This window comes from Athene noctua, chromosome 1 (genome assembly GCF_965140245.1).
Source record: "Athene noctua chromosome 1, bAthNoc1.hap1.1, whole genome shotgun sequence".
Taxonomy (NCBI): domain Eukaryota; kingdom Metazoa; phylum Chordata; class Aves; order Strigiformes; family Strigidae; genus Athene; species Athene noctua.
Window position 1 is genome coordinate 65,130,615 of NC_134037.1, and position 121,896 is coordinate 65,252,510.

The 121,896-nt window shown below is 38.1% G+C and overlaps 3 protein-coding genes across 6 annotated transcripts; all 3 read right to left on the minus strand.

Moving 5' to 3' along the window:
* Positions 1 to 36,254: 36,254 nt before the first annotated feature.
* ALDH8A1 (aldehyde dehydrogenase 8 family member A1) lies at positions 36,255 to 47,615 on the minus strand. Of its 3 annotated transcripts, XM_074924181.1 has the most exons (7): positions 47,452 to 47,615; positions 43,153 to 43,300; positions 42,591 to 42,746; positions 41,046 to 41,195; positions 40,141 to 40,397; positions 39,169 to 39,330; positions 36,255 to 37,736 (listed from the first exon to the last, which is right to left on the minus strand). In XM_074924181.1, the coding sequence occupies exons 1-7, from the start codon at positions 47,587 to 47,589 to the stop codon at positions 37,284 to 37,286; spliced, it is 1,464 nt and encodes a 487-aa protein (XP_074780282.1). In that variant the 5' UTR covers positions 47,590 to 47,615; the 3' UTR covers positions 36,255 to 37,283. The 3 variants fall into 3 exon arrangements, with proteins under 3 accessions (XP_074780282.1, XP_074780290.1, XP_074780297.1); XM_074924189.1 differs by lacking the exon at positions 41,046 to 41,195; XM_074924196.1 differs by lacking the exon at positions 39,169 to 39,330.
* A 2,413-nt stretch (positions 47,616 to 50,028) lies between these two features.
* Positions 50,029 to 111,448, minus strand: HBS1L (HBS1 like translational GTPase). Of its 2 annotated transcripts, XM_074896367.1 has the most exons (18): positions 111,315 to 111,448; positions 107,956 to 108,021; positions 105,019 to 105,156; positions 102,562 to 102,756; positions 75,551 to 75,659; positions 67,440 to 67,696; positions 66,815 to 66,980; positions 64,470 to 64,587; positions 62,547 to 62,693; positions 61,802 to 61,876; positions 60,906 to 61,023; positions 60,657 to 60,725; positions 57,327 to 57,431; positions 55,225 to 55,315; positions 53,518 to 53,626; positions 52,857 to 52,957; positions 51,791 to 51,935; positions 50,029 to 50,683 (listed from the first exon to the last, which is right to left on the minus strand). In XM_074896367.1, the coding sequence occupies exons 1-18, from the start codon at positions 111,355 to 111,357 to the stop codon at positions 50,672 to 50,674; spliced, it is 2,064 nt and encodes a 687-aa protein (XP_074752468.1). In that variant the 5' UTR covers positions 111,358 to 111,448; the 3' UTR covers positions 50,029 to 50,671. The 2 variants fall into 2 exon arrangements, with proteins under 2 accessions (XP_074752468.1, XP_074752470.1); XM_074896369.1 differs by lacking the exons at positions 102,562 to 102,756; positions 105,019 to 105,156; positions 107,956 to 108,021; positions 111,315 to 111,448 and adding an exon at positions 86,401 to 86,421.
* LOC141956180 (uncharacterized) lies at positions 97,100 to 101,623 on the minus strand. Its single transcript, XM_074896370.1, has one exon. The coding sequence runs from the start codon at positions 101,464 to 101,466 to the stop codon at positions 100,420 to 100,422; it is 1,047 nt and encodes a 348-aa protein (XP_074752471.1). The 5' UTR covers positions 101,467 to 101,623; the 3' UTR covers positions 97,100 to 100,419.
* Positions 111,449 to 121,896: the final 10,448 nt, after the last annotated feature.

The following is a 121,896-nucleotide window of genomic DNA, read 5'->3' on the forward strand; positions in this document are numbered from 1 at the left end:
AGGCAGGAGGTACACAAGTTACACAGACTGAATGAAGAATTTATTACAACGGCATCACTTTTTCTCTCTCAGTTCCCCTGCTCCCAATCCGCTCTTTCCTCCTCACTATTAGGTCACCTTCGAAATGGAGGTGAAGCAAGGCTTGCAGAACTCCAGAAGCCTGTACTGCTGCTGCCAGCAATGAGCTAGGAAGAAAAATGCAGTTATGTAACTTTATGAACATTTTGCTTACACAGGAAATTTAATCAGCAAAGACATCATGTACTTTAGGACTTCCTAAATAGCAGTATTATCTATAAAAGGAATGAATGCTATTACATTAATTCCCCTTCTGAAGTTAGAAGTACATTTCATCTCCTTTGCCTCCTTGGCATTCCTATAAACCCTGTAGTATTTACAATAATGAGCTCCAGGGCTACTAGACAGTGAATATTTTACCTGGGTAGCTCTTAAGCTCTTCTGAGCACCGTATGTTGCATGACTCAAGAGGTGCGTTTTAAAACCCCCAGGTTCTTTCATACCGGTGACTTCTAAGTCACCAGTTGTTCTGTAGTTGCGGTAACACAGCTCCTGCCTTGTTATCTGTCTCTTGGAAATTTCATTTGGTGTCTGTGATACTCTAAAATCTCTCTTCTTTCAAAGTTACACAACTGAAAATCATATTACAGGTCTGAAATAACAGTCTTGTGCTCTAAACTGCAGCATCCCCAGACATTGCCCACATCCCAAATTCCATTTGGTACAGAGGAAAAAGGAGGCAAAGCTGTTGTCATCTGCTTCTTGGAAAGATATAGATCTAGTCAGGGTTTAAATTCATTCTTCTTTCTCAACATCTTATGCTCCCAGGGGAGTCACCAGGAGGGAAAAAAAAAAAAAAAAAAAAAAAAAAAAGATGAAATAAACTGACTTATTCTGTATTAGATTCTTCTTTGAGGTTTTTACACAGCCAGCTTACTGGGGAGTTACTTATGTAGTTCCATGTCTCTGCCATGCAGGAACTCAGGAGCTTCTTAGCATGTCTTACAGGACTCTGCAAGTCCTAGGTGCTTTACTACAAAAAATAAAAATATTATGAGAAACACAGCTTATATAATCTTTTCAGTATTCCTTAAACTGATGGTTCTTCCTGCCTTCCCAGTCAGGGAAGGAAGAAACTAGAAGGAAATAATCTGATTATTAAATCCATTTAATCTCCTTCTTTTTAACAGACTCTACTAATAGTACCTGCAATATTTGAATGTGAACCTCTGCTACATCTATACCTATATTATATATATATATATATATACATATAATATATATAGGGGTATTCAACTCAAGATCATTTCATGTACATGAAATTAGTTTCAGCTTTGTAAGAAAAAACATATCCTGACCTTTCATTCCTGTTCCTGAGGATTCCTCACAGGCTTTACATCTCTGCTGCTCTAATTTTCAGGACAGTTGTTTCAGAGTTAATCCTGCCTGCCTATCATGTGGTTTCTCCTCACCTGGCCCAATATATTGTGAAGGATATTTATGCAAAGACAGATGATACTTGTGTAGCCCCTCGTGTTCTTAATTGACAGATTATGAATCGTCAGCAATTATGGCTTCTGCTGTGACTGGCACCCCAGCTGGCATCTATTTCCAGTGGCTCCAGAGCTAGGCATGAGGGAGGACATCATTTCAGTGAGAAAGTAGGCTCTGCAGGGGCTCTGTAGTGCCCTTCCATGTATCCAATCCAGAGAGGACAAATAAAAGATGCTCTGATCCCAGTGGGTGACAGCTGAAATGAGGAGTACAATGATGTCACGGGGGACTAGGAGTTCAGCCAGTGGCCAAACAGAGAAGCAGATGAACTCATGGGCAAAACACATTCTGTCTTCATGCAAAAGTCTGTGTAATTAAAAACAAACAGAAAGCAGCAGGAAAGACTGTGAAGACATTTGGGCAGAACCATTTAACAGGACTGCGTTCAATGGAGTCAGCAAGTCTTTAATAACAATATTGGCATTCTTCAGGCTGTACATGAAATGAATGGCAGAGTTCAATGTAGCCTTTTCTAGATGTTCCCAGTCTTTTTGTCCACTTGAGCAATGAGCTATAAGTCGTTCATATGTTATCATGTCAACAATTCAATACGGATCTTATTACACTTGCTGGGGAATTTCCCAACAAAACAGCTTTTCATTGCAAACTATTGACTAATCAAAATCAAGAAGTTTAGGCCAAATTGTAGTGAAAGACAGGAGTTGGAATTCATCTGCTAGTTTTCTTTTAGGGCATCTGTAGCTATCAAAGATTCCAGCACCTCAGCTTCTGGGGCATTTTACCATAACCAGCACGAACGCCCCCACCAGGTTTCAAGATTTCAGGCTCCTCACCGTTGATTTGGAGCCTAAGGGAGAGCCACAGCTACCAGTTCTCTACCACTTTCTCCTTCTCTGTCCATTTTCCTTATGTAGTCCTATACAAAGGTAGCCCAGACGATCAGCTCAATTTATTTTACATTACACTTTGCTTTTTCATGTCTGAATTTTAGTTTTAAGAACAACCTATGTTGCTAAAAATAACAGAGGTGCTACAATACATATCAAGCAAGAAGCTTTATACTTGGGAGTAAGTTACCTCCCCAGACAGAGCAGTATAAAAATTGAGCACACCTCTCATTTTGCCTTATGCTAGTGTAATCTTTGTTGCAAATATCTGAGGAAAAATTTCTGCTTCTCTAGATGAAAATTAATATGCAATGAGCAATATGCTGGGCAGAATAAAACTGCACAGTCATGCTAAGCACTCTTAGAGCAAACAAGCTCTGTTTGTTAGACATGCTGTTGAAAGAACCGGAATGAGAATTAGAAGTGTTTGAAGATATCCCCTCAGGGTTAAAGAACAAGTTAAATTGAATTTGACTTGTGCCATGAAAAGTACACTATCTAGTGCCCTACCAGCAGAGAGCCAGTAAATGAAAGCCATAATATGCTTCGGCATCACAGATGAAACAGAGCAAATGTAAAGCACATAAATTACATCTGTGTAATTGATCATTAATCTGAAAAGAGAGGAGTAATGTTCAGCATTCATCTACTTCAGCATACACCATTAAAATAAATCAACATTTTCATGAGCCTGACATCTTTAGAGAAGAAAACATTGTGTTTTTAAACAGAGAAATCCCACAGATTCCAATCCCACACATGCTAATGAGTGACAGAGAACAAACATAAGTCTTTGAGGCCCTGAGAATTAGAATAAACAAATGTCACAAGGGGAAAAACAGGGAGGGCTTCAGCATTTTTAATTGCTTTTAAATTACACCAGGGAAAAAAAAAAAAAAAAAGTCCAGACTTTAATCTTAATAAAAAATTGGCAAAATTACCCAACTATGCAATTATTATTATTATCATTACTACACTAATTCCTGTTCTCAGTTTTTAATATAAAACTGAAAGAGAATAGGAAATAAAAGTTTTCATCTTGGAATCAAGAAAGGATTTTAACTATTACTACACTTTACTACACATACAACTATGACACAATAAAAATCATTGGCTTAGTAACATCATCACTGTATAAAACAAAGTGACCATAAACCTCTTGGTAAGTCTTCTGAGGATTGTAGTAGTTCTCTTCACATCAGCTGTTAAATTGTGAAGCTAAAGACATAAAGCAAATCTCTTAAGCTGACTCCTACAGGAGGCATCAAATAAACTAAGAATACTCCAAGTGAATTTCTCATATTATAAAAGAATATTAGCATGGAAAAACCCCATATGGGATTTTTTTTAAAAAAACTGGCCAAATCTGACTTGTCTTTTTGTGTGTGTCTCCCCAGAAAAAGAGGGAAATTAAAGTTTTAAAATCCCAGCAGTTGAACACAATTTCATTATTTAAAAAAAAAAAAAAAAAGGCAGTTTTACCTAGACAGAAATGCTTCCTTTCCAAAAACTGCAAAATGAAAATGATTTTGATAATTTTCATTAGAAAGAGGTAGGCGCTATTTTCAAGATAGCATTAATACTGCAGCTCTTAAACTGGAAGAGACTTTTTGTTGTACTGCTGCCAGTTTATTGATCTTAAATTCTCCTAAAGCCCCCATCGCACACCTCCATGCACCGCACAATCTTTTAATCTATTTATCCTTATTACACCCCTGAGAGACAGCAAAGCACTGTTATCACCATCTGCCAGGTGAGCTGATGTAGTGAAGCCAGCCCCTTGCCCACTCTCACCCTTTGCCAGGTTGTGCACTCGAGCCCCTGGCACAGGGAAAGTCTGGACATTGTTGCTCAGTGGCCACCTAACCCCACACGTGTCCTGGGTATTGCTGATGCTCACTCAAGCTTTCACCAAACCACTGGGGCCATGCGTCTCTGGCAATGCTTCTAAGGCACAATTCTTGCCCTGGCAGTTCCCAGCAGTTACACCAGAGCTAAGCCCTGAGCAGCCAGAATTCCAAGGGCAGAGTGATATCCTCCCAGCAAAGGGGCAGGGAGACATTATCCATGGCTGCCATACCTTCCCAGGGTGAGGTAGACCTTGAATCTTTGCTCCTAAGTAACCAAAGGAAAGAGCCGAATTCCTCTCTCAGTTGCCTTGGACATTTTCAGTGCAGTTCAGCCACTACTCCTGCATACGGTTCGATACCACACCTTTGCATTTGAGCAACTAACCCACTTCAGCAGGAAAAAGTGTCAACAGATGGGAAACCTGTGAAGTATGTATCCACTTCTGAAGAGGGCCATTAAGCTGGCACCTAAAACTTTTCTGTGCATGTTTGCCTCTTCACAGGTGGCTGTTTCTCCCTGCACAGGGCATAGCAAACCTGCACTTTCAACTCAGTGCTTGGAGTAGCCATGAAGGAATCAGCTCTTGCAGTGCTGAGGGAAAACATGAGTGCAAGCACCTCTGAGGGTCTGGCCTGAAGCAGTTTTCCAACACTAATAGGAAAAAGGTGGTTGAACGCGAAGCAGGGACATAAACTCAGGCGTTCCTGAATTTGCTCGTAAATTCTGGTCTTCCAGACCCTGGACTATCTTCACTGCTGTGCCATATAGATTTTTGAAAGGAGATGAGAAACATTCCTGCCCTGACCAACCAGGACTGTTTTTATTCAGGAATATATTCAAAATATCTTCTCTCGACCATCTGGCAACAAGATGGCACATAGGGTGGAAATGTTAATCCATGACACTAGCTTCCTTCACCTCCTCCAACTGATACAAGCTCAGGGTATACAGTATGAGAGTCTGATTTATGCAGAAAGATTAAAACCATTAAATGTGTTTATCTTGGCCAAACGACTTTTAAAATAGGAGGTGACTTTAAGAATTAAATAATTTGGAAGGCATAAAAACTGAGTAAGGAAATTTACTGGTTAGATTAATCGAAAGGAGTGGAAACTGTTCCATATGGTAGTTAAGTACCGTTGATTTTTACATTAGACTAAGACAGAGGTTAAAAATTGCCAACAGCCCTGTTTTCACCTACAGCTACCATTAAGGCATGTATCACCAGAGTAAGATAATGTTTTCTGAGTTTCAGTGTCAGGTTCACGAAGGACATATATAAAAGGCAAGCATATGGCAGAGAGGGAGGGAGTGGTTCCAATTCTAGACCAATATACTCAATTATTAAAGGCCCAAGCTGCTGTCCATGTCTTTTCCACCCAAAGGCAAAATAGACTGCATTCATCCCCATTACCACTTCACCACATTCCACAGAGCTACATCACAGCTCAGTCTGCACAAACCCCAAAGGTTTTTGCATTCATCTTGAAGCAAACGTCTTCATGAGCAAGCAGTAAGTGCTTCTTTCTATGCCAACCACACTATTATAGGTTTTCTCTTCCCCTTATGTATGCTCTTCTCTGATTTCCTGTTGTATTTTATAGAATCACAGGATGGTTGAGGTTGGATGGGACATCTGGAGGTTATCTTATCCAAACCCATGCTCAAGCACAGCCATGTAGACCCGATTGCCCAAGACTATGCCCAGATGGCTTTTGAATACATATATTTGTATTGTTTAAGACCTTTAATCAACAGTAAAGTCTAAAATAAAGCAAAGCCAGCATATATCCTAGGAGGTAAAGCAATGACACTTCTAGACATAGTGATCATTTAAGTTACAGATGTCCTTAGAGAGTCCAGCTGTGGTGTATCCCACACACAGCAATCAATTATAATTCAAGCAAACTTGAATATTAACTGTTATTGACTGTCATCTACATTAGATTCCCTTTATACTCAGTCTAGAAAGATTCAGTTGATGAATCCCCTATGAAAGCCACCTGGGATCTTAGGTAATCTTGATGGATTGGACCTGAACCTCCTTGTCTCAAGATGCTACAGTGTGAACAGACAAAGCTAATGAAAATAAAAAAGGAAAGACAAGAGCAGTTAGAAATATCATCCCATCTTTCAGGAGGACAATAGCACAGAGAAGAGGTAAGCTTCAAGTAACTTGCTCCTAGTTCAATGCCTTGTACATGATCCCATGTTCCTAGATCACCCACTTTGAACTCTTAAAGAGCCTCTCCCAAAACTTCTTTCTTTCAAAGCTGTTAAAAATGATGCTGCTTCCCTCTAAAATATGGCTGTAAATAAGCATTCAAGGCACAGACACATCCTCTTTAGGAATAATACTGTGAACATGTACTGATGGAGATTTACAAAGATTGTTCTGAAAAATTGTGTTTCCCTGCTATTTGGGCATGCTTTACTAGTGTGTCTGAAAGCTTTTGCTTTGAATCTTACGCAACAACAGGCCACATGTTTCAGTTTTCTGCATGACACAGACTGCTTTGTTTATCAAAGATTGACTGATCAGAGGAGTGTGCCTCCTGAGCATCAGAGGTACATTAGCAGTAAGGTTTAGATGTGGGCATAGGCAATGGCTATAAAGAACATACTAACATAACAGAATCAACGGGGATCTCACAATCAATTAACTGTTTATTTAAATGTCCATTGATTGTTTAGCTGACCCATTCTAAGCATAGCCTAAATGCAAAGCATATTGAGTTTTTCAAATGTGGATGAGACTATACTGAACATCTAGACACTTTAAACTTGGGGGGGTTTTCTTCAGTGGGGTTGACTTGCTCAGACCAAAGTTAGATGCACAACTGCCACTGAAATCAGCCAGCTACTTGCTACCTTTTAGAAACACTATTCTTCTTCAAATATTTCAGAAAGGAATACAAAAAACAAAAAAAACAACAAAACTGTACTGTGAAAACTCGAGAGTAGCTATCATAAAGGTTCATGCTGACAGAAATTGATCACTTCAAGCTACTGATTAAGACATGTATAAAAGATTAAATTTGCTTTAATGACAAGTTCTTTTGTGCTCCCAGACAGTTAGTTTTAAGTGGAAGTTCATGCTTCACAGATAAAATGGATATAATGTTGGAAATTATGAGACAAAACTGTAATACTATGGATGCCCAGTTCACGTTCCTGCAACTTATGTACAAACACTCCTTCCCTTTTCTCTCTAACTAAGTGTATATTCTTTTTTAGCATATGCAGACACTCCATAACATATACCTGTCATGCCTAAAACCCTAGTTCTTCAGTTTTCTAGACAGTCCCACGTAACAAGCGTACATAACAGTAAAGATCTGAGTTTCCCGATCCACGGTCTGCATGCCATGAGGGGTATGGAAAACTCTTCCAGGTGAATGTGTGGGGCAGGTGGCAGCAGCAGTTCTTGACAATGACTGCATGGAGGTTTCCACCGTAGCTGCTGGATAAATCCCTCATGGTTCCCAGAGGGCAATCAGGAGTTGACACAATTAGCATCCAACACAACCATGCCTGTAATTCCAGTGCAAATGGCAGGAACTTGGCAGAATGAGGTAAAAAGCATTGGATTAGAATGGAAGAAAGCCTAGATCATGTTTACCCCTGAGGTGAAAGGAGAAGAGAAATTAAGGAGGAAGAGGGGTAGGATCGGAGTCCTCATTTTGGCAGATAGGAAAGTCAGGGAAAAAACAGGAGCCAGGTAGTGGACTTGCTTAAAGGTCTGTAAAGGGAAGCAAGGAGCTTAAAGTTGGGAAGGGAAGATAGGTGGGAGTGGAGTACTGGTTTGGAAAGCAAGCAGGGACATGCAACCTGCCCTGAAAGCTAGCAGCTGCTGCTGCCTTGAGTAGTGTTTCCTAAACAACCAAGCACGGAAACCCCATTTCCATCAAGTTCAGCCTGGGTCAAACAGAGTAGAAAGTGAATTTCAGAACAAAGGGATTATGGCAGACAACTCCCTGCTCACTCTCCCCTCCTTCTCTTTTATAGGAAGAGAACTCAAGAGATGGGCTTAACTTTGGAAATACGGCTCCACTCCCAACCCACTTAGTGCTGGAACCAACACCCTAATGTGCACCCATGGGACCAGTGGGAGCCAGAGCAGCTCCAAGAACAGTGTATCTGTCCCATGCTCCCTCTCAGGTACGTTGCCTACTGACGTGATGCTTTTACATTGGGACTGGACTGCTGAGAGTGCACTGTGGGGTAGCTTCCAGGTCTATAAATGCAGAGCTATCACTTGTGGTAAAAAGGAAATTAAAAAAGAAACTGATGTTATATACTGGAAATCATGCCAGGGAAACACAGTCATCAAAAATATAGATACTTTCTTCCATTGACCACTAATGGACAATATGATGATTTGGTATCACTGAAGAAAAGCTGCCCCCCCCGTCCCACAAATACTTAGATGCATTTTGACCTAGTTAAGCAGGCAGCTCTTAGCCCTGACTTCAGTAGAAATCAATGCTTAAACTCATCCATAAGCATCTGCAGGATCAGAGACTCTGTCCCCATAGTTAGCTTTTTCCAATACAGTTCACAACCTTGCCAGATAATAATATTTAAGACTGTACTGCAGTATGTATAATCTATTAAACTGATAACTCCTGCTGATATCTCAGGATATATAAGTGACGCAAACTATTGCTGAAGATTTGCTTTTCTGATTGCCAGTTGTCCTGATCATCCGCATTTTATTTTGGTCAAGATGTGATTCATTAAACTGATTGGACTTTGATTTTATGTTCACATCAATCATGCTTGCTTTGCTGAATTCCATATGTGATGCACATAATGTTTGGAAACACAAAAAATACAGTCACTCACTAAGGACAGAAATTACCAACTCCAAAGGCAAGAAAATGATGTTCATTCCATTATCTAGCTTCACCAACAGAAATCTCATTGATGAACACTATTCTAATACACAGCCAGATAAGCAGTCTTATTACCTCATAATGAGAGCTGATTTCTTCTCATCTAAATCTCCATTACTTCTGTCATCTCATTTTTATGTAATTTCCTTCTTACAGATGCTTTTATGTTAAATTTCCCCAAGCAGACAAGAGATATTATGTTTGTTTGATATCTATTGCAAAGCCTTTTATGTGGAATGAAAATAAGTGTAGAAAAGCTAGAGGAAGGTTTTGTATACTCATGCACTCCAAATATGTATATTCCACACTGCAGATTCCTCCTAAATGAAAACTACACTACTTCTTGAAAGCAATCTCAATTCCAAAGGTAAGGATTAGCAAACTAAACTGGAGGCTCAAAAAAGCTTTTTATTTGAAATTTTATTATTGTTGATAGTACTGGCCAAAAAGAATTTCCAGAAAGGCCCTACAGATTATCAGCTGAATCATATTCCACAGATCTGATGCAACAGTACCTTCTTAGAATTCCCTCCTACCCACAAACACAGATTTCTTCCTCTAACACCCCTCACCACATTTGTGTTGTCAAGATACAGGTCCCAGATGCTATTTCCAATCAGAAACCCCTTAAGTATGCAGAGGTGAAACCAAACCTGGACGAAGTACAGTTACTAGAGTAACCTGATTGTTTTTCTCTGACTATCTTAAAAAAGTTATCATAAGTAAGGGTGGCAATAAGCAGCACAAAGTCTAGACGGGGGCCATTCACTAGGTGTGTACCTCAGGGTTAGATACTGGGGCCGACACTGTTTAACATCTTCATTAATGACCTGGATGATGGGACTGAGTGCAGTCCTAGCAAGTTTGCAGATGACACTGAACTGGGAAGAGTGGATGATAAGCCAGAGAGTCACAGTGCCATTCAGAGGGACTTAACAGGCTGGAGAAATGGGCCAACAGAGAAATGCAAAGCCCTGCACCTGTGGAGGAACAACCCCAGGCACCAGCACAGGCTGTGGACTGGCTGACTGGAAAGCAGCTTGGCAGAAAAGAAAAAAAGGGCAGAGGGGCACACAGAGGGGTGATGGTATGTTGATCATGAGCCAGCAGTGTGCCCCTGCAGCAAACATGTCTGAGGAAGTCCTACCATCAGGTAGAGGGAGGTAATCCTTCCCCTCTGCTTGCCCCTGGTGTGTCTCACACCTGGAGTGCTGGGTCCAGTTCTGGGCTCCCCAGTGCAAGAGACACAGACATACTGGAGCAACTTCAGTGGTGGGCCACAATGATAACTGAGGGACTGGAACATCCAATTGGGAGAGCTGGGACCATTCAGCCTGGTGAAGAGAAGGCTCAGAGGGGTCTTAGCAGTGTGTATAAATACCTGATGGGGAAAATAAAGAAGAAGGAGCCAGTCTCTTTTCAGTGCGGCCCAGTGACAGGACAAGAGGCAATGGGCACAAACTGAAACACAAGAAATTCCATTTAAACATAAGAAACTTTTTTGCTTGTTTTTCATGGGGGTGTTTGAACGCTGGAAGATGTTGCCCGGAGAGGTTGCGAAGTCTCCCTTCCTGGAGGTATTGAAAACCCAAGAGGACATGTCCCTGAGCACCCTGCTCTGAGCCGGGCATTGGGCTAGTCAAACTTCAGAAGTGCCTTCCCACCTCAGATACTCTGTGGGTCTGTGGAAGCGCATTGGATCTAATTTAGCAAAGAATTTGATACAGTACTAAACAGGAGACTAGTGATTCAGGTGGAGAAGAGAATTACTGCTTTGATAAGGAACCTGCATGTGCCAATAGATAGCACAGAAGGCATGTTAAATCAGAGAAAAGTTACTAATGGTCTTTAAACAAATTTTTCCTTACTATTTTTGTCACTGATCTTGATACCAAAAAATAAGAGTAGTGTAATGAAATTCACAGCTGACAAAGCTGGGAGGCAATGCTGACAAACAAGAGGAACACTGCTAGTGGGGAAGAGGACCAGAATATCATCACAGAGAGATTGAATGCTCTTGAAGACTGGAGAAACAGAAATTGGGTAAGTAATAGATCAAATACATAAAAACTAATAAAACAATCACAGTCTTACTATCACAGTGGGGAGGCAACATTCGGAAACAACTGACAAAATAAAAGGCTTGGATGTTTTATTTAATCACAGGGTAACCATAAAACCTATTGCAAAAACAAACAGTCCTGAGCAGCATAAATAAAGGTATTTCCCCAAAAAAAGGTAGAGTTGTACTAATAGTATTGCCACTGCACAAGACTCTACAATGCTGTATACAATTCCAGCAACCTACATTCAATAAAATCCACCCTGCACCAGAAGGTATTTTGGGGAGGGGGCACTAAATTAATCAAGTGAAAAGAAAAACCTTCTTAATGAAAGGAGACAAGGAGAATTTAGTTTATTTTAGCTTAGCAAAATAAAGGTTAGGGAAAAAAAAAAAAAAAAAAGAATTGTGTTGCCAAAGAACGAAGGGCTTTGAATAAATTGAATCTGGAAAACAGAAGGTATCTAACCAGCAGACCAGTGAGGTCCTGGAAAATTCAAATAACTCAGCAGAAATTAGGGAGAAGAAATTTAGCTAGGTTTAAGATGAAGGCTGAACAGTCTGTGAAAACAATTACAACCTGGTGGTCTGTGTCAGGTCTCTAGTTCACATGCTGCCCTGGACTACAGCACAGGGGCCACCTCTGAGATGCTCAGAATTATACTAGAGACAAGACTAAATATATAAAGGATAAAAGTGACCAAGTTCCAGGTTGTTTAATCCTACACTGGTAGAGGTCGTGCTAGTTAAGAGGAAGCAGTGAAGTAATTGCCATCTTAAGGCAACTCTCAACTATATATAGCTGTATATGTAGAGAGGGAGTGATCTGAGAAGCTCTTAGGCTAAGGTGTTATACTAACATTGATCTCTTTACCAGCTGTTCATTTTTTGTCTCCTTTTCCACCACTAACAATGACATGAGTTAATTTAATTAAACTCGGACAGCCAGAGACTGTATGATGGTGAGATTTGCTGAATAAAATCAAGAGATATTTCTTCATTTGTAGATCTAAATTTTTAAAAAATAAAGATGTGGAATTTAGAGTAGTCAAAAACATTCAGAAGGGCTAAAGCAGTACAGCCTCAGTGATGTGAATGGCTTTGCTACTGCTCCACACCCCTCCAAAATGAGCTTCCACATGTCTCGGGCTCTGCACCCGAAGGAAATGCAAGCATTTGAAATAATGGTCATTATCTGTCCTTAAATTAAAGAATAACTCTAATCACCGTGCCATGCTGAAGATCAAGAGAGCATGTATGACTCAGATAAATTCACCTATGTGTTTAGAGACTCAGAAGAGAAGGGATTTTGTGCTAACAGGTTAGGAAAACAGTATGAAGAACATCCTGAGGGCAAATGATCTAACAATTGTGTCATGACATGTATTTTAGAAAGAAAAAAAGATTAACTGCCATGGTGAGCTAAGTGATCATTGAGACAATATTGCAGACAAAGGAACTAGTTCCCTGCTGATTTTTTAATGACTTGAGAACAAAACAGTCTCCACATAAACACCAGAAGCATTTGACCCCAACAACCCACTCTTGCTGTGTCCACCAGGTTGTGCCCATACTGCCTTTCTAGTTCAATGTTGAAGTGAAACGCTGACTGTCCTAATTTACCACCTGCCAGTTGGGTTTGCAGAGTGATTTTAGCACATTCAAACTAGATTCTCTGAGGGAAACTCAGCCAAAAGCTCTCCTCCTTTCACCTATGCACCAATCTCACCCCAGTCCATAATGGAGAAAATAAGTGTCTAAATCAGTGATTTGTCCTTCAGACAGCATCAAACCATGTGCGATATGGGGATTTAATCTGGACCAGATTTAATCTAGTCCAGAGTAAAATACCCAAACCATTAACAATTTTGATATATTAGATGGTGACCCACCTGCCCCAGTCTACTGATCCGCTCCTGTTGCACAGATTACTTTCTTATGTAAACATGGCCACAGAGACAAAAACATTATTTCTCCAGGTGAAGATTGTGTGTTAGTAGCCCCATCAGGTCTGTGATGCCATTGGTTTGGTTTTTTTTTTTTTCCCAGTGGTGAATAGAAACTCACTTTTACCTCAATGAAGTGATAATCAGTGTTTCTTCTTCCTAGCAGATATATACCTGCCCAAGCTTCAATAATGTGGACTGTTGACTGGACACCAGTTTTTCTAGCAGATATCAATACTAATTGATACTAAGAGAGCATAATGACAAGGCTCCTTCTTACTCCAGCAATTGGAATGGTTGTTCAGAAGAATTTCTTTGCATTTGACAATCCTATTGCATGATAGATACAATTCAGAAAATACAATACCTCGTGTCACAGATCAGCAGAGAAGAAAGATTCCCACCGCTGAATGATCAAGCCTTCTGTGGGAATGAAAAAATCCTGCAACAAGACTTACAGGCACCAGAGATTAGGTTTAGAGTTCTCCACCCCAGTTTCCACAGGCAGATGTTCGGAAATGTAAACTGCGTTTTGGCCTTGGGAATAGCCCTCAGTGTCCCTATTACAAAAGCCTAATGCATGCCTCCCTTTCAGCTGTTTAGCACTGCTGTAATTTTATGGCTAAATATGTCTGGGTTTTCTTCATCAACAATCTGTCTAGAATTACTCTTGCAGCATTGTAAAGTTGGGTCATTTCCGATTCTTGTTTCATCTTGTCCATTTTAGTCGCAGCACTGAATCATATTAACTTCAGACCATGTAATTGATTATCTAGATAGAAGGTAAGTAGCCTTACAAGCCATATAATGTGGGATCCAAATGGGGTTGCCTAATGCCAAGGTACTCTTGTACCAAAGTACCAGGACAGCCCTCCTTGCTGCTGCTTCTCTGTGTGTCTCTATCCTCAGTGAGTTCTCCCTGCATCCCAATGTGCTGAAAATGAGTTTATTTTGGAACTGAGCAGAGACTGCATTCATTGTGCCTGTAGCTCTCCTCCCTCTCTCACATAAAACATGACAGTTTCACTACCATCATCTCTTTCCCCCTATCACTTCCCTCAGACTACCTTAGCCCAGGCTCTCTTGGTCATGGGTCTGGAACACAGTTTGAAACAAACTCTGCATCACTTTTGGAAAGCACCATGATGTACCCACAATAATCACACAGACCTGAAACATGTGTCTGTGCAACACCAGGTGTCTGAACACGTAACATCTAATAGGTCCTATAGCAGATCCAGGGGATGCTCAAGGTTTATTGATCATCAAAAAAACCTTTTCCATGATACCTCTTGGCTGCAGCACTCAGTACTGTCTGGCAAAGCATCATCTATGGGAGCTCCAGGTGAGGATAACATAGGGCACTGCAAGGGCAGACTCCTGCAGCTGCCTTACCATAGCTGCTGTGTGCCAGGCTGCACCTGTGCTTGACCCAATTTACAGTTGCCATGGAGAGGCTGAAGCACACAGATGTATCACATCCCCCAATTGCAATGAGATCTCACAGAAATAAATATCTATTTGTGAATTTAAAAGGAAAATACAATAAAACAATTATGAAAATCTGTTCAGTGACTGCTGGCAAACATGAACTATTTGCCAAAGCTGATCGATCATCCTTCAGTATCAGCAGGCTGCAGCCCTAGCCTAACCAACCCTCTTAATAAGAGAGGGAATTGGGCACAGCTGTGGCATCTTTCCTCTTAAGACTTTCACTTTTAAAACTCAAAAACTTTTCATCTTAATGGTCTTGCAATACAAAAATGGATTAAAGCAACATTAAGCCAAGAACCACATTTTCGTGTGCAGTACAATTTCTCACGGATTTAGTAAATAGGATGGTCTCACTCCCAACAATGAGATTTCTGCCCTCTCCAATTGTGCTGCAGCTACAGCGACTACTTAGAACAGTACAATGATAAGACTGATTCTCTGAGATTGCAAAGAAGAGCTCAAACACCCACTCATTCCAAGTGCTACTGCTTGGCAAGGTTTCTTGAAGAAAGAAACACTAGTATATTAAGGTTCATTGAGCCGATAGGAAATGACCAAAACCTTTTCATTTGGGCTTCGGACCAAAGTAAACATTGTATGTATTTTAATGCTTTTTCATCAGTTTATTCTCTTTTTTTCTGCCAAACTGTGAATTTATGGATCCTAACTAGGTATAGAAATGTTAGGCTGTTGCAATCAACTCTGTAGTCATGAGACAGCTCGATTTTGCAAGCTTGGTGGCTGAAGGTAATTTTGGTCAAGCCTCTGATTAAGGATATTTGCAGCACATAATAACAATAATTTATTGAAACTACGGCTCAGTGAACAATCCTATCTATACTCATGTGTCAATGGGTGGCTCTCGATTAGCCATTTATATGCACATAGCTAATCACATCCATTTATTATTTTAATTTCTTTTAAGAACTTAGAAGCCTAGCTGGGGACCAGCATACCCAAACATCATCCATCTTTGGGGGAGTTTAGTCTTAAACTAAACATCCAAACCCACTTTTTTTCCACTGAGCCTTCTGAGTCAGTTGCATTGGTGATAGCAGGGAGAGAGAAACAGGCTAAAAGAACAACTACAAAAATGAAGCTATATCAAGTGTAATATTCTAACCAGAAGGTCCCATGGGCAAATGATTAGGGGCTAGCACTCTTGAAGCTAGAGAGGGAAACTGTGTTAAAGCACATTTTATTAACACAGATGTAGCCTTTTTTTCTTCTTCTTTTTTTTTTTTTTTTTTTCCAAATGAAAGCAGACAGATTAAAATAAAGAAGTAGGCAATGTCTTTCATCCATCCTAGACAGAAGGAGGTGGCTTGTCCTGCGGTGATGCAGTGCCATCTAGTGATTCCTTCCTTCAAGAAAAAAAGAAAAACCCACTAAATTACATCTCCAGGTTAAAAAACACCTAAATTACACCTCAGGGTAAGGGAGGGAGCCTGGCAGATATCCTGTTCCCATAACAGGGTGCGGGTGTGAACAGGCTTCCCTCTCGCCGGAGGGAAGGGAAAGGGTTGAAAGTCACCGCCACCTCCACCACCCTCTGTGAGGATGGGGATGATGGGGACCCAGGATACCACCTCGGTGCCTGGTCCCCCCATCGGCTCCCCAGCATCAGGCAAGCCAGCACATCATGACGCTCCGGTTTCAAGGATCCCCAAGGCCCTTGTCAAAGGCAGCACAGACTAGGCAGATGTAGCTGAGGTTCACTTAACCAGCACTTTGCTTCCCAGGGTTTCATTAGCTGCTGCTGCGCTAAATAACAGCTCCCAAGAGGCAGCGACACGTCAACACCGTTACAAGCTGGTGCCTGAGCGAGTCTGAAGGAAAAACTGCAGCTTAGTGTCAGAAGCAGCATGGTCACACCAAAGCAGTTAAAAGGACCCTCTTCCTGCTCCTTCCACCCTCTGTCCCTCAGGCTGTCAGATGTGGTTGAAAATGTAAACTTTTTCAGTGAGTGGTGTCCAAGCTCTTACTCTGATTTCTAGACTCCTGGTCCTTTAGTGTTCAATTTGTTCATGTTCTCAGGTTTTCTCTGACCAGGCTTACTTTTTTTTTTTTTTCTTTTTTTTCTTTTTCTCTAATAAAGACAGTGAGTAAGATATTACAGTATCATTCCAAAGTCCTGGAGAAAAATACCAAATATGGCCAGCTATCCTGATTTTTACCATGAGCTTTACAATGCTGGAGCTTACTTGTCTCAACTACAAACAGCTAAATACAGCTAAATCCAAAGGATTTATTTCACAGGTGTGAAAAACTACAAAAGTGGGAAGGAATGTTTTTTTTTTTTTTTAAAATAAAAGTAAACCCAAAATTTCTCAATGCAGACTTCACAAACATACAGTGATCTCTGGATGTTGAGAGTTACTCAAAAGCTGATTTATCCCTGTCCTTGTGAACTGAGGTTCAGGTGTTGGTGTGGGTGCCTTCCAGAAGCCACAAATTTCCACAAGCTAAGTGCGGAGCTGGGTGCCAGGAAATCCCACATATTTCTGTTTCTGCTTCCATGGGGCCTGAAGAAACCCATCCCTTTGTATTGCTGTGTCGCTGCCCCAGACCAGAAGACCACTACAGGCTGCACATACAGGTGGGGACTGGGGTGTAGTTGCATGGTCTCAACTTTGGCACGTGACCACCACATGCGTCCACTGCATTAGCAGGTGCTGATATGGGAGTACTACCTTTCCCTCACCAGTAAATCTGTTTCCTCTTTATTACTTGATCATAACTGAGAGGAAGATGAGTGAGAGGAAGACGAGCCAACCAGCCTGGGAGTTAGGAGTGCCAGGTATAGCTCATTGTCTGCCACAGATTGTGGTGACCCTGTGTTTCCCTGGGCATGTGAGGCACAGGGGTGCTGCCTGGCTCCCACATCCAAATGTACTCTTTGGCCACGTCCAGTCCTTACTCTGAGGTATGACCCAGAAGTTACATCATTCCCTTCTGATTCCCCTGCCTGTATTCTTCCCCTGTTCCCCATATCCCACAAAGAAAGCCCAAGGCACCTAGGAGGCACCAGAGCTAGGGATCAGAGGACACAAGGCTCTGCCTTTGAGATGGGGGCAGTCAATAATACTGTCTTATTCTGCAGATGGGGAAAATAAGGACCAGAATGAAAAGTCCCAAGGGAATAAAATAACCAAATAACAATCAAGACCTCAAGGTCCTAAGCCATTTCAAAGGCTGGCAGACAGCTGTGCTTCCCATGGCAAATGAGTGGTTCCACTGGCAAATCCATGGTTACCTGGTATGTATAATATAGAGATAATCTGATATACTAGAAATATCTAATATATATCTATATATATAAAACAATAGCTTAAGGTAAAGTATGAACTTTTAACCAAGGTATTCCTACCAACTTGGAATTCAATAGTGAACAAGACATTCCTTATGGATTTCCAGCCATAAATAACAAATGTTGAGGAGAACTGGTTCTGCCAGCCACTACATTCCATGATGATGATGTGCTCAGCATGCAACTTGCATGTGAAGGGACACACTGCCATTCTTCAGGAACCTGGGGCTGCAACAGGGCTGGAGGCAAACAAGAGCAGCACAGGATTGTCTGTTTTATTTCTCATCAGTTGTGCTCAATGCACTGTTACAAATAGTACCACCTCTATCACAGCTTGTCTAATAGCACTATAACCAAACACCCCAAAAATGGGTAACAGCAATTTCCTGACAACTGAACACAAACTGAAAATTCGTGTTTAGAGGAGCATTGTGTCAACAATTTCACGAGTCACACAAAAAAGGATTAATTTTATATTTGGAGATAAAAATTAATGGGAGAGCACTAAAATACTGAACACTGAAAAATATATTGCCTTTCGAAACCATTAAGAATATTCAAGAACACAAGTAGTACCATTCATTATCACCTCAATTGCCATGTTTCATACTGAAAGTCAAAGTAATGAACTCAAGCATTTCTAGAACTTGCTAATACTCTTTATTGGAGTAAAGGAAGGAGGAAGGACTCCATCTTATGAACTCAAAGCCTGGATCTGAGGAAAATGTTCCAGCAAGGTTAAAGCACTTTTTCTGTCTGTGTGAGGACTTCAGGATTAACCCAATACTGGGAAGAAGAGTTTTCCACAGGAACAGGATTTTCTCTCTCATAATTGTAAAAAGAGTGCTGGTGAGGAAGGAACCTATTTGTGAAAGGATTACCAGTAACTGGTTTCTCCCATATTCTTTCCGTGAGAAATAGCAATATAACCCAGCAGAAATCAAATTGCTGGTGCAGAACAAAATAGCAACTTCTGCACATTTGTGATTGAGCTGGATTTTCCTCACTGATGCAGAATTTACCTTTTCCCACTGCTAACATTTTTTTTCCTTCAACTGGAAATACTTTCCTGAAAACTACAGTTTACATATTGGGCCATAATACCATCATGGCCAAACAGAGTCTGATAAGGTCTATTGAAAACAAGGGGAAAAGGGCTTCTCAAATGGTAGATGAGCAGACAGTGAGGGCTTTAACAGGTCAAAGATGATCTTTCTTCAGCACTAACATGTAATTCTCAAATTACATGAGACACAGGAAGTAGTCCCTTGTCCTGTCCCGGCAAGCTCCCACTTGGATACCATAGCCAGGATTAGGTGTCACCTTCATGAAGTATGTGAAGAAATCCAGTAGAAAACAGTGAACAAGAGAGATCCAGAAAGCATGACATACAAGGAAGATTTGCATGGGGTAAAATCATCAAGCAATATATATAAAAATCTACTGAAAAGAGAAGTAATAACATCTTCCCGTCCATCATGGATGGGAGGAAGATGTAATGACATTCACTTGCAGTTAGGAGAACTCAGACTGAATGCCAGCAAAAGGCATTTTAGCAGTACAGGTAGCAACACTAGAATAGAGTGCCTGAGAAGCTGTGGAGTCTCTATCATCAGAGGTCTTTAAGGGCAAATTTAATAAACGTACAGGTATAATTACTCTGGCCTGAAGCAGAAGCAAAGCCTAGGCAAGCTCATGAGGTTCTTCCAAACCCTAATGCTCCATAAGCCTCTGAAATTAAAGCTCTAGCCTAGAAAAAATGAGCTTCCTTCCAACTGCAAACACAGAATCGAATCACAAGCACAGCCTGATTTCACACACACTAGTGTAAATCAGGAGGTACTAACCTAAGGGTGATGGAATTATGCTGCTGTAAAGCCCGAAAAGATGGCGTTCAAGATCATTAAGCTAGAGGATTTTAACGTAATACAAGGCAATTTCAAGATAATTTTGTACCCATACTAGTTTCTTTTTTCTGTTCTGTTCTGGGTTTTGTAGCAATAAAGGTATCATCACCTCATTACCCTGGCACCTGACTAGTGCAGCAAGGTAGAAAAAAAAAAATTAGTCGGAAAAACTAAGCTGATTTGTTGCCCCTTCACCATGTTTGAAACCCAGTGATGAAAGGTTTAGTGATCAGTACATTCTTTATATAACTCCAATTAATAAACCAACTTCTCTGACTTCTGTAGCTAACAGTTTCACACAACTTTCTTTTTTTAACTGGCTAATTTTGTACATGGTAAGTATTAATTAAAAACAGAACCAAAGGGCCTAGCGAAATCTTTGATCTTCTCTGTGCCCCAGTTTCCCCTGTCTGTAACACAGAGATTGTATTTTTCTCATCCCAGATGTCTGCTGGATGATTAGTTCATTAAGATTTGTAGGGAGTTTTGCCTATTCCTAAATTATTAAATTAGATCATAACAGATATTCCAAGGACCATTTTAGAAATTAATTCCCATCTACCTGATGCTTGATGGAATTCAGAAAATGACTGGGAGATCTGTATTTTCTTCCAAGAGCCACACTGTCAGCCAGTGTGACTGTCCTTACCGAGATCGGTTAACAAGTCCCCCAGCAGCCTCAGTGGGAATGGGATCACCTCACACTTTCTCACTTTGTCTCCCAGATGCCCAACTCCTACCAACAAAACCAGCACCTTCCAACAGGTACGTTTACTTCTGTGTTTGCATCCTGTCCCAGGGGAAATCCCTTACTCATTAGCTCCCAGAAAGCAGGACTACCCCTTTGTACATCTGTAGGAAGCTTTCACTGCATACAGGAGCATTTAAATGTCCCTTCTATTTAGTGTGAAGGCCAAGGTGGTCAGTACAACATTGGTTTTAAGGAAATTTACTTACTGACAAGGACCATCCTAATATCATCTACTGCTGGGTAGAAACCAGCTCTCTTCAGGGGTAAAGAGGAGGCATGGTCTGCCTAGCTACACGAATGCCACAAAGCATCACATGTAGTAGTGATTATATTTAACTCTCCATGTGAGGACACTCTTATCCTGGGAGTAACAAGAACATTTTCCTGTTTAATCCACTTTTGAAGATAAATGTTGGATGTGAGTAAACTAAGCAGGAAGAAAACACTCATATGCCAGGAGCTAATAAAGGAAAGTTCATCAGGCTCAGCATGAAGACAAAGCCAAGATAAAGTGAGACACACCTGAAGCTATGGGTATCAAAAACCCAGGCTCAAGGTGTGAGCAAATCACCTTAAAACATCTGACCATATGTGAGTAGCCTGCATACCAGGAAACAGGTGTTTGGAAGTGTGAGGCAATGGCCACTAATTCACCAAGGGTATCTGTGACAAAATTTCATCACTTTTAACTATCAATGTCTTTGACTCAGAACAGCTTAACATAGCATTGGTGAAGCTGTTCACATGTCCACAGCTGAGAGGGTACCGAGCAAGGACAACTTCCACTGAACACTACAGTAATGCTCTTACTTGAGTAGTACAATAACTTTGCTATTTCTCACATTATTTGGCAATTGTGTCCTATATTTCTACTCTAGCAAAGCTCCTATTTTCCACTGTTTATAAATACAATATAATTCTGAAATACACAGTCATTAACTTCAGGTTATTAACTTTGAATGCCAGATTATGTATTCCATTGTTTATTGTCACAGCAGAGTATTAGAGACACCTCCACTCAGCTAAATTTAAAATTTTTGTCTTCAGGCATAATAGTATCTCTGAGAGTTGCTCATCTCTAATATTTAAGCATATGTTTAAATTCAAGCATGTAAGTTGTCCTCTGAAGTCAGACAATTTTCTTTAAAAATAAAACTGTTGTTAACTCAGTATACAGACTTATTTCCCCCCTCCCCCCCCCCCCCCCCCTTACATTATAGTTGTTATGGCAACAATCAGTAGCGTAGCACTTGTGGTGAAAGGCAATGTGTTTTGATAATTAAATGAAGATTCAAACCTTCAGAATGAAATTGTTTTACTAGCAGCTAATGTCCCTCCTATTGGCTCAACAGACCGCAATGAGTCTGTATTTGTTCTGATAAGCAGCACCAAGACAACGACTTTACAGCACACTCTAAAAGACCACTTAGTACTGCAGAATAAACAAGGCATGACTGCCTGTACAACAGCCCAAAGATGACATTATAGAACCAATATTTAATCTTCAAGGAAACTGTTTTGTCTTGGTAAGGAAATATTTTCATTCACCTCCTTGAAAATTGACACCTAATAGACTCTATTATGCAAAAGCTAATCACGACCAAAGGAGGTATAAGAAGGGATATTCAATCTCTGATCATAAGACCATAGGTTTTATTGTCTGTGCACAATATGTGTCCAATTTCTATCAGAACCTTATAGAACAAAGAACAAATATAGTATCAACTTGTCCACTGAAAGCAGAGAAATATCCCCAGCTAGACAGAAGAAAAAATAGATATGTGAAAAAGAATAAATAAAAAATATTGATGAATACAGAAGAGGAAGGGAGAAGTTACTGTTTGGCCTGAAGGTCACAGGGAAGTTTGTACAAATTTCTGAAACTATTTTCTGTGCCGAAAAACCTCAGACCTCCTAAATTGTGTGCTTTTAGGAGATGCTCTCAAGGCTGGTCCTGAACTACCTTCTGGGAATTTTAGGAGGAAAACTCAGTTCCCCAAGAGTATCCCCATAACTCAGCTGAAGCACAGTTGGGCTTTTGCAGCTTCTAGCTATCCCCTCCGACCTTTCAGTGATTATGCCTGGTAGAAAAATGGCAGATGTCTTTTCCTTGACATCACTCTAGGACAAACGAGGACCAAGTGTCTTGCTATCATCTGTCACAAAGGAGTAATGGATTTATAGGCAAACAGAATACAAGCTACTACAAAAGACAACAGCAACAGAAACAGTGAGGTCCCAAGGGTGTCTTGGGATTCAGCATGCTCTTCTCCAAAAGTAAAGCACAGGCAAATCCCTGAAATTCAATTCAAATACATAGCAAGAGACATATACTAAGTCTCCAAAACTTAGCTGAAAAAAAATGGTAGATACTTTCCATAACATATTCCTAAAGGAATCTGTATTTATTCTGACAGTTTTCATGTAAAAGAATGGTCACTTGTTAATAAAAGTAAATAAATACGTAAAAAGACTGAACAGTGTTCATAAGTGCTACCTAACAGTGGATCCAAAAAGCCACGTTAACTCTGCTTAACTAAGCTGGCTTTGAAATGGGAACACATGGGTGGAAAATTCTTTTGGCTCTGCTACCTATTTTTGGACTTGTCAAAAATAGTTTATCATAAAATCAATCATATCACCTAGATTTTTCCCATTTTCAGCTGATAAAACATTTTTCCCCACATACTTCTTTCATACTATTATGCTTCTTCATGCACAGTAGCTGAGCTTGCCTTATTTTAGACAAACCGTGTTTTGTAAAAACCGTTTGGTCCAATTCATAATGTTAGAGTCAGGTCTTATACAACTGTATACCCTTCCATTTAAAAGACACTAATTTAAGTCTCAGCATAGCCAGTGGAAACTGAAAAAAATAATGTAATGGGATTATAATCTGTCACAAGATGTGCCTGAACATTTTGACAGACACAGATTCACATCAATTTCAAGCAAATTTTTCAAAGATTTGAAGTTTCAAAGTATAACACATCTGGATCTGGTCTAATATCAATCTAAAACCTTAGGGACAAGGGTTCCTCACAGGAGAAACTTTCCTGCTAGTTTTTCAGTGCTTTGTCCTTTTGCTGTTCAGTATTTCAAACTTGCAGAGGGAAAGGTAAAGCAGACAGGAATAATATCATGGTAAAAAGCTGAGAACAAAGGGTTTGAATATCAGACCAAAATCTGTTTCGAGAAGTTGGTGAGCTTCAGGTGACTACTTTTTAAAAATTCTCACTTACATTTTAAAAACATTTAAAAAATCTTTCACTATCTTTAATACTGGACAAACACTCCCTGTGATAAAGATCTGTAGGCTCTGAGGTGGAAACCAGTGTCTCCTCCTTGTCCAGAGGAATGTTAGAGAATTACTTGCTGGGAAACCATCTTTGACAGACACATAGGAAAGCCTCAGGAAAACATTTGTCACAAACCCTGGGTCTCCTGCTCAAAACTAGAGAGGCCCTCCAGCCATGCACCTTCCACATTTTGAAATGGTTATATGGCACCCAGTATGAGAAGTTGACATTCCTTTTTGTTTTGACATTAATCAGCTTTTGCAGAAGTAGCAGAACTGTTTCCTCCATTTTCTTTTTAATTTATATAAACATTAGATTTATAAATACATAAGCAAGCATTCTGTACTTCTGAAACTTAAATTACTACAAGACTGAAATATAACTTCAAACAAGATTGAAAAAAACCCCCAAACTTATCAAAAGGGGAAGCGAAAAAACTGAGAGAACTTTCCTAATATAAATGATATGATGTCAGATAAGTTTTCTATAGCTATCAACAGATTTAGTTCAAGATTTCACTTTGAAGTTCAACACTACTAAAGCACCCCATAAACTTAGTCCTCCTTGCCATGTTCTGTCATAGAGGCTTATAACTATCAGAATATACACTTGCTCTAGCAAAAATCATGCACACACAATGCTGTAAATTATTTTATTGGTAAAATTCTTTGTGGTGCTTGAGAGAAGAGATATCAACCAGTCTTAATTCTACAGACTAAGTCAAAATGTTTCTCAAATAAAGAGCACCCAGGCAGAAAGGAAAATTCCTTGCTTGGCTCAGAAGTTTGCGAATGCTGAGGAGAGAAGACCTCTGCAGGCAGGATAGTTCCTCAGCCTCCTCCCATCCCATCCAAATCAATCAGCACTACAGCTCTACACACCCTTCAGAGCTGGTTTATACTTAATAAAGAATAAAAAATAGCAACTCATACACCCACTCTGCTTTGGGGAAACAAATGTGCTAGTCAACGGAAGATATAAATAATCACAAGATGACACAACGAAACGCCTCATCCGGTGGCTGCAGTGCAAACTGCTGTCCACCAGCCAGCAGAGCTGCTGGATGTACTCCATTAATCTCTCTTCCAAAGTGACGGATTCCTATTTTGGGAACTAGCCCAGTTCGCTGAGGAGTCATTTTTTCCCCCATCAGCTGAGATCAGTCACCAGTAACTCATCACTTTTGATCCAGCCAGTGTTCTTCACTTGTAACTGAGACTTTCCAGCAATGATAGAGCAGCTGGCCTGCAGGAAACAGCTCCAAACTCCCTATTCATAGGCTGGGCAGGGCAGAGGAAGGAGAGAGCAGGCCATCAGATACAGAGTGATAGGAAAAGTGTGACCTTCCTTTCCCTTGATAATGACACCATTCTCTCCCCTCAGTTTTAACCTTTCAAAACCATTCAAGAAGCCATGCAAAAACCCACAGCCTCATGCAGTCTAGGCATAGTAACTCCAAATTTTTAGATGCACAGCAAAATCCATAGTGTTGGGCATGGATAAATAGGCCAGAGAAAGTGACTCCTCAGTTCTGGGGAAAAGCCAGTCTGGGTTCCTACTCCAACAACTGCAGGCATTTCTGTTAAAAACTGATTTTGTGTTTTATTAGATAAATTGGATAAACTGTCCTGAAAGCAATAAGAGTTTTGTGCACCTAGATTTCCTGTTCTGTCATAATTTACTTTTAGGGAATGTATAAAAAAATAAAGCTTTATCAGGGACTTTCATGTCCCTTCCCATGCAGCTGCTAATGCATTTGGCAGGAGGCAGTAGCGATGCTTCTAGACACACACACGGAAGGATTGAGAAACCCAGAACATTTTGATGCTAAATGCAAAGAGATGGCAGGTTTATGTGGTGGCTAAGCAGGGGCTTGGGAAATGGCAACATAAGAGCTCACTGTCTAAATAGCACTAAAAGTCTTGCCTTGTTCATCTGAAGCCTTTGGTGAATCTGGCTCTATAAGTCTACTCAGCCTCACAAGTGCTTGCAGACACAGGTGACTGGGTGAGGGCATTAAAACAGACTGCAGTATATTTTTGTCCTGGTAGAATTCCTTCTGAACTACCTCAAGGAATGGGGTCAAATTGGTAACTAGTGTAAACCAATAAAACTCTGCCCAAAAGTACCAGCAGCAGAACAACCCCCTACCATCCTGAATGTGACTGGAGGTGTATAGGGACAAAATAGTAAAATATAATGGGTTTATAGGGAGGGAACTGCGGTATTTATTGCTTTCCAGCTGGCTTACAAGAAAAGAGTGCTCATATGGAAGGCTTGTGCTGTCAGGGAGCTCCTCAATGGGGTGCAAAAAATTTGGGGAGTTTATTTACAGGCTCAGTTTTTGTCTCTGACCACTAATAGGAGCAAAAGCAGCATGAAATGAAGTCCAGGCTACTGTGGAGAATTGCCAGATAATGGGATTTAAGGAAGAGCACATGTGTTTATATAGGCCCCTCAGTGGTTAACCATGGTATCAAGCAAAATATATGCTGTCACTTCAGGGGTTAAAACAATTACTTATCAGAAGGGAGATTACAAAGATCCTAGTCCAATTCTAATGTGCAGGAGTATGTGTGTGTGTGTACACACCTGCTGGTTCTCACATTTTTTGTTGCATTTCCCTGGATACCTCAGCACCAGCCATAAAACACAGGACCTTTTGTTAGCTGGGCTGTTGGTCCAGTCCTGAATCGTCAGTTCTTTAGCTCAAAAGCTGGTGCTGCCCGATGCCTTTTTGATGAGCAGCACCAAGTGAATTATTAGATCCAACCCTTAGCAATAACATGGCTGCCAGTGCCTTTGCTGGCAGTTTCTGGAAACACTGAGAATAGTTTCTCCTTTTCCATCCTAGCAGGGAAGAGCAGAGGCCCTCCTGCAGAAGTCATTGTCCTATCTGCCTCCATTTGTGGAGGAGCAAATTTACAGCTCTCGGGTTGTTAATTCTACAAGCATTCCCTTCATAACTCCCCTAGTTTCCTCAGAATTAGGGGTGGTGGAGGAAACAAGTCTGAATAACTGCAATGCAGACATTTTACAGTAGAAAGAAAGCAGAGAGCCATCATTTTAAATTACACAGAGCAAGAGCAATGCCCCTTTAGAAACTGTAATTTCAAGGAAATTAGGGTGGTTGTTGAGGAAAGAGTGTGTGACTGCCGGTATTTCTTCTCCAGAAATGAGCCCCTCCTCATTCTTGCACGGCACACTCTGCCTTGCCACCAAGGGACAAAGCACAGCTGCTGCTGTGGCCACTCTTCTGTACGAGCAGCTCACAGCCCATTTATCACTGTGAACCCGTGGCAGAGAGCTGGCAGTGCCAAAAGGCAGAAATAGCAGCACTCCTTTTGTCACCCAAGGCGGAGTGTGTTTCACACCACACAATGCAGTGCCAAAAGGTCCATGGATAGGGTGGGGAGATTCCCCTCGCCTTTTCACAGGGCTCATCACTTAGTCTTGACATTTACAAGAAACACAGGGAAAGGTTTCTCGTTTCCATGTGTGGCAATGTGACTCTCACCTCTCAGTTCAGGACATAGTCTTTTTATTATAAAGATTAGACTGCACTGGACACATCCTGAGGAAAGGGTGCAGTGCCGCTCTGCATGACCGCTGTCTAGGAACATGAACTGTATTGACCTTCTGGGGGGCTTGTGGAGGGAAAGGGGGAAGATGAGACAGTTGTTGATCCAGGATACACAGTCACCTTTAAACAATACTTTGGTCACAGTCTAATGACTGTCTCTTTACCTTTGCCCCCATCCTACTCTAGTGGAGAATTGTAGCTGTAAGTGGAAAGTTAAGGGCTGGACCTGCAGATTTAAGCCGTGCTCGATCAAGCTTCCTATTGTGATGACCTGAAGCAAAGTGACAAGAACAGGCTGAGTCCTCCCAGCTCTGCAGGGCTGGTCTGAACTCCACAACCATGCTCTCTCATCCAGGACTGGCCCTGGTGGTAGAGACACCCATTTACATTGGAAGAACAATATGCTGCATTCAAAGCCCTCCCTAGAACTAGAGGCCTCTTTCCTCATTCACTCTTCTTCATTAACAAAGTGTGGACCAGTCTCTACAGATAAATAGTTACTCCCATTCCTGCTGTTTCAGATGTCAAGTGTTTTGTGGGGGGAGCGGCAGGCTAAAAATTAGACCTGCAGCTCTTCAAAGCATGGCAAATTGTTCAAGGCCACATAGAAAAAGAAAACAGATTGCACATGAGGTTTGTGAAACCCTGGGCAGCTTCTAGTTTAGATAAGACAGCACAACCCTGATTTGACATGCCTAATGCTCACGCTACTCAGACCATGTAGGGCTTAGTCCACGAATGATCACTACTTTGAGTAATCACTTTTATTCATTTTAACTCAGAGAACAGCTAAGTAGTCTGCACATGGAAAAAGAAATAATGCTATGAATTAATTACAAAAGTGATCTGACTTAGCTTCAAGGAACGGAGCTCTTTCAAGAGCTAACAAAATGTGACAGCATCCCAATGGCAGCTCCACATAGTGCAAGTTCAGCCCTCAATGCCCGCTTCCTTAAAGTGAAATAAGTTAAGCTCCTACACTACTTCATGGCAGTGAAATTCAAAATAAAATTTATTATGGCTCAAAATGTTGCTGCAGATTTGTGATTTTCCTGTCCTGAGCATGGATGAGAGTCAGCAGTCCCTTTTTCTTTGTGTACATGATTTGAGTGCTCTCAAAGGCAAAAAGCCGAAACACCTGTAAAACCTTTTTTATTTGTTTCTTTTCTGAGCTTCATCTGAGTCTAGTTCACACTTACATTCTGGCTTCTTTACATGTATGAATTCACTTGTGGTATAAGTACCATCTGCTGTTATTTCAAGTTTTCTTTATGATTTAGAGGTATATAAATGGATTTACAAGAGTCGCCTGCAGTGAAATAAGAACTACCCAGACAGACTGCCTGAATTAAAGCAGCCTGATCTCCCATCTTTCATTCTTACTTTTGCTGCCTCAGCTCTGCTCCAACTCATTCTTAGTAGAAAAGCAGCCAGAGTGTATACCAACTGACACCTTTTTCCTTGAGTTCCAGCAGTGAGCATTTTCCAGGGTGCTTGGAGACCACATAAACCACACTACACCTAAAGAAAGAATAAGCAAGAAAATTTCAGCCAGGAACCTTCTGCCTCCCTTCTCCAAAGTGACTTTCTTCTCTGGCAAGGTTATTCAAGTCCTTCAGGATATGATGGCATGAGGAAAAAAATACCCTCAACTCCCTCTTAAGAAAATATCTTGCCGGTATTAGAGTATATTCTGTCCATAAATTGCCTCAGAAGCAAATGAAAAGTGCTTCACACTTCCAGATGTGCTAAGAGGCTTAATTAGGTAAAGTTCATATACTGCTTTGAAGATGGGAAGACCTCTGAATGAAGTGCTAAGAACAGATAACCAAAATCCATCTTTTCTGGTATAAAAACATAAAAAGCAGATTGATGTTACACAGAAAATGTATGCCAGAAAAATCGTGCAATCATAGGATTATTCATCAAAGTTTTATTTGGAGCCTTAGGGATTGTTCAGAAACTGGTATTTCTAAGCTGTATGTCAGTCAGAGATGTGATATCACTACCTATTTTTGATAGGCAACTCAAATAGGACATTAAATACTGCTAGAACACTATGACATTTTCTTCAGCATTCAGGGCTTACAGTTTTGATGTTTAAAATACAAGAGATTTTGGACAGCTTCCTCAAAAGTGATCTTTTCTGTGTCTGTCCAAGTACATCGCAGCCCAGCTAAAAATGCTGTTTCTGAAGCACAGTATGCCCTTTAAAATATTCATATCACTGATGAACACTGGTGAGAAGTGGTATTTAGGAGCAAAACAACAAGTGAATATGAGTGTATGAAAGCTCATTTCCAAATATTAATTAGGAAGAAAGGAAAGATTAAGCTTATTTAAAAATCAGACAGAAATGCACCTCTCGCTGAATTTTGTCCTTGGAGAGAACATTATCTTTTTCACATCCAAATTCCATAAACTGCAATAACCTAGCCAAACCTCAGCAAGAATGACTGGAGGGCTGACTTTCCTTCCCCAGTGGTGAAAGACCACATCTCTCAGGCAAAGAAGCATAAGGTAAACAAGTTCTAACCCCACTGGGGAAAAGCAGTATTGATCAGACCCTGGAAGGAAAGGAAAGGAAAGGAAAAGAAAAGCGAGTCCTAGGAAGGATGACAGCAAAACCAGGACCAAACCATCAGCTGATGATCAAAAGTAGACACTGGTTTGTGTCAGCTAGGAGGTATGTGAGACCTCCCCTGGACCTCTGTTCTTAAAATAAGGGAATTTTATTATTTAGATGAGTCTATGGTGTTAAGGACATATACGTAGCGAGTTGTGCTATAAAGAGCGCAGGAATCTGAAAAACTACTTTTGTTTTAGGCTGCTCATGGAAGGAAACTGAGCAGGAAGGTAAAGTCTCAGACCAGAGTAAGATTTTCTTTGGAAGCACGTGGATCAATAGCTCAGCTTGCTCTTCTTACTGGAGCCCCACACTATGGAAACTACATATCTGAATAGTTATGCACATACACAAATACACATATTTATTTTTTAAACACACAGCAAAGGTTTCACAACATATCACCAACAGAGGAAGCAGCCTTCAGGTCCTTGCAGGGGTCAACTGATTTAGAAAAATCTCAGAGTGCTGTAACAGCAAACTTCTCTCTGAATCGCCAACATACTCTTGTGCATGTGGCTGTTGCAGGATGCCAGTTTTCACCCATGTCCCATATGTCTCAAATCCACAAAGTCTGGAGACGCATTTGATGATCAAAAAAACCATCCACACTGCGCATTTGAAGAGACAAAACTGACATCTCTCAAAAAAAAATTATTAACTGTAAGAATATAATTATGGACTACAAAAATATCGTTTCCATCCTCAAAAATCTTAGTGCAGTTCTGGGAGATAAAAAGCACAGGAAGAAGCTAATTTCCTAATCAAACTTCTCAGATTATCTTATCACAGCTACTCAATGTCCTCTACGTGGAAAACTGGCTCCAGCGTCTCCTTGGAAAAGGAGAAATACAACCTGACTGAAATACAACCATTAAGCAGGACTAAAATTATCTATTTTCAGCTAACAAGTACTTATGTGAAAACATGGATATTTTAGCCCAGGAATCCCAAACAGAATCCCAGATTGACATTCTGCTATTTCCACCAACAAACATTTCGGTGTTCCTCCTGACAAAATCTTGCATTTTCAGCAAGTAAACACTGTTAATTCACTCAAGCCAAGTAAGTGTCTTTTTTTAAAAATAAGGCAAGATTAGGAAATGTTCCCCCGCTTTTTTTTTTTTTTTTTTTTAATAAATCAACACTTGAAAATGCTATTTTACAGATGCAGAATATGTGACTTTTGCCTGACTTCTGTGTTGGGTCAGCCAAACTTGAAGAAAAACAAGAAGTCTCTCTGTAACCGAGGGTAAACCTTCACTTCAGTATGCACTGTTCCCAAAGGAGAAGAAAATTCAATTACTAAGATGAATTATTAATGACAGCATAATCTTTTCATTATTAATTCAGGAGCTCAGAGTTAATTGGACAAGTTCAGCACCCTGTGAATGAGTGTGTGTCCCTACTTCTCCACAGTAAATGGTCTATAATTACTTCAATTTTTCTGAAACCAGGAGACAGCTCTTATTAGCATTACTCTGAAAGAAGCCTTTCGCTCTTTTGGGGACTTACATAGGCCCCATCATTATCATATCTGAGCACTCCACACCACCTCTCATACACAGAGAAATGTTCTTATTTCATCTTGTGCATAACTGCAAAGGCCCCACATGCCTACAGTGAAGTTGCATGAGTACTTATGCCTCAGTCTCAACTGTGGTTTAGTATCTGTCTCTCACCTACTCATGTCCCAGCAGGTTCACTGGACCAGGCATCCCTGCCCTCACCTGAGCCAAGCTGAGAGGTCCAGCATGTCTTCCCAAAGACCAGGACCAAAACTGAGTGGTCACCACTAGGTGATAAACCTTGGCCTAATCTACCTGACAGGTCACAATTCCGCATCTGCCCCTTTCCATAAACAGCATGCTTTAAACCACAGGCCGTAGCCCATTTAGGACACTTGTGCTCCCTTCCGTGGGAGCATTTGCATTTTCCAGGAAATTATTAAGGACACCTGATGGCACAGGGAAACACCATAAACCAAGTTGTGCCATGGTTAACCCATCACCCAACAGAGAGGACAGCTGTCAAGCTGCTCCACCACCTCCTGTGTTTCAGAAGACAAATCTTGCTCTTCAAAATACCAGCCCAGTAGTGTGCATCTGCCCCTCTGGACTCATCACGGACACCTGTAACTGCTTCCCCACATCTGAACACACACATATAGACACAAACCACATGCCTTCGTAAAGCAGGTGTTTCTGAAGCCAAAGGATGCTAAAACATATGGTCTAAGTCCCACACTAGGACTTTTTCCAAAATTGGGAATAGTTTTCCTCCCTCCATATCCTTTAAAAGATATCAGAAGTAGATGCACATGACAACAGTAATACTACATACAAAAGGTAAAGCTTATTTGCAGTTTCAGCAGACTTCTGCTTATCCTCTCCAGGATCATGCTGGCTCCCCCATTATTGGCAATGATGTGGCAGAGCTCATGCCAAGTTCTACACTGTGGGCTGGTTTGGCTGAGCTGGTATGCTCATACTGACTGTGCTTTCTCTCATAATTTCCAAATCCTTTTCAGCTGCTCCTTTTCAGGAGGCAGCACCATGCACATACAGTTTCTGGATGCATAACTAGCTTTCAGCTGCATTAAAATGCATCCAGTTTACCCAGTTAAAGTACTGCAGGACTTCCCTCTTTTTCTCATTATACACCACTCTTCACCTAGAGTACAAGTGTTATCAGTAGCGATCTTATATATTCTAGAACAACAAAGCTAGTGCATTGAGGCCTCCTAAGTACAAGCATCACCCTCCAGGTGCAAAAACAATTCCTTGGAGAGGAATAGAATTCAATGAAGAAAATGGCCCAGTCACCAGGATTTCCTGAAACTGTTCTGGGTCTCCTCTATTCATTATGTTTAGCTCTCTACAGCATACTTAACTACTAACTAGGGTGAAGAGTGAGACCCAGGCCTTCTTCCAGTCTAGGAAAATTTCATTTTCATTTTTCACACTCTCACCATAAAGAAATTCCATAGGCTTAATAAGAAGCTTGAAGTACTTAGACACTTCAGATGTCATCCCTTCTAGAGCTCAGAGAGGTGTTGAACAAACATCCTTCCAGGCTGAGCAAAACCATACCTCAGCCCTGAGGACAAGTCTGACAGGAAAGTCCTCACAGTTCCCTCAGGATCCCTCCTGCCTCTTTTTTTTTTTTTTTTTTTTTTTTTTTTTCCCTCTTCTTCTTTTGTTGTTGTTGTTGGAGGAAAGACTTAGGGATAAGAGATCTGACTCTACCTGTGAAGCTGAATCTTAACATATGGCTTTCTGAAGTTTGGAAATTCAAAGCTAAGGTTTTAAAACTAGCCTAGCTTACATTCTAGTTCTGCACAATTAAGTTAGACATGAAACTTTCTTTGACCCAAAAAGTCAAGTCTGTGTTTGTCCCTGGGAGTTTTACAAATACTTCTTGTTTTGCCTAAGTTACAAACACTGTGAGAATAGGGATGTAGCCTAATTTGAATATAAACATTAGAACTGATGTGTCAACTCTCTAAAGCATGCCCAAAGTCTCCCTAAGCAAAGCTGCTTTCAAGCATTATACAATAGCTGGATACAGATATAAACATGCTGAGAAAAGATCTGAAATAGAACAAAAGTTATCCTATGCTAATTGAGAGCTGTAAAGCATGACAAATATATTACTATCTACCCATATAAAGTAATCATCTCACACCAGTGAGATAATCTAGTGTTAAACAGAACTGTACTTGCTCCATCTGTAAGAATTAACAGATGGAGCAACTCTTGGGGCTTTATATAACAATAATTAAACAAATCATCACAATGGACACATGATTTTATGCACAAGCTGGGGCAGTCTACAAAAAAATACAGCTTTGCTGCTGGGTTGGAAAATTCCAGGCCATGTAACCCAGGGAGCTCCGTGAGAACCATTAGTCTGATGCCTTGGATCAGCCTGCCTCATCCTCTTTGCTGCACACAGGGACTGAGAGCAGAAAATCCAGAAACAAAGCAGCTGCAACAAGGACCTTCATCCTCTGCAGGAATAAGTTCTTTGACTACTTTGTCTGTAAGATGAGAGACAGTTATCCATGCACACTGCTATACTAGAAGTCAGTCTGAATTAAAAAAAAAAAAGAGGGAGAGTTCATAGCATTTGGTGTGTAAGAGAATTCAGTGTCCCCACAGGCAGCTCCTGGTACAAGCAGGTATCCTCTGTCATGTCACCTCACAGTCACCAGTACCAGCAGCTCTCTCATGGGCTAGGATCTGAGGCTGCAGGTGAGCATGTGAAATGCAAGAATTACCCATTACCACCCAGGTAACACCCACCCAGCCGCCCATGGGTATATATACATACGTGAATCTCTACTCATGTAGAAGGGCAAGAAATAGCAGAATAATCAAGGCACTTGAACTGCACCTTAACTGGAGAAGGAAGGAGTCCATTACAGATGAAAAATGCAGAAAGGGACAGTATTTTCTATCTTCACATGAGCTCTCCCTCCTACCCAAAAGCAGCAGCAAACCTCCCTTATCTGTCTGAGATGCTGGATACAGAGACGACCAAAGGGGGCATCCCAGGAGCTCACCTCTGAGAAACCCCCAGAGTCATGCTGGACATGGAGCCACCGTCTCTATACCCCTCATCTGGGGGTCCTGCAGAGCTCTGTCCCCTCCCCACCTACTGCTCCACCTCTCTATAAAATACCTCAGATATCTTGTGCCAGAAACATGTAGATGACACATGGGTCTTTGTCTCTTGAATGTGAAAAATATACAGAAATCTCCCATCGCATCTAATGCCAAGCCAAAATCAACACCTGAAAGAAAATCCAGGTCATTAAAACTGAAGCTAGACCAGATCCAGGTGGGGGGAAGGAATCCATCCAAATCTACTAATTGTGTAATATCCCATCTGCTGTTGCTGAAAACGCCTGCCCCTCAAACTAATGAAGCATTTCACAGCTTTTGGGTGCTTTTGCTCTTCCAAACAGGATTTGTAAAAAAAAAAAAAAAAAAATTGGCAGAATGAAACATGCTGTTCATTCCCCTCCCAGCAAAAGGATGGGGATAAAAATACAAAGCAGGTGTTCTGCTGCCACCACATGGTCATGAATAGACCCAGGCAGATTTTTAAAACAAAATGTGCTTCTTCAAAATACATCAATTCAATAAGCCTATTATTTTTATGTATTTCCTTAACTCGTCTCCAGTTGGGGGTACTTGTTCCAAATCCATCAGATGACCAGGTTCCCAGCCTCCCTGCCCTGGTAGCTCTGCCCTGCAACCAGGTTGGATCCAGAGATTTCAAGTTTCATCACAAACTTGGTTCTGGAGTACATGTTATTTTGAAAAAGTCTTCTGAAAGAGAAAATCAGTTTTTCAGCCAACTGAGGACACATGTATCAAATGCTCCTAGTGAATGACTGACTCTGGAGCGACATCTGGAAAGGGTGGAATCCATCCCCCACTTTAAAACCTCTAGAGCAGTCCCTGGCATAACTCATGCAAGGTGAGGACACCACCACCACTATTTATTCCAGTGACTCCTCTCACAAAAAAACACTTAAAGAGAGAAAAGGCTGCCTTTCTGCAGCTGTAATTTAAAACTCCCCGTTGGCATTTTTATTTTTACTAAAAAGTACAAATCCACCAGCATTAGCTTGGCCAAACTCTGGAAAGAAAAAAAAAATCCTCTCAGGAAAATATACTCTTGAAAAGTACACTATGCAAAAAACCCTATCTTAAATAGAAATATCAAAATAAAGGTATGGATTAGTATTCAAGGCCTAGAGACTCCCGTGGACTGTCTACATCAGTTTTACAAGGTATTACAGCCCTGCATATTATTATGGGTGCTCCACACCCCTAAAAATATTATAAACTGTATAAAATACAAAACTGAATTTTCCTATTAACCTCAAATCTCTCTCTGCATTTTCTTTTGGGTGTGCAGAGGAGCAGCAGAGTCATTTGCTACTCCATTCTTTCAAATCTTACCAGTAATAATTATTCAGCAGCATTTTTATATCTTAGAGGTGCCCTTTTTTCCCCCCCAACAGCCCTGAAAAAATATCACGACTCATTAGCTCTTCTCAGAATACAGGCATTTATGAAACTCCATGCAGCTTTGTTTACTGTGAAATTCATCTCAAAACTTGAAAACAAATCATGAAGGGCTGCTTTAAAAATTCAGCAGCGATGTAGCCATCTCAGGGAGGGGGAAATGTGTATCCAACTTTATTTCTCTTTTTGTGGAATGTGGACAAGTTTGTGAGATACCTTAAATTGATTAAAAAATAATGAGATTGATTAAAAAAAACTAAAACTCTGTAAATAAGTGAAGGAAAGTTGCCAGTGGTTTTACATTTTGGTGACAAATATTTCCAACAGTTAGTTCTCTTAGGAGTCACTTCCAGTCTTTATTAATGAAGAATGACACTGTCTGTGATATAGCCAAATCTTTGTTCAGGGATGTGAAAAACACCATCACTGAGGCCTAGAAGTGACAAAAGGCTGTAATTTCAAAACACTTGGAGAACAAGTCTTAGGATGATTCAGCTGCATACCATAACGCAGGTTATAATTAAAACATTTATTGTCTCTATGTATCATGAGAATTTCATGACCCTACGGTTTAACCCTACTTAATAGATTAAAGGTACTGCCTTGTGCATTTAGTGTGCTGTAGCTCAGTCCTTGTCTGATACCAGTGAAGAGCAATATGGATTGGTACATGGAATGTACTGCTTATAGTGGAAACAGGCTGGTTCCCATTACAATTTCTGTCTCAAAGCATGCTTGTCACTTTGTCCCTCAAGGTAATTCACCAGCCACAGGTACAGTCATATATCATCCTTTCTCCAATTTGCCTTAGACTGAGAGAATTTTGAGACAGGAATACTCAAAAACTTTAGGATCCATCAGATAAGATGGCTTGGGTTGGGTTGATTGTGGAGTCTGCACTGATCTCATTTAACATGAGAGGCTGAATTCAACATTAGCATTTGGGATGACTGTTTTCAGCTGTCATTGATATTACTTGTCCAAAGTTCAAGAAAAAGATGGCTACCACGCAGCCTGTGTTCCAGAAAGCCATTTACAGTAGCGCTAATTACTGTCATTTATTTTATCCTAAAATACTTCTGTTGATATATGTCAGTGCTTTATTGTGATGGTTTTGACTTCAGTGAAAAACTCATAGGAATCCTTTGCTCCCTCCCTTCCTACACCTGAGGCTTTCATCCCACCAAATGGCAAGTTCAGATCTCTAACAAGCCAGCAGTTGGTCCACACCAATCCAGACTGTAGTCTTTTTGCCACCCGATGAACACGTCCCACATTGCTGGACCACACAGTGGCTGCCAAGCCGTATTTCACGCTGTTGGCTCTTTCAATCACTTCTTCTTCTGTATCAAATGCTACTATGCATGTCACAGGACCAAAGATCTCTTCTTGCATGCAACAAGATTCATCCTTGACTTCGGCAATAACCGTGGGCAACATGAAGTAGCCTTTCCTGTTGCCAGCTGGGAGAGCTAAGGAATCCACTCCCTCTCCACAGAGGACTCTGGCTCCTTCAGCTTGGGCTTTCTTCACATAGCTCCTTACCTGGGAAATGAACAGGAAAACATCACTGCTAAAGGACACCAAATCCTGAGGGTCTACCTCTCCAGTCTGGGCACATCAACAGGAGCTCCTAAATATCTCCAACTAGGTCACGCTGCCTTTACTTCCCTCCCTAGCTTTTGTTATGTTTCTGTAAAAGTAAGGCTGGGTATTTCTTGCTGTAAAACAATCTTTCTCTCTCTCTCTCTCTCCAAACATTTACTAGCCTAGCAGGCAACACTGCTGGACCTTCTCGCTAAGTATTCTCAAAAGGGTAGGGCCCCTAGTGAAAACACAACCGGTCCTGGAGCCTCCCTCCAGTCCTCCAGGAGCTTGGCCAATTTGCCATGTATTCCATGCTACAATTCACTCATTTAGTCAAAGGGATGAGTAATATTTTCCTACCTCACAGGCAGGCTTGTTCAATGTTCACATGCCACAAGGATAATGAAGCCATGAATGCTATAGAAAATCTCATCAATAAATAATTAAAGCTGTTTCCATGGCTGCTGCTATCATATGCTACTTTGAACACATAGGACATGCTATTAATCTACTTCTGCCATTCTGAAATCATTGCCTGGTTTCTCTCCCTACAGAAACACCACAGAGATACCATTGGGCTTCTTTCTCTTTTTCTTCTTTTAACCACCTCAGTAGGTTAGAGTCGGAAGTCCTCTGTGGTGCCACAGACCGAGGACCTCGGGAAGTGGGTGTTTCTGCCACTCTACTTCTGAACACGCCTGGAGAGCCTGCTGAGGCATCAGGAAGCATGACAGAGGTTTGGCTTTCTCTCTCACTCTGCGGTTTTCGGTCTGCTTCTTGCTTATGCTGATTGTGTCAGATAGTTTTGGGATGTGAGCATCTGCTCTCCTGAACTCTGACACCAGAAAAATTCATTTCATATAAGCCACTAAAGCAGACTAGTTTAACTGTGCACCATCTCAGCTTCCCACTACACATACGCAATTCCAAATAACTGCCAACAGTCCTAGGAAATCGTACTCCCCAGAATTTGCCAAAGAGTGATATAAAAATAAAACTTTTACCTTGTTAATTACTTTATTAGGCAAATAAGTGATCTCAGCAAACACAATATGAAAATCCATGGAAATGTTGCTGAATACTAAGAACGGTTAGTATAAATTCAGGATTTAGATTTACACATTTTTAATTATTTCACTTCAAATGGGAAATTATTTTTTGTCATTTTAAATTATTTTCCCCATGGAGTTGATTTTTCTGGAGTAATCACATGATCCCAAGCCACAGGCAACAGAAACCTTATCAAAAAGATACCTTATAATGGTTTTGAATCATCATTCCTCAGCGATCATCTTGGAGAGGACATGGTCCTTCCCATACACCTTTGAAATCACCTTTCATAGCCCTCCAAAAAATGAGGTGAGATCATGTAAACCTCATGTAACATTACCTTTTCTAGATGCTCTTTACTTATTAGTGCTCCTACGTCGACTGTAGGATCTGAGGGGTTCCCAACCTTCCACTTCTTAGCCTCTGCCACAAACCTCTTCAAAAAATCACTGTATATGCCCCTCTGAACAAAGATCCTGGAGGTGCAGAGACAGATCTCACCCTACCAAAAAGAAACAAACAAGAAAAACAACAACACCAATTCATATTACATTGTACTACTGATGATTATTGAGTCACATCCCAGTATGAGACTTGTGCCTCTGCATCCTCAGGAGTGCAAACAACATTCACCAACACTGCAAAGGAGGATTTTTCCCAGATTAAAATGTAAAAGAGAAGAAAGACAAAACAGCAATAACAGGATTGTACAGTCACTTACTAATGCACATAAATTTGGTTTTCCATTGATTACATGTTGTCTTCTCCAACTTTTTCCATAGGAAATGTGATTTACTATTCTGAATGTTTTCTGTCTTCATTTCCTGATAATCACTTTCTGATACCAAGCTATTTTTCTGAACATTTGCCCTGATACAGTTTCACAGCATTGGTGATCTCTCCTGAGGGTGGTGATGAGGGAAGAGGAATGTTGACAGAATTTTGGGGGGAGTCTCTTAATTTAAATCCAGAAAATCATCAAGCTTCCTACTTACTTACAGGGTGGAATTTAGAGCAGTTGCTTTCTGGAAGGATAAGCAATATATCTATTTTGAGAGGGATAATAACACTTTGTTATTTTCTGATGGGGAGTACTAGGAAAAGACCTTTATTATTTTGTTTCCCTGCTTATGGAATAGTGAAAATTTTTTTGTATTTTTCTATTTACAGTTTTCCTACCACACAGAACCTTGAAACAGACCATGACAATTTAGGATTTGGATCCAAAGGTACAGGCACGTGCACACACACTCAGAAACACGCACACCTCCTGCTGCAAACAGGGTTTATATGCTATGGAGGTGGGAGGCACCTGATTGGCAAAGCTGGACCTCAGGGTCGTGGGGATGCACTGGGCCAAGTCAGCATCATCGAAGATGATCGCAGGGTTTTTGCCTCCCAGTTCCAGTGAAAGCCGTTTGCAGTGCGGAGCACTTTTCTCTGTGATCCGCTGGGCCGTCAGTGTGCTTCCCGTGAAGGAGATCAGAGGCACGTCAGGATGGCAGACAAGGGCTTCTCCAGCCTTGGTGCCCATTCCAAACACCACGTTCACCACCCCATGGGGTACTCCTGATGGGAAGAAAGGCACACGGTCATCATAGCCTTTCCCTTGCTCTGCAGGTTTCACTTCACTGTGTTTTGTCTCTGAAGTTAGAAAATTACCAGTAGCTCCGGGGTGACAAAGACTGACAACTTACATAGTAGCTGAAATGCATGATGTTTAATAACCCTGGAGGTCACAGGTTAAAGGATAAAACCAATTCCACGGATCAGTCAAGCTTGCCTGGCATCCATCATCAGAGACTCAGTTTTCAGTCATTCAGGGAAGAAGCAGCTGTCCTCCCAGTTTTTCTTAATAGTGCACTAAATACAGCCACGACAGCCACCAAGAGCTGATTCTCACTCTCTTATGCCCTCATCATTCCTCTGCTGGCACCTCAGACTTAGAACATCCTTAATTGGACTGCAGGAGAGGGAAAGGAGGCACTGGAAGGCTTTTCATGAGAAGATAACAGAAAAAACTGGTCAAGAGCTGGAGTGGGGAGATGGGATAGTATGAGGACAGGGAGAGTTTTTAGTTCTTCAATGCAACATTCAGCTACAGCAGTCTTTCCCAGATTCTTTGAGCACTTTCTGATTTCTGCAACAAAAAATAAAACGGTGCACAGGCAAGTATTCCCACCCTATTCCCCCTCCCTAGCATGCTATGGGACTCACCCGCTTTCTCCAAGAGTTTGCACATCATCCAAGCTGTGACAGATGTCATTTCACTTGGCTTGGCAACCACAGTATTTCCACATGCAATGGCAGGAGCTATCTTCCAGGTCAACAAATATAGTGGCAAATTCCAGGGACTGATTAAGCCAGCTACAGAGCAAAACCATAGAAGATAAGAGTTCAGTCTGCTGGGAGAGGAGACAAGATGTGATTCTCTAACGTCAAGCAGTTATACACCAATTCAGATTTATGAAAGGAACTTGGCTACAGCTTTTATTTCCAGACAAATGTGCAACAGATTTGTGGCTAGAAACATTTCTTAGAGGCAAATAATTTTAAAAGATTTGTGTAAATGATGCTAAAGGTGATCAGCTGAACTCTCTGAATAAGTTTTGGTCCTTCTTTACTGCAGAATCTTACATTCACAGTAAGTGAATTTTCAGTGGTTTATAAAAATATTAATGCAAAGTTAGCCATAGCAACTATGTACACCAACTAATCTGTGGTAACATTCTGTGTTAGCCAACAGCAAGTTAAGATAATATGTGTTACTTGAGATCACTCTGGCTTTCTTTTGCTCTTTAGAGCTTTCTTTCCCCCCAATTTTAATACAAAAAAAAGGGCATGCATAACATACAGTGCATATTTTCCTGATAAATTTTAGCCTAACTTATGAGTGCCAAAGTTTATCAATGTACAAACTGCTGTTTTCACAAATTGCTGAATGACCAGAATTGTTTCAGTAGTTGATTTTGGGAATACTTCCACCTTACATATTTATAGGAAATAGCGAAAAATAATCTGTAATTGTTATGTGTGATTGCTGACAAAAGTCACACACTGTTTGATGGAGCAGATGCAGTGAGTGACTTTTCCTTATGAGAGTAATTTTACCAGACGTACTCATGTTCTCCACTGCCCACAAAAACTTTTAAATGTGTCCTCCAGGTTAGCTAATTTTATTTTTTTAAACATTTCAAGTGTGTATGTGGAACATTCATCTATATTTAGATAAAACACCTAATAATTGAAACATTACAACTCCATTCCTCCTCGAGTCAGCACAGCCACTTTATTTATGAAGCCTTAGCAGCATCTAGGGGCTGAGTTCAGCAACTCCCCAGCTAAAAGCAATCTAGCCACTCATGCATGTTCCAGTCACAGGCTGAAATGTCACATTGGAAGCTACTACTGCTTCCCCAAAGGCGAGGAGGATCCAGCTCTCTCTGCAGTGCTTCTGAACACCTCACTGATCTACAACAGCAATACTTACCTACACACACAGATGCACATGTACAAAACACGAGAGGTATTTTGAGAGTGAGAGCTAACAGGTTAAAACAGATGCTTAAGGCATATAAGTATTCTTTTTACCATGAAGTAGCATGACTGATTTTACATAAAGTTGCTCATGCTTTAGCAGACTAGCTGTGTTTAGCACATGATCCAGAGACAATAAATGTTTTGAAAAATCCTCTTTCTTTGTTGAGTCACTGCTAAGGCAGACACTCTGCCAAGCTTTTCAGCATTTCAGTAACACCATACCAACTCCCACAGGTGCCCTTGAGGTATAATGCACACAGCCCATAGTTGCCATCTCGGTGCACTCTGTTGTGTGATGAAGGATGGAAGAGGCAAAGAATCGGAAGTTGTACACGGCCCGAGGGATGTCCACTGTTCTAGCAAATGTAATAGTTTTTCCTGAAACAAAACCAAGCACAGTGCTCTTATCACAGGCAGAAAATAGCTCATCTGAACACCACCATGAACAGTGCTTCAAACTCTGCTCTGAACACTACGGTTTGTGTGGGTTTTGGGACACATCTTTTGTCCTACACCCAAGTAATCCCCTGCACAGTGTAACCAGTCAACAACAGTTCCCCTGTAGTATCGCATTACAAATATTTAATAACTGAAGTCAAAATCAGCAATTCTGAAAAACAGAAATGTCCCAGGAATCCAAAATCAGCAACTTTTACAAAAGTCATGCACATCAACTCCAACTTGTACCAACAGCTCATGCCATACTAAAGTTTTGGACCATATCCTCCCATTTCAATATTCAGCATGACACTCTACATTTGAGATCAACAGTTCCAGTTTTTACCCTGATCCTTTGACTCTGCTTGTGCAAATGCTTCCAGGTCATTTTCAATCAGGTCTGCCAATTTGTTCAGGATCTGAGATCTTTCCAATGGACTTTTTGAGGACCAAATTGGGAAGGCATTTTTGGCAGCTTTGACAGCAGCTTCCACCTAAAAAAGCAAAAATGGAATGGTGAATATTAACCGAAAGCCTTAGAAGGACTATCAAACAATCAGCAGATGAACTCGTATATGAGAAGCTAATAATCCAGATCACATTCTTGGGAAGACTTCAGCTTTACAAAGTTGTGACTACTGATAGCTTCTCCATTTTCATCTTCTCAAGACACTATCCCATAACTCAATACAGTTTCTTTTCTTGATACTGTATTTTGTTGTAACTCTTGCTTTTCTCTAAATTCCAGCAACTTATGGGCAGCCTTCCAGACCTGGAGAAATGCCAGACTGGTCAACTGGCACTGCCAAGTGCCACTGGCTGAACCCATGCAGAACCTTGTTTTTCATGGGGGAAAGTGCAAGCATCTCCCAGAGCAAATGCAGCCTTGGTCTAAACATCCAGAGTCCTTGCAACATGGGACTTCAGCCACACCTGGCAATGATGAAAGTAAGGGACTGGGAAAGGAACAGACTGTATTCCCTGCCTCTGTTTTCCTCTTCTCTTTCCCCCAGCTGGTTCAAGCAAACACTAAGAATATATTTACAGAATAGACAGAGAATTTTTTTTAATCTTAGCTGGTCACAGCTAAAAACTCATTAATGCCCTCACAAAAAAAAAAAAAAAAAAAAAAAATTAGCTCCTTTCTAAAACTCTTGGTGTTTAGTCAGTTCTCTCATCAGATACTTAACAAAGTCTACAGATATGAAAGCTCATTATATGCACTTCATATACATGCATATCAGTCTTGCCAGTATTTTGCCTGAGATGTACATAACTACTGCATGGTCCTTCAGCCTGATCTTTCTGAACTGTGGTAGAATACCACCATTTTTCTGAATCAGACTAGGCTTCAAAGGATTAAAATTCACGAGAAAGCACTCTCTTCCATCAATCACTGCCTCTAGGCTCTTAAATTAAAGTTACCTGCATCTATTGATTTATAAGCAGTTCCTGCTTGAAATTGTTTTCCATTCTAAAGATAATTACCAACATCCTTCCATATTTTAATTTACCCCATTTCCCAATTTTTGCTTCCTATCTGTCACTTCTTAATTGCTTCCAAAATCTAACGTATGCACCAAGGTGGGCCTTTAGCCAAAGCTGTCCTACTTGCTTTTCCATCATCTTTGCTCTAATATTTCTTCAGCTTTTGGAAATCTGCCCAAGTCAATAACTAGGAGGATGCTGATGTAGTAATAATCAGATAATTCTGACCTTTTCTAATGCTGTCACATTGCTGGTTCCCATGCAGTCACTGAAGACTTCATCAATTCCACAAAACCGAGTTGTGAATTTGTTCCTTCAGATAGTGATGGGTGTTATAAAAACAATCACAAAATAATTTATAGGCACTCTAGTGATGTTTTACTAACAAGGGCACAAAAATTCAAATAGGTGGAAATCCTAGTTAGTTGTTTGTTTATTTTCTTCCATGCACATCAAAATTTATAGTGTGGTGTCCCTAGAAATAAGGGCCCAAGCTTAATGGCCAGAACAATACTGGTAGAGAGGTCTGGGTAGGAATAAACCAACATGCACAAGGTCACACGGATCACTGGCCAAGTTCAGACTCTTTTGACTGTAGTTCAACAACCTACCGCCCAGGTGCCGACAGCAGCAGGCTGGCAGCCACCAAGCAGCTGGACTAGGGCCAAAGCAGGCCTGGGAAAGGGGAACTGCAGCTTACTGAGCAAGTCAGGTGTGGATGGCACACTACTCTGCAAAGATTTACTCTCTGTGAAACCATATCACCCTTACTAATTAACTTGTTCTTCCACCCTCCTGTCATTAGGTGCCATTGTGGTGCTGCTTCTCATCTGTCCTCTTTGTGGCCCTTTCCACAGGGTGCTTGCTGCTTGCCTTGAGAGGCCTGTTCTGCAGTTAAGGCTGCTTTTTTTAACCCTGGTTTAAGTTAAGATGTTGCATTTTCACAGACAGCAGAAAAGAAAATCAGCAAAGAAAGGAATGAAGTGGCAGTAGATTGATCTAAAAAAAAAAAAAAAAAAAAAAACACAACAAACCAAGAGGAAAAGAAGGGGAAAGATTTGTACAGTCGTAAGAGAGTGTGCAAAGGTTAAACAGTTCCTTAGTTTGACTAGCAAAAAAGCAGCAAAGAAAGTCAAGCCACAAAGAAAACATGCATAAGAATTCAACTATGAATTCAAGTGTCTGAAACACTTCCTTCTGCTTTTCTCTTCTGCACAAGACAGAGACAGAGAAAGAACAAATCCAGAACTATCATAAAAGGTTAATAGGAAAATCCCCCAAACTGCCTTCAGGACGTGATGTTTGGTTTCCCAGTGGATGATGCACAGGATCAAGGCCCTTTAGAGAAAGATCATTTTAAGGAGATATTTTCCAGGGCTAATCAGCCCTTACCAGCCTGTCTTTTGGAGATACAGGGCACCTGTTCAGCCTGCTTTGGTACTGCTATTTGGAATTTAAGTTATCTAGCTAGGGGATAAATTAACCCCTGAAAAAACATTTGATGTTTTTGGCAGAAACTGGATGAAATAGCTCCTTTAGCTGACCTGGTGTTAAATTTCAGGGTCAGCAACTGATTCACAGTATGTCTCTGTTCTGCCTTATAACCCTCCATTAAAAGTAACCAAGAAAAATATCAAATGGGACATTAAGCCTTACTAGAAACTAACATCTTAAGCTCTTTGTTGAACCTGGGCCTAGAAGCTTATTTTGAAATCTCGAGATACCCTCTAAGTAGTATGTGATTGCACTTTCTCCTACAACATATTCCCTCAGTCACTAGAGGATGTCAGCTCTACAGAGCCTGACCCTCTTGTATAGTTGTCTAAAGGCAGCAGTAAAGCACTCACTGACTTTATGGCTGTTTTAACAGGGTTCCTACTGCTACACACAACTGCTAACTCAGAAAACTGAAAGAGAAAAGCCATTTCTCTTAATGAACATTTGAATTATAGCTCCAGAATGGCCAGAGCAGCCTATTTTTGTTAGGCTGCTCTAGCATTCTGACATCTCTCTGGTTTTAATGATTTTGCAAATGAATGAATGGGAAGATTTGCACCTGCACATCAAAGAAAAGTCTTTTCAGGCATAATTAGGGTTGGAAAGAACTTACACAGATGTATTCTAGCAAACCTAACCTGTTACTCTTTAACCCTTGGTCATCAGCATCTAGCAAATATTTACCCAATTGAAACTACAGTGCAAAGGTTTCTGCTGACAGAAACAAAGAGAAAAGATGTTAACAGGACTGAAACGCAAGTGAAGAGAACCACTACACACAGCAGTGGTTTGTTTTAAAAAATGTTTTGAAAATATTGATGCTACTTGTCAATATTTTCTAAGCCCTTTGCATTATGCAAGCTTTTCCAGTCATTTCTCTCTTTAGTAAATATGAAACACTGTTGGACACACACGTATGTCCTTTATAAAGTAGCATCAATGAAACTGCAGCTCCCCAGATGAATGCCACATTGCCCATCTACACCTGAACATATATAAGCTACCAGGAGACATTCATCCCACTAGAGAGCACAGAATGAGGAAACATTACAGCGATGCAGAGGACAGGCTACATTATAAAGAAACATACACGCATCACAGCCACTTCACCCCCTCCACTTAATATTCAACTGCTAATATCAAACCAGAGAGGTCTGGAAGCTTTTTACCATACATCAGGGAAGATCCAGCAAGCCAAAAATCCTTTTAAATGGCAACTGCAAATCATCAAGACACTCGGGAAGAACACATTTAATTGTATATGGTGCCTTTAAGTTTATTCACAGAAGAGATCAATAAACTCTCTTCTCTCTTCCAGATTGTTTATACTCACTGCCAGTCTAAGTGCTATTGTTAACTTATGTACAAGACATCTTCCACGTGAGCTGAAGGAGTTTCGCTGAAGTAACTGAAACTTCGTTGATTTACAGCAGCCTCAGATCCAGTCTGTAACTTTCTAACAGCAAAATGTAAAAAAATAACAATATTCTCTGCCACAGCAATAGATTACACAGTGGTACAATACAGTCAAGATCCTACCCACTTAAGCATTTAAGTCTTCAGTGTTTTTCTGTTCTCCCACCTTCAGCCTCTCCCACTCAAAATATTACTTATGTGCATTTAACTTTTTCACTTCTTTGTACATTTGGATACTACTCACCTCTTCTTTGCCGCTGTCTGGCACCCTGCAATAGACATCCCCAGTGGACGGATTATACGAGTCTATGTAGGAAGAACAAGGAACAAATTTGCCAGCTATAAAGTTTTCCAGCACTAAGACAGCCTTTGCATGAGCCATTGTTAGCTGCTTGCTTCATCTGTGATTTTTTCCCTACAGGATATCAATTTAGATTAGTAGGTCTGTATGTATTTGCACAGTGAATCTGAACTCCTCCCCCTCTCTCTCCTCCTTCCATGCACTGCTCCTGTGTGGGAATGAACCCTAGCAACAACAGCAGAAAAGAGGAAAGCAGGTAAGAAATTACTACTTCTATGACACTTGGTTCTCTTCTCTTGAAGGAGGAAGGAAGGATCAGCTAAGATGCTGGAAAACAGCTCCTCTCTGTCTACAGGAAATAAAATACTAAGGGGGGAGAAAAAGAATGGTTTGACAGGGAAATTTCTCACTGTATCAGCTTTTCAAACTCAAGTCTCAAGAAAGACATTTTGCAACAACTACACAAAATAATTCAAGACCTAAATACCTAGCCAGGGACCTGCTCCTCATCATCAGTACACAGAGAGAAAAGACACTTGGACTAGTATGTCTGCAGCTCATGTTTACTGCTTTCATCAATACTTTCCCTAGTAATCACCAAAAAAAAAAAAAAAAAAAAAAATCGTTCTGCTGAAACAGAAGATTTTAAACATAAGAAATTACCTTTTTTTTCCACCAATGTCCCCAAACATTAAACAATACAAGCAGCCGAGTGGCCCTTCAATTCAAAACAGTTGAGAAGCACAATCCTACCTGGTACACTCTGTGGTATGTTGTCAAAAATCCAGTTTTTAAAAAAGAAGCAGGACACCAGCTTTCATGATTTCCCTTCCATAGATATTCCAGCAGAAGCTACCTTACTACAAAGAAGCCTGTTACACATACTCAGATTTTTCTTTAACTTCCCAAGAACCTGCAGTGCCCAGTAACAACTGTCTAAGAGACATTTTTCTCCAAGAGAGAATGCTTACATTATCAAATTGCTTTAAGATTGCATGACACCTTCTTGCAGTCCAGAGATAATCAAAACACTACAACCCTATTAGAAAGCAGTATGCTGTCACCATGAGACTATCTCAATCAGCAGTTTAGAACGTTTTTGCACCTTAGACCATTTCCAAGCCATTAAGTTTCTTGTGGATCAACAGACAATTTTGATCAAATAATGGTGGTAGGTTTTTGTTGCACAACAACAGATCATTTATGCATTAACCAACTGGTGCCTCTGGGCAGAGTTCAGTTCAGTGCTGGAGCTGGATTAGGTAATACTTCTGGCTCTCCCAAGCTACAAACTGGGAAAGCATGCAGTAGCTTTTCTGTAGTCACAGAATACTGAGTCTCAAAATTTAATGCAACCATGTGTGAGAAGGTTTATCAGAGGCTTATTCCGTATCACACTTCCTTGTCCATAAACAGCAAGGGATTTACTGAAGTCTTAAAACTGAAGACACATTCTTCTGCCTCTAGCACTTCAGCTGTACCCTGACTTAAAAACAACCTAAACATTTTCAAGGTTTAAAGGCAGGTGGAACACATTCAATGCAAGAGCTTGGCAGTATGAATATCTGGAATCCAGCAAGTACACTGAGATCTTCACGGCTGTTGATAAGTGCAATTTCTGGACTATGAAAAGACATAACAAATAGTCATAATTCATAAACTTCGGTTTTGGCAATAACAGATTTCAGGTATTTCAGATCCATAAGATTTTACAAAAGTCATTGCCATATAAAGCATTACTGATACTTCTACAAATGTGCATGCAGTCAACAGTACAATTTATCTATGTGATCAAATGCGGGTATACGCTGAATTGGGGCTAAAGCAGGTAAGTGCAAAAAAAAATTACCTACCAAAAAAACCAGGTGAGAAGAGTAGGTATAGACCATAGAAAACTTTGAACTAAATAACAATCATATGCTTTTTGTGTTCTTCACTACACAGGACACAGATTTACTTTGGTTAACTCCAGTGACTGATCCTCTGGAGTGAGTAATTTAGTCCCTTCTCCACACTACTAACTTCAGTCAAAGCAGTCATCTCCACTCTGCACTCATGTACAGGTCCTGAAATAACTGAGGTCCTCTCACACTTCCTATTGAAAAAAAAATTAATCCAAGTTGTAGTAAAGTGTGTCTGTCCTGACCTTAAGCTGGAGGTGGCAGAAGTACCCTCTTTTCAGTCGAGAGGTTTCACCTGCCCCATTACTGAATAGCAGAAAGGCAGAACAAACTTGAGTAAGCACAACAATCTGGCTTTAGCATACATCCAAGACTAAACTGCCAGCTTCTCTTCAAAAGAGCACCAAATCTGGATGAAAGAGTTGTGTATGTGCAGCAGCTGCACCAAATAACATGAGAAAAACAGAAATTATTTCCACAGAAAGATATGTCGCATGCCAGTTTCGCATTTTAACTCATAAGTTTACTCTGAAACTTTTGAGTTACGGAAAGTAAAGAATGATTTGACACAATTTAGAAGTGTTTAAATAATAAAAGATGAAGGAGACAAAAATTATGCTCAGACAAAGTCATTTTATTATCCTTACAGTTTAAAAAATAAAATTAGCCAATGTTGGCACAGCTTCCACTACACAGCAAAAGAAAACTTTTTTTAAATAAATTTTGGGAGGGAAAACAATCCTGGGATAATACTACATGCCATTCTCTTAAACCCAAAGTAAATAGTTCTTTTTTTCCCTGAATATGCATTCAACTCAAATCTAAAAATATATTAGACCAATAAAGTTACTTTACTGAATTAATGTGCAGCAAAAAAGCAAATCAAATAAAATATGTAAACAATTTATGTCTGGAAGTAAGAAGTGTGTTTCATGATGATTCAGCATCTTTTTCTCTAATTCAACTTTCTAAGATTTTTCCCTCAAGTTCTCTAAGGGCTAAATTCCGCATGGAGAAACACAGGAGTTTCTTGAGATCAAGAATGTAATGTTAGCAGTTCCTTGTCAGTTGGCATCTTGTTCTGCAGTGGCAGAGACTGATGAAGAGCTCCCCAGACGTCTCATACAATTTAACTTTTGCCATCATCATCTTCTCCCCAATTAATTGCACTTGTTCCTTCAACTGAAGTAACTGGATTCTTAAACAGAAGTTTGGATATCTGACTGCATTTTGGTTGGACGGCAGAAGTTCTTGCACCACTGTCATTCTTTAATCTAAAAATATAAGCAAATGGCAAAAACCTTACAGTGAAAATGAAGTACTCAATGTAAAACAATCACTGCTTTTTCAAATTATATAGTTAGCGGGAAAAAATATTTCCTTTTGCTCTGAAATTCTCTGGAACAAGATCACAAGTACTAAAATAGTTAATTCCCAAATAGCAATCAAAGAGTTATGTAGTCCCCAATTCTACAAACAACGGGCATCACAGATCTAAATAGGACCCTATTCACTTCAAGTTAATCTTAATGAAAAATGGGTGCAAGATTAAAGCCCTAATTCTGAATCCTACTTAATACCAGACAGATTGTTAAGAGCATTAAAAGTCCATGAGGCCCAGAACCTCTGACAGATTGATTGCATCATTCCTACACACAGAGGGAGAAGCCAGAAATTCTCATGCTCTAGTTCCACGTTCTGACATTAAATGTCACAGCTTTAAGTCTCAGTATCAGAACTTGGTTAATGCGACTACACTGCTCTCCCTCGGGCCTAGAATTAGAACTTAAATTCTAATCCAAAATCATAGCAAGATTTTTTTTAAAGCAACAGAGACACATTCATATGTTTTTCCCATAATAGAAGGCAAAACATTTATATTTAGCCCCACAGCCTTTGCTTCCTCTCACTTACACAGGATCAAAAAAATGTCTGACATCGGTAAGAATCAAATGTACAACTGTACAACTGTCTTTAATGCTAACAGAAAAATATCTGGGACTCAAACTACTCACAGTAAAAATGGTCAACACTGATTATTTACAAACTACTTTCCGTATATTTATTTATATGGGCCATTTGATTTCAGAAAGACTGACATATGTTAAAATAATGAAGGATTATTTTTTAACTTGAGAGAGGGGGGAAAATGCACAACATTCAAAAATTCTAAATAGGGTAATTTTTGCTCCTAATAAATTGAACAGAACCATGGCATGTTTTCCTCACATCTTGCTGAAGCACTGTCTCTCTTTCAGCAGAATAAATTCACTTTTTAGGCTAAAGGGTGTAAAAAAGGTCTTAAACATAAAACTAAATGCTATGTGAAAGTTAACACAGTTCCTTTACAGTATAGAAAGTCCATTACAAAAATGCTTTACCTCTGTGACAACTCCTGCAGCAATAGTGGAACCACTGTAGCGCAACATAAACCTCCCAAGCTCTTTAAAATCTTTATACAATTCTAAAGCAACAGGTCTTTGAGTCTGTAGTTCTATTAGAGCATTCTGCCCTTTAGTCAAGAACCTGCAGGTAAATAAGCAGAAAATTCTATTATAAATATATGCATGCAGAAATGAAAAAGAGAACAGTAAAAAAATGGGAAAAATCAATGTAAAAAGCCAAAAGTCTAATGGTCAAGATGGATTTCAAGTATGGTCCAAGCCACCTGACTGAAAACACACTTGCCTGGAGCGTGTCTCAAAAAAGGCATGAGTTCTCTTAAAACAATTCTAGAGAACGGCATCCACCACAACATCTATGAAATTGTTTTGAAATTAATTATCTCATTAATACCTGTTTTTTCATGTCCAATAGAAATCAAGTCTTGTTTCAAACACAATGACTAAAGAGCCAATTCATTGCTCTATAGAAGTCATGATTTTTCTTCCCATTACCTTTCAGCAACAGTTTCAGCCATGCAATTTCTGGAAAAGGATTATTCTGATAACATTATATGTATTTCTACCCAAATCCAGCTTTAAATAACTAGAAGGATGTTCCCATAGTTTAACTTCCATGGGAAGACTCCCCAAATCCCTTTTTCTCTGATCCACTCTTTAGTTGAGTTTATTTTAGACAGTAACCCATCTCCAGAATTATACCAAGGATCTCATGCTACTACAGGAAGAGTAGAGATTATGTTAAAAAAAAAAAAAAAAAAAATCCTTTAAGTGCAGGGCTGGTGATCTAGGATTCACTCCCAATTCTGCAAGTGACCTTAGGCAAGTCAGTTTACTTCTCTGTAAAATCCGTATTTATGTAGTGGGCATGAGGTTTTTGACTTTGTAGAGCACTCTGAAATCTAAACATGAAACCAACTAAAACAATGAAAGCATATTCTTAGAAACACATTATTGCTTCATAACAGAACCTGCTTGATAAACTGTATATTAATCAAAAGTCAGCCCATTTCTTAAGTAATTATTAACTATTCAAAACACTTACTTAGGTTTTTTCTTTGTCACTTCACCAGTGCTTTTGTGCAAGACACTCAACAGTCTTCTAATAGTAGCAGGTTCACTTACAGTTTGATAGTGTAAGAGCACCTAAAAATATGTTTCAGTTATTAGACATAACAATAATCAGAAATCCTAGGTGTTAATACTTGAAAACATCAATTTCTTTTCAGACTGATTTTTTAAACACATACTTATAAAACTTCTCTCACAGGAGTCTATTTCACATTTATTAATTGTTTCTAGTTCCTAAACTTTGTGGTCTCTACAGATACGACATAAAGGTCATGTATTAATTCATCATTTTCATTCTTAAGTGTTTTGATTTTGCCACTTCAGTGCAGTTCTATAGCATGAACTGATACTTTATTTTAAAAGGCATCTTACAACTAAGCGCATCATTATACTCCTACAAGGCATGAGCTTTCTAAAGGACAGCCTAGCCTGACTGTGGTGGAACTCATGTTCTCTGAAAATATGCAAAAGCAGCCACAATAGCCCCTTACATCCTCCTCAAATTACAGAAGAATCGGTCTGGAGAGACAGAACCACTTCTGGATGCTAAATGCCTCTCACATTCATGAGGCTGAACAGGGAGAAAAAAAGATCTGAGCAACCTGTAGTGAACACAAACTTTCACAGAGACTTACAGGAAATCCTTTAGTGATTGGAACCTCAATATTGAAGATGAGAACCCGAGCTCTGAAACGAGTGCAAACTTTAATGGGTTCCTTGGGATCACAAAATACACAGCCAACACTACAAGAGAAGAGAACAAAAGAATCTGATAAATATCTTGACATACAAATGCTAATCACTGCAGTGGAAAAAGATAAGTATTTAAGAGAAGCAAACCAACGACGACAACACTTTAAAATAATCGGGTGGGGGAAACCAGGAACACTGTATTAAAGCCAGTAACGAAATTAATTCCTAGACAATGTCTATGGTATTTTGTGGGTATGCATGAAGAAGTCTGTCTAGTTCAGTGAACAACTACGTCCATTGCTAATCAGTTTCTAAAAATGTCACTGTTTCCTGTGCGTAGGTACTTTGAAGAATTAAGACTTTCATTCAGAAATTAATTGTTCCAGATCAAGAGCATAAAATACTGCAGGGTGCCCAAAACCGCAGTGCTGCTGCCTGTAAGTCAACTATTTTGTGGATAAAGGAACATCATGATCAGGACTCTCAAAACTTAAGCTCTCAGCAGCACTCATTTAAAAAAAGTCTACATGGAGTCACAAGAAAGCTGCTGCTCATTACAAGTCAAGAGGGTAGACCAGACACAGCTTTTTCACAGTGGCTAGTTTTACCCCTCTAAAATGAAAGGAAAATTAATCCCACCCAGCAAAACATGACTGAAGAAACAGCGTGATTAAATGTATACATCGTATGTAATGAAATTTCATCAGTATCAAAAGGACTTAAAACTTCCTACCTTTCCTTGACAAATCTAACATATCTCCAAAAGATTTATAACAGCAAGGTAACAAATTGACTCAAACCATCATTCAACAAGTAAAACAAGACTACCCCCTCCACCTCCATTTACCACAGAGAATCACAGCCCATTATGAAATGGCACTACTGAAAAGCCTGTAACTTTCCCCTAAAAGCAAAGCATAAATCTGCAAAGCTATCAATGCAAGGAGTTTTCAAACAGTAGCTTGAAAGTTTGCTATCTGAAGTCCAACTGGAATGTAAAAAAGCTGAACAAATAATAGTTCCAATTTTCTGGACTGAACGACAACTGACACTTCCCTAAAAGCTTGAGGCTAACATTTAGCATGAAACCTATAGACTGATACACACACAAAAAGATTTGCTGTGTCTCACTGAATGTATCTGACCCTGCAAAAAAAGGGTCAGCAAAACATTTACTAAAACAAGTGTTACAAGCAGCTAAATGTGTTGAATTAACAGCTTCCATCAATTCCACTCGTCCAGATTTACTTATTGGTATGCAATGACAGTTGTTTGGATCTGTTTTGTTAGAATGACTTATGATTCAATAAGCTCTTCGATAATATTTTGTTTTATTTAGCAATAAGGATTTACTTAATTCAGCTATTAAAATGTCCAAGGACAAGTCTTAAGGAAAAAGGCATTGAAGGTTACCAGTGTCAGCACTAGGGCAAATTATGAAAGCTATTCTTCTGAGGTTGCCGTTGTACATGTAGCAGATGTTTCCAACGTTTGTACATGCACACCAGGTGATATGCATCACTTTGGTTTTAAATATCCTGGTAGCCACATCATTCTTCAAGTAAACCGCTGAATTGTTAAGTGTATTAGTTATAAAGCTTTTCATTAAAAACAAACCGTTACTTAGACTGAAACCCAGTTTTGCTCACTTGATTTTGATGATATCCATGCCGGTCAAAGTGAGACTAACGTGATCTCCTGCTGCAGCCCAATCAACTGGTTCATCGTGCAGTGTGATTCCTGGAAATGAGTAAGAACAGAACCTCACAGTGAAGTACCTAGGTTCCGAGCTACAAACAAACAGCTCTGTTTGGGCCATTTGTGCTTCATCAACCATTACTCATCAGTTTTCAGTATGAATGGGTTGAGAGTAAAAGCTTTTTAACTGAGAAGACTGCGGAAGCCTTTTCCCCCCCCTCTTGTTGAGGACTCACTGTTCTCTCACCCCACCCTGCACAATAACATGGCTTTATTTAAGCCAGAGGAGAGGACCTGGCACTTGTCATACTGTGCAGATGACGCAGTCCCGAAAATGCCGTAGTACTAGTATCTCCATATCTGCCCCACCCATCCTTTGAGGCACACGCACACCCTAGACCGCATCTTTCATATACTTTAATGGTACTATGTCAACTTTCATTTACCTTAAGCGGGTTTGCTGACTCTTTCATAAAAAAGCGTAACCAATGCCTTTCGTTCACAACATCGCATCTATTAGAAAGCATCTTTAAAAATAATTTTATTCTGATTTTGATGTATTTTAATCACTTTAAAAGATAACCTGGCTAGCGGGTGAGGACAAAACTAATTGTTCCTGACTTAACATTCTGAAGTTTCTGGTAGACAAGAAGCAGCAAAGAAAAAACCCTACTTTATTTTATAAATACTGCACACATTTACAGGATCTAGTTCTATTTTGCTACAGATTGTATTTATTGATTTGCAAATCTGTTCCCAAAACCACTTGTCAAAAACATGCCAGAAAGCATCATTCAACTAAAAGCATGTTAAGTACTGTTTTTTAAGTGGTGTTGATAATTATTTCACATATACATGTCATTCTCATGGAATAAGTGAAACTCAGCCTCTTGAAATGAAAAACTGGAATCCTAATGTGCACACTACCTTCAGCAAATTTTGTACGATAAATTAAATTATCTCTTCTTTACACTAAATATAAAAGTACATGCTTAATGAACTAATATGCCAACGTTTCAGCCATATGAGAGGGAGTACAAAAGAAAAACCATAGAATTGTACCACTGGGGACACTCAAGACAAAATACATCTGTTTCCGTGCTACTTCCTCCACTCCCAAAACAGAGGAGTGACTACAGTGGTCTAATACCCATACTCATCCACGTTACTGTAACATTCCTGTGCACACGAACAATGTACATACAACCGCATAAACAGACACACTGAAGAGCTTCCCAAATTAGCACTGACTGAGCTGGGTCTGGAACAGAACAAAACAGTTAAACCAGTCCACTGCTGAATTCAGGCTAAACATATACAGAAACCTATTCACTTATTTTGAGGGTTTAATTTTTTATTCATTGGTCGATGTAGAAAAATCATAATTTTATCTTTGTTCGTACATGAAATAAAACCAACTCTGCAGTACAAGACAGCAAGCTTAATCAGGAAACAGCAATGTCTTGACTTAGTGATTCCTCTTTTCTGAAATCAAATGTATTGGAATTTAAATCCAATTTTCTTCTCGTTTGTAGTTGCTCAAGATAACTGTATCTTCAAAGTTTGTACATTATGAAAGAATCAGTGACAAATCTCAACATCAAACAGCAGAGACTTAATTCTCAATCTTTTTCACAGCTAATTCATAAGATTAATTTCTAAAGGTTGTTCAACATCCTCACACTTCTTAATAGCAGTAACACTCCACAGCAAAGCTGAATATTAAGGAGTTCTGTACTGCATATTTTTTTTACAGACATTGCTGGAACTCAAGTATTTTTACAGGTTCTTTATAAAGCAATGCCAAAAGTCATGAGGCTGTAACATCTGGAATATCTGATATGGTAAAAAAAAGGTAAAAAAAAACACGCAAGATCTCACATACTCTTCACAGACATATTTATACAGACACAGTCACATCTAAAGAAATTCGTTTTATGCTTTCACATTTTATGTTTGACAGTTAGTATCAGTTTGACAGTCTGTTACCATTTCAGTAACTGCTTCTAGCCCAGTATTGACCTGAAAGTAAACACGCTTCTGAAGACTGTACCTTTTGCAGTGCAAGTTTCATTGGGAGGCATTGCCAGAAGTCGTTCTCCAACTTGAATATAGCCTGCTTCTATTTTACCAGTCACACAAAATCCTGATCCTTGGTCTGTAGTAAAGACAGCAATAATTTCCAAAAACTTCATAATAAGGTCAATTTCCCATCACAAGTTAACCCTTCAGCAATGCATAGGTAAGTTTTTAATATCATGAGGAGACAGATTTTTTTCCCCCCTCAGTAGTATTCAGCACTTGCAAGTTAGCCAGCTGTGCATCATAATGAAAATGAAACATTAAATTCAAAACTTCTACATCTTAAGTTTTTCAGAACTAAGGGAGAAATATAATTCTTTAAACAAATGCAGGTACATGAAGAAATATTTTTTTATTTTTCAATATTATATTAAGCTCCTTAATTTCTAGCAATTTTATTTAATTCAGCACTTTTTCACTACAATTACAGATAAAAACCCAAACTACAGACCTCTCAAAAATTCTCATGCACACAGGTTCAAATTCCTATGCCATTTACTGTCTAACTGACTCAGAATCCTACATGCTCTGTCTGCATATTACTTTTACTCCTGGGAAGTCAAAGTTGATTCATCACTATTTAATATGAGGAGCTATTATAATTGTGGATGACGTAAGTATTTCTAAATAAAAGATCTGCAAAGTTTTTCTTCCTCAATGTCCTTATACTCTGTTCATTATTTGAATACATCAATTATTTTCAATAGATGTGCTACACGTGCACATTTATGCACCTTAAGAAATGCCTCATCTCCTTAGCATATTTGCAGCTGTGTTTAAAAAGAATCCTCTGAAGTGATTCTACAATGACATTTTCAATATCCATACAAACAACAAATATACCTTTTGCTGAACATTAGAATTCAGTGATAAGCAAGAATCTTGGTATTTTGTGTGTCACATTAGATTAAAAGCTTAATTTAAAGCTGAATTCAAAAGAGCAAGTTGACCTCAAATATTGAGGTCACATACTACCAACTTGCTATTTTGCATCCATCACCATTATTGATGAATGCTTCTATTTATCTAGCTGGAAAAATACTACCAGTATGCCTGCAAGCTAATTTTCCTCTATTCATTCCAGCAAATGAGATGAATGCAATCAGTTAACAGATGACATCAGATGGCAAAAGAACAGAAAACTGGAGCAGCAGATACTTGCTAGAAAAGGCATCCCAAAGTCATAGTACAAATACCACCTCAGTATAGTACACAAAAGAACCTGAAGCTGGCTCTGCAAGCACTTGCAGGCAATCAGAAACATGAACTGGTTCCAGACTCCGAACCACTCCCAAGTACAATCAAGAACCATTTTTCTTTTTTTACACATCATCACCAGCTCTGGCTTGGTAAACCAGTGTGGCATTTGAAGCTTCATTATCTCACATGCTGATTGCTTCCTGCAAAGTATCGAGTTCCTTCAGCTCCCCAGGAAATCAACACGTACAAAATGGATAGTGGGCGACAGAATCGGGGCATAAAAAATGGCCTGATTTCTGTGGATCATGGTATTTGGGTTCTGCCAGGACATGTTCTTTGTCCTCAGGATTTGGCTGCTGGACAAGGCTTTTCTAAAAGTCAGGTCAAGTCATACCCTAGACAGCATTATAATATGGCAAGAGGGGACTGATGCAGCGGTGAAGGAATTTACCTGATCCTCTTGGATCAGGAGATAGTTTGCCTGGAGAGAATAAGAGGGCTATGGAAGGCAACAGCTAGTATCAGGCTAAGGTAGATGAATCATATGTGTGGGTAACCTTAATAAAGAAAGGGGTTTTCCAAACTACGTATGAGTACATTCAGCACTCTCACTTTTTTTTACACATTTCTATGGACAGGTCCTCCTGAGCATGCACAGGTACTGGAAGAGAGCTGAGAACAACTGTTGCTTCATGTACTTGTACCTGCAGCTACTTCCTCTCATGACATCCAAGTTTATTTTGAGATCACAAGGTAAGAAAAAAAAATAGCCTAAAAAACACCTAAAAGGCCACATTTAGTGATAAACTCTGTATATGTAAATCAAGTCCCTTCCAAAAGCATTTTTTTTGCATACTTTAGCAAAAAGTTAGACTTTTCCACAGAACAGATTTAGTCAAAATTGCTCATTTTTTGACACTTAGCTCAACACAAAAATGATTATTGCAACAAAAAAGTCATGATAATATTTTAAAAGATCTCAATCAATACTCCTAACACATTTTCCCACAGCTCACAAAATTTAAAAAAAACCCAAAACCATACAGTGACGGCCTATATGATGAAACTAGTGGTAACATATAAGGGGAAATTCTCATGCAAGGTTTCAATATTTAACATTACGGCTTCAGCGCGTTAAGTCAGCTAACCCAGGGCATGTACAGCATCTAGTGTTTTCTCAAAGACCCACATGAAAATTGTACAATACTTATTTCTCCAATTACAATCAGTATTTTGATCTGGTTTGTTTGTATTTCCCCTATAAACACCCTATATATAAAGTAATTTTTTTTTTAAATACGAATTTCAATAATAATATTTGATTACAAATGTTTATATTTCAAATGCTGTCATTTAGTTTGCAACATTTCTCAAGGGACCTACAGAACATTTCAAATTGATTGAGTGTTGCAAACCTTATTTCTTCTACATTAACTGTAAATATAAATGCATTTAACTGAAAAAAAATATCAGCTTTACCATGAAAACCTTAAGGGTTCAAGGCAGTCTATTTTCTCCAGACAATGGTAATAAGAACTGGTTATAGCTACTTGCTGTCCATGTGTCTATCGTGCTAGGGAACAGCTAGGTGACTTTGGCTGGTTATAACAGTCTCACCATCACCACCCTTTTCTTCCACCTCACCCCACAAATTTTTGTACAAAAATGAAGGAATTTATCATTATTTACAGCTACAACAGTGAACATGAAAGGAACAAGTCAAGCTTTTTTAAAAACTCGCAGTGGAAGGTAAAAAAAATCCAAAGTCACATTCATAAAATTTAGAGAAACATTAGTTTAGGCAACAAGAACCAGTTTGGGAAAGAGAAACTCCCAAATTCTGTCCCACAGAACAATCAACTCATTAGCCAATTAGCTGGTCATGCAGATTTTATTCCTCAATCTCTTTTCCAGTGTGTTTCTCTTTCAGTGGTACTATTGAAAATTTGACAAAGAACAGTGCTTGGAAACTTACTATTCCTGTTCAAGACTACTGATACACATAAAAGCTCCTACTTTAAGTATTATTTTTACATAATTTTTCAACACTTGTGTTAAATATCAGTGAAATGATGGTAAAAATATTATAAAACCCACCAACCTTTAAAAACATCAGCAACACACAACCTAAACGGTTTATCCACTGATCTCTGTGGTGGCTTGAAAGAATCTGCAAATAAATTTATAAGACTTTTTAGGATTTCTGTATTCAACAACTGTCTCAACAATTCCCACTTAAGGATAAATCAACTATATTTTATTCCAAAGACTCTGTCCCACATTACCCCCAAAATAAAAGTTTTGACATACACAGGATAATTAGTTTCTAAGTGAGAAAAACTGTACTCACCAATTTGCTCTAATAAACACTTTCCTTTGTACCACTGTGTGAGGTCACTTGACTGACTCCTTGTGACCAGATTGTCACCACCAAGGCCACTTGTTGGGATATAAGCCACATCTGATTCCTAATTAAGAAAACAAACAGAATTTAAGCATACATTAACAACAGGAATTTCCAGCAGAAGCAATAAGTGCATTTTTCAATATTATGCATCTAAGCTATAAAAGAACAGTTTGCACATTCATATTCTCCCTGGAGAAGGCAGATTACTTTGTGGATCCTTTTCCTTTCTCTTTACCTCTTGCCTGATTCACAGTGCTCCAATAAAGTCAGAGATACCTAAACATGATGATAGCAACATTAACAACTAGAATCTGAGTTCAGATAAGGAACTCCAATTCCACATCTGACAGGCAGAACTTTGGCTTGAATTGCTGGTTTATGCACAAGGATTTCAGGAAGGCCACAGCCAGTCTAAATGGATAGTAGTGGGAACTGAGGAAACGTGAAAAGAACAGTCAAGAACGGCAAATGGAAAGTGTTCTTATGAGTTCATAATCCATGCTGACACCTGCTCTGGTATAAAACTCTCTACTGTCATTCATGTAATCCTGAGCATTAAAACAGGCGATTCTTGGTCTGTTCTGCTCCGTGGAGAACTATCCCAAGAAACTATAAATGAGACAAGTACCCCAAAGATTCAACAAACCTAGACAGAGTATTAAGTAACTGACTAACCTTATCTGGGGCCTAATGTACACCCCACCAGTAAGAAAATGGATCTGCTATACTATGTGCACATAGTAGTAACAGGAAAGTGACAAAATAATCTGACCATAAGAAAAGTTCATCCTACCCAAATGCCTGAACAAAGCAACAAAAACCTCAGACATTTAGTTTACCTTAAAGCCAGCTTGTTTAAGAAATTGGCCGAGCTTACTTATAATTTCCTGAAATCTTTCCTGTTGCCAATTGACCTAAAATAGAACAAGATTACAATAATACAATTGTAGATTTTTAACCATGAGTAGAACATATAGCTGCATGTTATCAACTCTGTAGTACCAGTAGGTGTTCTTCACACACAGCACCCGATGAGTTTATAAATATGAGATTTCCAGGTGGATTCACAGTTGAATACACAAGAGCATACACATTAACAATTACTGATAGCAAACAACACACCACTTGACTTGCAAGCCCCCTTTAGTTTGATTTGTCCTTGACAGCACCTTTTTTTTTTCCCTAAGTTTAGACAAAATTCAGGTTCAGCAAGAACATATACAACACAGTAATAATCTAAAACACAACTAGTAATATTTAACACATTTCACAAGTTTAAATAAAGCTCTTAATGTCCTGACCTGAATGACCACCAAAATGCCCTTTCAGATGCCACTGGGTTAACTGCTTATGTGAGATTTTCACAAGAGGGACCCCTACTTATTTTAGCACCAAAACTATCCTGTGCTTTGAAAATACACCCATAAATAAAAAGTAATGTAAAGTCTAAACACAAGAGACAGAACTGAGAATCAAAGAAAGAAACAATACTGTATTATTAGTTTCACAATATTGATCCTTAAACTTAGGGTCCACAATCCTAGATGAAAGCCCTTCAATTAAATGAAAAAATTAAGCACGTACCTGGTCCATTTTATTGACTGCAACAGCTAACTGCGTCACTCCAAGAGAGCGCACTAATAATCCATGTTCTCGAGTCTGTCCACCCGTCTCAAACCCTGCTTCAAACTCTCCTCTGCTAGCATCCACAACCAAAATAGCCACATCAGCCTAGATTGTTAAGAGATGGAAATAATATGGGTGACTGTCTATCAGCTGTATTTCACACAAAATGTACTTTACATGAGAGGAATCCTGATGTACTTCAAATGTAATTGAAACTGCTCAGTCCTATCTGTGTCATGCCCACTTCGGTGAGATATTATGGCATTATGTCATCTCATGTCATAAACCACCATTTTCTGTTAAACACGAGCCAACTCTGGGTTTGGGGAATCTGTCTTCTTCAAACTACTCACTATGGATGTGCTGCACAGACCTCAACTGAACAAAAGCGGCCCATACTCCAGAAGTTTATGAATGAATGAGAGCACAACATCCAGAACTCCCTGACTTAGTCTGAATACCTTCATAGTGAGAAGCTGCAAAAATTACAGATAAATCGCCTCACTATACAACTGGGACAACCAGTTGACTGCATGTTGAATGTGGATGCTTCACAGTCCACTCCACATACTGGAGCATGCCAAAATCACAAGGTGGAAAAGACAAAGTAGCCTGTTTTATCATCTAGGCAGACTCTCTGCCACAGCATTAAAAGCAAATAGGTATCGCACAGTCTACAGCACTGCACAAAAGTCAGCATGTAAGCACAAGTTAAAAAACACAGATTTTGCTGGTAACCTTAAATGCTGCTAATATTTCTTCTACTTCTCCTGCTTTGGTAACAGCCAGTTACTAAGCAATAGCAACAGATGTGAACAATACAGGTACTGCTGTCAAGAGGCAGGTTAAGACAATTTCATAGGACTGATGAGATGGACATAATGGAGAGGAGAAAAAGGGGTACTTTCTTCCTTTCCTTACAGGCTTATGCTTCAGGATGCCTGGAGAAGGAACAGAGACAGCACACTGTCCTGGCTCTGAATTCCCCTTGCCTTGTCCAGGCGTGAAATCCCCACAGCTCATACAGAGATGGCGCAAGTGTGAGAACGGGAAAAGGGTGAGGGATGAATTTCCCCACAGCTCTCAGCCTCATAAGTACTTTGTGGTGAACTTCTCCCGTAAATAAAGGACATCCTGCATCTTCTAAATTATAAAAACCGTACCTCAGGACTTATGTGAATTAGCCATATGTATCAAAAGGCCAGATCCTCGCCCTGATAAGGCTGATTTGCATTTTGCTTAACAGCAGTTGGGGATTCACCTAACAGAATTCTCCATGATAAAAAGGCATCAAGAGTATCAGTCTTGTAACCACATGTTTTTCTTCCCTACCTCTGATCTTTATTTCCATAAATTAAATAATTAACCTATAGGAGAATGGTAAGTGCCATACTGAATTCAGTGAATAGTGCCCAATACTTTTGACTTTACCTACTGTTCCTAAAGCAACTGGCATGTAGTCTCAGCAAATGTCCTAATGATCACACTGATGCATTCTGCATAAACTTTATCTGTGTTATGTTTTCCCATGCCATATGAAAGACATTGTTAAATAGAAGAATGCCTTTTGTTTGACTTCTCCGAATGTTTTTTCTTTAATCTCAAAACCACTTAAAATCTTTACCTACAAGACCATTTTCACAAAACTTCTTGTTGATATCTGAATAGCTTTCAAACTTAACTTTCATTTTATCAAACTACAACTTCAAAAATAATAAACCTAATAGAATAATAAACCTAATAAAACTCTCCTCCAAAAAGTTAATGTCCAAAAAATGCACCATCAATGATTCTATTTCATCTCAGATTTTAAAAGAAAATCAATTTAAGAAAGTTAAAAGTAATAATGCTATTCAAAAAAGAGGTTTAGACCATCTCTACCTGTGCAGCTCCTGTGATCATATTTGGAATGAAGTCTTTGTGGCCTGGAGCATCCATCAATGTAATTACTTTAGTCTTTGTCTCAAATTTGGTCATACCCACATCCATTGTCACTCCCCTTAAACAAAGCACAAATGCAATGCATCATTAAAACTTCTTTGAAAGCTTCATAGAGATATAAAGTAAGCTATTAAAAACATAATCATCAATCTATACACTCCGTAGCTTTCACTTGATTTAGTATGCACAAAAAATTTGAAAGAAACCTGCTTACTGGCAAAGCAGACCTCTAGAGCTGCCTTTCAGTAACTCTAGTCATGAACTATCACCCACTCATAGTACTAACTCCATGCACCCATAGACTATGTCCCAACAAGCACAGTGAGAACATGAAAATGGTGCTGTGTATTTAAACCATTACTAATTGTACTTTTAATAATTAGCTCTTCAGAAAAAGGTATCACAGAGTAACAGAAACATAGCCAAGAATGAAAAAAATAGAAGCTATGGGATTATAAAGAATAAGTTACATATTTGCAAAGATCTACATGCAGAACTACTAATTATTAAGGAGGGATGGCAGCACTTTGACTCAGTTCCACATCTCACTAACAACATGTTCTACACAGCACATAGGATAGGATTCATCTGATGAAATGCAAACACCTATCATGCACGTGATAGATATCTGGGTTAGTCATCTGCATTTTCCTTTATAGATGATGAAGACAGGCACTTTCGAGGGACAAAACTTCTCACGTTAGTACGGATACTTAAAATATACTACATTCGATGACAAAAAAACCGCACCAAAATAACCCCACCCAAAACCCCAGACATTTACAGACGGCTCCAGAAAGTTTTTTTTTTTTAAATACAAAACTCAAAGAGAAAACAGAATCAATCAAAAATACCAATTCAGAAAACTTTTCCCTTAATAATTACAATTCATCTTCTGAAGAGAAGTCTGGTACCTAAATGCACAACTGTTGGACGCTAAAAAAATCATAGGTCAAGGGATATTACTTTTAAGGCTCATGACCATTTTTCCACAAACTTTACCCTTTGCAAGCAATAAATACTTGTCTCTATTTCCAGTTTCACACGTTAATTACATCCTATCAAGGGTAGCTTGTGTTAGTAAAATAACATACTTAATGAGGTGTTTAAATATTCTACTACAGAGCTGTGAAAGGAATGGATCTTCAAAGTTTGTCTGTTTTCCACCCAGCTACATCTATGGGAATTAAGAAAAAGACCCTTCCTCCATCAGCTTTTCCTCTTTACATCCTTAGACAATAATGTAACAACACCACTACCACTACGGTATCATCAGCCTTAACTGATGTAAGGCTACTTCTAAAATTTGTGTTTGGTCACTTCGGGTTTGGTTTACCCCTTGCCCGTACCTGCACACTGCCTCCTTCCCACCCCACAGGTTTGTATGTGCACTTCCTAAATTAAAGGACTCCCATACACAGAAGTTTAGCCATATACAGGGCCACTGCAAAAGTATATTTGCCTTTAAAAAATAACAGTTACACACTGGATAGGGACTTCCTTACTCCTTGTTCTTCAGCATCAGTTTACATCGTGAAGGTTACCTTTCTAACCAGAAGAGCTTACGTGCTACAAAACCATGGGTGACAAGTGATTGTACAAATATAAACACATAAGAAAATGCCTTTTAAAATCATTTTGTGAACACAAATATCACATCTTTAACTTCCCATATAGTGTTCTAAAAGTTCTCACAGATTTTGTTTTTAAAATTAGCTTCATTGCTTCCCTATTAGATACTTTTTCAATATAATAAAATTTTAAATTTTGTATTTCAAGTTAAGAAATTAGAGGCAGTTTATAAAGAATACAAATATAATTTATCAATTTAATGTATAGATTTTATATTCAATGTAACATACATCACATGTGATGGAACTGACATTTCAGTGCTAATCCTGATACCCTTCCATTGAAAAATTTAACCTAGAACTCTTCCATACAATGATAACCAAACTGAGAGAAATTTGGCAGCAATAAAGCAGTAAGACAGCTTCAAGTGAACTCACTCAGCTACTAGAAGCATTCCACACTGTAGTCCTACACTGCACTCCACAGCATAGAATTATGTGCAGAAATACTCAACTTCTCATTCACATTTCTTATGACCAAATGAGGTTTTTTTTTTTTTTTATATGTACTCATATAGACAAAGAAAAATATTGGTAATAAATATTAAGTAAATACTTTTAAACATTTTAGTAGCATTATTGGCAGATTGGTATTTCCTGACAAATGCTGGTCTTTCAGGAAAAAAGGTCATTCCCATTAAGAGATATTTCTACCTTTCTCTTTCTTCACCGGTTTCATCCAAGACCCATGCATAAGCAAACGAAGCTTTGCCAGCCTTCTTAGATTCTTGTTCATATTTGTGCATAGTTCTTTTGTTCACATTTCCCAAAAGGTAGAGCAGATGACCCATTAACGTACTTTTACCTGCATCAACATGTCCTATGGAGGAAAATAAATACATAAATTTTATTATTTTACACATTTTAAATATAGTACAAGAAGAAATATAATAAAACATATGAACATCACATGCACTAATAATGCTTATGCAATCCATAGAAATTTACAATCCTGCAAAATAAGAGATACAGAGAGACAGTTTATTGAAACAGTCAGTTAGCATGACAGCCATACAGCACCTCAAAATTCACACTAAAAAGAACACTGCAAGAATGAATCCAAACCAAAGTACTTTTGACAGTAAAGTCAACCTCACTGTTCCAGTCAAGAACATCTGAATGTACTCCATCCAATGATTAACAGTCAAGCAGATGCAACTAAAAACAGAATGAGATTTCCCTTCCCTGGAGAGAGGACAGTTTTGCTTCTTTATCACTTCTAGATTGAATCAACACAGTTTTTAACCTCTCTGTCAAAAATGTAATTTAACAGTATTACCTATTACCACCAAATTAAGCAGCTGCTTTCCTCCTTGTCTCTTCTCCAACTCTGCTTTCACATCTATTTGTGGTTTTGTCTTGCTTGACTTTTTTACTGGAGTAGGCACCGTACTCTGCTCTTCCGAAACCTGCACTACTTGGGGTGAAAGAGTAGATTTTGAGACTGCCTCAAGTACCCCAGAAGCTACACTGGCATCTTCAGTTAAGAGTCCTTTCTGAGGTGTGTTAGCATGGCCATTTTCTTCAGCAATCACACTAGGGAAAAGAAGAAAACACAAGGAATGCAAATGACAAAGAAGCTGTGGAAATACAGGAGAGAAATTGAGTTTCCCTTTGCTATCACATAGACCCCAGACAAAGAGTATGTGATAAGCCCATTAAGGTGGAAGTGATAAGCAGCTGGATACAAACTGCACAGATACTAGCTCTGAACACCCTGTCTGAAAAGCACTGTGTACAAAAGCAAGATAAGAAATAATCTTGTAAAATACATGAAACGGAAACAAAAGCTTCCTGCAGCCACTTCTTTTAACAGAGAGGGAAAGGACAGTTGTGCAGAACAACTACAGAGAACAAGTCATCTCTGAAGTAAGAGCCCAAGTCAACTTTGAAGCATTAATCCTAAAACAACTTCCTCATACACTACAGGTATTGCAGCTGAACGTAGCAATGTTCTATTGTGAGAACAGCAATACAGCATAAAGAGCAGATACTAACAATATCTGAGCTGCAATTTAAGGTGCTTACACAGAGCCATAACAGATGAGTTACATTTATCAATACTGAGAAAATTTGGTTTATGTATAAAATAAGGCATCTATGACTAAAGAGATCTGGATTCCCCAACTCCCCTTCTCTAACACCGTGGTCTCCCACAGATCACCATACCAACCCTAACAGTAAATAATTCTAAATACATTATTCTCTTACACTCACTCTTTTTGTCTCTGATTTGTAAACGAGGCTATTTTCCTAATTTACACAAGAGTTCTGAGAATACACAATATGATTCTTCATCTGTTATGGCAAAGATGACCACTAAAGACAAACGTGAAGTAACATCTTCAAGAGAGCAAAAGCTTTTTTGCCGCCTGACTGAGCTCCATGGTGAGGTTTTAATGTAAGCAGCAAGACAGGAACAGAAGTTGTTAATACAGGTGTGACAACATTATATCATGGCAAACTCAAATATACAAATCACTGAACATTACAGTATATTGAAAATACCTACAAAATACTGTATTTAAAACTTTACCCAAGCAGAAGAAGCTTCTTCCCCTGGAAACCTAAAAATCCTTTCTAATGCAGTACCATCATGCTGCAGGCTGCTTTCTATGGAACAGATTCATTCAGACTCAGACTGAAGTGTCTCCACAACCAGTGTGATTTTTTCATTCTCCACTTTCTGCTTATGTACCACAATTAACTTCCCAATTTTCCTCTTTTTAACTTCTATAAACAAAACTACTTATTTCAGTACTTCAGTATCCTACATCATGGCATCTCTGCTTTTATTTGACATTACTTCTCATTTTCTGTCTGCATAGGAGATTTGCATTGCATTAGTCCCTTACCATTACATACATCTCAGGAAACAATACAGTCCAAGCATGTTAGTCTACTGAACAAAGCAGTTCAAGAGTTATGATCTAAAAAATGAAACCTAGGAAATGTTCAGACAATGCAAAATTAGCCTCTCATTACAGCACTAAGCAACATGGGACATTTTATAGGTCTCTCTTTTTCCCCTCAGTTTCAGAACCCACCTATGTAATCAGTACTGCAGCAGATGGAATTTGACACCTTTTTTATAAGACCCAAAGCCAAGCTTTTCTCCTGATTATGAGACCCCAAAGCAGAAATGTGAGCACTCTTTTTTTTTTTGTTTGTTTGTTTGTCTACAGCTCCACAGTTCAAGGCCAGGATCTTACATCAGGGATGGATACACAAGCACATTTCTCAAATTAGCTAACAAAAGACCTTAGTTTATGCCAGCTATGTCAGTTGCAGGGGCACAGATGGTACTTGTGCTTCTGCATAATGGATAGACAATTGTGTATAAAGTCTATTCACAAGAACTATAAAAATAGTCTAAACCACTTGAAGGAGAAATACAAGTTCATATCAAACTACTGTCTTAGGTCACACCATAATGACATTTTAGACCTGACAATACGAAACCAGCTGTACTGTATCACACAGTATAGCCTTAGACAAGCTCTAGTATATAACATTGTATCTTGGCAAGCTATCAGAACCCTCTATAAGAAGATACACTTGATTCCCTAAATTCCAAAAATTAGCATGTCATCATTGCTCTAGATGTAGCTATGGAGAAAGGTGATGAGACATGAACTATTCCACAGAAAAACAGTCACTACAGTTATCTGTGCTTTCTTTTACTGGAAAAGATAAGCGCATTTCTATAAGGCTTAAGACTCTTAATTTTTAAAATTCCTTAAATAGTACATTAAGTTCAAGCTGAAAATCTACTTTGGAATGGCACAACAATGATTTTCTCCAATCTCTCTTCAGGAAAATTTTACTTCATAAAAATTGACTGAAACCAATCAAGTTGCTAGAAGGCAATACACAGAATTGTGGTGACAAATTTTTCTACATGTTTTAATAACATATTTAAAACTATCTGAATGATACAAAGTACACTGCATCATTTTTGCCTGAATCGTATATTAAGAGAGCCTCATATTTACAATTAATTTGCATTGGAGATCTTTTATCAAGATTAAGACTCTCTTCCATCTTTTTCCATTTTTTCAGATAAACTTTACTTCAGCATCAGTATAACATTTAGCACTTTCACACTGAAGTACTATGATTAATGCCAATATGTAAAGGTCACATTGTAATGCAAATATGGTATTTTATATTGGTATCAAGTTTTCTTCTTTGAAATCCAAATACCTGAAGTTCTGGAGAGAAGTATTTGTATAAGAAGCCATATCAAAACAGCCTTTTCAGTTGGCAGTAGTTTTATCTCTTTTTCAATGTCTGCATTTCTTCCCAAACCAAATTTTCAAAACTGAGAAAAATTTAAAAGGAAGATACTTAGATGAAGCTGCAAGTAATGTGACGCAAAAATATCACTCTCATGTTTTTGTACAGTTTTCCAAAATATATTTAAAGACTGTCACAGCAAGCCTATTAAAAGACAAAAACTTATTTTGAAAAACAGATTATTTGTGAACTTCTAAATTCTATTTTGTTTAGCTAATCTTTTTTTTTCTAATCCCAGGTGCTGAGATCTTCTTTAAGTCCAAAGCCTGTGTCAGTAAGGATTCCAAAAAACAGGATGGATACTGAATATAGAATTCAAACTAATTACAGCACCTGAAAGAATCTTGGTTATTGTCAGATAAAATAACCACTCTCTTAATTCTGAGTATCTTTTATTGTGACTACCACTACTTAAGGCTGACAAATAGTTTTTGTTTTGGGTGCAAAGAAGTAGTGCTAGATAGGAGTGAAATAGAGAGTGAAACATGACTCCAGCCACCCTAACATTAGGCCTTGTTACTTTTCCATGGGTGCAATATTTCAGCAGTCAGTACATTGCTCCATTTAGAGTTTTACAGGTTTCAGATACTATCATGTTATGGAAACCTGAAAACAATCTGTGCCATGATAGACTTGCCATTTCAGAGGAGAAACATCAGAATGCATAGAGTGTATGATCTACTTACAGAGCATCTCTGATGAGATAATTCAGTTTTTTCTGACCGATGCCAGAGAAAGGGAGAGTGAGTTTATTGCTAGGTACGTAAGGAGGAAGACAGGCAGATGAAATGTGCAATTCCAGTGGAATCCCACCCATGGAAACTTCCATCCCATGGAATTTCATGAAGAAAGATGCAGCAATAAGACCCTGACAGTTAGTTATTCCTCATGGCAACCAGATGAGTAGTTTATTAAAAGGCTGGCAACAGCTCAGAAAAACACCTAGGAACTTCAACTCTAACAGTCAATGAAAAAATGAATGCCATTGAAAATGCTTTTCAGTAAGCCTTCTTCCCTGAGATTTTTCAAAATTATTGAATTGAAAATTTCTGTCAGAAGACAGAGAATATACGATAACATACTACTACCTAGTACGTCACTAGTGCAGGTAGTCAACTGCGTTAGCAAGCATCTTCGGTAACAAAGTTCCAACTTTGTTTAAGTTGTGCTGAATCATCAGATCAAGGAAAATTTATATTTGCAGGAAGAGCACTTCCTAACAAATTGTTTGCATCTTTGTACGAGAACTTGATGGAACTACCAAGAGCGGTCTCAGTTTGCCAACATCTGAGCCTGTATGCCACAGGACTGCTAGCTGCTAACATGGAGCCATTGATTAAGCAGCTCATGACATCTTTGAAATTACAGAACCATTATGCACCTTGTATGTGCACTGAGGTCATGTACTCAAGAAAGCTTGAACACCAGCAATTCAGGCACAAATGTCTAAAGAGCTTACCACAGCTTTCTGTTAGGAAATCCGCAGACATAAAAAAGCCTGACAAGGACCAACATTTAGTCAAAATTAAAACTGCCAGGCAGAAACTTCCTATGTTGTCTTGCCAATAAGGACCACAAGAGTAACTGAGTAAAATATCATGGTTACATCACTGTTTTCTGGGAAAAATTAAGAAATACAACATATGTTGTTGTTAAACATGTTAGAAGACACTAAATCTCACACAACTGTTGAAAGGTCCACACTACTATGCATTCAAAGAACTACCTGAAATCTTATCTGCTGAAGATTAACTCTGCATAATTTAATTTTCAAACATTATTTTCAATTTTCTAGTCTGAATGCTTAGTGAATTATTTTTATACAAACGACTCTTTCGGAGTACTTACAGTCATTACAGGAATGTCTACGTTTATTTCCCCTTTCAAAATTATTAATTACACAACATTGGTCAGGCTGGTTAAAATAATCAGCCTTTTTTGCTAACTTCTTCTGGCTTCCTTCACGACATAAGAGGAAGAAAAAGCCTGGTAAACAGTTTTGCTAGAGCATCAGAAAAACAGTTTATCAGAAGTGAGCAAACTCCATTTTCTGTAGATAATCCCACTAAGAATACCCAGCAAAAGCAATTGATACTTAAAGCAATTAATGACTTCTGATAATCCGTTCATTTTAAAAGAGATTCATTTATTATTATGAGGTCATACCTCATAACAAGACTAAAGCATAACGACTGAAAAGCTAGTCAAAGAATGATTACTCTTGTTAATGCTAGGCCACTGGTTTTAACAACACGGTCCATGAATTAACTTTAAAGTCCCATAAAAGGTGACAACAAAAACTAGTTCATACATACTATACAACCACATTCTAATGGTGTATGCACCAACACCATACAAGTATTTGGGGGTGCGAGTAGGGGGTTACAGTTACAGGTATTTTAGAATCCAAACTGCTATGAATAATTTAACACTGTGCTTTTGGTCAGTGATATAAACCATGTACTTAGAAATCTGTGTTATTATAAACCCTCTGCAGTACATTTATCAATGCAACAATAACATAAAAAGGGTCTGAAAAGAGCCAAAAACCCAAGCCTTTCTTAGGTGTTTATTAACACAGATTCATTCTGCTCCCTGACAACTCACCCTTATGCTGTCAATAATCCAGAAGATAACTGCAGAAGAAAAAACCCAGCTCTGATACTCATGGAGTTGAGGCAGGGGTTCATGTTTTGCTTTGTTTTTCAAGTTTAGAAATAGATGTGTACAAAGTCATGACAAGCTTGCAAGACAATGCTAGTGCTTCAGCTAACTACAATATGTTTAGCAGAGACATTGCGCAGAGACTGTAGAAAGAAGCTAGTCAAGGCCCAACTGTTAGGAAAAAAAGATCAGGAGAGCAAATGCCACCATCCTACAGCAGAGAAGGAAAAATACGATGCAAATATGGTCAAGGCCTCCTCCCCCATTCTTTCTGTCAAGGTCCTAGTGCCTTGGCAGTTCCTCCACAGTGGCCTGTAGGACAAAAGAAGGAGGCGATCACTGACGCCTTGAAGCAGGGGGCTTTAAACATGCAGACAACTTCACAGCTTTAATTGAGCTTTCTTCCATATTTATTGATTGGTTGTGCTCCAAATCTCATGCTCTTTTACAAATTGCTCCAAATCTTACTATTCCTCCCACTCAAAGCTAAATGCCTACTGTGCATCTAATTTTTACAGCAAAAGAGTTTTGTTCTTGATTAGTATTTCAGTAGTACCATGAAATAACTGAGGTGAGTTAAAAACATCTTCACAATATTGAGGATTTATCTAAAGGGATTACAAGCAGGTCCTGAAGGCTTAATTTTTTTGTGTCACAAAAATAGTATGTCACTAAACTGGAAGCAAGCATGATACAAGCTCTTCCAGGGTCCCTGAAGAGAAGCAGAGTCGCTGAGAACCATGTTAGAGCCCACCATCTTTCCTCAAAGACTGAATCATCACTAGCCGATCCAGGAATTACTCCACTCTACAGATGAGGAAATATTCTTCTTATCTATTCCTTCCCTACAGAGCAGGCACACATACCCAAGGTGTGGCAGCAGTTGCTAAATAAGCGTCAGAGATACAATATTCTGTATTTGTTCTTTTTTATAAACTAACATTTTAAATAGTCATTATTACAGATAAAAAATTCAATCACTATTATCCAGGTCTAGCTGGAAGATCTTTTCCACTCAAGATTCCTTTCTTTTTATAAATTTATATCCAAATTAATTTAATCCACAAAAGTCCCCATGAAAAACTCCAGTTTATAAATGTAGTAGAAACACCGGAGATGAAGGTGCCATGATACTGACAGGAATTTCATGATCAAGTCCAATTGTCACTCTAAGTCACTGATTAGTAGAGGCCAGGAGGGGAAAAAAAAGTTCCCTTTTATATATTGCAAATCTCAAACAGCACAGAAAGAGGATTTTGAAAGGCCCAGAAATTTTTCATGTAGAGCTTATTGCATCTAAGCAGCTGAAAGTCATGTGTCTTAGCAATCACATTTAGCAGTACAAAGGGAATAATGACATCAACTTCACACTTTGGATTAAAAGTGCTTAAGAGACTAAGTAGATGTATCTGCTTGTTTTCCACTCAGTTATCAAACATGCACAAGATACTGTAAAATAAAGAACATGCTGCCCTCTTACTCCCAAAAATGCTTTCCAGATAAGAACTACAAACACTACAGTATGAGGTGAGGGTGTTGGCACTGTTATGTTGCAGGAAAACTTTTTTCCTTAAAATGAACGATGGAATTTCTTGCCACAGATTAGGTGGCTATTACAAGTTTGGGTTCAAAAACACAATAAGCAAATTCAAGTGGGAAAAATCCATTAACCATTCATAACAGAAACAGCCTAATTAAAAAAAAAATTAAAATGGTGTGGAGCCACTGAATGTAATGGCATTCTATGGACTGTATTCCCAACATGCATGTCCTCTCCTTACATATTTCTTTAAGTATTCACTGCTGGCTACTGTTGTAGGTAGACTCTGATCCAGATGTCTGTTTTCATGCTCTCACAAGACATCCCCCCAACAGTTCCAAGTCAGGATAAAATTAGAACTACTGTTCAACCACTCTAATTTAGCTAAAGCATAAGGAGGACCAATTTCTTCTCTACAACAGTTGCACCCTGGACACCTGTTAAAGTTAATAAAAGCTGCAGAGGAAGGCAAACTTTAGCTGTAAGTGATTGTTCTCCCCATAAATTATTCTTAAATTAATTACTTCCTTTAAAGAACAAGCAATTACAGTTAAGATTTATTGATTTCATAATTCCACTTAGAGAACTAAATTTAAAATAAACGAACCTCAAGAAAGTTCAGTATTCTATGAAGCGGATGTTTAAATAATCTGACTAGCTGATATCTCTGCCCTATTCATAGTGAAAGGATTTGTTAAACTCAAAACGTGAGGTACTATCTTCTGAAAGTAATTCTGAGTCAAACAAAAAGCTGAGATGGTTAGTTCTGAAGAGTGACACTAAAAACTGTTGTAAAAAATAGAAAAAAAAGAAGAAAACTTGCTACAGGTGCATCAGTCTGAAAGAAGAGCCGCTGATGTACCTTGATGTGCGAGGGCTTGGCTTACCATGGAACTTCAAATCCCATAGACTGTTTCTTTCCAGAGACTGTCATTTTGGTAATTTTTGGCACAATTTCAGATTCCATTCTGGCTGACTGGCAATCCCTTGTTTTTCCTAGTAACAGACAAAAAGTAAGTTGGAACTTAAGGTTGTGACTAACAAGCGTTAAATATAAAGTTTAACAAGTTACATCTCTTCAACCCAAAGTTACCAGTCTGTGATGATGAATTCTCACACTTTAGTGTTTCACTTGCATATATTACATATTTATTCAAAATAATCTGCAAACAGTTGCATTGTGAAAATATCATCTGTATCTCCAAGCATTCACATGACACCTATACCATTCAGCAAGATACCAGAAGCATTTCATACAGTATGAGGATGAAAAAACACTCTGCAGCTGCTCACTAGCTGATTAAGTTAATTCATAGTTAGTTTTTCTTCTGCCTTAACATTGTTGAGCCTCCACGATGTTGCAAGGTAAAAAAATGTCTACCTTAGGTACTGCTAGCAGCAGCACAAGCTATGTGTGGGCTACCAGGCCTTCCCTGAAATGTGGAAATAGAGTCGCCTTGCACTGAATTACACTGAAGCACACAAGCAATACCCAAAAGTTAGCTAATTTAAAGGTTATTTAGAAATAATTACCAGAGTTGAGTAACTTAATTACTTCAAAGGTATCAATTTTTACCATAACTTAAATGAAAACACAATTACAGTAAGGTTCATTCTTAATTTTGTGAAACTACAGTTTCACAACTACTAGCACTACAGTGCTATTGGTTTCTTATCAAGCTGTAAAAAAAAAAAAAAAAAAAAAAAAAAAGCAGCAGCGCTCTGGGGAGGGGGAGTTTAGACTCTTTTTTTCCAGAATTCCTTCTTTAATATGTTAGGATTCCTTCTGTCTTCAAGGAAAAAGACTTCCAGCTTTACAGCGTGAGTGACAGTGGCTGATCCTTGTGTTCTAAAGAACGTTATACACCCAGGAAAGTAAAACAATAACCCGTTTTCAGAATTAAGATGCAAGTTTTAAACAATCTTCATTTACAGATGTACCTGAAAACTAGAAAAATGCCACTACTTTTCCAGTAATAGACCCACTGGGATAGAGTCAAGTGAATAATTACTTTGAATAAAAAGTTAAATCTTTTAAATATTTTAGATTATTACTGTAATCTGAACTGTCATTTGGTCCTACTCATTTAAGTTAACTCTTTACTGTGTTCTAAAGTATGACGGGCACACCTTTAAAACCACAGATTCATATTGCTTTGCAGGTTATATATAAAGTTGCGGTCAAGACTGCTGAAGATTTCAGGTAAGGAAACAGAATACCACAGACATGCCTGTAATAGAGAGCATACCAAAAAAAGCTGTTGTGCAACTTTTTCTAAACAATCACACTACAGATCAAGGCATTCTTATTAAACTGATGACTTGGTCTTCATCTCCCTCATTTTATTATCTGCTGATATTCATTTTATTTGTATGCCACCTGGAAATCTCTGGAAGAAGTAGACTGTATGTGTATTATTAATAGATGCATACCAATTACACTGTAAATGAGGAAAAACAGTAAAACAAATAAAGGCAACAGCACAAATCACGGTTTACAATAATCACAAATTATGTAACTGACAAACAAATAGCAGAGTTTCAGAATATAAAATTCTCACATCACTGGACAAGGACTACTAGTTAAGCATAAAAATTTTTGTTTCAAGTTCCTACATAGATCACCTACAGAATTTTTTTAATATGTACTTAATCACCCAAGTTACAGTAAAAATTACATTACTTTTGTTGCCAGCTTGGTATATTTTTTTCCACTTCAATTCTACCAATTTTCAAGCAGCCATCACTTTGAACTGCCATTTAAACCTGAATGCTCTACCTGTCACTTGAAAACTGAATTACAGTTAATTCTCAGAAAGCACCATGTTTGAAATCTGGGTCCTAGGAACTAATAATTACAAAAACCACAATGAAATTAAAATGAGATTAGTTGAAAGAAACCAAGATAAAAATTCATATCCTAACTTGAGAATAACTTGCAATCTGTTAGTCATATTTGTTACATATGATGCAAAATCAAAAGTCAAGGGTTTTACAAAATACATCTTCCTTAATCAATTTAGAAATTAAGCTTCACTTTGTATAAATACTGTTGCAGTGTTCAACACTGATCCAAAATTATATGTACAAGGAGACAAAATACATTCAACAAATCAAGCATTTGGCACAGAAAACACAGAAATTTAAGATTAGAGATTAGGAAACACTAAAAGTTGAAAGAAGATACAAAAATAATATTACAAAGAGCAAGAGAAATAAAATAATGGTCCAGCAACAGTACTGACAGTTTGCGTGGGTTTTTTCCTTTCTTTCTTCATTTTTATAAAGCACCAATACTTCAGCACATGTGGAACAAGGAAGCAGACCGGGATCGTATAAAGACAAATCAAACCATAGAAAATAATCCTGGAATGGTGGCATTCAAATAGATGCAGACAGCACAAGAATTATTAGCAACAATACTGACAGAATCATCAAGTATAATTTTCTGACTTCAATGTTTTTATAACCAAGTACAATAAAATCAAGCAGCACATTTGAGATAAGGACCAAGTCTGGGTTTTTTTGTGCACTGCGGGCATCATTAAGGATTAGTAATTATGGGCTTCATTACAAAGGACGTAAGAGTGGGGAAAGGAGCATACTTTACTATCTAATCTATAGGGCACCAGTGAAAACTGCACGATAAATTCTTATCTGCTTTAGCAGGCAAAGCAAAACCTATTCAGCACTTAATAGATTGTATGCAAATCCTTAAATTGCACCTTGGAACTAAAAGGAAGCCAATGCACAATGCTGATACAATACTTAAAACACTTCTTAATCAACAAGCACAGAGAGTATCCTATGGCAGCTGAAGTACACTACAAACCTGGTAAAAACATAGGAGCAGTAATCCCAATCTCATTAGGAGAAGAACAGCTGTCAGGAAAATTGGGAAAGTATATAAAGGATATATACATTTTTGTCAAGATAGGCTTCATAAAGTTCTTCATGCTTCCTGCCATTTGGACACTCTTAAACACAATTTAAGTAATTCAATGACAATACATTTCCTAAATCAAATGTAAATATAAAATAAAAACAAAGATACATCTTTCAAACTCTTAAAGCCCCAATACCTCCTTGCTACATTCCACTACTCTAGCCTTGCAAAAAGTAAAAATAAGAGTGGATCACATGCAAGTAAATGCACCAATCAGTCAATGGTGTCAACTGCAGAGCAAGAGATTTTACTGAAGAGGGCAGTCCATAAAAATTCTGGCAATTCACTGAAGAAATTTTCCGTCCAGGAAAACAGGAAGTATACATTCATAAATTATAAAAATGTAAAGGCTTGTCAGCATGATAGTTCTCACAATTTAGAATGTTTAAAAAACAAAATTTCTAGCCTATTTTAAGCAAAGTAGTTTTCAGACAGATACTTGGTATTCAGACTGCACTGACATCAAGAGTACCTAAGTGTACTGTAGCTACAAGCCAAACATTATTCCAGAACAAGACAAGGTGCTGATGCACCTTGTCTGTGTTGAATTAGGATGAGCCTAATACCAAAGGAAACACAGAGACCTACACTGACATTTCCTCCAGTACAACTATGTCAGTGTGTGACAACTTGACAACCAACTTTCTTCCTTTTGCTATTCTTCTCTTTGCTTTTACCTTTTCTGTGACTGCCACTTGGTCTTCTGACTTAAGAGCATTTTGATATAGTCAAAAAGTATTACTAATTATGTCTGCTATAACTTCAAGATTATAAAAAGTACAAGCCCAAAATCTGATGGCAAAATAAATTAACTTGCAGACTGATGAACAGAACATAGATATATATATGCAAGAAGCAAGTAAAACATAGGGACAGTCTCTAAAAATTAAAACAGTCTCTCTGGGTGTTCAAGCTGGAATAGCAAAAGTGTATGGCTATAGTTAGCCATCTTCCCTTAGTGTAAGCGACTCCCTAGATTTTGTATTTCCTTTGTAAAAATGGTTCTAAGGAGTACCTGTAACAGATTTAAACAAACAAATCAAAATACTATTTCGGCTTCTTTATCACACATAATAGACTTGAGAAGTTCTTTTTTTGTTTATACACTTATGTTGAAAGTAACAGGAAGATAAAAATTGGTCTTTTCTCTAATTCTGTTGGAGGTATGGAAGTTATGTTTCAGTACCTGAAAGACTTAATTGTCAGTCTACTCTGTTCCCAGGTAGTTTAGAGGCGCATAAAAACAACAGGAGTCTGTTAAACAACCACCATTTCAAGAAAGGTATGTTGATACCAAGTGAAGTAGAGATACTGGTTTATTTGGAGAAACGTATACTATCACTGAGTATTTAAATCCACACTGCTTCATACCTTTTTAACAAGAGAAACAAAATGCCATCAATTTCAATTCTTATACAGAGAGGCTTCTCCTCCCAATTTGTCTTCCCCTCATCAAACTGTATAACAGCACTGAAACTTCAACTACACCATTGCACAGAAGCCCGCTTCCAGTAAGATGAAACAGAATTTTTAATACACCCAAACTCTGGTTGAAAAACAAGAAAGGAAGAGTGTCAACATTTAAGCATGTCTTGAATCTATGCTTTTTTAGATGGCAATCCCATTTAAATAAATCCATGTCTACACAAAAAAAAAACCTACTAGTAGTCTATCAGCACTGGCAAAGGAATGCACCTCCAAGGGAATTATGTGCTAATTAACTGTGACCAGTCTGCAGTCTCCTTTTCTTTAAAGCTTTAAGTCATTTACATGCTTTTGAAATTTTGACTTGGTTTATACCTATTCTTCTATTCTGAAAAGTGGTATGAGCACTTAAAGACAGCAGCTGCATACTATATCAATTCTGAATGGGGCAGGGGAGCCTAGACACGACTGACACTTCATAGACAGAATTATTTGACTTAGTGCTGTCTAAATCAGCACTGCCATGGAAAAATACACACACACCACTATACCTTCTGATCTCGATGATACAGTTTGCAACCCCTACTCTGCTACAGACTTTCTATATAACCACAAGCAAGCCACTTACACCTTTGTTTAGTGATTATATGGCAACAGCCACCAATTGCATGAAAGAAAAAAGACAATGCACTGGTTTTGAGCACCATGTCATGAGCTTCTTCCAAATATGTTTTGTGACTCACTGATTAAAAAAAATGTTTTTTGCATACACTACTGGCAGTGCAACTATTGAGTGTGTTAGTAATAACAGAAGCACAGATACAACACAATTCTGTCTGAAAAGCACATTTAATAACTGAGGCCTCCATCAAGATACTACTTCCCTTCCTATATACTGTGCTATGATTCAAAACTAATTTTAAGGCCCTACAATTGTGAAAACATTGCATATATGGACTACACATGAGAACCAGATGCAGAGATGCCAGCCTGATTACATAGAATTTCAGGCTCAAAATCATGTATCACCAGTTTGCCCACATGTACGTGGGTTCACATTAACAACTAATACAACCATCCATCACTGTAACCAGCTAGTTCAAAATTTTATTGTAACATAGCCCAGCTGACAAATTTCAGTTTATATATTGCTATTTATGCCGTAAAACTCACAAGCTTCTAGCCTTTAACTTAAACCTTTAATTTGCCTTAAAAACAGTAGAAGTATATTTTTCTTCCTTCAAACTTCACAGCACATAGGAAAAATAATATTAGAAAATGCAAAAATTTGTCAAAGGGATACACTACTGAAAATAATATTTTTCCAACTCAACTGAATTATTTGACACTCATAAATTCTACAAAATGCTGTAGGACATGGTGGCAACCTGCAGCACAGTCTAGGTAAGTTTGCTATAGAGCACGATGATCTTCAGTGGCAGTGGTACTGAGTATTAGTATTATCAACACATCACAGCACTGGGAATAGTATCAGAAGCCCAGGACTCTCAACCATGTCCTACCAGTACTTAACATGACTACTGAACTTGGAACATCCCAGATTTCCTAATTTTACACAGTTTGCTAATCTTTACAACATTCTGCCTGCATATAATTTGCCATGCATTCATCCCTATAGCCCATCATTCAAATTTCTTTGGATGTAAGAGTTCAGTGACAAAGTCTGGTGCATGTGTGAGAAGTAATTTCAACATACAGGAATCCTTTCTTATGCAAATATATAAAGCAATATAGGATAATTAGTAAAAGAAAAGTTAAATGATTTAGAAAAGTTTCTCCCACTCGTCTATGATCCTAGAAACATCAATGGCCCTTCAAGGAGCACCTCTGATAGCAAAGAAACACCATCTAGCTCTAATAAAACTGTCACATGTGAAAAAATTTCAAAATAAAATGTTAGTTTACTATTTAAATTATACCAGTTCAAAATATCCATTTTTCAAAAAAACACATGACATTATACTATGAACTGCAATACAAATGGATGCTATCAAAAATCCACAGCAATTGTCAAAATAACAACAGTCCACACTAATAGAAAAGGCAACTTGCTAAGTCACCTGCAGTGCTGAGACACAGCCATTCTAAAGATACTACAGAAAACAATTCTCCAAACCAGAGCACTGAACTTTTTCTTTTTAAACGAAAGGTTATTTCCTAATAGAAACCACAGTCAGGGGTTTTCCAGGTAACTTCGTCTTGTTGTTATAACTATTACCTTCTGCAAAGTTTCAGATGGTGAACATTACACTTTTTTTTTTTTTCATGAAACTGGGAATAGGCATTTTCACTGAAAAATGCTGAAAATAAAAATGTCTACTTGTGCCTGACTACAAGAATTCTTTGGTTTGTTTTTAAGGTTTGATACAGCAGGAGGGAGAAGGGATAGAGCATGCTATTCAGTGATATTCCTAAGTATCTTCAATATGGGCCAGTTCTCTGTGGCCCACAACACACAAACAGCACAGTAACTTGCTACCCCAAGACTGAAGTTCCAGAAAGTTTGCTTCATTACATGCAGCTTCAACAACTGGATGAGCAGTAGGCACAGTCAGAAGGGCTGGCAGCCTCACCTGTTACAGTTAGCTGTCACTTATCATTGCTCAGGCTTTACTTTCAATACCTTTAGCAAGATGAACTCTTTAGTCTGAACATTTTTTCAAGTGAGGTACCTGCCTGGGGCTGGCTGACTGTTTTTTTTTTTTCCCTCCAGACAGGGAGGGCAACAAACAGTCCAGGAAACTGGAAAAGATCAGACAGAACGTCTTATTTTCAAAATTGACACCTGAAGAAAATATTTGCATAATCCTTCAAGTGATCTTTTCACCTTCTGAAAATCCACTCAATTTGGCCTTAGAAAATAGTTTGCACTGGCTCTTATGACTTAAGTTTTAACAACTAAATCCCCCAAACACTTTTTCAGCATTCAATATGTAGATGCTTGTTGGCATTTTTGACCATGCTGGATTTGGTTGTGTCATCTGAGAGCAAATCCTACCATTCCTATGGTCTCTGTAGTTTTCTACCACATCAGTAAACTGGAGGTGTGAATCTGCCTCTGATAATCAGAAAAAGTAAACAAAACTGTGGGGCAAGAGAAAAAAATTATGGTATACTGACCACTGGCAAGCAAAAAGACAAACAGATTATCAAGGACAGACAAGGACTACAAAAATGAAAAATCAGTACAGCAGAAAAAATTAAATGACAGCTACAGTGACTGTGAAAAAATTGACAACATTAGTTAGCAAACGAACTTCAGGAAAAACTGCATGTAAGTAGAGGGAGAAAGTAAGAGGTCATGTACTCAGTGACAAGTTACATGCAGAGCTAACATGAACAAAGGAAGCAGAAGATCAGAACTGAAAACAAACACAAACTACGGGTGGAAAAAAGTGAACGTGGAAAATAATCATGGGCAATGATTGGAAAATAGGTAGAAAACTGGAACAGCTAGATAAGGGGTTTGAAATCATGAAGTGGAAAAAATGGAACTGCAATGAAAAATTTGGAATGATATGAGGAAATGTTGTGTTTAGGGCACAAACAGGAATTAAGCAAAAAAATCTGAACATGACTAAATAAATTACAGGATGACAAGGTCTCAGACCCTGACATTATATCAAGTTGAAGTGAATGGGGTGGTATGTGTTGTAACACAGCAGTAACATTTTCTTCCCTGTCTGGCACTTAGCCCAAATTTCTGGACTGCCACCATTCCTCTTGCCATCAACACTTCCTCCCCACCTGAAGCCAAATGATACAGAATACCACAGTTGGCCACTGCTGCATTTTCTTGTTCTCCTTACCTAAAACACTGAGCTTCCCAAGGAACTTTTCTGGCCTTCAGAACTTATTCAAATTACATATATTCAAATACCCAAACAGCACAAAATTAATGTTACCTATTAAAGCTCTTTCTTCTCTGTGACTCTTTATTGCAATCATTTCATTGAATGGTGTTCATTTAATTTAGAATGTCTGATGTACCACACAAACCTAACGTCTGAGAATAACATTTTTATATAAAATTTTTTACTGACTTCTACTACAACCGTGAGCATTCAGTGTTTTCGCAAATTAAACTTATGTCTCAATATCTGGATGCTTCAATCAGCATCTATCTCTAAGAAGTTATGTTTAAGCAACACATGTCACAAGGAACGAACGCATAGTTCAGCTCTGTATGTAGACCATTGGTATGGTCTTTCCAGAAACACAGGTAATTGGTCTGCTTTACATACAAGGCACTGTCACTGGAGTAAAACTCTCAAGATTTCCAGTTTCATTAAGTCAACACCTCCTGTGTAAAAGAATAGACATTTGCTGCACACAGAAAAGTCAGATGGGGAGTGGGGGTTGGGGTGGAGGGGTGTTCATTTTCTTCGAGAATCTACACAAACATCAGCTGCCTCCTTTTGATGTTTCTGATACGTAAACATGTAAAGGTCCAATGGGAATTCACAACAATAAAAACAGCAACTTTCTCATCCGTCAAGTTTTCAAAAGAATGTCCCTGCGGTATTTCTCATACCTACTGCTTATAGATAAATGGACTAAAATCCAGTCCTTCACATAATTGTAACTCGGTACAACTCATCCTGTAACTACTGAAACCTTATTTGTGGGAGGTGTAGTGCTTTGCACTCTAGCAATGCCAATGATGCCCCTTCTCAATCTGTAACTGAAGCTATGATCTGCTGTAAAATAATTTATTAGCCATTTACAGTTGTTCTGTAACAGCACCTTTACTCTCCCACAAATACAGAGCCATAAGTCGTTGGTGGTGTTTTCTAATTCAACGAATTCTTCTTAAATGACTGTGAAATGTCTTTCACTGAGATTTAGAAAAAGCTCGGTCTGATATTTCTGAAGTGCAACTTCCTACCATAAATGGTCATGTAAAGAGCAGAGTCAGCACTACGGGCAGGATAACCCCAAAAAGATATCCCCTTTAGCCAGTCACTTAATTGAAGAGAACACAGAGAGTCCATGCAAATTACAGGCATTTCTGTTAAAACCTTGGCCCAAAATGAGTATGCAAAACTGAAAGTACAATATGTACGTTCTCTTACAATTATATTGAATTTCCAAAAATAACAGACAACAATTTCAGGTTTAATTCTTAACTAATATTAGAATGCCAGAGGATGGTGCTATTTCCCTGAACATCATCCAGGTAATTCAGAAACAACAGCATGTCTTTTACTCACTGACATTATCTACACAAGTATGTTCCTGTTGCTTGTCCTGCAGGAGTACAAGGCATTTTACAAAAGAAAGCTTTCCTGATCCACAACTTCTATTTATGCACCAAAGTTACTTCAGTATGAAACAGAAGTTTAAATATAAGAATAATAGTGAAGAAGAAAGGCATACCAGCAAACTGATAGTATATAGAAAGTAAAATCATCTTACATCCGTTCAACACTTCCACAACCATTCTGCAAACTTTCTCCAGAAACTTAATGAGGTGGCCTTTTAAAGTTGCAGAAGAAAAAAAATTTATTTATTAGTCCTGCATAATTAAGTATGTTGAAGCTGCAAGAATTTTCAGCATAAGTTCCAGAAAACTGTGTTTTGCTAACTCTTAGCGTAGTGGGAACTTCAAGGTAAAATTAGCTAAAACCTTATGTAATTTAATTTAGGTTCTCTGAATTCTCAACTATCCCACTCTGCTGACGACATTACAAACCACACTAGACCCTGACTGGGCCAGGAACCTGACATATCTGTGGGAAAATTAATCAATTTTTTTCTTAAAAGTCAGTCAAATTTGCAAGTTGTTACTTGTCCATGAATTCACTTTTTTTATTTCTTTGCAAAGTTAGCCATGTTACATTTACTTTATGCTCCTCCATGATTTCAGGGATGGCAGTGCAGATTGCAATGTCACACCATGGCACATTTCAGAGGGGAAGATTTGGGGCTTCAGAGGACCAAAAGAATAACCTAACCATTTATCAAAAATTTATCAGCTATTGAAGAGAACAGTTTAAGGGCTTATGTGAGACATGATTTCAAAGAATCAAAAATGGTCAACAGATTGAATAAGATTTAAAAAAAAAAAAAAAAAAGATCAACACCCAGCAGTAGAGCAATTACTGAAAACACTATGTATACATACACCCACCCTCCTTTACTGTAAATTTAAATACAAATGAATTCAATAACAAAAGATAGACGTTATTCATGAGTACAAAGGAGACAGACTCACTGACTGACACTGACTTTTGCATTTCTGCTTGCAAGATTATGGTAATTAAACAGCAAATCTTCAGAGATGTCCCCTTTTAATTTGTGTTTTTCTTAAAAAAAACCAAAAGATAGACATATTCTACTTACATATTTTACAAAAAGTCAGCCAGACTCCAATTTTGAAAGCTTTACCTATAATGAAGATGAAAGGAAATGACAGTATGCGTTAGAATTTCATTAAAGGTAAAGACAGTAGGAATGGTGGTATGGGATTGCCAACAGAAATGGGACTGGAAAGGTAGAAGCACATTATGTGGAACAGTTCATATTTCAGGGGTTTTTACTTTGCATAGTGACAAAAACTGACTTCTTGATCATTCTCGCCATGCCTACCACCTCTTACTCTATTAATAGAGATGGATACATCTTCCCAAGCCAGTAGTCAGGGGATTTCTTTGGGATCTGGTAAAACGGGGTACAAAGTCCTTACTACAGGACAGAAACTGTAAATGATACGTATATCATTCACAGCACAGTAAATGTTCAGACTCTTGACAGTTTTTGGGTTGGGTTGGGGTTTTTTTGCACTTTGGTACGCTACAATCTTCCAATTAAACATTATTTCGCTATAGACTACTAATCAGCTTTGGGCATGAGCCTCAGTTGAAAACCAACCATATTTGTGTGGGATGTTCAGTATCTGTTCATATACGGAACTCAAACCAGACCTGTCCTGCATTTTTGGTACAAATACTTAAATGCTAGTTAAATTCTACAGTCCATAACCATAGTGGAGACTTGAACTCAACAAGAACTGATTTACTACATTGTTCTGCTTCCATAAGGACAGAAAACTATTATTGAAGAAAAAGATACTAAAGTACAAGGACAAATAAAGTTACAGAACTTTTTCTACATGAACCATAAATATTCTTGTAAAAAACATACCAAGGAGTACAGTAACTGTCTATATTGAAAACCGAAGTTAGACACAAGAACACAAAGTCACTGCCAATAAAAATCCTGTAATATGGTGAAAACTATCGTGCTATTATAAATCCCAAAATAAAAATCATGGAAAGATATTATTTTGACCAAAGAAATTAGACACAGTCATTTTCCAAACTGTCACAGAACAATGTTTAGTGCTTTTGTTTCTTGACTATTGGCAATTTTAATAAATTAAGGAAACTGACAGGAAAAAGCTGACAGTATTCACCAGAACAGAAATAATGATGCTGGAAGGCAGGCTCCAATGAAGATGAAAACCAGTAAAACACAAGACTGATATTCTACAAGCTTTCCTGCTTTGCAGAAACAACTGTGTTCTATGCAAGGCCTCCAGCTCAGTGAATAAGCAATGCCTTTCAGTCTGGATGGAAAAAAGCTCCTGAATAAACAATAAGCTGTGAAATAGGAACTAGCGTATTACATTTAATCTCTCACTTTTTAAGGCAGTTTAGCAGAACAGTGCCTGCCCATGCTCCCCAAGACAATGGGAACTTTTTTCAGAGCAAGTTATCTTTAGCTGTGCACATGGATGCCTTCACTTAAGTAACTGCTGTAAATAAATTTTTTAAAAGAAAAAAACCCAAGATGTCTGCTCACATGAACTAATAATACATCTGATGGAATGATGCAGAAGGCACCTCTGACAGCTGATAAGCCCGAACTATAGAAGTACTTCCAGACCTAGCAGCTGATAAACCCCTGAATACGACAGAACTGGATTAAAAGATGGAGGAAAGAGTGGAAGATATATTTTACAAGGTTTTACAAAACAACAGAGCCCAAAAGGTAACGTAACTTGAAAATCCTACATTTATTCCAACTAGGCTCTTGATATCCAAAACTTAAAAAGCTACTGTAAATGTACAGCCTTGTAAAACAGTTAAATGATACACTGAGTTTACTTTGAAAAGCTGTGAATCTTGAATAGATTAATATACATTTAAAAGCCACCTGAACAATTACTTTGAAGAGAAAAACATTAAACATGTTCAGCTTTTTCTCATGTTCAATATATCAGAAGGAATAAATGTTAAGAAAGGACAAGTTAGAAACAAAGGCATTAAAAATGCATTGTTCTCCTTTGCACATGTAAATTAGGTAAAGTTAAACATTTCACACAAAGGAAATTGGCTGAGTAAACATATACTTTTTATAATACATGTTTTAATAGGACTAAACGTAAAATAATGAAGTAAAACACATACAATTAACAAAACCAAGCAAAATAATTAACAAGGTGCTGGTTTTCCTTTGGGTTTTTCCCTCCAAATTAGAGACTAGTATTTATCAGGTACCTGTTCTTCTCCTCCTTAACAGATTAAGTGATGGTGTTTTATGCCATTAGATCAGTCTTCCATTATTCATCAACTACAAAATATTAACTAGCTTTTAAAAAAAATTTAACCGCAGGATCACAATTCTGTAGTATAAAGTTCAGAAAAGCTACTTAAACTTTTTCTTATATCCAATTCAGCTTAAGACAATTAAAAATAAATGAGATTTATAAATTATTTCTATGCAGATGGGACACTAAGTATTCTGTTAAGTATTATTAAGTATTTAACATCAATTTTTAGAAGGTAACACCAGGAGAAAACACTTTAAATTTCCTCCCTCTAGCTGAATTTTGTTTTCAATGTGTTCTTACATCATGAAACAAGGCCTAAAATCTGGTCATGTTCTTATCTACCAGTTCTTGGTACTACGTCCATAACAATGGGGTATATGAACATGTGTTATTCCATATGTGACTCCTCTCTACTGGAAAAGGCCCTGACTGGTCGTAATTATTCTAGAGAACCAGCATTTTATTCTGCCTTACTACTGGGATTCAAAGCTCAGTTCTTCTGATATAGCTAGCTACATCACCACTAACAGCTCTTGCTGGTACACCTTCCAGATACCCCTGTTCTTAAGCACTTTTTTCCATATGTACCTCCTAAACTATAGCAACTCCTGCCATTTGGAAAAAAGCATACAATCTCAGTTTTGTCCTCAGGGCTACACACATGGAAGTTCAACAGGTCACACACAAACCTACTTAACAGCAGTTGTCTTTTAACAAAAAACAAAGAATAACTAAATAAATCCAAAGGAGAGCATGACCACATTCTCAAAGCATGGCTTGAGACGCAAGCTGCTAAAATAAAACAGTTTGAAACTACTAAGGCATACTTTACTGCCACGAAATTTTCTTCTAGTTCATTTCCGTCATATTTTCTGTTTGTCCTCTCTGTAATATCAACAGGCATCAACATCTACTTCAACATCTCCTTTAATTCTAAAACAGAATTAGTTTGCTGCACTGCTATTTTGCCCTGTATATATGTACATTTGAGGGAGGGCAAAAATGCAGAGGAAGCAATGGCTATTAAAAAATATAAAGAATATGAAGAAATAAAAGTTTTAGTGTTCTTTGTTATTTAGACGTGTACTGGCAACACATTTACAGACAAAGAATCTTTGAAACCTAGGTGTGAAACTGCTGAAGATCTCTGAATCTAACTTGCAAAACAAACTCAAACTGCATCAATGCAGTAGGGTGAGCAGTCCAAATCTTCCACAGTATTAAAAACAACCTATTAGCAGAAAAAAAGGCAAAGTAGTTCACACATCTATTACTACAATTTTATAAATAAATCTTTAGCTATCTGAAAAGCCATGAAGGCAATTTTCCTGTACCACCGCTGTACACCACACAATACAAACACTTGGCTACAACAGATTAGACACCAGAAAGATATCGTTCCACAAGAAACACATTATGAATGCTACCATTATTCGGGGTTTAGTTAATCTAACATTAATTAGATGACAGTAGGGTTTTCAGTCACTAACTGATATAAGATCCTAGTATTAAGTTCTAATTGTATTTATCTGGGAAACCACTGCAAGGAGAAATACAGACAGTGGCCAAACAGAAGTAAGCAAGCTAAAAGTAAGCTACTTGACATACATAGAAACATACATTTGAGAAGTACAAAATACATTATTAAATCTGTTCTGCATTAAAATCTAGAAGTTTATAAAAATTGCCCCAGCCTTCAGAATAAGAAATATATTCACTTATCATAGTTGTTTTCCCTTTTTAATTGCAATGTATTTGACATTATCTGTGTTATCCATCTACACTTGCATTATTCATATATATTATTACCCTGAAAATGTCTTTATTCCACATTTTCCTATAAATTCCTCTGGCACCAGCAAACATATCTGAATTCCAGAGTTATCAAAGACAAACTTGTTTAAGTCTAGAAAAAATGGAGACTGAACATTGCCATAATCTGAATAAGGGAGACCTATATTTGGAAAACAACAACGATGTATAGATGTGATGTGAAACATAGCACTGGAGGCTCTATTCTTCATTGTCAAAATCAGAGACACAAACTGATTTATAAAAGGCTATGTATACGAGTTTAGAAGAAAAACTGAATACAGTAGAATATATCCTGTGGTTTTAAATAAGCTTTGCAAGATTCATCAGATGCAGATGAATACCAGGAAAAGTTGATTGGCCAGTCTGAAGCAGTGCATTTCACCCTATTGTGACTTTAGAGAGGAACCTGCACTCAAGCGCATTGCTTAATGTTTTTCTCTTCCTTGAAAGAGTAGTTAGACACTTCACATTTACAGCAGTACCTGCAAGCACACTGATAGCATCCACAACCTTACAACAGTTTGTTTGTGTATATGTTACCTGAAAAACAGCATTAAAATCATACTATTCGAATAGCGTTTTTGCCTTGAAAAATGTTTATTTAAAATACTTTAAGTGGCACTTTGCCACTTTTTTTCAATTTAAGCATAGCACTTGGTGTATAGGCAGTTTCACCATCTTGCCTAGTTGACAAGCAAAGTTAGTCATTTTCCTGTTTATGTGGGTCAGCAATAGGGAAGAGGAAAACATTAAAAATAGGAAAATGTGATTCTAAAACCACAAAAAGTGGTAACAAGGACTCAAACAAGGAGTACCCAAAACAACTTCAACTCATATTTTGGAATTAATTAGATATAAAATTTCCATTTATGCTGAGTTTTTATATACAGTAAAAATATGGAAGGACTACTGAAGCAACAACCAGTCAAAGCTCTTCCATGTCTCTGCCAACTGGGCATCACAGCTTTTGCAGACTGAGGTATTTTCCATATTAAAGTTACCCAGTTTCCCAAGCTTTTGGCATTTTAAGCACGGATTTCTACCAGGGCTTCTGACAGCAGACTCAAGAGTTTTAAGTTTAATGGCCACTTCAAGTGTCACAAGTTTAAGAGAAGGTAGGAACCTGGTACTAGAAGCATTTGTAACTGTTCACTCCTGAACAGCTAGCTTTGTGAAAGAATACAGAAGCCAAGATGCTGAAAACCAGACAGTATTTTGTCACCCAAGAACAAACCAGTTCAGGTAGAGGCACACAAGTACTGAGTGGGTGGCATTTGTTGGTATGTACGTGGTACAAATACACTAGACTATGTAACTAATGTTTTATAGCAATATTGAATCACACAGAATAGAAGAAATGTTTCATACTGCAGAAACACATCCAGAAGACAGTACAGAGGTAAAAACAGGTATTGATAAGAAATTTTACAGGGAAAGAATAGTATTTGTAGTGAAAGACACCCAGCATAAACAGACACTGTAAAGTAATTTTGGATTTTAAGCTTGCATTTTTACACCTTCCTGGCTTTTTTAACTTCACTTCTGAATTTTCACACATGCTTCCTGTTAGCATTCAAGCTCCTTTTCATCATTAATTGATATATTTCAAACTGTTCTGCTCCGATAATTTTGGATTTGATATGCCTTTACTTGTAATGTTTAGACATCCTACTAAGTTTCTAGAGCTGAAATGCATTGGTTTACAACTGCAAAACACTACTCTACTCTCTGAGTTTTGTCAACAGCCTTGCTTTGAGTACTCAAGTGCAAACTTAGGTAACACAATGTTTAAACTGATATACAACAGCACTACAGCAGCAAACATTCATCCTTAAAATTTAACAGGATTTAAAAAAAAAAAAAAAGTTACTCCAACCATACCTTCCTGGCACTCTAGCAATCACATCTGAGAACTTAGTAAATTCTTCACTTTACCTTCTCAAGACATGGAGAAAATCAACTGATAGTTGATCTTTACCATGACCTGAAAGGAACTGAGATAGAAGTCCACTCTAAGAACAAGTGAAGCTACTGTTTACGCAGATCTCTGGTTCTTCTGAAATGCCAAAGTTCTAAAAAGGACAGAACCATTTTTACTTTTACATAACCTCTCCTAGTTTCCAAGCAAAACATCCCACTTTAATATATGATATAGTCAACTACAAAAATCACTGACTTTGTGTTGGTTTACATTCTGTCCAAAAAAAAAAAAGTAAATCAAACTAGCGTTAAAGGACCATAAAAGAAAACTCAGAAAAAACCTGGAGTGTCACTTTTTCCAGTGTAGGTGTACAGTATGTACGAGGAGAATCTTAAAAAGGTATCTCAAAGGATTTTAAAAAGCTTTTCATTGCTGGTGACACATTTTTCCCTGAAATAAGCCACTTCCTTTCTAAAACCCACACAGTACCTCAGTGTCAAGATTCAGTAACTTCTCAAAGTCTGTGTATATATTTTTCTTACACAAAACACGGAAGTCTTAAATTCTCATTACTTTCCATGATTTAAGATAGAACTATATCATCAGTCATGTCAGATTTCAAACATTTTCATTCAGTAAAGAACACATTCTCTTTGTCACTGACTGAATGCGTGCCATATCTGAGTATCATTAAGTACAATAGGCTCTTATCACTATCGTAGGCAATTGTTACTGAAAAGTTAGCACAGAAAATTGAAGTTGGGGACAAAAATTTCTTCTGAGCTACCTGGGTATAAATAACGGATTTTCAAATGAGTGAAATCAAAGCATTAGAGCCTAGAGTATGATAAATGGAAGTAAAACCTGAAGAACTCTAAGCTAATGAAAATATATTGTACATCACCATTAAACTTCAGAATGCTTGCTCCTTCAGGTTTTCTTTGGAATTCTCCCTATAAATAAAATCCAAAAGCATCAGTTCGTTTGCTTTTTTCATTGAAGACTCCCAACTTCACTTGCCCATTAACTTCAAAGCAGAAGTGACAAAAATTACAGGTTAAAGCGCAATAATCTGCATTCTGATACCTTGTACTAGTAAGCAACTGCTATCAGAGTATTCAACCATTGTCTAAAAAGAGGACAAGTAATATTTGTCCATGGACTGAGAAATGCTCATCATTCTGAACCAAAAACAAACCTTGCTGCATTCAACTGAGTGAAAAAAAGCAGATAATTAGATTAAGTCACATTGCAGTGACATTTGTAGGATTTTTGTTTATTTATTACTGGTGTAAAGCAAAAGTGAAGGAAGGTATTTATACAGGAGAGGCAAAAAGACTTCTATAACATGGAAAGATATACATTAAGAAAATGCAAGTTAAACACCTCTTAATTTTACTTGTGACTTGTATTCCTGAAACTGTCCACCCTGTCTTAATAGCTATGTCAAAAACTTGAATGCATGAAGTATTAATAAAAAACATAAATTAAAAATAAATGCCAGTGAAGAAATACCTGCATCTCTATTAACAGCTGCAAGCACAGTAGTATAGTCCAATATTTAGAAAGCCAGACTTAAGCTTGAGACCTGTGCTCTATTCCTATATTATCTGGCATATCATGAGTAAGGTTTTTCAACTTCCTGTACCTTACTTTCAATTTTGACTCTTTACTATGAAACTCATTTCTTACTAAATATTTATAATATAGCCCTACAAAGACTCTGTTCTTGGTATTATTCCTGAGAAATTACCATAATCCAAAATAGCCAGTGCCCCCACAAAGATGGCTCTACTACAGGAAGGAATTAATTAAAAAAAAGATTAGATGCCTTGCTACCCCAACAAACATGCTCCAGTCATAGTAGTTTTTATTTCCTGCAAGAAGTGCACATTTCCAGACATCTGACCTCCTTCTTGCTCATGCATCACTAAAATCAAAAATCTAAAGTGTCATAAAGTGGTTAACAATTCCGTTAATGGTGCCTGAAATGGAATAGAATCTAGCTCACTCACCAGTATCTGTATTTGTTCTGCAATACTAACACGGACAAAAAGTAGTTTAGCCAGAAAAAGCAAGCACAAATGAAACAAATATGCACAGAACACACATCCTTTTGATTAAGAAGGGCACATTTCAACATAAACATTTTTTAGAAATTTGAACTTTAAGAAAGGTTTCTCGGAGAACCCATAAATATGAGCTAAATTTCATCAAACTAAAATCTTTGCTTGACTTCAGTAAAAGCAAACAATTCAACAGTGCATTTCAAAGTGAAATTTCTGAACATCACTAATACCCACTGCTGAAACAGAAGCAAAGGACACCTGAGAAATGCTACATATGTCAGGAACGTATGTCACCAGTTAAGAAGTAATTTCTGTTAAGATTTCTTACTCTGATTTTATGAACGAAAATATTCAAAATAGCCAGATGAAATATTAAAATGATGTCCATCTTCATCAGCTATTACCTCTATACATTGACATAATCATGAGTAAATACTTCACAGGCAATTCTTCTCTAAAATCTCAATATTCTCATTATAAAAAGAGTAAGACAATTTTCACTATGTCTTCGTAAGTCTGAAATTCTTAACAAATTGCTCATGAGATCTCTTTTAAAATGTATCATTTTGATCACTAAAAACTACAACCATTTTACACGTTCTAGTCATCTTCTGGTCATTTTCTTATCAGAAAGTTGTAGAGAAGGGCAATAGGTTATTTTCTAAAGGAATCCTATCAACACTAAGCACCCAAATCAATTATTTTACCAACAAACCACTAACATACCTCAGAAGCCACCAACAATTTTTTTTAATGTGTCATTTTTAAGTATGCAACATAATGTGTCCACAAACAAGATAAAGAACACTTCCACGACAACATAAGACACCAGAAACTCATGAACCATTTCATAAAAATTGTTCATGTCAACAATCACCTGAAATCACAAACTGCAATTAGGTTTTACTTTTGGTAAAAATGTATACTTCCACAGGCAGTCTGCATAAAGGAGCCACTGGCTGCACAGTACAGCAATACTGAAATAGAGACCCATTCCCTCTGAACTGCATTAAGAGAGCAATTTGGGAAGAACAAAAGAGATTGCTTAAATAAATAAACAAACAAACAAATAAATAAATCACTATTGGCTTTGATTTTTGTTTCATCACATTGTTTTCTAGTGCAGACTAAACACATCAGAAAAAAAGTTTCTCTTACTTTTCCACAGAAAATTCTGTAAGGTCAAAACCATTAGCACACACAAGTATTTTTAACTGGGACTAATGATATTTCCTCATCATCTAAATAGCTGTTTGGACACAGTGAATCAAACATGAAATCTACTTAACAGTTTATCAGCTCTCTACACTTCACACAAACAAAAAATGGATGCAAATTACGCATAAAAATTCAACTCAATTTCCAAAGAAACAGAAAAGCAGAGAAGCATCCCCTTTCAGCACTTCAGGAAGTTTATTTTTACTGCATGAACTACAATGTGATGAAATTTTTGCTTTTTTTCCCAACCATAATTCATAATCAGCATTTAATACAAAAACAACTTTTGAGCTCTTTAGATCTTAGAGATGTGAATGATTGTGTGTATAACCCTACTGTCCTTGTATAAAGGTACTGTAATAAACTATATACTTTTCATAAAGACAACCTATATCCTATCTTCACACAAATCTTTTGTATAGCTATTCATTTTTGCAGTAGCAGTAGTTACTCTTTAACTTTCTGCATAAGTGTAGTTTTCAGAAATTGCTGATTACTGAAGAAAGTGTTTGAAAGACATGATTAAAGGAAATAGGGAAAAACAAAATTGCAAAGACTACCTCACTGCACCAGTTAGTCTCTTAGAAATAAGATTCTGAAATACTACTGTGCAACAGTTCCTGAAACTCATGTAGCTGCTGTCTGAAGCTTAAGATCATGAGAACTGTCTGAATAATTCAATGAGAAATTATTTACACAGTTATTTCTGAATAAAAAGTAAAAAACAGGTATGTGAAGTTCTAATCCCACGTTGTTTTTTTTTTTTTTAAATTTCAAGCTTATGCTCTTAACATTCTACACTTTTCTCAAAACAAAGTGTTTTATAATTACGTTAAATCACGTCTCAAGGGGTACACAATCAATCATTTTTGATATTCCAATGGGGGTTGTTATTTTCCTACTCTTCTCATACTTTGACTTTCAATTTGCCCTGGTTTTCCAAAACAAATTCAGATAGAAATCAAATAGAAAAAAGAAACCTAAAAGAGAAAAATGGAACAGATATTTAGAGATATTTTAAGAATGTTTATTTTAAGAAATGAACTGTAGTAGCTTTAATTGCTACTGCAACAAAGGGTTTAAGAACTAACTTTAGAGGGTTGTTTTTTTTCTTATTTCACTGATAACCTTTCCACTTTAAGATCCAAATAAGGTTTTAAAAAATGCTATCAAAGTGATCTAAAGAAAAATGTACAAACTCGTTTCTAACTGAAAGCAATCTGGAGCCTCAATATGGTATCTGAAGATGCACTAGTTGATGACAATTTTTACCTTTCTTTCTCCAAATGAATCTTCCATGGAAAGAAGTATGACTATGCAAACCTAGACAAGAATTGGAGCCTGTTTCCAAAATAGATACAATCATTATAGAACATTCAATCACAACTCTATTTCTATCAGGTAAGTTAAGAAAAAATTGTAATTAAGTCAGTCCTTTAAGAATATGCATTTTATTTAGGTACAGAAAGCAATGTCCACAAGTCAATTTGGTCTTAAAAATATTCAACAGCCACTTAAAAATGACATACAAAATAAATCTATGTACAAAATACCTTAGTAGTATACAGTCTGAATACCAGAAGTAGTATGTCTATGTAGTTTAATGTTATCTTTATGTCCATATGCAAACATAGACACAAGTACTTTGCAATGTTAATATGTGAATTCCAAAACAATTAACACAATTGACCTGTATTACAAAAAGATTCACACTGACGGCAAAATCGGGGGAAAACGTTATATACATACATCAATAAAATAAGCTCAGTGTTAAGCATAAAACAGTCATATTTAGTTAACAAGAATTCTAACATTCATTAGGCACAAACACTTCAGTGCAAAGGCCAAACACAGACTTGTCATTCCAAAATGCCATATACCATAATATCAAGCAGTATTCTAAGACAAATGTGTCACTGATGATACAAACCCGGTTCTCAGTAAGGAAATTAAGGAATAATTAAGGAAATTATTAAAATACTTGTTACATTTAAAAAGCAAATATAGTAACACATTACCTTTTCCTTATAAAAGCAAAACTGAAAAATCTTCCAAGCATGGAAATAAATAATCTCTGCTGAAAATTAATTGGAATTCAAGTTTATCCACCACTTAAACACATTCTGCAGTGTTCAGCCTGAAGGTTTGTATTAATTCAAGGCTCACTTCAGGATTCTGGATTGCAAACTGAAGAAAAATGCCTCCCCCACTCCTTATACACTGAACATCATGTACTACTTCTTCAAGATAACAACACTGAGACAAATGCAAATGAAGAAGTATTTGAGAATCTAGCTACCTAACAAGATCCAAAGTTGTTTACTAAGATACAAATCCCACAGTAAGTTCTGCGATAAACATATAATGCTAATGCCCTTCGGCTTCAGTCACTTGTTCAAACTTCAACTGGCACAAAACCTATGGTAAAATTAAGCTCCAAGTACTACACATTGCCACCTACTACTTGCACATGCTTTCTAATGGAATCCATAGGACATCATTTAGGCGTATGTCCAGTTCAGGCTCCAAAATTATTAAAAATGCTAAGGAGTTTTATGCAAAAAAAAAAAAAAAGAGCAGCCAAGGGAATGAGAAAACAGACTAAAACCAACAAAAAGTTCAACAAGAGTAAGAGAAGATATTTAAGAGGGGAAAATGAAGCTATACAATGAAAATTTAAAATACCCACACATATTAGAAATCTCTACCTACGGTAACTAGGACTGCAAGAGTATTTGGAACATAAGAAAGCAAAACCACCTAAAAATATACCAGGCATAACAATGCCAACCTTTGCACTAATATTTTACTTCTAAAATTTAGTATTTCTCTACTGGAAGGACACACACAACTTTAGAAAAACTGAACTTTAATTATAAACTCTCCAAATAGGACATTTTGTCTCAGTGGGAAAAACAGACTTGGACTTCTAAGCAGCGGGAAGTTAGTATTTGGACTACTACAGAGAAACTAATCACTGAAAAGCATTTTGTATTGTTCAAAAAGCAAAATTTGTTATTAAGACTAAACAACCAGTATACAGACAGTATCAGCCAGACTTCTATAGGAATTCTTCTGTGGAAACAAATCAATTATGCTCCTGCTCATAAACTTAACAGATCATAGTATGTACACTGAATTATATTATTTACACTTTAAGGCACTTAAAATAAGGATACAGATAGCTAGATCAACATGTCAACTAGAACATAAACACTGCAGCACTGTTATTATATAAAACTTTTATTAGTAAGAGTAAGAAACATTCATTCCATTCAAGAAGTCAGAGGTCACACTGCTCACAGTCCTAAATAACATCAACTAGACAAACAAGCAAAATATACAGAACATGAAATTTGTACCTGAGAGCACTGGAACATGTTTTATTTTTATTCAGAAACAAAATTGTAGTGCAACCTGAAGCCAGGAGTAAACCAAAAGTTTTTGTCTTTTTGATGTAACATGCTCAACAAAAATTAAATTAAAACTAGATGAAAATCATATCTACTGTTCCACACTAGCTGCCAAGTTTAGCATGAGTAAGTGTATGGCAGTATATGAATAAATATATTTTTCGAGTTGCAGCAGTACCTTTATTGCACTTATTGCTGTTCAGGATCTAAAATACTGACATTGACACTGGAAATATATTAAAAGTTGTAAGGTGTGCTAAAAGGTAAGCAGATACATACATGCAGCTACTGATTTGACTAACAGTGGCACCAGAGTCTGGTAATCATCAGCTAAAAAAGTAAGTCCAGAATGTCCTGTCCAATCTTCTGTCTAAAGATTCAAAGTAACAGCAATGGGTGCAAACAGTAAAAGAGAATATATTTCCATTACTAAAGGAAGCTTTCTTCAAAACAGACAAGAGACAGACACAAACAGCACTTACGCTTTGCCTGAAAATTTTTTTTCCACTGAGCAAAGACTCTCATGCTAAAGTTGAAAGAATTGTTATTCCAATACTTTTCTGAAAGACTTGAGAATAAACCACAGAATCCTATCAAAACTTCTCATGAAATACATGCAATATGTATAAACATATAAAACAGCTGGTTTAAAATTTTGAATATTGAATATCGCATTTTGACAGCTGGATTGGGGGGGGCCACAATTTTAATTGCTTGCTCCCCTACAAATTTGGTCCTATGAAAAACTATATAAGTCTTACCCCAACAAAAGCTGTCAAAAATCTGAGGTTAGTGAGGCTTTTGAAAACTAAAGGTACTTCTGTTGTAATATTGTAATCAATACAAAGATAGACGAGAATAATGACATTGACTGGCAATATCAATAACAAGACTGGCAGTTTAATAATATACCTTATCAGAAAATCTAACTTTAAGAACATTTAATAAAACAGTCATAATATAAACTGAGGTTCCTGCTACCCAAACTATACACCATATAGCAAAACTAAATTATTTTACAGAATAATAATTCAGTGTTCTTCCCAATGAATTCTATCTTCAACACCTAGGGAGACGTTTCAAGAAGTCTAATGGTGTTTATAGAATTTTGTACATGCAATATCTATATAATAAAGTTCAAGACTTTTCAAAAGTTTAAAATGTTAAATTGTCAGTGAAAATTAGGCAAAAATAAAGATATTCAGTGCAACAGCTTAAAGTTCACATACAAATTTGTTACCAAACAATGAGAACCGCAGTATGTCAATTAAAAAAATAAAAAAATTCAATTTTGGATTATAAATAGGTCCTATATATGATTTTTTTCTTTAATATACCAAGATAGAAACATCAACTCCCCCCTCCCACACACTACTCTCTTGTAAAAGCTCTTTTCTGGTTAGCTTTCACAATATCATCAGGAGATGCTGATTTGAAGTCAAATGGCGTTATGGCTGTTATAGGACCAGTTTCCTTGGGTTTTATGTCTTGTACTTGTCTATTGTATAGGAAAGCTTTATGTATACCAATTGTGCGCCGCTTATAACCTTTTGGAGGATAACGAAGACACAAGGTTAAAGCAAAAGCCGAAGGTCTGGCGCGCACTGCCTTCATCCATGAAAGGGACAAATCCTGCCTCTTAGGAGTAAGCCCCCTTTTAGTTTTTTTATTTGTTTTGGCAAAACCAGAACATTTTCCTTGTTTTTCTTTTAAAAGTTTAGTTTCAGGGCTTAAGATATTCGCCTGTCCTACCTCATTTTGTCCTGCAGATACATCTGCATTTTTTACAAGGACACTTAAATCAATGCTGGTTCTTTTAGAGGGTCTCAATTCAGTTACACTGAGCATGGGGAAGTCCGTACTTTGTTGAGTTTTATCTATTTTAATAGTCTCTGCTATTAAATCCGAGAGTGATAAATTCTCAATCTCCTTTATTGGAGAAACTTTAGAGAGGGCTAGAGAAGACAAAGATCCTGTTAGCTCTGGCATCCCACCTGAAGTTTGGGGTTGACTTACTAGTTGTGATAATGGTGAGGTTCCCAATTTCATATCAATGAGACTTGTTGTTGACTGAGTATAAAGATCAGCCAAAGAATAAGAGTGGCTAGCACTGCTTTCCTGGTGTTCCTGAAGTAAGTCAGCCAGTGATGTACTTCCAGACCGTAACACTGGCAAAGTAGCCATGTCTGAAGAGGGGCTTTCTTGTTTTCTACTTTGCACAAGTGAAGAAAAATTTTCAAGTTCATTCTTTCTATTTACAGTATGACTAATTTCATTATCAAGAGCCAATTTTCCTAAAGCACTTGTTAAACATGGAGGACTGTAAACATTTGCATTACTATTACACTCAGAAGTATTTGAGGAAACAAGAGGAATGCTGTCTTCAGGACTCAGAGAATCATAAACCACATTTTGCATCAGCAAGGATTTCAAGTCCTGTGTTTCCTTGCATTCCAACTTCTTAAAGGAAGAATTTCCAGATGGGTTACTTCCTATGCTGAAGTAAACATCATCACTGTCAGGAATCGAACTTACTGCATTAGCACTTTCTGGTAGTTGACTGTCTGCCTGTTTATTCACAGGTTCACAAAATGATCCTTTACAAAAATCATCACTGAAAGAAGATGACAGAACAAGTGAAGAGGATTTCAATCCTTTCCTTTCAGATGAAGGTATATTGGATTTTTCAGCATTGAGAAGCATTTTGTCATTTGTAATTAAAGAGTAACAAGCTGAACCACTTTCAGCTGTCAAGTTTCCAAACCCAGGTTTGCTAGCATCAGCAACATTTTCTACTGCACAAGAGAAACTCTTTGTATCAATACACATTTCTGGACAACAAATTAAGTCTCCTTACCTTACAATAGCCAGTAATTTTCAGATGGAAGTGCAGTCACAATGAAATATCCATTTTTTTTAAAGTTGACAGCAGCAACAAAAAAATCAAGAAGAAACATGAAAAGGCATTTAATTACTAAGTGTTATCCAAAATATGTAATGTTACAATTAAATTACAGGTACCTACTGACATACCTAGGAAACTTTAAGAATCGGGAAAGAATGCCAGTAAAGATTACAAAGAGTTAAGAGTAAATCAAAACAAGAAAGTTAGTGTACAGACGTTACCAAGAAAAGGGAGGTATTGGGCATGGGAGATAACAGTTCACCGAAGAAATAATGGAAGTACGTAAAACTTAAAGATGTTGTCCAACTTTTAGGACATGTATTCATCCAGTTAAGTCATATATTAGAAATCAGAAATTTACTGTGAACTGCAGGTGGTTGCAGGTTGAATTTAAGCTGACACTAAAGTTTTATTTTGACTTCTAGCTCAAGAGAAGCTACTGTTTCCTTTAAATGTTTATAGAGCACAGAAATAGAAAGGTTGGTCTTTTTTGATTTTCTAATAAATGACTAATGCAGTAACAAGCATTTTCACAGCTTGTAAAGCCAAAGTTAAACTGTACATAGAAATGAATCATCTTGAATGTAAACAATTAAAGAGAAGTATACCTTTTGTCGTCTTTCCTACAATCACAGCATCCTCGTTCTTGGTCTTCACATTTTGCTTACTGCCTTGTGAAAGCACAAAATCCAAAGCCTTCTGTGCATCAAATTTACTATCCAGTACTGCTTGCACCATTGTTTGCTCTGGTACAGATTCTGCCAAAACTTCTCTCATTTGATCAAGGCATGAATTAAGACGGGCTAAAAGAGACATATTACTGTTATAAGCTGAACAAAAAAAATGTCTTAAGTGGCCTAAACACTAGTACCAGACATCTGATTAACAAAAACAGAAGAAAAACATCACAGTGAGAGATAAAAACCTTTAGAAATTAATTTGATTCTCACTTGTTGCCATGATAAACTTTGCCCCCAAACCCTGCAGAATATTTCTGTTATCCCTATAAGGAACATATCACTGACTACTAGTCTATTAAGTCTCAATATTGAAATACTCTGATGTTGTAAAATTAACTATCTTTACTGCAGAAAAGAAATACAAATAATCACTTTAAAATTATCCAAAGTAATTTAGTAAGTCAACATGGAATTGCACTGAACAGCACATTTTAAGTGTTTACAGATGCTACACCCTTCTGCTGTTTTACTTTAAGTACACCCAAAATAAATCAGCAATTTTGGGCGACTCAGGTCTTAAAAACTGAAAACTCTGGATCAACACACCAGGTTTGAAACTACCTGCAATCTTCACCTTTCCTAAAGCCATAATACATTTTTTGTATATAAAACCAATTTTCTTTGGAGCATATATCTGCAACTAGTAAATGCCTTGACTAAGATAAGTTTCTTAAGTCCTGATTTAACACACGAGACTGAAAATTCACCAGGCTGCCACTCACTGGAAGCAGTGTGCTGATCAGACATACAAACACAAGAGAACAGAAGAAAGTCTTCCTGAGAACCACAGTTCCTGCCCGTTCAGATTTTAGAAAACAGGCACTGAACAACAGGAAGACTACTACAGATTCTTTATTTGAACACATCCTCAAAGATAGTGATGTTTAAGGAACTTTGCTAAGTGAATTCAACACCCCAGAATTTCAACTTCCTCAAGGTTACTTAAATCCACACCCTCGACCTGTAATCCAAATAGCAAGTCAATGTTCCCCAGACATTTGCTCTGCAAAACAAGTACTGGCAGAGCCCTGCACAATATGCTAGTTGGCCATTTTATTATCCAACACTCAACAAGGGCAATCTTGCCAAACTCTTTGCAGCCAGATTGACTGCAATCAATAATTTCTTATTAATGGCTAACATGGCACACACTATCAAACATAACAGTTCTTGTGGTACCACTGCTGTTTTCACAGTAGAAATGGTTATTTCTATGTTTCTTTTCCATCATTTTTTAGTCCAGAATATTACTTTTATTCTTGTTCCAATATCAATTCTTAACTGATAAAGCCTGTCAAAAGTACCGTGAAAAGCAGCGTATCTTATTGTCTAGATCACCTGTAACTACATACCGGATAATTCTTTCAAATTTCCCTCTACAGCATTACTTCGGTTGTAAGAACATGTATATTACACTCCAATTTATTATATTTACCCATACGTCTATGCATTAGCATAGCTTCTACCAATTTACTTGACGTGGAATCTAGATTGCTTCTATTCTATCTATTGCTTCTGAATTTTCTGCAACTTATTTTAAATACCAAGTATCATTCATGCATTTTATTGTCTATTCATTCACCAACACACTTTACTCCAAGCTCATCAACATTTTAAAAACTAACTTCATTATTTCTAAAACATTAAAAACTAGGTTCCTATTAATACTTAGGAAGGAGACTTGTGAACCTTTTTCAAACAAGTTTAAAAAGAAAAAAAAGGGCAAATATTTTTTCCCTAACCGCTCAGCTCATAACTTGGCTTGTAATGTGGAATTCACGGCTGCAGGATTGAAACTAGTCTAATGAATTCAAAACAGGATAAGATTGTAGAGTATACAGGTATCTAAATATATTAGCTACTGTTTCAAGGAAATGAATGACTGAAAACCTTTCAAATACTGCTAATTGCCATATTTTGGAATGCAATACAAGCAGAAGATCATTCTACAAATACTATGTTGCTAATACTCTTCCCTGAGCATCCATTTGCTGAGTCAAGACCACGAGCTACACAGATACTTGGCCTGAGCCAGTACAGCTGTTCTTATGTCTGAATTTAATATCAAATCTCATTATTTTTAATGAGAAACTAAAAACATATTTCAGTGTATGTAACCAAGTTATACAAGCAGAACACAAAAGGTAGCTACAAACTTGAAAAATCACCACTGAAGCTATGCTCACAAAGGATGTTGTTCTACAACAAGATTACAAAATTGTGATCAGTGTCAGTCAAGTAACAAATACTAATTTAAGACAATTTTAGTAAGTCCTTGATTTATAAAAGAGACTGTTCTGATAATTATTTATTTTCTATAATTACCTCTATCAACTTCAGTCAACTGATGATTGGATGTAAAATAATCAGCAGTATCATCTGTACCTTCATAGCCATATTCTTCTTCTAATGGCTGAGCAAATGTTGCTGGTTTGTCTCGTCTGGAGTAGATAAACTGAGCCGCTGCATTAGGTAAAAAAGAAAGTATTAAAAAAAGTAAAATCTTTTTTTTCTCCTTTAAAAATAAAACATCTCTACAGGGGGAAAAAAAAAAGGAGGCTTACCTGTTGCAGTGGTTTGAGGGCAGGGGTAATGGGACACTACTGTGTAATGACTACTACCTGAAGATTGCACTGAAAAAGCATACAGCATGCTAAAATATAAATAAGTCCTCATCACAATGAAACCACAGGCTGGGCAACACCCTTATATCCATATAATGCAACAATTCTGCGAAGTGTAGTATTCAAACAAAAGAATATACTCCAGGTCTGACAAACAGTATTTTCTATACCTAATTACCATCTACAGCCTTAATCCACAATTATCTTTTTTTTACCTTAGTTACACGTAAAAAAATAAATTAGCATGAAAATAACATTGTTTTGACAGTATGGCACTGTCAAACTACTAGTAATAGTTTAATGCAGTTGAACACACACTTTTCATCTTGGAATTTCATTAGAAATACAGCCCATGAGTTAAAAATGTATATTCACACAAAACTTTAAACAAGTGCAAAATTCCACTCTGATTCAGCAACACATTAAGACATACATAGATAAAACTTCTTGCTGAACATAAGCCCCAGTCATTACATACTCTCAGAAACATACGAAGTATAAAGTAAACAAAACCCAAAAAATAGGTAATGTTCTCCCCAGCTCTGAAATGCATACTAAAAGCATATGTATATCCAGAAGCAGCACAGCCTTAGCAACCGTTTCCTAAATGCATACCACTTCATATTCAATCACCATAACTTGAAGCAACTATTAAAAAAGATTGCTATAGAATCTAGATCAGATTATTTTATAAATGAAGCTTACATAAAAGGAATTCTTAGAAAAATTACTGTGCACAAACAAGAATTAGTCTTGCAATTTAGCAGTTTATACTTGATTAAAAAGTAAACACATTGCATATTTTTATCACAAAACACAAGGCTACCTTCATTCTTAGAAAAGGTCTGGAAAACTCTAGGAATTAAACTTAGAAACCAAATGCAAGACAATTGGAATATAAATCAGGGACTGTGACTACAAATAATAAAAATACACACCTAGACTTGCTTATTTAAAATCAACAGGATGACAGAGGAACAGATTTTTAAAGACCTAATTAACCCAAGTACCTGTGGCCAGAGGTCACAGACTGCATCACAATCGCAGCAGATTTAGATCCAGCCTAGTTACCTGCAGTAGCACAGCTCCACGTCAACATCAGCCATACTGTTTTCAAGGCCTGCTAAGCTCTAGAAACACTGCCACCAAATCTGGGGAAACCCTGAACTGATAATCTTGCCAGAGATTTGACTGGAGAACACAACCTAATGGTTCTACATTTGGGTTGAATTCAGCTGGACTGAGCCACTCCAATTACATCTCACAAGCACACAGATCACTATTTTTATACCTAGTTTGCAACATTACAAATAGTAGAATGCTTATTATTAGCTCCACATGATCTTACATGGGAACAGAAGCCAGCGAGGACCAGTGCTGCATCCCACAGTAAGACACCCTGCCCAACATTTACTCAAGGCTGTGTAAAAGACATCAACTACCAGGTGCAGAATCACAACTATTAAGCCCAGCTAGATCCTGCTAATAATTTTAAAACATACCAAATGTTTCAAGACTATCAACATATTCCCATAAATCAGATTTTTACATTATCAAATACATTCTGACCATCCAAGTCAATATACTTGTATGACTGAAGATGTGTCCAGTTGTCTAACATGACTTCCAAAAGTACAACAATGCCTAACACTATTTAACTGAATTCAACAGGACTATGGCCACTAGGCACTTTTCAAAAGTTTGTTTTGCTCATTAGGGATATCAATTAAACTCAGACACCAGAGTGAAAAGAGCAGATGTATTTTACTAGAAGTAATTAAATAATATAACAGAATAATACAGAAAACATACAGTAAGATAGAATAGTGCACTTAAATAGGAAAATACAGGGTAATGCATCAAATCATTACCACCTGAGAGAGAGAATAGTGATTAAGAAAGATACATCACTACTTGCATACTTTACCATCATCCAGACCTGCAGTGGCTGGGCAGCCCCGGTTACAGCGAGGGTTTGGAGAGCCTGTCCCGGCAAGTGGGAAATCCTACGCGGTACGTCCACCCGTAGGTGAGGCTTCCAAAGTCGCTGTGAACAGGCCCAGCCTTATATACCAAAGATCGGCAAGCCAGAATAGCTGGCACCTTTGTTTTGAGTGGAAATATTTGGTTTCAGTCCCACATTAGGTTCCCCCCAGAGCCTGGCCAGGGCTCAAGGAAGAAGCTAAGGTTGTTTCTCTACTTATCTGATCAGATTATGTGCAAGATCTCACATCAGGTCTCGGGGACAGACACCTGCCTCCATGACTCTGTTATTCTATTCACATACAAAGGATGGGAAAGATACATTGAAGATAGCTACATCCTCCATGCATATTTTATTAATGATTACATACTGAGTTAACAGTTTTGGTTCAGGGCCTGTTGATGAGGCTTCAACACTTCCACCTTCTACATCAGAACAGGTGGTTTGTTATAACTTAGTATAATACCTGTTAGCACAATGGTTTTCAGTTATAAAATATACAGGATTCATCTATAGATCAACTCTGGCTTGGGCCTATTGTCCAAGCCTTTGCACTTCAGAGTTTCACTAGCTTTTAAATATTGTTTTATTCTAGAAATAAGTATCAGACTAGGAATCAATGGACAATGCTTGTATGTAATCATGTGAACTAACCTGTTGAAGGAGAAATGCAATAATCATCTTCTACTGATTGGCCATACACATCATCATCTTCAAAATCTAAGAAGCAGAAACAGTAAGATTAGTCTGCATAGCTTCTGAATACTTAATATTGTAATTCAAACTTTTTACACAAGGTTTTAAGAAATTATACATCTCTAGTATTCCAAAGTGCGGTTAAATACTCTTTATTTACCTAGGTAAGAAATTCTAAGTTACAATAATAGAATTCTAACATTTAATACTCTATTCATGAGAAGAGCTGAAAACTTTCAAGAGCTGCCATGCTTCACACCTCCTCCTTCAGCATCTCCTTTGGAAGGCTGTCCTCACAGTCCAAACTCAATTGTCTACAGTTCCACAAATCTTTTCCCCTGGCACTTCCCTCCATATGTCTGCTTGACCTCTCCATAGTTCAATTACAATCTCTACTCCAACAACTCAGGATCATCATTTCTACTCCATACCTACCTACTTCACAGCTCTCTTCTCTGGTCTGTCCTCACGGCCATCTACCTTTCAACTCAAGTTCAGCAAAGCAAAAACACAATTCACAATTCCCTTTGAATACACAAAATTGTTTCAGCCATAAGGCAAGAATCTTATATAGCTACTTAAACACAGCCATATACACAGCCATATACTTTCCCCAATAAAACAAAGGTATCAGGAATCAGTTATCAGAAAACACAGAGAGAAAGCAAATGATCCCCCCCAAATCCTAGCATTATGTAAATCTTGAAAATAAATTTGCAATTTTCACTAATAATGAAATACATGGAAAAAGTAATTAAATATTTTTAAAGATGTTTTTGCATACACTTGGCAGTTTCATAAATAACCCGTATTGTTTTTGTTTTAAAAGAGGGAGAGATAAAAAGTAACTCTGGTATCAATTTACAGGCCACAGTACTGGGACACTACAAACACTGTATCCATCTATAAAAGGCTTACAATTTAGGGCATGAAAGGTTCATTTATCTCACAACATGGAACAAGAAAATCAAAGTAAACTTAACTCTATAATTTTCAAACTGTAATTCTCAAAAAAAATGCCAACCAAAAGCAGTAGCTAAAAGAGCTGGCAGAAGTGTATGAAGTTTAGTGAAAGACTCAGGAAGCTACTTTGGAAATTAACTATCACAGAATATAGACAACATTATAGGCTTGTTCTGATTGTTTGTCTTTAAAAATTAAAGAGCATATCGTTATCTATTTTTTGATGATGTTGGAAAGAACTCACTGTCTCCTGGTTCCATGCTAGAACCAACTAATCTATAAGTCTAGAGAAAAGATAGACTTTTTTTTCAAGGTAAGAACATCTTTTTGTACTTTGACCAATACTTGAAGAGTGTCAATGAGAACTCCTAGATGACTTCTGTGAATGGTTAACATTCACAGTTAGTAGTAAGTGAAACCAGGGTGAGTCTTCTCAGTATGCTTAGCCAGAATAACTTCTGTATCCCATACTGGCTTAATTTCTAAACTAAGAAAAAGACACCTCAGTGAGATGGCTCAGCTTGCATTGACCATAAAAATAATTATTTAAAAATGACAGAAATTACAGAGAACAGAGTAGAAGTCACAGCTGTTGATAATGTAGAATACTTCTGTAACATCAACATGCTCTCAGTTGGAATATCATATTCAGTGCTGATCACAATACCTCAAAAAGGAGAGAGCAGAAATAGAATATGGTCAAATAAGGGCCACGTGATCTAAGGCCTCAGAAACATTACTAGAAAAGGAGACCAAAAAATACTGCAAATATTTACTTTTGAAAGAAGACAAATAACTGGGCCAGACAAAGCACTACAGAATCCTAAATGGCATTAAAAAAAACCCATATGGCTTTGTATTAAATAGACACAGAAGTGTACTTCATTTGGGCCAGAAATTATTATACGCAACTACAAAAGTAGTATACAGTGTAAATATAAAGACCACACATATACACACTCCTAATTAAACCTGATGTGTAATACAACAGTAAAGTTTCAAATAACAATAGAAACTTAAACCTCATATGGCTACAGCAAATTACTATGTATCTCAGCAACCTCATTAAAAGATTCTGAGTGTACAAACACTGAAATGAATTCTACAGACTGGGCACTGAACTTCATCGACCGACTTCATTTCAACCAATCCATGGTGAAGAAAATATCTTGAGGATGAAAGAATCAAACTCTCTAATCCCTAATCCAGATTAAGGTTTTGCCTGTATTAGGTGAATTTGCACTAGTAAAACCTGAAACATAGGCCACACAGATGTAACAGCTCACACGGATTCACGTGAGTTCCCCAAGAATTCCAAGATCACAGCAGAAAACCCAGTTTGTCCTGCTGTAATACATATAAACATTACATCTGTCCACTCAACAGCAAAAGACCAGAGGCAGGCAGGAGTATTTCTTGCAGTTTTTGTATATAATCTGACAGATTGAGCAAACAAAAATAGCTGCTCCTATACCAAGGGGTTCTTTAAAATACTAATATCAAGTAGAAGTGTGCCCATTTTTCCACAGCCCAAGCCAACACAAACAAAGCCGTTTAGAAAAAAGGAGTGCAATTTACAGTTTGCCTAAATTAATGGAACAGGGCACAAAGAAAGCTGCAGCACTGCAAGTATGAGCCAAGTTCTTACGTAAGAGCTCGTTCACTCCATGCAAGCTTAAATCAAATAGAAATATATCTGAACAGGTTCTTCCTTAGATGCTCAACTCCATCTCCAAGAACTACACTTCTCCAAGGAACGGCCGTTGCCTCTCATCTATTATTACGGCCGAACATCAACAACAATTTGCTAGAGCTATGGGTGGGAACACAAACTTCTCAGCTTTACAAGACTAAAAAAGGGCGGGTTCAATTGTACCGAGGCTGGTTTTCGAGTCTGAAAAGTAGTCAACTTCGGCAACTTAAGGCAGCTCAGTAACTCATTCTGTGACCTGGGCCTGCCTGCCAGGACCGGCGCTTTCCCCGTGGGGAAGCTCCGGGGAGCCCCCGGCAGCGGGCGGCCCTGAGGGGCGGCGGCAGCGCGGCCACGTGCGCCCGACCCACCACTCGGGCGGGAAATGGGGGGGCGGGGCGAGGCCTCGCAGTGAGCCTCATCCAACCCCCGCGGAGGGGAGGGGGCTGCTTCTCCCCTCCCACCGCCCTTGACAGCCCCCCGCGCCCTCCCGCTCGGGCGCACTCTCCCCCCCGCGGACGCTGCCGCGCACCCCTGCGGGGCGGAAGAACCCGCTCGAAGAAGGGGTGCGGGCCGGGAAGGGGGGGATGCGGCGGGGCCAGCGGCTGATGCGGCGTCTGAGGCGGCCCCCGCAGCTCTGCCGCCGGTTCCTGCTCGCCACTACCTTCGTCGTAGTTATAGCCACGGACGTTCCTGTGCCGGGACATGATGGCGGCGGCGGCCACCTCGCTCGCCCGCGGTAGCGCTGGCGCGGCGGACCTAGGGCGCCATGTTGGTGTCCGGTGCGGCCTGGCGGAATCCCCCTGCGCAGGCGCACATGACACCTTTCCGCCCTCTGTGCGCTGTCGCGCATGCGCGGCGTCTCCCGCCTCGCCCGGCCGCTTCCTGGTCTGCCGGTCGCGCGGGGCGAAGGGGGGTGCGGGTCCATACGCCGCTCGCGCTCCGCCCCTGCGCGGGACGGTTGCCACGTCAGCGGCGCCTCGCGCCGCGTGGCCGGGCTCGGCTGAGGGGCCCGGGAGGCCGCGGGCCCGCCCGCCCGCCGCCGGGCCTGCGCCCCTCACCGTGCCCTCGGCCTCCTCGCAGGCGGTGAGGGAAGAGCCGCTGCGGCGCCGCGCCCTGGGAGGTCTCTGCGCGCAGCCTCCGGTGGTGGCGTAGTGCTCGGCCCCGTACAGACCAGACCAGGCCCGGCCTGGCCTGACTCTGCCCGGGGTATCACCTGAAGGCTTCACCTGGCCCCTCGGCGGGGAAACACCCCCGTTTTTGCGATGCTGTAGTCGACATTCAGAGTGCCGGCACCCAGTCACCCTGCTTCTGATGCTGCCATGAGGCTGATCCTACAGTCGGGTGCAGGCTTGGTGCTTGTAACTGTCATTTCTATGTCATTATTAACACCTCGGACTTTAAAATGTAAGTGCAGCAACCATATGTGCACATATGGAAGCAAACATATTTGAGCTTATTCAAAGCAGTGACATTACTGATAATGACATAACATTTGGGGTTGGTCTAAATTTGTTGTGCTTATGTAAACACACTTTTAAAATACCATTTCTGCATTGGTGTACCGCCCCAGGAGCAGAGGTTGAAAGGTTTTGAAATTAACTTTCTTGAAACAGCTCAAGCTGGCCTAGTTTGTGTGTGACTAGTAGCCACTACAATCCAGTGACTGACTAGTGTCCTGGATTAAATGAGCTGGCTGTAGGTAAATGCAAATTGTGTTAATTAGCATTACTACTGGCAGTGTTAAGCAGCAAAATGTCAGAGTGTTGGCCTCCATGGAGGTCTTGATTTAACTTCATTGGCACGTTGCTGGAGGCACCATCTAAAACAGTTTCAGCCTGCAAGTGCTGCTGCGGTGCCAAGGGACAAGGTAATCAAGGAATGTCCTTACAGCTGCCCCTTGCTGAGTCAGAGAGAAGGGCAAGCAGAGAAGACTGGAAACTTCTGTGGCAGAGGGAGACGGGAGAGAGATCCCAGTTCACAGGCGCTACCAGTGCTCCCTGCTGAGCTCCAGCTCTGACAGACTCAGCTGCTTCTACATCCTCAAGCCCAGCTGCTCCCCAAATACCTGCATTCATCTACATGCAGCTCCTCAGGAGCTGCTAGGCAGACAATCCCATTAATATTTCTCAAGTCAGATGTCTCCATCTTCAACACCTTTAATACTTTATTTACCATCTTTTTATCCAGTTTTGACACCAGAAATCCAGCTTCCTCCAGCCACCTGCATGCACCAGGTGTCCTCCAATATTGCACCGCATAGCCACACATCCCTACAGACACAAACATGCATACCCAGGTTTTGTAACTGCCACCTAACTATTGTCTCAGCCTGGCCCACATGCCAAAACTCTCACTATCTGCAACTCCACATCCTTCCTGGTCACTGCCAGAGGCAGGCCATGTTAAACATAAGCCAAAGTTTGTGTTCATATACAAATTGTATGCAAATGTGCAGATTTTTCCCTTATGTTATTTGCATATTTCTAACTAATTTGTACAGAACAGCACATGCAGCTGCACAAACTTAGGATCTCATACAGTTCTAGTTTTAAAATAGAACTGGAAACAAAGATTTCTAATTAATGCTGGTGTCCTGTTGACCTTTAGTGACCCAAATGTTCTGTACAGCAGATGTTTGACAGAAGTTGTGTTCATCCTTATCTGTCCCAATCTCTTGATATGGGTCAAAGATACAAAAGTGAAGAATTGCTATCATACATTATGATTTAATATTATACGTCCAGGGTGGCACACTTCTAAATGCAAAACCTGATTCCAGCAAGTGCTATCTGAGCTTTTGATGAAGTAAAATAAGATACTGTAGCACTACAGCCCTCACAGAGTTCTGCCAGTCTATCTCCCAACAGCTTTACTTTGGAAATGGTACTCTTTCCAGCCTCCAAATTACTTACAAATTACTTTTAACATTTTCAAATGTTAAAAACTGCAGTAAATATTAATCATGTAAATTTAACATTCTTTTTTTTCAAATAGTGACATTTCTTGTTTCACACCTGACAATCCTATTGCAAAGATGTTTCTTTCATCCTTCCTATTCATGCTTTTTACACAAACCACCAAACGCTTGTCAATAATTTTTCATGTTTGAATTTTATGTTCACATTTACTATGTTATCGCTCTTGATTTTCAGTGACTGTGGCCTCCACAGATATGACCCACATTTCGTTTGCTTGATAGTCAGATGTAATGTTTTCAAGATTTAAAAATTAATATTTAAAAGAAGAAAATAAATAATAGTTATAAAATATAAAGATTATATAAGCCCAGTATAGGAGGTGATACACCATGTAGCCTTTCCATGGCATTAACTGTGAACTTGGAAGGCTGCTATTTTTCTTCATTTAAAGTGTAGTAGGTTATATAATGTGAAGACCTGAGGAAAAAAAAACAAGAACAATTTCACACAGAAGCACAATTATTTCATTTTACAGCTGTATCTTCAAATAAAGTCATAAATACACTGTGATCATTCCTTGCCTTTCTTTAACTCTGAGACCTATGTAAATGTTTTAGGGAAAGGTGTTCAAGAAATAGTAAGCTTCAGTCCTTAAGCCCTAGCAATGCCTCAGTTAGGGCTATTTGTCAGCAAACACAAGGTTCATGAAAGGTATTTGTCTGATAGCAAAGCAGCCTATAACTAAACATTATTCCTTCAGCAGCAATTAAAGCACCATGAGAGAACCTCACCAGTCTGGAACCTCATCAGCCTGGCTCTAGCAGCTCTGACTAAGGCATGACTAACCATGTCACTTCTGTTAAACACTATGAGCATTCATGTCCTTCCTGCCCACTGAGATTATATATTACTTTTAGGCATGTGCATTAAGAAGTGAACTGACACCTCCAGTCTCAGTCCAGATGGCAGCACTACTGGTAATCCAGTTTTTCTCAGCAGTCTCCCAGGCACTCCCAGTCCCAGCACTACCAATTTATTTGTAACAGAATCAATTAATAAAATATTCAAGAATTTATTTTAGCTAAGCAAAAAGTCTTTTGAATGATGTTATTTCTTCTTAAAGTGAAGTTATCCAGCTTTTTAGTAGTTTTAAAGTTCTTAGTTAAAAAATATTCAGTCCATTTCAATATTGTTTCCTTTTAAACCAAAGCTAAGTAAGACCTGGTCTGGGAAAAAGTAGCATAATTCCAGATATTATACCACACTATGCAGTGTGGGTGTTAAGTTTTAAAATATAGATATTATCAATGTCAGTAAGCACTATTCCAGCTGATAAATGATCTCACTAGATCAGAACTGCAGCCAATAAATACATGTCTGGTTTTGTTTAAAATGACACCATCTAGATTAGAAGCTGATTTAGGAGTCAAAAAGCAAAGAGTATTAATAAATGATCATTTTGTACATATGGTAAATAGCAAGTGTCCCCAATTTTCCACAGTATGAATGAGCTTGTTAAATATATTTATTATTTCTTTGAGAATGGATCAGTCTGCAGAACAAGGTTTGCATGTGAGTTAGTGATTTATGTTAGTCAAGACCTTATAAAATTTCAACAGGATCTAGCTAAGTTAGATAGCAACTGATGGCAAATGGTAATGTAATGGCAATTTGATCTGGAAAAGCTGCCTATTTGGATGGTTTAACAGAGAATCATAGAATCATTTAGGTTGGAGAAGACCTTCAAGATTATCGAGTCCTCCTGTAAACCTAACACTGCCAAGCTCACCACATTCGTGCTCCTCACAAGTATGTACACTTACTGTTACAATAAAGAAATACTTCTGTGACTTCAGCTATGTCTATACTTCCCAAAACACTTTGGGCTCAATCCCCTGTTCCCCTGTCATCCTGCTGCCTCCCTGCTGGCTCTCAGACTGCTTCTCACCTGCAGTGACCCAAACATTGGCCCAGAAAGGAAATTTCAGTCTCTGCAAGGAGGGAACTGCCTTAAACCACACAGCTGCAAGAGCAGTTCAAATTCAAGCAGGGTTGACAAAAGCATGTTAGCTATAGCCACTGTGAAGCACTCACTAAAAATCCCTGATCACTTGGTTTTACCACTGAGTGCAAATAAAAAAAAAAAAAAAAAAAAGAGAGATATGATTACAACAGAGTGACATTCACTTCTACTTGGTCTATGAAGTATGTCGTTGATACAGAGTGAGATAAGTGATGAGAAACACCAGGGGCATGAGAAATTTCTTACATGAAAAAAGATTAAAAGGCTTAAGAATTTGTCTTACAGAAGAGATGTATAAAATGGGACATGACCAAAGCATATAATAGGGGATGTCTCATAAATGCCGTTGTTTTTTTCCCTCATACTAAAAGAGGAAATTCCATGAGATTGAAAGAAGGCAATTTTTACACTGGTAAAAGTAAAGAATTTTCATTCAGCAGAGAATTAGACTCTAAAATTCACTGCTGGAAGAAATAATCGCGACCAAAAACTTAGCAGGATTCAAACAGTTTAGAAATTTGTGTAGATGACAAGAATACTTAAACGTGATCCCAGTAAATATTTAAAATCTATATAAAAGTTCTGCGAGGTATGGAAATCTTCATGTTAGTGATTCAATCTACTTTTAATTGTTACAGGCAACTGACAGGATAAATTAATGGGAGCTACAGACAAAAGGAAGAGGCAAAACAGAAGGCTGTTATTATGGATCAGTTGAGTATGATGCATGTGTCTGTGCTAAAGCGTAGTATAATGACTCACATATATATGTAGTGGCAGCATTCTGTTGTATGTAATTGTACCCACCAATTTACCAAGCACTTTTAAGTTTGTCATGGATCCTGGCTACTACCATAAACTGTGTCTTCACCAATACGTCTATGGTGAGGTATGTTTATTGAATATAAGGATGCAGTCAAGCTTCCAGTAGCACCAGCAGGATCTTTTTCTATTGCCTTGGTAGGAAAAAAGATTCTGGGAAATATCTTTTAAGAAACCTTACACAAGCATCCACAGGCACAAATCAAAGCAGGATGAATACAGTTTGAAAAGTCCCTCGCTTTTCTGGATAAAGTAATTTGTGATACAAATCTGACCAGGACATTCCACTACTGATCTATTCACATAGACTTTAAATGAAAAACAAATGCAGACATATGTATGCATGTAGGAGGCATGGTTATAGTTGGTTTGCTGGGAAGGCAGCTTGCTAAACTCTAAGCATTATCTTAGAATTACTCTGATTTTAGTTTTAAATTTTTGGGACCTGCCTTTGGCAAACCCAATTGTATATGCCGGGCAGAAAAGATGGAATATGTTGTCAGGAAAACTCCATATGCTAGTCTCTTAGAGACCTACTTTTTGCCCTTTCTGGTTACTGACCTAAAAAATCCCCTAGAGGGGGATGGGGTGGGGGGAATTACCTAACACATGGAAAACACAACAAAGACTTCCAGCAGAAGAATAAATTCAGACTTCCAGAAGACATCCCGAAGAATCAGCATTTGATATTCATGTATTAATTGAGGCTGTGGCAAACTCTGAGTATGTATCCATTTTATTTAAAGTGCTGACTCACACATGGGGTCTGGGCAAGTCGTGGGGTATCCTGAGAGAGAAATCTCAGCTACATGGTGTTTGCTAGGCTCACTTTGAGCACAGCCTTACTGGTGGCATGCACAGTCTGCTGCCCTCTGTACTACTGAGCATGGAGCATTGCCATGCATCCAGGTTGCAAGGTTGTGCAGCCATCTCTGGTCTGTAGGAAGCCTGAGATTCAGTTACCTTTATGTGATGCAGAATAGGCAAACTACAAGCAGGGAAACCCTCTGTACTCACCTCTCTTGGAAATCTGCTACCTGCAGGGTTTTCCTGAATCATATTCCTTTGCACGTGAGACTTGGAACTGAATCTGTAAAATTGGTATATGTCAGGCTGAAAAGAGATACGTGGTATTATTAAGTGTGACAGGGAGCATCTTTAGGTGAATAAGAAATGTGGCTTCATTCAGAATGATACTATACTTTGGTCTTTGACTAAAGTCTTTGTTTTCTTCCCCCAAAATTTTCACTTTAAAGGAGTAATACTTCATGAAATTTTCAAGTCCCTCTTTATCTCTCAATCAATCCTTATGTACTGCAGACTGAAGAATCCCATAGCAGGGATTGCTAATTCATCCTGCAATCACAGGAAATAGTGCACTTCAGATGTTCTTTTATTTTGCTTTTCTTCCTTTGTCATCTGGTTATATTTTCTGTATGCTAGAGTCAAATGTAGTCCTGAAGCATAAAGCAGTGACCCTAGCAGGGAATGGAAACTTGGCCTAATCTTGCACATTAATATCCTTTTAGTTCAGTTTTGTTTACTTTATCTGATAACCAGAAACTACTTAATGAGATGCTCATTTACTATCTAGTTTGCTTCACATGTATAAAATTCTATCACTCACTATTGGAACAAATGTCCTATCTTCCATGAGCTAATCTTGTATGGCAGATGCACTGTCTTAAATGCATAAATCTACTTGAAAACCAATCTGATAAAATTTTATGCCTGCAAAATGATGATTCACTTATATCAATGTACTTGTCACTCAGACCTTTAAAAAATACATATAATACCACAGAGTTGGGTGGGTGCTGAAAATATGCAAAACCTTGATAATAGGAAAACATTAGCCACAAAGTGTAAAGGAGAAATACCAATTAAAAAAAGAAAAAACCCACACCAAAAACCCAACACATCAATACCAGTCCAAAGCTCCCTAGCATGTACACCATATATTACAAAAAAAGAACATGTAAGCTTTTGGTCTTAGGGTGCTGCAGCAGCAACCTTGTGGGTGATGGCAGGATTTCAGTTTTACTGGAGATATCTTACTCATCTCCCCAATTCTTATATCTGCACTTTTTATAAAAACAAACATGACTTAGGCCTTATGAATCAATAATGTTGAGTTGATGGTTGGACTGGATGATCTTCAAGGTCTTTTCCAACCTAGATGATTCTGTGATTCTGTAAATACTGGTGTCAAAAGCTTAATTGACATAGCTGTTCTATTTAAACATTATTCTACCTCCAAAGTATCTCCTTCTGAAAAGATTATTGTCTCACTTTCTAAGCTCTCTCCGAGGACAGGTTAACTACATAAAATTTTGCTTAATATGCCTAAAATTGTAATTGTTTATGTGATCTTGTTGCTGATTGGAGGTGTGGGGATCTTTCATCTTTGCACTGAAGTCCACGTATCTCTTATGATTGTATCCATGCAATGAATTCCCCAAAAGACACAGCAGTGTTGCAGTGTAAGATAAATTTGGTTAGCAACAAAGTATTTTTTCCCAAATCATGCATGGTCACAATGGCAAGAAATGGTTCTTTCTGTCCCTCTGCTATCGATAAAATAATTTCCCACAAGACTTTATACTGAATCAGGTATACCTCACACCAGCCATTCCTGCAGACAACCCCTGAAGAAGCTAACACATCTGAATTACAATATTAACTACATCATCTTTGAATGGAACAAATCCCTGTAGCAACAAAGTCTTTCTTTGCTTTGTGCTCATGGAAATTATGTTCATTTTCCTTCTATATCAGTAATCTGGGTGGGGGTTTTGCGAAAGTCTACAGAAGCAAGGCTTATGGAAAAACAGTTTTCATACATTCCTTCAATCTTAGTAAAATTCAGTGGTGAGATACAAGAGAGTGTCTCAAATTAGTGCTCCCTCAGACAGAAGAACATCTAAAATTGAACTGTTACATGTTCTATGTGTATGCGGAATTTCACATTAGCCATAGTATGGGCCCAATGATGGTGTCGCAGAGATACATATAGAGACAGCTCTGGTTACTGCTGTGAAGTAGTAGTACTAGAAGTTGGGGAACAACAGATACAGTCAGAAGAGTCCAGGTTTCATCCCTTCGCTGTTTATGGAAGAGCTTGTTTTATCTGGCAAAACTATTTCTGGACTCTGAAGTATTTAATAGAAATGGTCACAGTCTATCCACATTACTTAGGTTGATGGTAGGATATTCAGGAGTTAATGAAATTACTTCTATTCAGTGTTTAATAATTGATACTCAGCTGTATTGAGTGAATGGAATCAAGTCAGTATAATTTATTCGGCAAGGCATGTAAAAGTGACTTCAATTAAATTTAATCAGGAATGAATTTAACCCCATAACAATAAATTTTAGTATTTATTTGCCATTCAGAAACCTAATTCTGGCAGAACATTAGATAGTTGCTTTGCTGGATTTCATAAATTTGAGATTGTAATATACAGCTATGATGCAATGCCAGCATTCTGTATTGGTCACTTAACTTTATTAAAAGGAAGTTTAGAATGATTGGAAATATTACAAGCAGAATCAGTAAGTACATTATTTGCAATAGAAACAGAAAATATTCCTACTTCATTCTAATTCAGCTGTGCTCATGTGGAAATCCACATTTCATTCTCAATAAATGCTACAGCAGAATTCTACTAATACTCCCCAACTAAAAGATTCTGGTCATCTTTTTACAGAAATTCATTTTGGGCCTGGTCCAAATCTTATGCAAGTCAATAGAGATAATTGCATTTGCTTTCCTGAATCAATTTGATACTAACCAGACCAACAAAATATATAAAGGAGAGGATTTTGGTAGAACAAAACTGCAAAATTGTACATCGAGTTCCAGTGGAGTAAATTGTTTTAGAGAGTCACCCTATTACTGCTAGAGGAACCATGAGCTGAGCAACAAAAGATAATAATAGGTATAGAAAATTTCTTATCTGTGTTCTCAGGCAGTGAGAAAATGTCAATGGATGTTATCTGTGAAAACAGAAGATTGAGTAAAAAAAAAAAAAAAAGAAAAAAGTGAAACATAGCAAAGAGGAGGCGATTAACCAAGGATGCCCCTTTGAGCCTGAGGAGGTGGGAGAAGAGCAGTGGCACAGTCAGTCCTGAGCCATTATTTGTCCAAAAGGGAAAAGGCATCAAGTGAGTCTTGCTAAGGACCAAGAAACCCAGCTGGATCCGTTGACTCCTGGTTGTAGGTGCCCCTGGGGGTAGCTTTAGTCAGGGGAAATAACCTTGTGTTCTGCTGCTTGGTAAAGTTTACATTTGAGATAATAAGATGTGCCTGAGGGAAGGGCCTTAAAGAGGCTTGGGTGTGGTACCGGATTTTTCTCCCTGGCTGGTGAGGGAGCCTGCCAGTTTACAAAAATATATGGGTTTAGCAAATACTGTGTACTTGTATGAGACTTCCTTCACCTTAGATTAAAGGCATGATGCTTTCCAGTATTTTAAATCAGACTTGACACATTATCTTTGAGTGCATATCAAGAAAAATGATCACCTCTCAAAAGAAGAGATTGTGATTCATTGATTTGAATTTTCTTAAAAAAACTTTCTGTATGTTGAAAGGTAACTATTCCTCAACCAGAAACAATGCTTGTCTCAGGTTATAAACTCTTTGGAAAAGGATCATCTTTCTTTTTTCTGTATTTTTACCCTACTGAGTACAGCATGGTTCTTCTCCATGACTGACAGACGAGACTAATGGTAATAAAATATTGGTATCTCAAAGATTGATATAAACACCTATATATTTATGACTAATCAAAAGACTATCAATATATTGAAAGTAATTTGTAATCTTAGAGCAGTTTTGCAGTTGTACAAGTTATATAATTTCTGTAGGCTCCTGAAATAAATTAACACTGTTCAAATAATTTCTTGAATGTGCAGATACATTTAACGTGGCTGCACGTTAAATTTGCAGGATTTAAAACTTCCACTTCGTAACCTGGATGCAACTACCATACCTTTTTAAAGAAAATTTGCTTCAGGTATAGACCCAGAGGAACTGATTTTCCTATCTTTTACATCAAGCATTCATTCTGAGAAGAATCCTAAGATATATGTGAAAGAGTATTACCAGCGTAAGTTACAGAAGCCCTAATTAGTCACATCGGTTCCAAGCTTTCAAGGCACAAAATGAGGTCTTGAAGTCTTTTGGGGATGTTTTCCTACTGAAAACAACCAGGGGTAAATCAAACAAATGAGAATGGAGAGCAAAAATGAAAGATCTATACATGAAGAAAGGAAAATAATAATTGAGAGAAGTCAAAATGGTTGCATCTGTTTCTGTCAGTAAGGGCAAAATCTGTAAAACGAGGTCTACATTCAGTTTCACCCAAACTCATTGCTAGTCTTCAAGCTATCCTGTCTCTCTGACTGGAAGCTAAAGCTGTCTCTTACAGTGCTTTATAGCAGTAGTAAAAAGCAAAACACAGACGGCCTTTAGATAT

Excerpts from the sequence above, each read along its gene's own strand:
- ALDH8A1 (XM_074924181.1), bottom strand. The coding sequence starts at position 47,589 with ATGGCTCATGCAAAGGCTGTCTTAGTGCTGGAAAACTTTATAGCTGGC. Across the intron at positions 42,747-43,152 it reads AGCAGAGTCAAAGGATCAGG|GAAAAACTATTACATTTGCT; the intron begins GTAAAAACTGGA and ends GTTTTGTTTCAG. Across the intron at positions 37,737-39,168 it reads GTAAAGAGCATCTAGAAAAG|GTAAGGAGCTATGTGAAGAA; the intron begins GTAATGTTACAT and ends TTCATTTCCCAG.
- LOC141956180 (XM_074896370.1), bottom strand. The coding sequence starts at position 101,466 with ATGCAAAATGTGGTTTATGATTCTCTGAGTCCTGAAGACAGCATTCCT.
- HBS1L (XM_074896367.1), bottom strand. The coding sequence starts at position 111,357 with ATGTCCCGGCACAGGAACGTCCGTGGCTATAACTACGACGAAG. Across the intron at positions 75,660-102,561 it reads TGTAGGAAAGACGACAAAAG|GAAAAACAAGGGATTGCCAG; the intron begins GTATACTTCTCT and ends GTCTGTTACTAG. Across the intron at positions 61,024-61,801 it reads TTAAACAAGCTGGCTTTAAG|GAATCAGATGTGGCTTATAT; the intron begins GTAAACTAAATG and ends TTTCTTAATTAG.